Source organism: Argiope bruennichi, chromosome 3 (genome assembly GCF_947563725.1).
Source record: "Argiope bruennichi chromosome 3, qqArgBrue1.1, whole genome shotgun sequence".
NCBI lineage: Eukaryota > Metazoa > Arthropoda > Arachnida > Araneae > Araneidae > Argiope > Argiope bruennichi.
In genome coordinates, this window is record NC_079153.1 from 83826646 (window position 1) to 83970824 (window position 144179).

At 27.2% G+C, this 144179-nt stretch overlaps 1 protein-coding gene across 1 annotated transcript; it reads left to right on the forward strand.

Annotated features, from left to right (window-relative positions):
* Positions 1-4618: 4618 nt before the first annotated feature.
* Positions 4619-94807, forward strand: LOC129963757 (uncharacterized). Its single transcript, XM_056078292.1, has 2 exons — positions 4619-4772; positions 92635-94807. Exon 2 carries the CDS (start codon positions 92656-92658, stop codon positions 94660-94662), a length of 2007 nt encoding a protein of 668 aa, XP_055934267.1. The 5' UTR covers positions 4619-4772; positions 92635-92655; the 3' UTR covers positions 94663-94807.
* The last annotated feature ends 49372 nt before the right edge of the window (positions 94808-144179 follow it).

Below are 144179 nucleotides of genomic sequence, written 5' to 3' on the forward strand. Positions count from 1 at the left end.
TTTCTGATTTATACAGTTTAATTACATAGTATTTTTTTTCAAATTTATTTTATAGAAAAAATATACGTATTTTATAAATTTTTTTCAGAAATTTACTACCAGTCAAAGTCAAATATCATTTATTTAAAAAAATTAAATTGAACTGAATCTGATTTCTGATTAAATTCTGATTCCTGATTCTTATTCTGATTTAAAAAAAATTAAATTATGATATAATAAATATACCTCTATAATTTTATTTATGGAAGCTTTCAAAAGTCCATTACATCTACAAAATGTGGGAACACGTGAGGTGACATATTCTCAATGTTTTTATTTTTACTGTGCTATATGCAGCTGCTTAGAAAAGAAAGCTTAGAAAGAAAACGTGAATATCTATTCAGGATAAATGGTCTTTTCATCTAGTGTTATTGATTAAATATTTGCAATTTCGAACACGTGAGTTATAACAATAAGTATTTATCTAACACTTCATAGTTTCTCAAAACTTTTTGATTTTGAAATGCTATAAAAAAGATGAAATTGAATATACTCTTATAGTATCAAATTGTATTCCTTAATGACTAATAATAAAATAAAAAATTTTTTTTAGAATTTCTGCGAAAATTTTTGTAGTTGTACAAACAGCAGATTAAAATAATGTTGAGAAAATCTATCAATAACACTAATAATAGTTTTTTTATATAAAATTATAAATAAATATTGATATTATGACAATTTTGTCTGTTTATTTAAGTGATAAATGAAATAAAATTTCTTTAATATTGTGAAAAAGATAATACATCTTAAATTCTATAGTGGTAAGAAAACTTCACTATAATTTGTAATAATATGCTTAAAAATTCTGTAATTTAATGATATTTTTGCAAATAATTTTAGAAATTTTCAAAATATTTAAAAAAAAGTCTAATAATATTTTAATAGAAGGCATTTAATGAATTGTTTTGGAAATACCGTTTATTAATTTAACGATTTAAAATCACATTTTGGTACAAATAATTAACCAAATAATAATAATACCTTTTTAATTAGCGAGAATGGAATTAAAAGTTACATGAATTACATAAAACAGTCCTATTTCAAAAATCGAAAGAAGATCGTAAACCAAATAGAGAAAAGTAAAACATTGTATTTAAACATTTATAATTTAAAAAAAAACAATTTAACAAAAATAACTTTAAACTGTTTAACTTTTTACTGTTAAAATACATTTAAAATCCATCGGTTGAATAACAGTTAAAAACGCAACATTTAAAATAATAGAAAAATACTTATCAATAAATTTCAAAATAAAAGTTAGTTTTAACGTAGTAAATTAATAATAGATTATATGGTAAATATAATAAATTATTAATAGATATATAGTAAAATATAATAAATTGTTAATACGAATTTTTTATGATATAAATTCTTCTCTATATATTTCTTGTTGACTTTTATTGTATTCATTGTTTTGAGATATTGGAATTAATTTGAATTCGTGATTCCGCATAAAGTGTCACCAAATTAATTATTCAGATTATTTATAACTTTTAAAAGCATTTAATTTTTCTTTCGAATAAAGAATTAGAAAGTAACATTTATTATGATTTGAATAATTTTTCCCTATTAAAGAGAAATTGGCATTTAAGAAATATTAAGGAACGTATTTATATTCTAAAATGAAGTATACTACGCTTAATTTTAAAATATTTACACTTTCATGAAAGAATAGATTGCAATAAGATAAGATTGCAATAAAAGAATATATTGCAATTGATTCTCAAGATTGCTATCTTGAGAATCAATTAAAACTTTATAGGATTTTCAAAAATAAAATATGATGATGAAATTTGTGATTACTCGGAGGGATTTCTTGACGTGATATTATATAGCATTTTTAAAAAGTGACAGCTCTGTTGATTCGAATATTTCCTTATTTAATAACATTTAATAAATTATTTTTAATAGTAAAATGTTAGAAATTCTTTTTTGAGAATTAATTATATAATGTAATTATATATTCTTTATTATATTTTTCCGGATTCTTTTAACCTATATTCCACTATTTAAGATTTAAAATTCTAAGAATAATTAATTCTCTAACGAGCTTTCTAAGTAAACATTTTGATATGGTATTTAATTAGCATCCTGTTGTGAAATATCATTAGGTAAAACTGTACACAAATAATGAATTTATTAATTATTGTTTAGATTTGTGACCTTGAGCTTATAAATTTGAATCTGAAGGCTAATTCCATATAGTAACATTATATGGAATTAATGCATTATGATGTAATTAATAACATTAATGTAATTCCATATAATAACATTATGATGTAATTCCATATAATGTATTATGATGTAAAAGCTATGCTTCACTTTAATTACTTAAATGAAAGAAATGAAAAATTGATTAAAAATTATATTATACCGAGACAGATAGTGATGTATGTTTTTAGATTTCAAAGTAATTATTTACCCTTCAGAGAAAAAAACAAACCTACTACGGGTGATATTTAAAAGCAGAAAATTATAAGAAACTGCAATAATGAGATATTTAATTAAAGAAAAATAAAGGTGATCATTAATTAAAATCATTAAACATATAATTCATTCAAAGCAAACAATTATAAAATTCATGGATGGTTTTTGGTAGTTTTGAGTAATATTGCCATAACATTTATCTGCTATTGATAAGCTGCATTTTTGTGAATTAATACACAGGTGGTAATTGCAGGATTTACTCTTAAAATTACTCTTTTTCTTTAAAAATGCTTGGTCTTTAGTTTGCTTCAAGCGCTTCAACTACGAATAATTTTCGATTGTATTTATGACTTTTCCAAAAAAGAACTGCGTGTCTATGTTAAAAACTCTGAACGTTCTCTCCTTAACTTAGACGTCACGGTGGCCCAATAGTATGGTCTCGTTTTCAAGCCATGATACCTTGACATATATCCAATTCCACTAAACATCTGGTATGTTTCGAACGTTCAGCAGTTGTTGGTGAGGCAGCATGGAGAGAAAAACGCCAGCTGAGGTGCCGTTCTTGTCATCTGCCCATGTTTCAAAATTAGCCGATCCATTGCAAAATAGGTCATGAACTATTTCAAAGTCTGTTATTAATAGAATAGAAATTAATTTCTTCATAAACTAAAGATTTTTTTACGTTATTTTGGATGTTGTTTGAAGAGGGAATATTCTTGTTGAAATATGTTAGATTAGCTATTGTTCAACCGTATGAGGCTCGTATCGATAGTTTTCACAACATGGTATTTTTATCCATCAAATTGAACACGTTTGGATATTTCATATTATTCATTCAAGTAATTCAAATATATTTCATTCGAGGTTAAAGTAAAGTTATTAAATAATGGGATTCTTAAAAATCTGTTTCTAATGCAGATAAATATAAATTAAAATAATTTTATGATTAGCATAACTGTATCAGTGATGGTGCAAGATGATGGATTCATTCTTCTTATTTTTTTTATGTAAGTTGTAAGTTTTTTTATTTGATGTTAGATATTATATATGTTACAATATATTTTATATATATATATATATATATATAATATGGATTATAGACTCTAAGATGGATCTTGTAAATCTTCCCATTTTATTTAATGTCCTTGAAAACACTAGAATCTTAATGCAATAACATTTGATCGAAAACTTTGGTAGATATATCATCATATTAAAAAATTTTAATCATTCATCTACGAAATGTACTTTATTTAATATACTTATAAAAATACAAGAAAATAGGTAATTTGGTCTTGCAATTTTGAGTCGGGTTCAGGTGACGAGGACTGCACCTGAGTTGTACTTCCCATTCTAACATATTTTCATATTTGACATAATCCACAGTGAATTCAAGGTCTTTTAAAATATATTTAAACAATTTGAAATGAGATTAATACATTTATTTTTGTATCGTAAAATGGTATGATGTTAGAAACTTGACTAACATAGGCTATGCAACTTATTCTCATAAACACTTGAATTTCTCAGAGTTTTGATTTACAGAACAATTTTAGAAAGAATTCTCTGTTTATAAATGCTTCAGAAAAAGCAACAATATAATATTCTTATATTCTTAAATAAAAATCCAATTTTGAATTTTTCAGTTTTGAGTGCAGCTAATACAATTTTAATTAAATCAAGATTTTTTCTGTAGTTTGCAATAAAATTCTGATTTTTTTCCTTTAATTAAATTTTTTTATTGAATCTTAATCACCTTTACAGAACACAGTATTGACCCCTCAGAGGTACCTGGCCACCAATTCCAAATCTTCCCAGGTAAACTATGACGTCACTGCAAGCTCCCTTACCCTTTTGCTCCCCAGTTCCAAACTCCCCCCGACCGCTTAATGAGCCTCTTGTCCTATCTAGTCACCGCTTTTAGTGGAGTTTCCACTCTATTTTGCAAGTTCATAAAATCACTTCTTTATAAAAACGAAAACAGCGCCCTGCAATTATCACGGACGGACTTGAACAATGCAGCGCATGCGCCGTTGCTATGGTAATCTTACCCGGCGTAGAAGACCGAATTCGATTTATACGCGAAGGAGACATACAACGTGCTATAGTACGAGAGGGGTTGTTGGTACTCACTTCTTCGGAAGAGACCGATCTAGTATGCCCTAGTGTTGGGAGAAAGGATTCCTTCGCCGGCTCAGCGCATCTTTTGCGGACATGATCGCTTTGTTGATGTTGACGGTATCTCAAAGAAGATTTATTGTTGCATCTCGGTGAATGCAATAAATAAATTAATCTAAATTGCAAGAAAGGTAAGAAATGACGATTTTTGCAGAGCGTTTTTTGAACAATAAATATTTAAGAAGAGTCAACATTAATTTTTTTTAGGATGACTATCGAACTCTTAAGATTGTCAATGAACGCTTAAGATAGACCAATGATAAAACTTCCTGTTTTATTGCGCGTTAGAAGAATTAATATTAAATTGTATAAATAAGCATAAATAACTTTAATTATGCAATTTGTTGTATATCGGTGAATGCAATCAATAAATAATTATAAATTGCAAAAGAAGGCAAAAAAAAAAAAAAGACGATTTTTGCAGAACATTTTTGAATAATAAATATTTAAGAATAGTCAACGTTAATTTTTTTAGGATGATGATTGAACGCTTAAAATTGTCATTGAACGCTAAAAATTGTCATTGAACGCTTAAGATAGAACATTGATAAAACTTTTTGTTTTATTTCGCGTTAGTAGAATTAATATTAAACTGTATAAATAAACATACATAACTTTCATTTTGCAGATATTTGTTATATATCGGTGAATGCAATCAATAAATAATTATAAATTGCAAAAAAGGTAAAAAATGACGATTTTTGCAGAGCATTTTTGAGCAATAAATATTTAAGAAAAGTCAACATTAATTTTTTTTAGGATGACGATTGAACGCTTAAGATAGAGCATTGATAAAACTTTCTGTTTTATTGCGCGTTAGTAGAATTAATATTAAACTGTATAAATAAGCATAAATAACTTTCATTCTGCAGATCTTTGTTGTATAATGCAATCAAAAAATAATTCTAAATTGCAAAAAAGGCAAAAAATGATGATTTTTGCAGAACATTTTTGAATAATAAATATTTAAGAAGAGTCAATGTTAATTTTTTTAGGTTGACGATCGAACACTTAAGATTGTCGGAATAGACTTCCTGATTTATTGCGCGTTACTTGAATTAATATTAAAATGTATAAATAAATCTAATTAACTTTTATTTTGCAGATATTTGTTGTGTGCAGTAAATAAATTAATTTAAATGGCATGAAAAGTAAGAAATAAAGATTTTTGCATAGTATTTTTAAAAATAAATGTTTAATATGAATCAACATAATTTTTTTAGTATGGCGATCGAACATTTAAGATTATCGGGACAAGAGCATTGATAAAACTTCCTGCTTTATTACGTATTAGAAAAATTGATATTAGACTGCATAAATAATTATAAATAACTTGCATTCTGCAAATATTTTCTACATATCAGTGAATGTATTAAATAAGCTAATATAAATTGCCGAAAAGGTAATAAGATTCTTAAAGAACTTATTTTGAGCTTGCAAAATATTTAAATATTTAAAGAGCTTATTAATTAAACAATTAATTTTTTTAATGTTTTTTTTTGTTTAGGATGACATTCGAATTAGTGAGCTGATAAATATTCCTGTTTTAACTAGTGTTAGGGGAATTGATAAGGCAAATAAATAACTTGCATTGTACAAGTGTCAAACTTTGGGAGAAAACATCAATTTTTTTATATAATTAAGGAATAATACAAAACCGGAGACATTGATTTTTTTTCATTTTTCTTTTACTTAAATTCTATTTGGCAACTCAATTGTATTGAACGAAGAGCAACAGCTACAATATTTCATGATTATAATTATTATTTTTATTCAAAAATACTTTTAGATATTATTATTTTTCTTAAAGATGCAAGTGTTTTTTAAACATTAATGATTCAAAAAAGTAAAGGCTTGATATGAGTTAACTGAATTCTACAAATTTAAATAATTATAAATTGCTTGTATCTTTCCGCACATCAATTTAACATAATTTTTTTTTTCTTTAACATAATTTTATTAAGAAAAAAAATATGTTTCATGGCAAGTAAACTTTCATGACGCAATTAAAGTTTTTGATTTGAATTTTTTTTTTATCATTTTAATTTGATATTCATTTGAAAGTGTTATGGGAAATTATTCACAGCTATCTATTAAAATAGTGGAAAATGTGATATTATTTTAAAGAATGTCTTATTTATGATTTTTAGTATTTGAGTTTCATAAAATAAATTTGGATTCGAAAGGAATAGAATAATAAAACTGACTATTTTAAAGAAAATATTACATGTTTATACCCCATTGAATCTCAATTATTTAAAAAGGCAAAAACTAGGTATAAAATTTATTAGTTTATGATATTTTCTAACAAAATATGGAAGACAACTTAGTTTCTGACATTTGAAGACTATTTAAGGATTATTAAATTACTTCTGGAAAAAACATCGTAATGCTTTTTACTCTTGACTTATCCGAATGCGATTCCTATTTTTTCTTCTTCCTTTCGATTTTATGGTTAAGCAAAAGAGAGCGAGCGTAAAAAAGAAATTTAATTTAATTTTTCAAGAATATTTAATTTAAATATTCTTGGGAAAATTTTTGCACACAATTTAAAATATATTTGTGAGTAATTACGTAGCTTTTATAATAAATTAGTATATTGGTATTTTGTTAAATGGATATTGTTAGTTGTTTATCAATTTAAATTATAGTTTTGAAAGTTATTGTAATCTCATCTATATTCTTTTTTAAAATTTTTGTTTGAAATTCTAGTAAGTTGCAAAAATTTTGAGTCTTAATAAAATCTGCTGCGTAAATGAAAACATTTCTAATTTTTCTAAATATTATATAGTTCTCAGTATAATGATGATACAATTCTAAATGCTTGTTGGATTTTTGATCTTTTTCTTTAAATAGTAAGAACATGAAGTATATAATTTAGAATCATTAAAATATTTTATAAAAATGTTTCGTTATCAATCGTGCTGCATTTGCATTATATAAATATTTTTAATGCCTTTATTAATTGGTCATATCATTAATCTAGGTAGGAAATTTATTGCCATGAAATGCAATGAAAATTTGAATACTTAAGATCATAATCCAATCCTAATTTGCCAGTTAAATATACTTCGTTAATATACAATTTGTAATATTTGTTCATATCAGGGCTAAAAGGTTTCCAGAGTAGACTGACGAATTGGTACAGATGCTGCTGAAGAAGATTATCTTTCCAGAGAATGTTTTCTCAAAATATTATTTTAAGCATTTTTATTCCATAAAGCGCTTCAGCATTCGCTTCCGAGTCAATATTTTTGTTTGCTTTTAAAATTATTTAGACAGCGTATTTAATATACTTAATGGGACCTCAACAACAGCTTTTCGTAAATGAAAGCTTCTAAAATTTGCAAAAAAATACGTACTTAGTTGGGAATACAAATTATTACCTCGGTTAAGTAGAGAAAAATCAATAAAACACGGACGCTTGGACAACGGGTCTGGGAATTGCATCATTTTGAATTCAATGAGAGTTTCATATGTGCCACTTGTGGTAGATTTTTTTTTCTTTGGTCAAATCTGTAGTTTTTATTAACACAATTAATTTTGTAGGTGCACAAAAATGATGCATTAATATTATGAAGTTGCATTTTTAATTTACTGCATATTTTTATTTTCCACGATTTTGTTATATTTCTTTCTTTTTGAAATTTTTCATTAGTTCTAAAAATATATGAATATAGAAAATTTGGTGTGCGGCTTTATGATTGCAATTGTAATTCTGAAACAAATTTTGGTTTCGATCATTTGGAAAAAAGATGTCTAAAGCCTAAAATCAATTTTCAGGTGCTATTTACCTCATGCCAAGGTTAATCGCCAAGAATCGTGCGATAATTTTAGTAAAAATCACTATATTCACGCCAAAATCTAAAGTTCGTAACTGCTGTTCCCCAATACTCTAAAAGAGATTCATAGGTCCCACTTGTGGTAGATCCGGTTACTTCGGCGTAATCGTCAGTTTTTGTTAATGCAATAAATTTTGTAGGTGCATAAATATTATGCATTAATATAATGAAGTTATGTTTTTAATTTACTGCATGTTTTTTATTTTTCATGATTTCGTTATATTTCTTCCTTTTTTAAAATCTTTCATTAATTCTAAAAATATATGAAATATATGAAATTTGGTATGTGGCTTTATGGCTACGATTGTAATTCTGAGTCAAATTTTGGTTTCGATCGTTTGGGAAAAAACGTTTCTAAAGTGCAAATTCAATTTTCAGGTACTATTTAGCACATGTCGCGGTTAATAGCCAAGAATTAAGCTGCAGTTTCTGTAAAATAACCAAATTCACGCTATAAATCTATATTTAGTAACTTCTGTTCCCCGATACCCTGAAAGAGTTTCATAGGTGCCACTTGTGGTAGATTCTATTCTTCGGTCTAATCTGCAGTTTTTGTTAACGCAATTAATTTTATAGGTGCACAAAAATTATGCATTAATATTATGAAGTTGTATTTTAATATAGTGCTTTTTTTATTTTTCAGGATTTTGTTATATTTCTGTCTTTTTAAAATTTTTCGTTAGTTCTAAAAATTGTTTCTTCGTTAGTTTCTTGAAGTTAATAAAGTATTTGATGCATGAACAATTTTCTCTAATTTTTAATAAAAAAAAGAATAAATGATAATAATAAAAATCAAGTGCTGTTACTTTTCCTTTTTGTACATTCAGACCTTGAAAAATATAATCTGTAAAAAAAAGAGAATCTGAAAAAAAAAAAAAAGTAAAGAATAGCTCAAGCACGATGATGCGATGAAATGATAGAAGAAAATCATTTAACAGAACATTTCCAAAAATGGAAAAAAATAACCAATATATTTTTTATTGTACGCTTAAGAATCGAAAAAAGCCGTGACCACGAAAAATCTTAAAAAGAATCGGAAAAATAGAAAATATATTCTATAAAATAATACTAAAAGGAAAAGCCTTTTGAGTTAAGTTGCTGATCGGACGAAAACATTTATCCGAGATTTCGAGAAAGAAAATTACCTTCGAGATTCGCAGTTCGTTGGCATCTTTTTTTCTGTGATTTTTTTTCTTCCCGTACTATACTATCGACATTTCTTTCATGTCGTCAATAAGTGTATCCATTTTTTATACAGATTGTACAATAAATATAAAATAAACGCATTTTTTCTGAGTTGCGATATTTTGGTAGAATTATTTCATTGTCAATTAATTCATTTGCTATTGACTTGTGTTACTGCTTACAAGGCATTAGCTTGCGCTAACTCGTTGAGACTGTTATTTATACAATAAGCATGTCTCCATGTGTTTATTGTACAGACAAGTCTATCACGTCTAAAATTGTGAAATTCGGCACACAGGAAATCATAAGGGCAAATAAATAAAATTAAAAGCTTGAGTTTTGAAGCTCAAATTATAAAAACATTTCCCCTGTCAGTTTACGTTGTTGATCTTTATTTTCTCGTATATGAAATATGGAAAAAGTATTGTAACTATCAAAAATTTGAATTCAATATTTCTATGAAGCGCCACGTTTCAGACTTCCTTGAGTTCAAAAAACGCATTTCTAGTTTTATGACTGTCTGTCTGTTTAACTTAAAAACTCTTAAGGTCAGATTCATGAAATTTGGTATACGGTCCTCCACCGAATTTGTAGATGTCAGTCAAATATCATTCAGAGGAAATATCTGATTCTGGCCGTAAGAATATAAGTTTATAATGAAAGATCTAGATGGATAAAATTTGGTACACAAATTTAATATTTTACGTTCGATATCTATCCAATTTGGAACCAAATCTGTAAAGGGGTTGATCGTCTGCCTGTCTGTACTTTCACAAGCATTAATATAAGACGCAATAATTTAAATATATGAAATTTGGCATGTGGTTTTATGATTACAAATGTAGTTCTAAATTTTTGTTTCAATCGTTTGATATAAATGTGTCTAAAGCACAAATTCGATTTTCACGTACTATTTACCTCACACCATGGATTAATTGCCAAGAATCACATGAAAGTTTCGGTAAAATCTCTAACTGCCCAAAGACCTATATTTTGTAACTTATCCTGCCAATACCCTGAAAAAATAACTGATTTACCCAAAATACACAATTTTATGCAGGAGTGAAGCAGGAGAAAACGCATTTATTACAGGCAAAAAGGTTTTGAGGAAGCCATTCCAAGAATTATCATTTATAGTTTTCCAAGTGATATATGTATAACTAAGAAAAATTTTACTTGGAAAAATATTGATTTTACAGATATTTATCATAGCACGGGCAACACAATGCGAGTTTTAAATTATTAAATTAGTTACTTAATTAATTTTTAAAATTGTTAAATTAATTAATTATCAATTAATTTTTAAAATTATTAAATTAAGTAATTATTGGAAGAAATTTAAGAAATTACTATCAGACGAGCATATTAAAGATAAGACAAGTACGAAAGTGTTTGTTTAAAATTTTAAAGAAAAAGTTAAAGGGCAGTCGGACCTCTAATCTGAAACATCGAAGTTTATAATTCTTTGGATTCATTTCTTTATTTTATCTTTAAATATTTTTTTTAATTATGTAGCAGTAACATCATGTGCTGAAAAAAATGTCTTTTAATATTAATGTAAACTACTTTGATATTAAAAGAATTATAATATATATATATATATATTATAATATGTTTACATTAAAACAACTTTGATACAATGACGGTTTCAGAATTCAAGGCTCAAAAGCTACTGGGGAAAGCCGCGAAGATATTCATCTATTTTTAGTTACATTAATGAAAAACTTTTCTCTCATTTACTCATCCCCCAAGAAATAGAAAAATATCAAATGTAATAGATCTAGGCCGAAAGGTCTGCTATGTATAAAATCAGATCCAATTTTCTTTTTCTTTCCACTTATCACAAATTTCAGAAGTTTGCCAGCATCTAAACATCCCCATCATCATATTTTTTTATTTATTTTTGGCATTATCATTTTGTTTCAAAATACATTTTTGGAAAAATTTGGATCATAAACAATCTTTAAAATATACTAATTTTGCCTTAAAAGCTAGTAAGAAAAGCCGAACTAAATTTTTAAAAAATGTTTCCTTTATTAAAGAAACAGAATAATTTTTTGGAACGATATAATTTCATTGGAATCATTTAGTGCAATCACTTTACAATATTTGCAATAGCATCAATCCTACATTTTCTCCTTCAGATAATATATTAAACTTGGTTAATTATTTTGAAAATCGTATTAATTTTCAAGAAAGCACGGATTGCAATGTTCATTGTCTGTCAATTTCTTCAAAAAAATGTTCAAAAAATCTATAATTGAATTTTTTTTATTTATTTTTATAAATATTAAATGATTAAAATTATTTTCAAATATAAATTCATTATTTAAAAATTTATAAGTATAAAAGTACATAGATTTTGAAAAATCTAAAGTACTTTATTCATATTGTGAAACTTGATTTTTGTTGCTCATCATAATTTTAAAAAAAAATGTTTTTCCTAATAGATAAAGTACATTATTACAAATTAGTTTCCTTGAAATCTTTTCATTAAACATTCAAGCATGAAATTATATTTTTCAAACACAATTTGATTTTTTATTAATATTTCTTATTATGTCTGAATATTTTAATGCACCGTTAGTTAAACGATGAGCCCTCGAGTTAAATAGGCTCTTTTTCCACGGCAAAAATCATTGAATTGTTTCAAAAGGAATATTTCTTAAGATAAAACAACAACAACAACAGATAATTGTTATTGGTGTAGTATATTCTTAAAAATTTATTTTTTACTACTAAGTTTTGTGATTTATAAATTAATTTTCAAATGTTTTAATTTCTTTTAATTTATGATGCTTAGAATGGAACCTAATACGATTGGTTAGTCAAACATTTTCTTTTAATTTATGATGCTTAGAATGGAACCTAATACGATTGGTTAGTTAAACATTTTCTTTTTATTTATAATATTTTAAGCATAGAAAAGAACAAATTTCTGGAATTTTGATTGAAATCCTAATACAGGACCAATTTAAGAGATAATGCAGTATCTGAGTAAGAGAGTATATAATGTTGATTTTGCCATATCTCAACAGAGTTTCGGAATATATTGCGAGAGGTTTCGATACGGTAGCTCGTAAATTCAGGACCTCATTTCGTTAAATTCATACTGTTTAAGTTTTGTCACACTGGAAATTTAAAAACGTGCAAACATATACAGATTGATGTGGTATGGTATTTAACGAACTTGAGTTTGGTCCAGGATTCGTCTTCACGATTTTGATAAAAAGTTAAAGGTCCATCCCCAAGCAGAATTCCTGGATCTTCAATGAAATTTGTTAATCAATCGAACATTAATGCCCGTGTTACTTCCTCAAGGGAATATATTAAAATATTTATTATAATAAATCAAATATAAAAATTATCAGATTTTAATTTGCAAACTTTTAATACTGCTAGAAAAATTAGAATCTCTTTATTTTAAAGATTTTTTAGAATAATATAAAAATATTGCGGAATTTTAAAATCACTTTTAACCCAAATTCCCTATTATTTAATTGCCGAATTGCAATTTAATAAAAAAAAGTTTTTATAAAGGCCCTTTTATCACTACGTCAAGAAATTGAATTTTTATTTTAATTATTTTTTACAAAAATATTACAAATACAAGGCGATTAAAATTATTATGAAATTTCAAAATTATTTTCTAAACTTTTGCAACCAGATGGCGCCACGAGGTTAAAGTCAAAATAAAATTGTTCTAATATTTTAATTGTTTTTTTAACTTCTAAAAATATTAAAATAGCGTATTACAATCCCAAAGTCCATAAGATAAAACTCTAATATATCAGAAAATTTTGGAAATATTTGTTACAAAATTTAATTTCCTCAAATCTGAAAATGTTAATTGAATACAAGTGTATAGCTAGATTTTAGCTCCTGTATAAATTATTTCAAAACCTAAATACTACTTTTATGGTTTCTTTAAATAATAGTTGAAACTATCATTTAACTAAGAAGAAAGAATTATTTTTCAAATTAGGCAATAAAATTATTATAAGAAAATAAATCATCGCCACAGAGTAAATTATGTTTGCACATCAGATAATGAATCAAAATTTTTATGTAATGTTTAGTGATATCCTGTGTTGCATGGTAACATTGGAAATCGATTGAACAATCAAAATAATGTTATCGTTATTATTTCTTTGTTTCTTCAAAGAGAAAAGAGGGGGGGGGGAGGTCTTTTTTTATGACGAGGAGGCTGAAGAAACCTTTTTCATTGCTTTTTTTTTCTTTTGTTTATTTTTTTATCCGGCTAGATTACTCTCATCGAGTGAGCTTTTCACTTCGGCGCCTGATATGTTCATTTGCAACGATTGCACGGAAACGTGCTTCTTTTGGAAAATATTTGTCTTTATAATGATAAAAACATATCAAACATACAACAACATTCACTGAAAAATTATCTAGAAGCATTGATTTTTTTTTTTACTTAAAAGTTTTTTAGCTTTCCATAGAAAATTAATTCAATGCTTTATAAAGTTACGAAAGAAAGAGAGTTTTAAATGCACTTTCAGTACCTTAATTATATTCTGATCTTAACGGAGAGTTTAATTTTCAGTTTTATGTCATTTGTTGAGATGTTGTGTGTGGTTTCCAAGGTTACACAAGTGGCCCCAGTGGTTACGTAAATGAATGGTTTCAAGTTAATTTACTTACGTTTATTAAAATTTCAATAAAACTATATGCAAATAATATTTTCTCATTTGTTTCCTAACTTCACATGTAAGCTACTTTCGTTTGCCTTTATATAATTTTTTTTTGCTGACTTAATGAATAAAAGCTATTAATATTCAAATTTTCCAACATACCTTCGGGATTTATATTTTGTTTATTAATTATCTTACAAGTCACTTTATTGTTCCTTTAATATTACTTGAAAATTCAATTTGTCTGCCAAAATATCTGACTCGTCTGTTAGCATTAAAAATTAACTGAAATGAACGGATTTAAATACTCAGATGGGTTCTATATTTAAATATTTATGAATGAAATGTTTGCTAAACTTACAAATCAATTATAGAATGTGTGTGGGTGGCATAAGGTTAGGTGAAATAAGAAATGATGAGTTTGGTATCAGATGAGAAAGCTCTATTGCCAGAATTAATCATGCCAATTGACCCTATAAATTTCCTTATAATTGTGTTCTTTGAATCTATATCTTGTCCAACTTAATTGATATGAGTTACCTTTTGTAAATTTTAAATAATTTACATCATGACTGATTAAGTCATAAATACCTAAGAGACAGAATAAATTGATAGAATACTTATAGAGATGGTTGATTTGGTTTTGAAATGCATAGATTTACAAGTTACGTGGTTGGCGTATTGGGAATTACTGAACCTTTTTTTTGCGTGATATTTAGAATTAATCGAAAGTCAAAATTCTTGTTATTATTCGTATTATTCAAACAATTCAACGAAGCCCTTTTGCCAGCTCTATTAATTTCATCAAAATTTTTGAATTCATATTCCCCACCAAACAATCCGGTTTTTTTTCATTATTGTATAGTGTAGAGTTGTTATGTTATTTTTTGAGTACCGTTTGTAAACTTAGATCTTTATTTCTCTTATTAAAACTTTCCATGTATATCCTTGCAACTTACAGGGAATCCTAGAGATTCCAAGTTCTGTAATGAAAAAAAAAAAAAAAAAAGAGTATGCAGATAAGGAAAAAAAAATGCATGATTAGGTTAGGGCGCTTCTCTTAGTGCTTTTGCATTTCATTAGTATGTTAGTATTAATGAGATTTTTTTAAAATAAATTGAAATTATTGGTGAAATTATAAGAAGAATGCATACAATACATAATGTTGAAATGAATGAGTAATTTAATAAGTCTCACTGAAATTGAACAGTAAAATAATGAATTGGGTGAGATGTGAGGCTAAGTGTGTGTGTTTGACGAAATATAACAATAATGCATTTATTAGAAAATATAACGCTTCATTAAATACTTAAGATAAAGATCATCTTTGAAAATGTACTATGAAAGAAATATGTTGCTTAGTTTTAAAGATTCTTGGATGGCGAGGATGATATATGAAACAGTATATCATTTTCCTAATGTCAATGTTTCTATACAAAACCAATGTACTATGCATCCAACTTCCATAAATTTAATCTGAATTAAATCAATGCAAGTGAAAAACTTTAGGGGAATTTGGAATTTAACTTGCGAAATTGCGATGAGGGAAAAAATTTAAGCAGAAGTTGACTCCAAATACTGTTCCAAGAAATGGCTCAGGCAATCATATTCTTTCTTTTTTTTCTATCAAGAATGCAGTCGACACTTATGTATTATTTATACACCTAATAAACAATTCCATTGGAACTAGATCCTAATGGCACATAAAAACGAAAGCTATATTACAAATTAGCTCTCTCAATTTCCACAAAGTTCTATCATTCGAAATACCTGTATGGTGTGATTTGAATTTATTGGAGTGATGGAAACGTCCATTTAATAAGTTTATAGAGAGAGTTACTAGCTTATACAGTGTTATAATGGCGATTTCTAAACTTATTTTCAAAATGTTATTATTTAAGTTCTGAAAAATGTATTATAATATTTCAATCTATTTGAACTTACTCTGATTAAGTAATGCACAAAATGTTTCAATTGTACCAATTATCCATTTCATTTATTCATCATTTTTTCATACCTAAAAAATTGAGTCGATTAGTTTGGATTAGTTAAATTTAAGTTCATTGAGAAGTAAAACTGTACTGAGACAGACCTCGAAATTATGAATCGTAGCCAGACGACGAGGACATATCTTAGGGAACAACTCCTTAAACTTTCATGTCATTGCTCTAAAATTGCTTTTGAACACAGTTGGTTCAATGTACATCAGTATTACTCAAACATCGTTTCTATGGTAAAACCGTTTTTTTAATTTGAAACCCTTCTGCCTTATAATCGAGATCATACTACCAGGATCATACTACTGCATGCAAAATGGTACGAATATCGTTGCAAATCTGTAATATTGCTATCTTGTAATGCGAGCCTCATAGCTGAAAAGAGGGATTTACAAATTCGTTTTTGAACGTGAATACGTGATGAAAGAATGCCTGGCCAATAACCTCGATCTTGAGAACAAAGTTGGCAAAGTTCAGTACTAATTTGACGGATTTTGTGACAAAAATAAAAGTTTTAGAAAATATAAGGATTTTTGTGATATCTGTATTTGAACTGGAGATACAACGATTCTTCCAGAAAATGTTATGCTTTGACAGAAAAGCTTTTTAAACGTAAAAGAGCTAAAGTTACTCAGACTAGTAAATTATCTGTTTAGAGTGTTGATCGTAGAGCGAGCTTCTTAGCTGCACTATGAGCGTTATTGTGCAATTACTGCTACTTAATAACGAATTAGCTATTTGAATAAATGCTGTTCATTTCTCTAAGCGGTGATTTTGTGACTCATTGGTTTGTATTGCTATCTATATTTCATGATTTCTAGCGAAACAGAGCTTCCTTATCCGTTGTTGAGTTTAATATATTTCTTACCTTGCATTTACCGGAAAATTTTTCATATTAATATCTAAAGAATGAGTGCATTTAAACTATATGTTGTTCTTAGTTTCATACAAATTATTTTATTTTCTATGGTGTGAAAATGAGTACATTCGTGTTTGCAATTTACACAGAACTTTTGAATATATCATTTTTTTTAACAGTTCCTCTTAGCCCTAACGTTATTTATCATTTTTTAACTCATCAAATTTTCATCACTCAAAATAACCTTTTTTTTCACATTTTATACCATTGCCAAAATTTTTAAGAATTTACAAAAGAAATACATAGATTAGAAAGGGGGAAATGTTGATTGTTATATTGAAAGCAATAGGAAACAACAAATCATCAGAATTCAGAAACGAAAAAATAATATTACAAACCATTAGTAATACAATGGGCAAAACTTGAAAAGAAAAAGTAATCCTTCTTATCGTTAGAAAAAATTTCTTTTTGAGCTATTACCTTTCGTTCACCAAAGAAAACATAAATTTGTTGATTCTGTGAAAAGAAATATTAAGAACCATTGAGTTTCCATAAGTGTTTATCTTCAAGATTGCCAAAGATGAAAAATAACGATTTGAAAAACTTTTTTACAAAAACAAATAAAATTAATTTCTGAAAATTTATATTAATATTTCTTTGGTAACGAAAAAGAAAGAGTGCATATTAATTTCTTGTATGTACCTTAATCGTTTAATAAAGTAATAAATAAGTGTAAACAAAAATTATATTTATATTAATATAATATTTTAAAAAATGCTTTCATAAAATATTTTAAATAGAATTTTTGTTCAATTTATATTGTTATACAAAATCACAGATTAGACAGATACAAATATATCATTGATACAAATATAATTAACAAATTAGCCGATAGAAATAAGACGGCATACAAAGCAAGGTATTATTTTTTTAACCGAAATAGAAGGAGGTGCACAGATGTATACAATTAATCATGCCTTCCATTGAAATTATTATAATTATAAAATTTCATATTAAAAATAAAGAATGAAACATCAAAATTGAAAAAAAAAAGTTTACGTACATAAAAAATTATTAGCAACGTGACTAATTATCTAAACGTAATGACTCGGAGCTTTATTTCTGATCCAACTATATAAAATATATCAAATCCTTTCTGCTTGAATTTAACTAGATTCGTCTTATGAATGAGCTAAATTTAAGCAATATAATTTGATTTCCTCCAAAAGAATTAAGTTAAAATTATATACAATAAATAAATTAGAAACAAATCTATTGGGATCCAAAAGATTCATATTATATTAATATTACACGATTTTACTATACTTTTTAAAATACGTCAATTTTCGAAAAAAATGTGACTTACTCCACTCTAACTGTAAAATGTGTTTGGCAGATTTATCTTCCCATTGTGTAGAACATAAAGGTAATTTTGCTTTATGTCATTAGTTCTACGTGCCATTATTTTACTATTTATTTTTTCAAAATTATTTTTTTTATCTGATGGCATCAATAAAAACTGAAAGGAAACATTGTATTGATTTTTAATATAAATTTGCTAAATACATTATTTTAAATTAATTTTTTTCTATTATAAAATTGTAATTATTTGGAATTCCTAATTTTTAAAAGACACGTTTTTTAATATTTAGGTACGACAATAGAAAATTAAGAAGAAAAAATTAAGAACAAGCGTACCAAAAGAGGATTGTTGGTAAATAAATAATTAAAACTGAAATATAAATTATTTCACAATTATCCTTGTAATCTCTATCTATAGTTTTTTTTTTTTTAGAAAAAATAATTTTTTTAAAAAATTTTCTAAAAAATCATAAGAATTTACTTTATACCGATGAATAAAATAATATGCATGTAATGGAAATAAACATAGTGAGTAATTTAAAATTAGAATAATCATACACAACAAATGGTTTTTGGAAAAGTAAGGCCCTTTCAAAAAAAAAGATTACTTATTGGTAATTAATAATATATGTTTTCAATTTGAAATTAAAAATTAAAATTAAATAATGGCAAAATGTTTATTCCTTTCCTATTTAAATTATTTATTTATGAAATCTCATTTTAATTCTAAAAATAATCATTTAAAATGTTTCTAGATAATTTTGTGCATATTTGAGTAAAACATATCTCCATAAATAATATTAAATACAAATTTTCTTAGAGTAATTGAAATAGACGAGTGCAATTTGCAATTTCGTGTTATAAAGCACAATGCATTTAAAATATGTAGTAAATTATTTTTTAATTTTAACTATTTTTAATTTTAATTTTAGCTTAATATTTTGCAGCTAACTCAAAGTTTGAAACCATCTGCAACTATGAAAATTTTTTTTGTATACATTTCATTTTTCTGCTTATGTAATTATTTGAATACAAAAGTTTTAATATTTGTGTAGATATATTTTTTAGTTCTTTTCATTTCCAAAGGATAAAACTTTGTTCTACTTTTAATAATAATATCCATATATTCAGTATATTTTTTTCATTTATAAAACGCAGGTAAACATTGATTTTTTTTTTCATATCAACTTACAAAAAGCGCGTGAAAATGCTCCAAATTCTTTTCTGATTAAACTGCTTTTTTTGTTTACAGATTTTTTTAGCCGCAGGCATATCTTTTGTTAGTCAATATGCTTACAAAAAAATTCAAGTACACAGTCAAGTAGAAGATATCTGGTATGAAAATATTTTAATTAAATCAGGAAAGATTATTACGAGAAAAAGGTATATGCCCCATGGGATGTAGTTCGCCGGTAAAAAGATTTTTGTAAATCCTTCCAAATGCTTTTTTTATATTCGTATAAAAATTATAGAATTCATTTGCCGCAAAGCTCGAAATTTTCTTTGACAATACCTCGACTTTGACAAAAAAAAATGCTTCTCCTCTTCTTCATAAAATTATATTAATACCAAAATGAATAAAGTTATTCGATTTTTTTGGGTAGAATGCTCTAAATGAATGAAATATTTCTTCGTATTAGTTGTTCTAAAATAAATTACATGGAAAATATTCTTTCTTTTAATTTATTAACTTGTAAAACAAGCAATAAATAAATAAAACTTATCGATATATTTTTAAGGAAAAAAATTACAATTTCAGAGGAAGGCAGTTTGAAAGAAACAATCTTATTAGACAGTTTAAAAATAATGCATTATTTTTGTATACACTTATGGTTTAAATTAATTAATTATTTTTTTATTAATAATTAATTATTTCTTTTGAATCTATAAATCCAATTTGCTGATAGTTAAAGACAAGTGATTAAAATTTTCGTCTTTAAATTTAAACAATAAAATTTCTACATGAATTAGATGCATGTAAATTCTTCTTTGTAGTTAAATTCCGAATAAAATGTAAAGAAATAATCTATATATATTCAAAGATTTAAAAATGTAAAATTATGATTTAACTGAGAAACATTCCAAGAACTATTTAAGATCTTCAATTTGAAATAAAGTTACTTCAGAACATACATAAGCATGTTAAATTATCTCTTAAAATTGTATTACCTCTTCAAAATTATTGAAATTGTACTTTCTACTGACCAACTAGAATTCATTAAAAAAACTAGAACATCTTTATAATATTACGTCACTTTATTCCAAAACTGAGTCATTACTATACATATTTCACAGAAAACCCCATAGATATAACTATTCCTTTAACAGGAAGAAAAGTTAAAAATTAGATGAAGAAAAGTGTAAATATAATTGCCTCACTCTTCTTTGAGAAAAATCCTTGATTTTTTTTCCCTTTATACAACGATGATTAAGTGAGCATAGTGTAAATTTAATCAAAAGTGGAAGGCAAAAAAAAAATGACTAAGAAAAATCGTCATTAGTTTTTTTTATATTCCAATTTTCAAGTTTTACTTTAAGGTATTACCATTCAATATCATTTTGAATTTTTCATGTGCATTTTAATTCATAAAGATGAATAAATAATAATTTTAGTTATGAAAAGTTATTTTTTAATGTGGGAGTAAAACAGACAAGAGTAAAAAATGTTTTTAGTTAATGACCCAATTTTCTAAGACTTGAAGTAGGTATAACAGAAATGAAATTATAAATAATAAACTAAACAAGCTTATTAGCTCTATAAGATTTATTATCAACTTCTCCTTTTCTTTAAAAGACGAAATTTAAATAACACTGCCTGAAAAAATTATAATAAAAAATAAGTTATTTGTTTAATAAAAAATAATAGTTCAGTATGAATTTGAACTAATAAATAGTAAATTTATTCAAAAAGAAAATATATTTGGTCTATATATTATCATAAGACCAATATATTTTACATTTTTACAAAATATAAATTGATTAAAGTCACTCCAAATTATTATAAATATCAATTTAAATTTCTGCAGAATCTTTCTTGTTGGATGGAGATATTTTTTTTACTTGTGCTTTTCAGTTCCTTGATTTTCAAAAAAGTTCAGTATTTGAATGAGTCAATTAAAAATTCAAATGATTTCATATTTATACTGAGGTTATAAGCAAAAATTATAAATAAGTAATTTATATAATTTTAATAAAAATTCATTTCAGACCGAAATTTGACTGGAATATAGAGGTAGGGAAGGAAACAGAATTTCTAAGCAATAAAAAGAACGCGTTCTTTATAATGAAGATTGGCCTATCTTGATTTAGTATATATTGACTTGTACTTGAGAAAAATATGCAAGCAGTATATTAAATAAAATAAATTTAATAACCAAAATGTCTATTCTACTGCCTAAAACTACACTATTATGACACATCTAATTTCTGTTCTCAAAGCACAAGTCTCTTCTAATCTGCTTGAAATGGAAGTGAGTGGCTACTGAAAGAACTTTTAAATATCTATTATAATAATTACCTTAATTATGTAGAAGTTACATATTAAGCTTAAATACCTCGATATTAAATCTGGTAGGTAATTTCCAAACCTTAGGGATAGGTATATGCTTTCCAAAAAAAGGTTTTTTTAAGTAATGTAAGGAATAATAGTTTGTTTACAGTCAGTATTTCTATTATTGAAAATATTACAAAAGTGACAATTTTATACACTTTCTTATTGAAAAGAAAAACGATTTTTTTTTATTTAAATAGAGTTAATATGAATTAAAATGCGTTGAATAGAGAAATTTTAATAGAGTAAAAAATTTTAAACATTCACATTTTGAACAAAACTTTTTGCTCATTTGCCTCAAATTTACGACTTGCCACAATTTTAAAAATCTCGTGGCGGCTTGATGGCAAATCTTCGGGGAGTTCCAGGTCCTGGTATCACTAAAAAATTGCTGCTTGGTGTGTGTTAATACCACCGGAGCCAAATTTTCTTCTGTTAGTGGGGTTCAGAAGCTTGGAGTAAGGCCGCTAACTTAAGTGTCAACCTCGTCATCTGATCGGGATTCTATCGGGATTACCTGTTCTGTCCAAAAAATCCCTAGTATAACTAAATTAAGTAAAAAATGGGATTTTAATTCAATTCAGGACTGTCACAAGAAAGATAATTCAATAAGTCAGTTCTGTTTCCTAGAGAAATGAAATTCTATAAAATGAGACAATCTAGCTTTGTCAGCTATGATCGCAGAAAAAAATGAAGTGCCTTTGTCTAAAATTTTTCTCTACCAATATTATTTTACTGAATATATCTAACAGAATCGGGGGAGGAGGGTGTATAAAAGTTTAGAATTCGTAAATTTTCAGAAGCGCATTTATTAAATGAAACACCTTAAAAATATAATTCGATACATCATTTAAAGAATTTTCCAATTGGATAATTATATATTTCTTTAACAGTTTTGCAATTAGTTATTAGTATGCAATAAGAGTAAATACCTTACTTATTCATAAGTTAATTTTAGATATGTAAAAAGAATTTTTTTAATATGCTCATTATAACACTTAAAGCGCTCTATAAAAATTTACTTTTGAACTCCAATTTTTGAGCCACCCTGGTAGAATAAAATAAAGTAAAATATTTTAAATATAAATATAAGAAATATAAGAATATAAGAATATTTCATATAAATATATGAAATATTTTATGTTAACTTATTTAAGTTACATTGAAGTTTCTTAGATATTTATTAATTTTTTTTAACACTTAATATTCGAAGGAAAATTTCCAGAAATTGCGAGAACACTTTTAAAACAAAAATAAACGACTTGCTAAAAATTGAGAATAATATTTTAAAAAGAAATTATGTTAGAAGAAAAGTAATATAAGAAAAAAAATAGTTAAATGTAAGTAAGATCTTTTCTTTAACCTTTAAGATACTTGAAAATAATATTTTTATAATGAAATTTGAAGGGCAGCAAAATAAACTTGACCTTATAACTTTTCTTCTAAAGAATTTTTATGACGAGAATTTATCAAAAGATATTCTTTGTTTTTAAAATATTTTATTTATTTTCTAAAGAATCTGAAATAAAATTCTCGCATCAGGAGGCATTATTTCTTCTGAGGAAAGGTTTATTTTTTGAAATTTTGTTTGAAATAGCTCATCCGAGTAGCAAATTATATCAACGAATTTCGAGACATTTTCTAAGAAATTCTCCCTTTATTTATAAAATACTAGGAAATGAATTAAAATAGGAAAGCCGTAAAATATTTCTTGAAAATTCTTAAAATATTTTATTGACCTTAAATTAATGTAGTTATATATATAAATATATATATTGCCTTTTCCGATCGAGTTCATTTTGAATGAATGCTAAATTAGAAAAAGAGTATTTGATTATTATTTAAATTAAATTACTAAATAATAATTTTCAAAAATAAAAGTTTTGAATAAAATTTTTAAAAAATTAACATTTATTTTTAAAATTAAATTTTAAAAATTTGACACTTTATTTTTATTGCACAAAAATATTAATGGAACATGTCTGTACTCATATATTTGATTGGATAGAACAGTTTTAAAACATTTCATTTAATCAAAGATTTAACATTGTAGAATATGTTGAATATTAATGTTACTAAATTAAGGGTATATAAACAACTGCTTCCTTGTAAATAATTCTTATTTCCGTACTATTTATTCATTAATTTTCTTTTTTGTTATGTTTTTCTGAATTTTATAATTTATTATCTTGATAATTTGAAAGAAAGATATAATAGAAATGCAAATATTTTAATTTGTCAAAATTGAATTAAATAAGAAAAAGATTAATAATCTTAAAGAGATGGTTATGTATAAAATAATATATTTTTTCTTGCTTTTTGTGTGAATGCACAAAAAATATTGTTGAAAAATATATTTCGTTCATATGCTTAAAGAAAAAAAATCATATGATTGATTTAAAGCTGGCTTATATTTTATTACAATCTACTCATGTCCAATGTCCGATACTCACCTTTATAATTAAAAAAAAATCAAAAATTCCTACCAAGAATTTATACAAATGTCATAATCTAAGAATAAATTTTAATTTTCATAGATTTTTTTTATATTTGAATAGTATGGATCTGTGGAAAAGTGTTTCCAACTCGGATGTTCATTAATCTATCTATTTAGGTCGGAAAATTAAGATAAATTTTTCGTCACAATTATATAGTGTATTTTCAAACGACGGTATTATAGAGACATATATTTGAATAGTAAATATATAAGACTTATTGCAGTCTCTGCTTGCATAGATTTTAAAAATAAAATTATCAAAACTTAATAAAAAATATCAGATAATATCTATCATAAAAATACCAAAATCGTAAGCTAATCACAATATTTTCGCATTTCCCGAAATCGTTAATTTTTTGAATTTGTTTTACTTAAATACAGATTTTAATAATTTCAAAGCAGATACAATATGATAATTTCTTAAATATTTCTATTTTGCATGATAACATCAGATTTGTAAAAAATAGAAAATTCATTACATTAATGATGGACATTGAAATTTTAATATAGATAACTTCGGTTTTTTGTAATTGTTATTTTTAGCTTTCTCGCATGCGAAGTATACAGAAAGTATTATAATGTTCAAACAATTTTAACTCGAAATTTTTACGAATCTGCATGTTTTAAATTTCTCTGAATTCGAAAATCGCATTTCCGGCATTATGTCTGCTTGTCTGTACTGCCTATCGATGACAAAGATATGCTAGGCAATGAAGTGATATGCTAGGCAAATGAAATTTAGTGTATGGTCATTTCACCAAATTTATAGATATAAAACATATTTCTGTAGAATTTTGAGCAAATTCTATTGTTCGTATATCCAGTTGTTCGTATATAAGTTAATATAATGAATACAAATTAAAGAGAAGGAAATAGATACAATTCGATACACACATTTAGCATCTGTAATGTAGACACTCACCAAATTTTGAGTCAATTCCAACGAGGTGTTGACCGTTAGTTAGTCTGTATTTTTAGACACATACAAACGCGATAACTCAAAAATGCAATGACAAATATATCAAATTTAATATTTAATGTTAACAAATTTAATATTTAATGTTAATATTTAATAATAATAAGTGCAATTCTTTGTCAAATTTTTGTTTTCAGCGATTGGGAAAAAATTTGATTAAATTTGATTTTCGAAGATTATTAAGCGCATGTTGGAGATTAATTACAAAAAACCTAGTCAGGGATTACATCATAAATTCAGTAAGAAAGCTAATTCATGCCAAAGGTAATATTTAATAACTGATGTGCGCCAATATCATGAAGGCGTTCCCTGCTCTAAAATCTACAAATTTTTTTGGAGGGTAGGGGATAAAATTTATATTAGAGAATTTTTGAGAAAGTTTTGCACAGTGTATTCCCACTGCATAATGTGTTTTTTTTTCAAATTTTGAAAATAACTTACAAGAAGTATAATTATTTTCTATTGCCAACTTTATTCTGTACAATTCAATTTTTAAGAAATAATCACTATGGAAATTACCCAGTTTCAAACACAGCAAGTGTTAACAAATTAAATTCCTTCTTCTTTAGAAGTTCCCTTTCAATGTAGTAACTTGGAAACACAACTAACTATAGCTTGGAGGTCAGTAGGCAATTCTTTGTCTTTTGCATTAAATATAACCCTTCAACAATAAAAACAGGCAAGGAGACACAATCCTGGCTGTAATTGAATTATCCTTTCGTTAGACTGTTTAATTCGATTTTATCTAAGTAAATGGTTGGGTTTGGTGTGGTAATGCAATATAATTTGCAATGCGATTGAAAAGCTCTGAATTTAATTTCTTAATTCGATTTTACTTTCTTTTTTGCCATGTGTGAAATACAGAAGGAAATTAATTTTTTTCCGTAAAAGAAAGTGTGAAAAATTCCCTTAGAGAGCCATCTATCAACAATGGCCTCACAATTTCCCTTTTCTGTGAAATAATACTGGAAACTCATCTAATAATTTAAGAATGTATGGTTTTGTATAATATTTAAAGTTTAAGTTTACTTTAGCTATGAATTTTCAGATTATTTGAATAACACATTCCATAAATGTTATTAACTTATAATAATACATATTCTCTTATAATTTATTGAGATATTCAATAATTTCTTATTTTCTGTTATTTGAACATTAAAAACATCCTCTATTTATGAACTAGTTCCGACTAGCTGGTTTTAGCAGCTGAATTGTGCCCATACACAGTAGTCTGATTACTCCTAATCTGTTGAATTGATCATTATAATTGACGATCAGGTACTTTAGCTGTGGCCATTATCATTCAAATTGCGCATTTGATGATAGGAAGACATCTAAATTTCACATCTAACACTATTGATAGTCAATGCTTAAATCTTGTAATTTCTCGCTAACGAAAGCATACGTGACCAGTTACCTCATCGTGAACTTAATAACTAAATGCATATCAATATTTAATAGAGTAATAAATTTTAAAGAATTTATAAATCTGTCTTTTATACTCTGTTGTTGATATGGGATTCTAGCTCATGATTAAGAGCGAAAATGAACTAAGTGATCGTTTTGAAGACGTTTTTGCTTCGATAACTAATGGCTCATAACCAAAGTTATTACTATTCAAAGTAAGCAGTCGCAGTTTTTTAAAATAAAAGAAGTTAGTTCGAACATTGTCAGGAAGATCGCGCTTTTATTCTGAAAAATATAATAAGACGTTCAAAAACATTGAAAAAAGTTATTGGATGATTTAAAAATTAATTTACAATAAAAAAAAATAATGGAAAAATTAATAAATTCCATGAGTGAGATAAAGAGATCCCTTCTATGTTTGTATGGAAATAGAAAATTCCAGGAATAGTCAATAAAAGATGTTCAATCAACATTTAAAGCATATTTATGCAAATTATTTGTTTGGATTCATAAAAGTTTTTTTATTTGATGGAAAATTATGTTACTAAATGAAACATTATCAAGTAGGTTCTTTTGCTTGAATAATGAAGCAGCAACTGTTGTAGAGACAAGGATGAAAATTTCAAAAGAAAATAATTCATTTCCTGCACTGGAATACTCTAGTAGGGGCGGATACTAGTAAAGGGTCATGAAGGTCCTGACCCGACTCACTTCCAAACCTTAGACAATAATTTAAAACCATGAAGAAATGTTTTCTACATTCAATCGCATTTAATTGGGCTGCATATAACTGTTTTATAAAAAATACTTTGACCAAAACCGATCAAATAAAAGAATTAAGTATATTATTTTATTTTTATAATCCTTTTATAGCTTTACATATGCAATCTTCTTTAAAACAATAAAATAAAACGTAATTGATGAATAGCCAATTTTCTCCCGAGAACTCAAGAATAAAGTCACTGCTAGGGAAAAAAAGTATTCCACTCTATATAATCAAAATGACCTATATAAAAAAAAGTACTTAATATTACATATGATCAGAATTTCTTCAAAACTTGTAGTATGCTCCATTTATGATATACATATATTCTCTATAACACTATTTATATTATATTAGGTTATTATATTGTCGAATTTTTATGTAAAAATAATATTGGGGACGTGGCAATTATGAAAGCTTTAAGTAAGGATTTACCTTAATACTTATTCATGCTAAATTAATAACTTCAATCTGAAAATTCAACTCTGATTTTGTATTTACAATCACGTCATACAATGTTTAAAGGTGCAGTTTAGTCCAAATGCTTTATTCCCGGTATTTTGGTGTTTTTATTACCCTAAAATATCTTCTGAAAATTTCTGAACCTAAGAACTAACTTCTGCTAAATCATTAAGCACATACATTTTATAAACAAAATTTGTACAAATTCTGATATCCATTTTGATATCCATAATTCTGATATTTAACAGTAAGCAGAGCCAACTCACTTTTTTTTAATTAAAAATGTTTTGCCTCCAGTAGATAAAAAACGCAAAAAAAAGAATTAAAAGCACAAATAAATGCTGGTATGTTAGGAGGATGAAAGCATTTTCAATGCAATTGATGGAATTACCACCATTTTGTAAGATAGCAAAGAAAAGCAAAGGTTTAAAATAATTAAAATTTCCTGGAGGAATTGTAAAATTGAAGAACTAAGGCAAACATAATATGGGGTGGCCACAAAACCTTTACATGACTACAAAATATATATAATAAAAAAAACTATTAAAATTCCACATATGGGTGTTTCAGTGTATTGTAAAATTTTTAATAAAATCATTTACTTAAGTAAATTTCACTGTGAGCACACATGTGATAATGCTCGTAAATGTCAAGACAGTATTCCATTTCTAGCCATATATTTTCAAACAACATTTCGGCTCTTACATTAGACACAGCATTTATGATCTTAACTTCGAGTATATGAGTACTCTTAAAAGACATTTCTGTGTCCTTTATGTAGCTTTAAAATTGAACAATAGGGCCGATTTTAATTCATGGGGACAAAAAATGCATTTAATTTTTTTCATTCGTTGATACCATTTTGATAAAAATCGAGTCAAAAATATCTGTTTCCGCATTAGTTGCACTATCTGTAGAACTAAAAAAATTAAGAACCCGGCAATTTAATCGATAGGATTTTTCAGTATGATATTGAATGGTTCTTTCATAATGATTTTTTTTGGAATCAGAATTAACTTTATGATTACCGTCTATTATAGTAATAATTGGATAGAAAGTAAAATAAAACTCAAAAAAATGAGTTTACATGAATTTTGGTAATGCCAATGAGAAAAAAACAACAAAACTTCCAAATAAAGAACCATATAAAAAAGAAATAAAATACAAATACAATCAATCTACCACAACATATGTTAATCTCAATCAGCACCGTTCCAAAACAAATAAATATTAAATTGTAGGAAAACAAATTTTTAGTTAAAGATTCATAACTCTCTGAATAAGTCAAACTGTCTTAAATTCCTCTATTTATTTTAATATTCAAGTGACCAGATAGATTTCTGATATTTATATAACAAGAGTAGATTTTACTTATAATACATTATATAATTGTCAAAGCTATTTGAAAGGATAATGTCATAATTGTATGACAATAACATTTTTGTGACTTTCAAAATAGCTCATTTTATAATTATAGCAGTTTTAATGTATTTCAAAGATTTTCAGTTTTTTTAAAGAGCAACTGATTCTTACTATCATAAAATTCTAATTTCTTTATTTTATTCAGAAGGATGTAAATTCCAGTGCAACATTTTATGTTAATTGCTGTGCATATTCCAGCAATTTTCTGTCACCTAAGATTGGAAGATAATCTCATTGATCTATCAATTTAAACAGGTTTGAATTATTATAGAATTCTGTAGAAATAATTAGCATTAATAATTAGTATTAGAGTTGGAAAAAATGGAATACAATAGCATTTTCTTTTTTATATATATAAGTAAGATCCTACATGTTTAAAGTATTTCAACCAATAAAAGTAAAAATTCATATGATAATTAAAGAGCAATGCTAGAATATTGAAAGGTTCAATGACCTCTATGGTGAAACTACTGGGGCACTCTGTACCTATAATAGACTAGCAGAATAGATATTCTGAGTTAGATGGAGTTTAAATCTTATAATCCCTGCTAAATAGGCACAGAGGTTGTTAGCCTTGTTATAAACATTTAAGAATGGAAATTCACTAATGTGATGCTAAATTGTATGGCAAATATTAAATTAACCTAAAATATGCACATCTGTTAATGAATGTGTATTATGTTAATATACAAAACCTACATTTCCAGACATCTTGTGTCACTTCGATTATGGGAAAGTGAATGTAATTGGTTAGGCGTGCTTTTATAATAATTTCGCCTCCCTGGCATATATTTAATATTTTTAGCTTTGTAATCATAGATCATCTGTTAATATGATCATATTATACTCAGAGGGATGTTAGTGGAATCAAGTGGAATAAATATTGCAATGAAAATTTGTGTTGCAAAACAAACCGAGGTGGGTGGGTGTGGAAATTGTAAGAAACGCATGCAGGTCTCGAAATCACATTAAAATAGCAAAAAAGTACTCTAATAATGACAAAAAGATTTATTTGGTTAATTTTACAGAAGTTGTTGGAAATGACATCGTTTATCATAGTGCAGAGACGTGAAAACGATTTCCATACGCCCCTTACGATACTTGGGATGCTTCTGATGTTGCCGCAGCGGCAGCAATCCACGCTATGAGATCGTTCGTTGGCATTTACATGATTTAAAGTGATAACGAAACGAGTGATTTAAGATGAAACAAGTAATTTAAGATGATTTAGCACCTCACAGGAACTGTTAAGAAGCAGCATCATGCAACAATCACATGCTTCTCTGCATGTGATTGTTGCATATTATTGCATTGCAGCAAGCCCACTTAGCAACGTTACTGAAAAAAAGGTATTTTTGCTCCATTCAGGCTTCGTGCAGGTACATAATCAAAGAAGATTTCCACCCACACTTTGAAACTAAGCATCTATTGACAATAAGTGTAACACAGGAATCTGTTGAGATTACCGTGTTATACTGACATGGAGTATTATCCATCACACATAAAGGTTCATATGCGTTTTGACAATGCCTTCTGGATTCGAAATCTGCATGCAGTTTTCACTAGTTTCAAACTGATAACATGGTTTTCAACACCATGTTATATCCCAATTTTTCTTATATCTATCAACATTCTCTGAGATTCTCGGTTCATTAGGAGCATTTTGCTTAAGGAATAGAACCGAATATAGATTTCGACCCTTTACCGTTGGTCAATAAGAGTCCACATTTTATGAGAGATCTATAATTGTGATTATCCATTATATTTCGTTCACATTCATAGGAATGTAGATATTGGCAGACAAAGCAGTTGACAAAACCATGTCCAACATGAATAATCGATTTGCAGGTCAAATTTGGTTTGATGTACTCAGATATATACCGATAAATATTTAATTCGTCAATAGGCAGGCCTAAAATTTGAAATATATCTGAAATTTTGTTAACAAAATTATATTCCAGTATTTCCTCATTCTAACTACTGCCGTTTTAAAATTATTATGTTCATATTTACTCGGTAGAACAGACAGATTTGCCATAGAAGGATTTTGACAAATGTTGCCAGCAAATCTGCATTGCTTATGTATTGTATACCATATTTATGAAGTTTATTGCGTTTTGGGATTTTGATGTTCATAAACAAAGATATAGTTCCATTTTTGAAGAAAAGAGTTCCAAAATGTTGAGTTTCAATACGTTTTGAGATCGAATTATTTTATAATAATATTTTTTCGTATATTTGTATATTTATTATTATTATTCCAGACCTTAAATGCTAATAAAGATATTTTTATTATTCATGTACTTACTAGAACATCCATGCTTGTCGCTAAAGTAAAAAATCATTGGTCCTGTATCCATTCAGCATTTTTTAAAAATATGTATATATCCCTTTTTCAATTATGATATCAATATTAGAGTAAAACAATAATACAGATTCACAACAATGTGACGCAATAACAGGATAAATTAAAAAAAATATGCAGCAGTTATATTTATTATTTTACAAGATATCTCATGAATATATACATTGATTCGAGACTTGTATAATAGTTTTATGTATTGAATAAATAAAAAAAAACGTTGTTTCGTTTTGTTTTCAACAGGAAATTACTGATGACAGTTGATTTTTAACCAATATATCAATGTAATATTTAAAAGAGAATAATTTATTAGGTACATTTTTATTCGATATGCTAATTCTTTTGGCATTGCTGACAATAGTAGACTTGGTCCATATGATTTCACAGTCATATGGACTAATAATTGCAATAATTGCAAATGAATAGCTAGCTCTTCACGCCAGCGTCTTGGCCTAGGGGTAGAGCATCTTCTCCATGATCTGAGTATCCAGCGTTGGAGTCCTGGTTCCGGCATGGTTTTTCTTTACCCTGTGTTCTCTATGTGAGGTTCTTTCTGAAAGAGTCCCCCCCCCCGGCTAAAAGGGGGCGTTCAAGCGAGTGTGTTCATATGAGCTAAAGTCAGACTTCTGCTCTCGGGTGCTCAGAGTCTTTGCTCTCAGAAACTACTGCACCCTTCTTTCCCCAATCTCTTGGACGTGGTTTGAATTGATGTTCAATTCAAGGGGGATAAGCAACAACATAATTCTTCATTCAGCATCTGAATATCCACAGTCTTACTTTGGTCAATAAATCCACATTCATATTTCTCCTGCAAATTTCGACGAGATTATGTTACCATTCGACGAACTTGTGCTACGCGAGCATGAATTTTACTGCTGGTCATTCTTCGCAATTGAAAAGTTATTTATCATTCTTTTTGTATGAAAATCTTAAAATAATGATTAAAAAACTTTGAATTCTCTATTTGTCGTGGAATACCAGATAAATGCGGATGGAATACTAATTTTGCAGAAAATTTATCATTTTATTTGGAAAAATATGCCCATATAATAAAATAAAACGAGATAATCAAAATATTGGAAATTGCTAATTAATTGTTTTTTGAGGTACAGAAATTCTTTTTTTTTAATCTACAGAATTCCTAAGAATTTATTTTTTTCGTCATTTTATGGCAGTAATTGCTCCACAAACAGCTGTTACCATGGTCAAACTGAGATGAAGATGACATTGTCCATCTGCCTCTTCGGACAAATTGTTTTAATCCATTCGTTTCTTCAACTAACATTACTGGTTGTTCCATTATTAATTTTGATATGAAATAATGCTCCTTGTATGAAGGTTAATCAATACGTTCTTTCTGATCGACCCCATTTTTTGAAAAACATAAATATTTCTTTCTTTTATATTTACTGCCAGAAGAAGAACTGTAATGATTTCGGGTAGGGAACCACATATAGGGAGTGTTATGTTTTCTGCACATAAGTTTATGAAAATAAATTTTCTGTATTCACAAAATGGCTAATTTTGATGTTAATAAGTAATGCTGCAAACAAAAAGTGTGCAAAAGAATCAAATATTTTAAATTTCCTCACTATTACTAATATAAGAATTCTTCAAAGGTTACTCAGCATTTACATCATACTAATAATATAGAACTTTGTTATTGGTAGTAAAAGTGTTTTATTAGCTGTTTTAATATGTTATTAAGGAGCTATTGACATAATAACTGCATTAATATTTTAAATTAAGTTGTATAGAAAGCTGTAAGTCGTGTAGTTGTATAGCACTGTGTATTTTAAATAATTATTTTAGTTTACTTATTTCAAATTTATATTTATGCTATATTTCTTAATTTAAATCATAAAAGGATAATTCCAAGCAAGCGTCGTCCGTTGATTGTGTGATCGTCCTAGAGGCTGCACAGTAATATTGCTAAAACAACTAAAATAGTGATATTCAATGTTTCACAATTCGGTCGCTGTAATTATAGAAGGACGGAATTTTTTGTATAAAACGTTGCAAAATATTAATGGGTATGATTAACAAATTGAGAAAGATACATAAAAATTTAAATCTTGTGCGTTTCAATACAATTATTGATTTCATCAACATAAAATGCAATTCCTTTCGTCATTTAAATCTTTTTTAATGAGATTTATCATTTACAGTTTTTTCAACTAGGACAAGATTAATATCGTGCATTACTACCAATTACTCATTTTGACAATTATTGAGATTAATTGTATAAGCTTTATTTCATCAATTAATGCAGTTTCGAATTTCAGACTAAGGGAGCATAATCTTAAAGGTGCCTTGCTCTAAAAAGTAGATATTTAATGTCTAGAACTAATCTTTTGATATTCAAAATGAATCTCTCTATCCCCAATTTGTAAATATATGTAAAAAGTATTTCTCTAATGTTTTAATTTATTAGAGCAATGAAATATATTCAGGCATACACAGCCTTTTTATCTATAGTTAAAAATTAATAAAGTTAATACACCCTGAATTATTTAATAAATTTATGTTTTCATAAATAAAAGAAATATTTTCAGCAAATGTGGATTTGAATGAATAAAGAAATGAATTTATTTACCAAAGGGTGAAACAAAAAAAAAAAAAACACGGACCGGAAAAATATTGAAAATTAAATGAATATCAACAAAACCTTAAAAACAAGAAATTAAGGAAATAATAAGACACATTCCAGTTTTTAATATTATCTTACAACATTTTTCTGCCATATTTTTATCTTTAATTGCATACTTTCATCTTCAAGCTAAACAAAATCGTAATATTGTTTTAGGAATTTAAAATTATTTTTCAGCAACATGAAATGTTTTCATCACTGAAAAAGTATATGCAAAAAAAAAAAAAAAAACTTGAGAAAAAAACAGAGAAGATTAACATAAATACATGTAAATCAAGATTAAAATCATATCCATAATTATTGAATTAAAAATTTGCAAGAAGAAATCTTTGAAATATTTCATAAAAACTGAAGATGGCGATTTCAAAAATGTTTTTAAGGTTAATATTTACTAAGCAGTGAAAAAAGATCTTGAATAAGAAGGTTAATATGAAAACTTTTAATTTAACACAAAACTTCTTTTTCCCTTTTTAGTAAATAAATGTTTGGATTATAAATGAATAGAAAACTTAAAGGTTGTTTCCTTAGCTTCATGAATGTTTTGCCGTTTCCAAATATCTGTTGCTCAAAAGTTCAAAAATAAATAGGAACAAGAAAAAAAAATTAAGGAATAAAAGGCTCCAACAGGTACAAGTGACGAAAAAATTAATGAATGACATGTTAGAAATTTTTAAAGTTTTAAATTAATAAGAATTTAAAAAAAAAGTTTTAATTCTTATGAAATAAATTTTATCATTTTAATATTTTAAGTAAAATAAATATGCTGTGTTACTAAACCAAAAAACAAACAAAAAAAAACAGCAATAAAATATTGAAGACTAATACTGTACAATGCTTTTATGTTTTATTTTGCATATTTCAGAATTTCGATATTCCATTCCTTTTTGAGGAAAAAAGCTATAAATTTGAAAATAATTGGAAATTCACTTTAACATTAAGTACTTACGAATATATTATTTCTTAAATGTTTCATTAATCCAACACGAATAAGTATGATAAAGATAATGTATTGTCAGTTTGTAAAGTTAACGTATTGTTCACTTTTGAAATAAAATTCATACTGCGTTTAAAATATTTTTTTTATAATCTATACATTGCTTTTGTAATTTTCTATCAATAATGAAAATAAAACATGATTAACAACTTTTTCCGATGTAGTGAAACATGTAACGAGCTATATAAATGAAATTGTGTACTTGATCTTGACATTCTTAATATAAATTTGTAACTTAATTTGAACTTTTTCGGTCTTAGCGAAAAGGTTTAAATTATATGCTGGATTCTTTTCCTTATATGAGGAAGCCAAATAAAAACCAGTGGTAGTGGTCTCCCTAAAACGTAATCTAATAGACTTGTCATGCCAGAGAATTCTTTGGATGGCACGGGCGTACAATAGTTACGATTAATATTTGGCGTGAATTTAGCATTTTTACTGAATCTATCGTGTCATCTTTGGCAAGGTATTTGGCGCTTAATCCCGGAATGCGATGCGAAAATAGAATTTGTGTTTTAGACACGTTTTTCTCAACCGATTGAAACAAAAATTTGATACAAAATTGCAGCAACATTCCATGCCAAATTTGATGTATTTCAGTCATTATGTTTTTGAATTAACGTGTTTACATGTTTCTGAAAGTACAGACTGACAGACAGTCAACCCGTACTTGGATTTGGCCCCCAATTTGATAAGTATTTGAACTATAGATGTTAGATATGTTTACCGAATTTTTTCTATCTAGCTCTCATCGTTTTGCAATTAACTTATATTCGAACAGGCGGACTTCCTCTGAGTGGATTTACTCAAAACTGGATAGAAATCTGTAGATTTGGTGTAAAGACTGCATACCAAATTTCAACCCTCTAGCTCAAAGCTTTTTTGTCACAGACAGACAGACGGGCGGATATTTTCTTAAATTGCGTTTTTTATACCCATGGAGATCTAAAACGTAGATTCGTCAAAATCTCGTGTCTAAAAATGTTTTTTTAGATAACTCAATGCAATTAAGATTTTTGAAACTCATTGGAATTAAGACATGTTTATTACTATGCTGTATGCTGTTTCTATTCTCTCTCTCTCTCTCTCTCTCTCTCTCTCTCTCTATATATATATATATATATATATATATATATATATATATATATATATATATATATATATATATATAAATGTTTCCTTATGCTGGGAAAGTTGATCGAAACACATTACCATTTGTTCATAATTAATTCAATAATTCAGAATAATTAATTCAATTCCTTATTCTATTTATTTATGTAAATAGAATAATGAATGCTCTATTTTAAAGTTTACTGAATTTGAGCATCGATGTTTAAGCATATGCTTTAACTTGAAGTACCGAAATTAACGAGAATGTCAATATTCTCGGGAAAATGTCGACACATACCGATAGTGAATGTCAGCACATGCCACCAAGTGATATGTGAATGCAGATATTCACTAGAGAATATCGACATTTCCCAGATATGCGCCTTGCGTCACAATGTAACTTATACATCACAATGTAATTTCTGTGATATGTGAATCCATAATAAAACAAGCCGTTCCTTGTACAGTAATTATTATTTTACCATTTACCACCATTATTCATCTGTATCAAAGATATTATCTTATTTTCGTCTAGTGCAAAGTAACTTATGGAACAGCCGAAGCTTTATTAATTCCCATTAATCTGATGAAACCAAATCTACTTGTTCGATCCATGCTATTCTTTCAACACGAAGGCCATTGTTACTGAAAGACAATACTGGATCTTCCGATAATAACGTTACTATTTGGTGGGAATATTTTTTTTAGCCGTGGATATATCAGAATTTGATAAAGAATCTGTTTTCCGAGGAAATATATCAGTTTCTTCTAAAACTTTTCCCTCACAAAATAGCTCGAAATGTAATTCTATATACATACCTTCAACCATATAAATAAAGAAGCTTATAATTACGTAGAAAAATGTTGAAACACAAAACTTTTTTGTCAGTATCCACTGACACTTTAGCTTATATTATTAATATAAAGACAAATAGGCTAGTTGAAATTGTTTAAATATTACATTTTTGCATTGCGTATGATTGAATGAATAACAATAGAAAATTGTGATGAAATTTTTAAGCCGAGAGGAAAACTTCGTAGAAACGTACAGTTTTGCTCCCATTTTATTCCGAGTATTTTAATATAATTAAATAATGTATAATAATAGAAAAAAATAAGTGAAGTCGTTTGCTTTTGATATTGCATATTCTCATTTTAATTTTGAAATTATATTTACTTGAGAAGGTACTTGAAAAATTGTTAAGGAGAAATTCAATTTCGAACCTGATAAAGGTTAATAATGTTTTAAAATGCTAATTGCTTTCTTATAACTTCATTTGAGTTTCGAAGAACTAATTAAAAAATGTAAAATATCCTGTTTATTGTCAATTAAATAGCTTATTATCAAGACAAATTGTGAAACATAAAATAAATTTATTGTGACGTTATAAGGGAAAGATAAGAAAAGGAATTTTATTGTAAACAATTGTGCAAAATATCATTATTTGCTTATTTATTAATTAAAAATCAAGAGTGCGTAATTTAAAGTATTTAAATGCTTATAAAATCAAGGAAAACATTTTAGTTTGTATTCTCTAAGCGTAAAACTTATTAATTAATGCAAATTGCGAAAAGCAAGAATAAAATTGATAGTGTTTTTTCGTATTAAATTTTATTGAATTATAATTCAATATTTTCTATTAAATTCTAAAACACCATATAGATTTTTATCACCGTCTTCTGATAAATATTTTAAAATTCAAACTAGAAAAAAAACATTGAAATAAATGGGTTCGTATGCTGAAAGTTTTAATTCCAAAAAGTAGCATATAACAGCATTATGGACATAAAAACTTTCGTAACTTTTATGTATTTCGAATTTCTTCAATCCTTGATTTAAAAATTATGAAAAAAAAATCATCTTGATTAAAATAATTTCTGTAAAATTCCTAAATAATGACTTAAAATCGAATTTATTTTTATTTGTCAATTATTAATCAGTTTTTTCATCAAGTTTCTAATTTGTGAGTTATAAAGATTAAGTAGGCTGTGGAAATATTCGAAGTTCAAAAACGGGTAGAGATTGCTAAAAATTTATGAATCCCTGATTGGGGAAATTCATAAATCGCAAACCTTTAAGTTCCGAACTTTTTTTTGCACAATTCCATATTTTCATTTAACAGCTAACATTTGCACAGCAGCTGGCCTTTAATGGACCTTTATTTTCCAACATGCAATCTTCATCTTGTTAATTTAAACTAAAAGCAATCAATGAGTTGTGCAACAAAGTAAATAGGTATCCGCCTAATGTAAACTGCTGAGTTTTGTTATGCAACAAAAGGCAAATTCTTAATTATGTTTAATTTCGCATCTCTCTAATTAAATAAAGGCCCCTCTAGCGTTGAGGAAGAGCTTCATTATTAAGTAAACATAACTTCGTTCGAAGTTCTACCCGATTTTTAGATTAGCTAGTTATGGATTTACTCTCCTAAGAGATTAGTTTAGTATAAACTTCTACAAGTAGTTACATCTTGTTAAGTACACAAATGGAGGAATATATTCATTGTTTTAAGACATAAATTGCTCTTAATATCGTAAAGTAATGAAATAATTTCATCATTTACACGAAATTTTAAAATAATATTTAGCTGAATTAATCTACCTTAAAATATTTAATAAAATTTACAATTTGTAAATTATATAATAATTTACAAATTGGTTTTAAATAATTTATCTGGTTTTAATGGTTTTAAATAAATTCTATCTGTATTCAAGTGCCCTGACCTATTTCATACTTATGATAACACTCAGGGAACTATCATTAACTCCTTTTCTGAAAACTGTTATATTGTTAAAAATAAATAGTTTAAAGTGAAATAATTTTTTAATAACGTAAATGCCATATTAGAGCTTTTATATTATAAATTTTTGAAAGCCTTTATCTGTATTTAAACATATTAGGTTATGCAAAATTATATGAGTACCTGTGAAAAAGAGGTAAAATCTTTATAAATAGGATTATGGTTTACCTTTAAAAAATTACGCTTTGTTTATAGTATAAGAATACAAGACGTACACAGGGATACTTACCTATTTTTCTGCAATAATACTGCACTCCAAATTTTATTACAAAAGCACAATTATATTAAGGTCAGGGATCTGATCTTAATATAATAGCGTCATGTTAGGTTATATATAATATTAGATCAGGGTCCCTGATCTGTCTTAAGTGAGGGAAGTTGATGCTCTTCTTAATAGTGTTCACAGTAAGTTTTTGATTATACTTTCAAGAGTGAATAAATGTGTGATGTGAGTGTCTAGTAAGGTGTTGTTTGAGATGCTGTTGCCTTGCATTTAATAATATCAATTATTTTGAAAAGCTTTTTTCTGTCTGTCAATGAGCCTCAATTTTTGGTCCCTATTGTGCCTGGAAGATGATGTCTTTCCTTATTTTATATGGTCATCATTATTTTCAACATGGTGCATATTTCGAGATTAACAAAGCTAGTCAATTTCGTTACCGAGATGCTGGCGTGATGCCAAAATATTCATTCCACTTTTGAAATCCAACATATTAATCAAAATGGAGTTTTAAAACTGAGATGTATTTAAACTTGACTGGTTCACTGCTAATTACAGATTAAAGCGCGTACATTCTCGCCTGCTAAGTTTTCCATCTAGTATTCTTGTTAAAAAGAGTTCGCATTAAATACTACACTTAAAAACTTTTCCTCAGAATCTTTATTTTAAATATGTATTTTAATTTTAATGGCCTTCTATATGGGTTTCTAAAGACATTAATGCAATAGTTTTTAACTTGATTAAAAATAGTAATTATGGAAAACTTTATTCGTTGCAAAATTACTTTCCACAATAATTAACAAGGGTGTCAATTCATGGTCGTATGATGGATGCACTTTGGAGCAGCTTCTCCAATGAAATTTTGTAATTTATTGCAAATCTTTAAAGAAGATGTGAAATCACAGTGCAATAAAGGCAAGCTGTCTGTAAGATGATTAATGACAGGCATGATCCCATCTGAGTGCCAATGGTATAGAAATGATTTAATTGGATCTATCATTTATATAGTTCCTAATCTATAATATTGCTTCCCTGTGCAGTTGGAATCGTAGTCAGTAAGATATTTTTACAGATATTTTTGATGAATGTTCAATAGATGCCAGGTAAATGACACCTGTTGTTGGTGTCAAAAATAAAGGTTCTCGAAAATCAAGAATTATATCATTATCTTTATTAGGGTTAGAGAATGGATGGTTCTTCTAGAAAATTATATATCCTGCTATAGAAATTCTATAAAAACACGAGAGAAAGCTAAAGCGAATCAAACTAGTTATTGTCTCCTTGGAGTGTTGATAATGCTGCTCTTGTGTCTTGTTTCTATTTAATTAGAGATTAACTGTCAGTTAGTGGGTTGTTTATTTCTGCAAGTTTTGTCTTTCCGAATACCATTGGCTTATTTTTGATACCACTGTTTTATGTTTTTTTCAAAAATAAAGCATCGTAACTCATTATTAAACGTCAATTTTTTTTCCACAGACTCACACCCTCTGTATTATTTCCTTAAGTTTATATATAATTCAATGTATAATATGCAATAATATAGTCATGTTGCAATCAGAAATTTGGAAACGAATCAATTAAAGCATTCATCCGGGAAATAATAAAATCCAACTTTTAAAATATAGTTTTCTCCTTTGTTCAAGTATTTCTTCTTTATTATATATACTAGACTATTTGCGAGTAGTCACTCTATCAAACCGATGAAACGCTACTTCTGAAACTTCAGTTTCAATGTAGTAGAACTTTTAACTAACGAAAAAGACAACCCTCTATTGAAAAGAGATTAAGGAATAAATAGTTAACTGACAGAAATTGTCGATAAAAATTCGATACTCAAGGGTGATCAGTTTATAGTTGCTGTTTCTTTCTTGTTTCCTGAAAGGCCTCTATTATTTTTATTGTTTAAATCTGTAGGTGTTATATGAGAGCAGTTGTGTATTGATTTTAACCGAAAATTGCGCCAAAAGGTGGCAGTGGTAAAATATGCAGAATGTTTTCTCTTTTAAAATTGGAAATTTTTCTGTGATAATTCTATTAAAGTAACACGTTTCAAGGAATTGGAAATTTCGAAATATATATATATATATATATATATATATCATACATAAACTAGCAAATAAGTTTTAAACGTAAATTATTTTTAGTTTTATATTGTGTAACATAATAGAATAAATGCACAAAATTTTACATGTACAAAAGTTAAAAGTATATTTTCCATTTTGTATCCGATACGCCTATGGCAGCAGAATTTTTAATCCACTTACGATCTTAATATTACTGAAATAACCCTGAATAATATTACTGAAATAATAATATTACTGAAGTCAATATGTATATTAATTATTGACTTATGATTTGCATGCATATTTTGCTGTAGAATATAACAATCATATAGCAGAAATGAATTTTAAAGCAGTTCACAGTGATAAACCGTACTATTCAGTTTTGGATTAGACCGTTGATTAATTCAAATTCCCTCGACGCAATGCAGATAACTACATTGCATCATTCAACGCAACAGAATAGGCATTTGCATTCAATCTATGTTCAATCTAAATACTTGAATAATTGCTTTGTGCAGCAAATAGCGATACAAAGAAGACAATTTAATATTGTTTCCTGAAATCGTTTGCTCAAATCTAAGAACTAACGAAAGATAAGGAGAAAGATTAGTTGTGCAGGAGAAAAAAATAGCTTAATTTATTTCAATAGTTTTAAGTTAGTTTCAATTCAAAAAAATTGTAAATCATGAATTCTGATATGTATTCACAATTTTGGTTATCTTTAAGTGCAACATTACTATTAAAAATTTAAAAACTTAACTTGAACTTCTGCAGTTTTATCGAACTTTTCGTTTTTGGAGAGGTTTATTTCTATAAAGAGCCAGCTTAATAATGATGTAAGAGCTAACCTCACAAACTTGAACAGAGTTCATATAATGAGAGCGATACTTTTTTTTTTCAAAATATATCAGTATCCTACCAGCGAAAGGATATTTATTACGTTATACGTGAGGATATTTATTACGTTATTTCGAGAGGACATTTATTACATTATTACGAGAGGACATTTATTACATTATTACGAGAGGACATTTTTTGACTTAAAGTTCATACATGGTGCATTCAGACTTCAAACATGGAACTCATTATTGATATTAAAATTTAACCATCAGGTTACGTAGGTTGAAACATTTATAGCTAAAGAAACTCGAAAGAATCTCTCATTTTAGAATTAGATATATTTTAATTATGCTGCAAAAATATTTAAAACATTTATTACGAGTGTAATCTTATGAAGTTGAATTGCTTACTATTTTCTATTTTAGTTTCATAATATTTTTAAATTTCATTATTGGCACAATAATACAAAAAATTCTTTATTAGTAATTTTCAAACGTATCCTAATAAAATTTAAATTTAAGTATGCATTTAAAGTTTATTAATAAAAAACTCACTTAAATTTTTATAAAAATATGGAATTTTCAAAATTGCAAAAAATATCGTTGGACACAGTTCAATAAAGTCATGTTGAATTGAAATGATTAAATGTGTCTAGGAATTTTTATTTTTAATAATAATTTTTATTTCATTACATTTTATACAAATTATGTTTAGATTTTCTTATTCATTAAAAAGAAATCTTTAAACGTTTTGATTTCATAACGCGCGAAATATTCAAATAAATAACAATAATGGCAATAAAATAAAATGCCATATGAGAAGAAAAGTAAATCTTTTTTATTAACTGTATCTTCGTTTATTATTTATACGAATGGGCATTTTAATTAACTATATGGATTTAATTTAAAGAACTATTTATTGGAGCATAAATAGGAATGATTAATATTAAAGAATTCATGAATAATTAATATTTAAAGAATTTGAATTGTATGTTTATTCGCCACAATACTTTTACACTTTCACTATCTATTTTTGTATTTTGCATGAAATAATTTTCATGCAAAATGCAATACAATATTATCCATATAATTATTTTGTATAAAATTTCATTTTATAAAAAATATCAGAAGCAGAAGATAATTTCAAAATATAGTAAAAACTTTGTATTGCACAAATCGACTTTTATTTTTTATTTATAATTTTTTTTTTGACAAAATGCTAACATTCAGTCTTTCCCATCTTTTTTAATAAAAAATGTCTTTGAAAAAATATTGAACAAACAATGTCACTTTCTTTATAATTCATTATCATTTTTATCAACAGATTTATTTTCTTATTTTTCGTTAAAATATAGCAATATTTTATGAGAACAGTATATAGTGAACAGTAGATTTATTTTTTTAAAGTGTAGATAAGAAATAACTGTGTAAGTTTCAATGCTTTCAACTTTAAGGTGATGTTTTCCTTTTGATACGAAACTCGAAAGTACAAAAAATTATTTTTTAGTTCACCGCATTTCTTTTCTTTTCAACCGTGTTTTATTCACGTCTAAAACGTTTATCGAATATAAGCTTAGAAATTCAGCTAAGCCGAAGGAAGGAAAAGAGATTTTATGTAGTTTTGTGGAGAACATTTGGTACAGAGACATTATTTTTTCTTCCTTTTCAAAACCATATACCTTAGGTAAAACTTTCCAACTATTTTGAATGACTTTGTGAAAATACAACTTAAAAATTCTTGATAGAAAGCTTGAGTAATACATTTATGATTTTATACTAAGACATTTGCTTTTAAGGAAACAAGAAATAAAATGACATATAGAATTTAGTTATATATATTGTATATAGAAATTAGTTATATATATTGTATACAAAAATTAGTTATATATATTGTAACAGTAATAAATATTTATATTTATAACTTTAAGTTAGTTATATATATTGTAACATAAAAATTAATATATAAATTAGTCTGCCTTTAAATATCTGAAAATAGCAGTTCTCTTACAAATTATAAAAAATAGTTTTGGTAAAATTTGATTACAATTTTTTGAAAAAAAATATTTTCTGGAATAATTGTATATTTTAAGTCCCCTATTAATACAATTATATCATGAAAAACTGATTAAAATATTGATATTTTGAAAATAATTATATGAGGAAAAACTGATTAAAATATTGATATTTTGAAAATAATTATATGAGGAAAAACTGATTAAAATATTGATATTTTGAAAATAATTATATGAGGAAAAACTGATTAAAATATTGATATTTTTTAAATAATTATATGATGGAAAAACAAGAATTATGAAATAAAGTACTTTTGATGAATTTATTTTTAAGTATTCCTAAGGGCAACTCTCATCTGATATATATATCATTAAATATATAAATCTTTATTTTGAAGAAATAATTAAACCAACTACTGTTAATATAATTTATAGCCTAAGGAGTTTTCACATGAAAGTACTAATTCTCAATAAAATATCATTTTTTTCAAGGAATACGGTATATTGGAACAGATGCACCAAAGTGATAAATTCGTGGATCGATTCAATATGTTTAAATAAGCAGTTTTTTGGTGCGTTTTTAACGCTCTACTTGCATATTTATTTTTTGAATTCAGTATTAAAAATTCATTAAAATTTATGCATTATTATTTTTTTTAAAAAATTTTTGGAGAAATCACAGGGTTATAAGTTAGTATTTCTAAATTTAAAATTAGCTTTTACTGTATATACAGGCTTATATACAAAATGCCCACTATAATCGCGAAAATTCTCTTGCTAATTTTCAAACCTTTAGAGATAGGCAAGATAGAATATACTCAAAAAGAAATAAATAACTGTATCTTTTTAGTGAATAAATGGATCTCGAAAGAATTGAAAATTAAAAAAAAAAAAAAAAAAAAAAAAAAAAAAAAACTTGCGCACATTCTCTATACTTCTAATAGTAACATTAATAAAATAATCTTATATTCTAATATTTTAAGCTAAGATATTCTTAAATTTTGAAATTAAATTGAAACGATTTATGAAGCTTTGAATATTATTATTTTAGTTGATTTGAGACTATTTCACTAGACCGTTCCCCGAAACGGAACGTCTAATGTAATTCAAAGCTTAATATCTAAGTCAATCTTAGTTGCTCGATATTTTTGTTTAAAATGTCCGTGTTTCGAAAATATTTTTCTAAATCTTATAAAAGAACCGAGCGAGACTCGCACAATTTTTCGCAATTTTTCAGTTGTATATTTATAAGAAATATTCTTTATGTTATTTAGGAAATTTTCCATTTTTTAATATGTGCTTATCCTTAATGTTTTAAAAATTATTTGTTGTATCACAATTACAATGTATACTTGTACAAAGGTGATTTTTATGATAAGAGGAATACAAAAGATTCTGCATAAGTAATTATGACACTAAGCAAATAAAGCTTGGCATCAAATATCCCTAAACACATGATGCGTTACCTACAATCTCATTAGAACCTTATTAGTCTTATCTTGCTATTTATTTATACATCAGTAATTTTAAGCAACACATGCTTTATTTCAAAATCAATTGGGCCTTAGTGGCAAGGTCTCGGCTTCGGAATCGGAGGATTTCCACCGAAGAACTGTCATGTAAGCAGGTCTGGTGCACGTTAAATCCGTTGAGCCAAACGTCCTCCCGTTGGTATGATGTGGAAGTTTGGAGAGGGTGGAGCCATCTCAGGTGCCATCCTTGTTATCTGACCATGGTTCAAAATTACTAGCCCCTTTTCAAAACAGCTCTAATGTTGCGTGGCAACTTAATGTTTATGCAACTATCTAAAGAAAACTAAACTTCAAAATTATGTGTCGAATTTATTTAGTGATGAGAAATAATATTAAAAAATGTCTTTATAAATATTAATGAAATTTTCGTCAATACATTTTTGAATATCGCGGACATAACTTTCAAATAAAGAAAATCATCTTCTTTTCCTATTATTCCTGTTTTGTTTCTTTATTCTTGTGATTTTTAATTATACCTAATTAGTTTTTTTAATTATTTTAATGCTAAAAAATATGCGTTTCAATTCAGTTTAACAAAAGCTTGAAAGTTATATAAAATCCATCATAAAGATTAGTTTAATCTCAAGGCAATGAAAAAATTTTAACAATTGAATTAAAAAAACAATTTTTAAAGAAAATAAAAATTTAAAACATTATTAAATATTTTAAATTACACAGTTAAATATAGTTATAGTTTTTCATATCTAAATATCTTTGCAATTGTTGTGAAGAAACGCAAATTACTCGGTAGTATAATATATAAATATAGAAAAAAAATATTGTTTATATGATTTATTTTGAAATCAAGTAGATTAAAAATATTTTGATGCACATTCCTATGATTATATGCACATTATAATCCTTTCGTTAAAGTATTAAAATATAAAATTCTTTTATCTAGCAAATATAAAGTCCTAATTCAGTTCAGTGTTTTGAATAAAAATATCCACTTAGATTTTAATTATTATTTAATTTTTTTAAAAAATAAATCATTAACTCCATTCATCTTTAAAACATAATATAGATTTTTGTTAGGTTAATGTCTGATATCGAAGCTAAACGAGAATTATTGAACATTGAAATTGAGTCAGTTGCATTCCATACAAATTATATTTACATTTCTAAATTTCTTTAAGAAAATAATTATTTATCTTTAAAATAAAACTTAAAATAAAAAAAACTTTAATTTTACTAAAATATAGATTTAATAATTCTTTTATACATAATTTTTTATTGCATACTTTAAATATAACTAATATTTATTCCAAAAATAATTTATTTTTGAAATTTACTACGAAGTGGTTCCACTCTTCCACAACAGAATTTTGATTAAATAAATCTATAAGTGGTAATTACTTCAAAATCCCTGGAAATATGGAAGTAATGTATTGGCATCGAAAATAGTTAAGTTTAATGAATTTCATAGCTCTCGTTCTGTACAAAAATGAACAAAAATACATAAGTTGGAAAATTTTATCTTTATTTAACTTGAATAAAACAAATATGCATTCAACTTGAAACAAATTAATCTAATTAGAACGTGTTAGTAAAGAATGTGAAGTCAATGTTAGTACAACCTAATGAATCGTCAAATGATATGTTATGATAGAACAGTTACACTTATCATGTAATTTAACTTCATTTTGAATGATAAAATGCTGACGAAGGAAAAGTTTCATAGATGATCCCCCCCCCACATTAAACCACAGATATTCAATGAGTTATAATTCTATAGAAGTCATTTTACATTTGGTATTTATGCACATTAATTTCCGCCCATTAGACTTCAAAGATTACAAAATTTTAACACGTAACAGTCCGAGTCAAGAATATTTATTCTTCTAACTGTAATAAAAAGTTTCTATAAATAATGTCCTATGTTTCTGCGCTAAAGTCATTGGTAGTATTTAATTAAAATAAATGCATCATTAGTTAAGTTATTTCTAAATCATTCGAATGAATAAATTCTTAATAATATTAATTTTCTGTTGAATGATACTTAGATAGAAAGATTTCTATTAATTTCGAATTAATATGGCTCTTGACATCTTTCTTGATATCCATTTTTCTAAAGACTTTAAAATACTTTCACCATTCATTTTTTTCTTCATTTAGCACTAAGATATTTTCTTTCCTTTATTACTTTCTATTCAATTAACTTTATTGAAATTTTGCAGATAAATGTAATTTGAATTACTTGACTGAATACAAAATACTACTCTTAATCATTTTATATAAAAATTTGTGAATGAGAAATCGTAAATATTAATAGAAAGTTACAATTTCATTTAAATGAATAGAATATTTTATTCTGAGAACCAGTTTTTGAAGGAAACTTTATAGATTATTTATTTATGAATGGATAATTTAAAAGGAGTTTAACATGAACATATGCATATATACATGCACATGCACGCACGCACGCACACACACACGCACACACACACACACACACACACACACACACACACACACACACACACACACACACACACACACACACACACACACACACACGCATATATATATATATATATATATATATATATATATATATATATATAAGTTCATAAAAAATTATTGCCATTATATTTATATTACTACATATTTTACATAAAATATTGTTCTTTTATTCCGGAAAAAATAAGCAGGTATTTTAAATTGTGAGTTTATTTTTAAATACAATAAAATGAGCTCATATATGTTTTCATTCAAAAGTAAAAGCTTTCATTGGCATTATTATTAAAAAAGAGAAACTGTACGATGCTTTGAAATTTCATATTGCTATTTATATCAATTTAATACTGCTAAAAATGTTAAATGTCATATTTTATTTTCACTAAAAATATTCCAATAAAATCATATTTATGGTGACTCAGAAATAAATATAAAAATTAGTTTAGATTCTGAGACTATATTTAAATTTAATGAAAAACTTCTATGACTTCACTAATAAACTAGTCTTAATTGTCCTCTAAAAAAATAGAAATTATTATCTGTCATTAAAATCCTATATTTTTTACGTATACAGTGAACACTGATACTGCCAAATATATTTCAGAGACGGCATTCAAGTTAATGTTACTTTAAAATGCAAATTATGAATTCTTAAATCAATTTTGAAAATCTGGAAATTTTGTTTAAATTATTTTCTAATTAACGTCTAAAATTTCTTTTTCATGCCATTTTAATTTATGAAGAACTTTCTACGTTCATTTCATTTGGAATAGATAAATATATTAAAAAATAAATTATATTACCCTTTTTAACAGAAAATATCCAAAAGTATTGCTATATTTTTTTCACAATATTGTACAGCATTCAGAATATTGTGCAAAGTTCCGGAAATATCGTGAAATTTCTTGCTATAACAGAAGCATGTTTTCGGGTTATAAAGATAATTCAAGAGATTAAGAAGGGATTTTACAAAGTTGTCTTTGCTAATTTAAGTCAACCCTAAAAAATATTACAGTGAAATTTGAAAAAAAAATTGCAGTGTGAAAATATTAAATCAAATTATTATTTACTCACGAAAGTTTTCTGAATCCTGATAAACTGAATTAATTAAAAAAAAATAAAGTTTACATTAAATCTTCCAAATATATTCTTTAAATAAAACTTTGTTATTTGTCTTTGATACCACATTTTATCACTAAGCGTTACGTAATATTCACCGTAAATATTGCCTGATATAAGTGAATAACATTTTTTTCCAAAGTTCATTGAATCTTTAATCATTGGAGGCACAGATCGAAAATTTAATTCTCTCAAGAAGAGTTTGACCTTGTTTTGTTTAACCTAACATAAATTTTCTCCATGTCACTTAATCAATATCAAAATTCCTTACTTAAACTCAGGAATGTTGATTGACATAATCAAATAATCCTTTTCTCTAAAGTTCATTGTATCCTGAAGTTATGAAAACAAAAGATTTTGGAATTGTTGTTCTTTTTCGCTATATTCCTCTCTTGGGACCTTGACAATGTTTTGGAAAATATAACACAATTCTTTTTTAGAAGAGGAACACATAATCAATGTTGAATTTCCAACAATAATAATGGATATCATTTTATACAAGTAATCCTTTTCCAAAGTTCATTGAATCCCCCCAAAATCGAAAGTGAATTACTCAAAGGTGACCTTACGACATCCAAATTTTCCTTTAAAGATGGCCTTGGCCCTGTCAAGCCTCTCTCGACGAGTGATGTCAAGATTACTGTTTATTGTTAATGAGATTAGTAGAGTAAAAGGTTAAGGCCTCTTCTTTAGCAAATACTTGAGTTTCCGGTAATTGAATAATCGACAACACTCAAAGAGAATCCACTTATTCAGGACGACAAATGAATTTTATTTTTTCGTAGTTTTTGTCTTATAAATCGAAAGGGGTGGGGGTGAAGGGCCTTTAATTTTGCAAATTACTTTTATTTTGTACTTGCCTTTATACTTGCGCCTATATTTTTAACAGTGACTGTGAAGACATTTTTTTTGGCTTTTGTTTTAATATGAAAAATTAGAGAAAAATTGTAAGAAAAGATCAATATAATGATATATTAATTACATATTTTTAAATTTTCATTCATTTTCATTAAAAGTAATATTTCTATTTAGTAGACCGATAGTAGCTTTATTTTAATTCAGTATCTTCCTTTACGAAGTTTTCCTTTCAACAATGTTTGAAGAAGAAGATATAACTTTGAGTTACATAAAATCTATAGAAAGCCAGACATTATAAAGCTCATAAAAATAAATCGGATGAACTGGATGGCTCATATATTTAGAATGGATTATGATTCCATATTAAAAAAAATATTTTACATAAAACTCTAACAAGTAGGAAAAGGGATAGACCCAAAATGAGATGGATGAAGTCAATGGAGACAGACTTCCTGGCTATCCAGAAAAGAAACTGGCGCACAAGTGTTAAAAGTAGAATGCGGTGAAACATAATTCAGAGGAAGGCACTGGCCCACCCTAGGCTGTCTATCCAAATATGATGATGATGATCTTCCTTTACGAACTGAAACCTCAAACAATTTGGCTTGAAATTGTTGAGATATTCGTTAATTCGATATAATTGATTCGATATGACAAAAATTTTGCATTATTTCTTTAGATTATTTTTGATATTTTTCATGAAATTTTGATCAAATATTATAAAAAATACTTTATATTGCACGAAATATACAATGATAAATAAGTAAAGTATGAAAAAAATGAACGATTGTTTAACAAAATTTGAAGATATCATGTCAAATTTTATAAAATAATAAACTTTTGGTAATTTCAACTACATTCCAATGTGCAAAATTATAGTAAAACTTTTTTTTTTACTTCCATGAATGTGATAATAGATTCAAGTGATTAATTAGATATTGTAAGTTTATCATATTAAAGATTGATTGTTGAACAATCTAGATTCAGTTAAATTGCTAATAAAAGATATTCGATGAATGAAATAAAAATATTCAAAGTATGCATGATATCATATTAAAACCGATTGTGTAACTGGCAAAATTATAAGAAAAAATTCAAGAATTCCGATTATATATTATAGGTAAGTATAGATCCTTTACTTCATCTGAATCTACAAATAAATTTGTTTTCATTCCTTTGACATGCTTAATCTCGCTTATATTTTTTTTCAATTAATACCTAAATTAACAGAATATTTTTACAAAAATTATCAAGTAGAATACCAACAAGACTTTATGAAATTTAATGATATGCAATGTTTTCTTTCTAAAACAAATAACAAAGATAAATTTTAGTTTCCTAAAATCTTACACGTCAAAACAGGTCAATGAAAACTAAGCCCAAATAAACAATAGAATAGTATTTCATTTCAACCTGTTTGGCCTTAATTAGATGCATTTAATCAATTGTATCACAGAAAATGTAAACATATGAACATGTGCTTGCGTGCCATTTGGATAGTTAATACTCATTTGCAAACAACTAAATAACGGGTGCTTTTCCATTTATTTGTAGCTGATTAAAGTTTCAAATTATCTAATATTCTTTAAAACAATAATAAGTTATATGTATCAGTGAATATATTAGTAGCAAAAGTAAACAATAAAAATAATTGAGCAAAAGCAAACGATAATAAGTTAAAGCTCTTTAGTAGATAAGATATTTTGACTGAATTAACATATTTAGAAACAAAATAGAAAATCATGTAGTTAATGATATTTCATTCCGAATTTAAAATATGATAGATTTACAATTGTAATAATTTCTCCTAACGGTCATTATACTAGTAATTGTTACTCGTATAATTTTTATTAATTTATTTAAGTTCACATTTTTTAATTTTTAGTTATCCTAACCACGCTTTACAAGAGTTATAATTATGGCTTAATTTATGTTTATAATTTTAGGTTATAAACGTAAGTTAAGAACATATGTTACTGTTACAAACTGTTACAAACGTAAACAGTTATGCAAAAATAATAATAATAATTGCTGGAATGTATTTTTTTAGTTAATTTTATTTATATTTTTTTTAAAGCAGCTCTTGGACTATTCTGAGACGAAACTTGTAATTTTGAATAGCTGTCAAATAACGAGGACGACACCAGCTCTAGTATTTCCTTCTCCGAGTTGGGGCGCCAACGACGATTGAACGTTTGACCCGTTAGGACAATTGTTCCAGACCCGCTTAAACGATAGTTCTTCGTCAGAATTGGGTCTCAAATCTGAAACTCACTAGTCTTGAACCAAAACCTTATCATCAGGCAACCACTGCCTGGCCCCTTTTCACATAAAAATGCAAACAAAACAAAGAGAGAAAGTTTATAATGTTACATTTTATCATGAAGCCACATCCGCCTGGTCCATTTTCACATAAAGATGCAAACAAAACAAAGTAGGAAAGTTTATAACGCTATATATTTTAGAAACTTTATTATTGCACTGTGGATAATTTCCCATGCAGCAAAATGAAGTGGATTAAATTTGCAGAGCAAACAATGTATTCTTGCTTATAAAAAGTGTTCAATTATTTGTTAAATTATTTTTGTAAATTGGATGTAAAAGGCAATGAAAAATTTTATGCAAAATATTTATTTCGAGTTACGAATGTTATCGCAAAACATTTCAGGAAAAATCTATTTCTACATGTTTATGAAATCAATTATATTATAAATAATTTGTGGCTCAACAAATTTATTCCTTTTCTCCTTTATATAGTGAAAAAAATGCTTACTTAATGCAAAAATTATTTCAATTCTGTTTCAAATTAATACTATAAGTTTGTGAATTTCAATAATTGTTATTCCGAATCTTTTAGATAATAATTATTATTAACTACATAAATGCATTCGATTAATAAATGAAATCGTGGAGAAACATTTAGTCTAAAAGAATGGCGATTAAATGATTTGTGATGTAGATTTTTTTGTACGAAAAATAGTATCAAAAGCAGAAATACAGCGAGGGCCACAATTACTTTCTTCGATTACAATAAATTATTGTTAAAAAACATTATAATTTGACGTATGTTTATTTCGATATATTGTTAAGATGTTTATAAAATTTTTGATACGAACATTTCCATTAGTGAATTTTAACATGTGCACCCAAGGTAGATTAAGGAACGTCAAAACAGTATTCCAAATTTTTGTCAAGTATTATCGAACATTTAGACTGTCCAACTATATATAGCTTTTGCGATTCAAACTTTGGGTTCATCAATTCAGCAACTGATGTTTGCAAAACACTCTATCCTTCATGTAATACCAAAATTGGCCTGAACAATAATTATCAATGTGAATTCATCAAATCAAAGAATACAATGAACGTTTTCAGTTGATGACATCATTTTAATAACAATCGAATGTAAAACTCGCTATTTCTGCATTAGTTACATTACCTGTTGGACTAAAATAATTAAGATTATGAAATTCCGTGGTAAAAAAAATTACAATATTATATCAAATGGTTCATTTGTAACCTATTTTTTTCTAAGGAGGAAAGGACTTTAAGAACACTTCGTATCTTAAGAAGCTCTGATATAAATTGATGATTTTTTTAAAAAAAAATTCAACTGATTTTAACTGTAGCGTAAATTTCAGATATTCTTATTCAAAATCCATGTACAATTTAAGCAAAATGAGCTTATATATTTATTTAAAATTATTATTAAACATAAAAAAATGCCTAGAAATACTGATTTTTCTCTTTCTAAAACTCTTTCAGAAATTAAAAAAAATCATGAAATAATGGAATTCTTGACCTTTGATGAAATTGCAGATAAGGCTCTAATGATATTGTTTACTTGAAATTATGTTTCGAAACGATCCTCAATAATGTGTAGATAATTAATAGAATAAGTGTTGATATGTGATTCTGTAATATTTCTAAGCCTTCATCAAAATAGTACATGAGTGTTTTGGAGAATATTATTGCTGTTATTTCGAAAACTTTTACATTAGTTATGAAATTTAAAAATTGTTTGCAGTAATGCATAGTTTTAATCATTCAAAATTAGCAATATTTTAACATTGATTCTAAACAAGGCCTTTGTAAGGGATCTTTTTTAATACTAGGAAAATCTTTGCGGTTTGTGAGAAATGAAATGTTATATTTTATTTTTCAGTATTCACATGTAAAAATATCCTTTTAGACTGTTTTATATATTTTACAATTATATATTTATTTAAAAAAATTACTAGAAAGGCGATTAAGGGAAAAATTATTTTAATATTACTGAATTGCAAATAAATATCAAAATTGAAATCCTAAATAAATTAGTAATAAAAATCCCGGATAGTTAATTATTCAGTTTAAAAATACAGCATAGCTTTTGCTTATTCTATTTCGAACGAATTGGGAATATTAGATAATTTGAAATTATTAATCATATCTTCCCGTTGAAGAATGGATTCTTATTACGAATTTTTGATTTTCTTATTTCAAAAAGTATAATTTTTTGTATCTTTTTATTTTATTTTCTAGTATATTTAAGATGAATAAATGGACAACTAACACTTAAAATATATTTTATAAGAAACTTCATTTATATAGATTAGTTTTTTCTTGGTCAAAAGTTCTTAATTGTTGAATGGAATAGATTTTCTATACAATGGATCCAGCATAATAATTTTATTACTTAGGAGAAATGAAATATGATTTTTAATTTAAGAAGAGATTAAAAAAATCAATCATGTAAATTTAGAAAAAATTGATTTGGTCTCATAAATTGTAATTTTATTGTATTATTTAAATAATTGTCTCATAAATTGTATTTTATCATTCAAATATTTATCTGTAATTAATAATACTCACGACTACTTAATTAGTTCTAAGGCAAAATCTCAAGGTATCTTCTTAAAAAGGAGAATATATCTAAAGAAGATAATTGCTACATCCTTTTTCTTCTAAACTCGCTTGAAGAATGATTCTGCTTTTTACATTAGTTCTAATAATAGGCTGAAATTTTTAGTTTTGCTAATAATAAATTTAGCAATCAGAAATGTGTTAATTAGATAAGAAAAAATATCAAATTGTCTGCCATTACATTTAGATTCATTAAATAAAAAACAAAAAAGTACTTTTTAATGCATTCGTGCTAAGATCTATACCATATTTTGTTCACAGAAAGAAATTTTCTGGTATCTAAACACTAAAAAAATTATTTTTGTTTTAGGTAATATTTATTTTTAATAATTCCTATCAGATAATTAAAAATAAGTCATTTTTACTTCTGTACGAGTTTTATTTAGAATAAAATAAATACTGACGAGATGGGAATCTTCCAATTTATTTATTGGCTACATTTATTAGTCTATTTTTGTCACTAAGTCAGGGGTTGCTCTCAGATATTTAACTAGAGTAAGCAGACTTTCACGTGTTTCCGGTATAATTGCTTTGTATTAAGTCGATTCTTCCATTTTAGTTTCAAAATATAATTTTTAACTATGCGTTTTTTTTCTTTTCATAATTATCATGGAATAATTAAAACTGAAGTAATTCAAATTCCATGTTATTTTTATTTTAAAGTTGTGGCTTATCCCACCTGGTCGACAGTAACTTCAAACCTGGTCCATCAGCCCGAACGTCTTAAAAACAATGTAGCACTGTCTGAGGACTCGATGACAGCTGGCTTTTATTGAAACCGATGCAGGCCAAAATGTGGGCTGGAGCAAATAAGTTGCATTGCATTTTGGACACAGGGGATAAACTTTGTTGTCCGTCACATGACGTTGTACGCGAGTGTGTCCGCTTCGAAATCTAGCGAGCGTTGTCTGATCGCGCATGTTGCCAACCCCAATTAAAACGGCACCAAGGCGGCTTTCCGCATACCATTCATAAACGGGGGTCCTCCTACAAGAAGAACAAATATCTTGCTTGATTCGGGTGGGAATTTCTGAAAAAATAAGGCAGCCACCATGAGCAGTATCCTTATGGCTGCCCTCTTAGGCCAGATCATCAGCAATTTCATTTCCGTGCACATTCACATGCGACAGCACCCACTGAAAGGTGATCTTAACATTGGTAATCAAGCGATTCAAAAGCCGGACGATGCTCCTAGTCGTGTGGTCTCCATTCCTCCATCATTCAGATATCAGATGCTGAATGGAACTTCGGTTGTCACTCAGAATCCAAATGTCAGTGCAAACACTCTCAGTTATGCAATATTTCAAAGCCTTCTCAATAGCTATTAGTTCTGTACAGAACACTGAACAATTTACACAGATCCCAATGCCCTTCTCCTTTTTAACAAAAAATCCACTACCCGAAATAGCACCTTCACCCATGCTGCCGTCAGTATAGATCTGTAACGCATCACAAGGGATTTTTATCAATAGTCTCCAAAGCAAGTTGTCTAAGATATTCCCCGTGATGTGTGCTCTTGTTAGTATATGAGCTCAATTCTATCTTGAAAAAGACCCGAACATAGAATGAATCAGCAACATCCGTACCACAGGCTAGTGAGACGTATTCTACTTCGTTATGCAGCCAACCCTCACTTTCAGCATGGCTAAGCGGACTTTCACTCTTGAGGCAGCGATTATTACTACAATTGCGCACATAACTAGACGTTCTGTGCTGGCCACAGGAACTGATAAGGTTGGCAAAGTATTTAGCTAAGAGGTATTTGCAACGTAGTCAAATACCTCTAGGTAGTCAAATAGAGGTTGCAAGTCAGAGATTGCAATGTGTTAGAATTTGCTAATAATAAATAGAATTTGTATGTAATAATGTGTAAGAATTTGCTAATAATTAATAGAATTTGTATGTAATAATGTGTAAGAATTTGCTAATAATTAATAGAATTTGTATGTAATAATGTGTAAGAATTTGCTAATAATTAGAATAATTTTGTATGTGCCTAAAATATAATTTATAATAAAAGTATAATTGACATTTAATGTTACAACTTTCACAACACCTCTCTCCTTAACTGGAAGCAAATATAGTGACCCATTTCGGATGGCCAGCCCAACAAATTAGATGACTAAAATTGCTGTTATATTTTTCTATGCCATTAAAATTCTATTTTACTAATGCTCAATGTGCTTCTCTTTAGTGTTAAGTAAGTCTTTACGATTTAAAGAAAGATTAAAGGTTAAATAAGTGAAGAAAATATTCAACGTCAAGAATTTCCATGAAAAATGTTATTTATGCATTTATAACGTTTGGTTATAAAAACATAAAATAACATTTGGTGGTTATAAACATTTGTCAGCTTTAAAATAAGAAATAGAAATAACCATACAAATTTAAGTGCTGAAATAATATAAAGCTGGATTTAAAAATAAAAAATAAATTTCCCAGCACTTACTAGAAATCAATTTATTCAACAAAATTTCCAACATAAATTTTCTCTCTGCCTTTTGGCAGGAAATATTCTATTCAGAAACCATTGAAATTGCGTTTTGAAGATTTTCTAAAGGTAAAATAAACGACTATCACTTAAATATGACTTATGATTGTCTGAAACGTATTTTTATTCTGCAGAGCCACTGCATTGGGTAAATCAATAAATCAAATAGGAAATCCTTTGAATTTTCATGACTTTAAATATAAGGCGATATATTGATAAATGGTCCGAGAATGCGAAATGTTATGTTTATTAAGTTCAGTGGAGAGGTATGAATATGTTGAAATGCTTTTATAATAAGATTCATTTGCATTACTGAATTTCATTTGAGTCAATTTCTGCATGAATGAGAATGGTAATTGTATCACATTGCTGCATTATGTCAAATGCATTGAAATTCAGTTGTATGCATTTACATCTGAATTCAGGCCAATACAGTATAATTAAATAATACAGATCTTTCCAAATATATATTTTGATGACACTTAATGACTTATTTATTATTAGAATTTTATTTCTTGTTTTGCCCAAATAATTCAGGGGTTCAAGTTAATGTCGAAAATATAATTATGAACTTCATTATAATTACCTCATGCAAATATAAATATCATTGTTTTTGAATGAAGATAAACCTAATGAAAACACGAAACTTATTAATGCTCAAAACTTCATTGGTATTTTCAAATGTAAATAAATGTATTCTCACAGAACAAATGAAATATTCCATATGGCTAACTAGAAAAATTATATTAAATCATTTCAAATACGCATAAAATATGCACATGATGAAAACAGGATTTCAAATTTTACCTTATGGGAAAGGTCAAGTTGTAAGACACTCAAAAATATTCTTTATGTAAAATCCCTCGTTTGAGCATTCCTATCTTGCACTTCTACTAGCAGTATGTCTTTGATTTCGCATCGGATGAAAAATGTACTTAAGAGGCAAATATTAATTTAAACAACAACAACAGATTCCGAAATATAGCAGAGAGTAAGATGCCGGAATAGGTATCAGAAGGGAAATTGTAATTTGCATTTACATGTTTGTATAAATGGGGGCAAAAGTATATAAATATTTAGGATAGTTGCTTTGAAAGAAACAACAAACAAAGAAAATCAGTTTCTATATGTGTCGATTCTTCCATAATAGAATGAGTTCAAGAACCTTTTGAACGCTATTACATAAATTACGAATTGTGGAATTTAAACAAGAATGTCTAGTTATAAAAATCGCTTTACTTGAGGATATCAGATGCTATACACCAGTATATACATAGAATGGAATTTATTCATTAAAACTCGCTATCTATAAAAATTATTTTCATGATACTGAAATGCAATGTTAATTATATTATTTAGATTTATTTCTATTAAGCCCAAATACGTACTTATTTTAGTCTCTGAATATACATATTTATCTGTCATCATAGTATACTTATGTATATATATATATGATCAAACACTAGCTACAGCAAATAAAGCGTCTCCTGGAATTCTGTGCATAATTGGGGAGAAAATAGAGAGCATCGTTAGATATCACACAAGAAAAGAATGACTGGAAATGCTATCTTTAAAGGTTAAAGATGCATAAAAATACATTCATATCCAAAATTAAGGTCACAAAAATGTTTTTCAAAGTAATTCTAAATGGCTACCAGTAAAATTTAAACAAGTTATATTTTATATATTGTGAAGGACAGCTAATAGGATATTAACCTTTTTTGTGGGGAAAAAGGTTGTTTAGCATTAGTTTTTGGGGAACTACTAAAATTAGACCGCTTATGCATCTGGGATTTTTGCCTGCCATTTTGTGAATATTGCATTAAAACAAAAAAAAAATTAACCTGTTTCAGTGAGAACGAGTTCTCATAATCGTTTTTATATATTGTGAATAAGAATTTCCAGACAAAAAGTATACAGACGTCTAGCAGAGAGGGCTCTTTATGCCCAACGACCAGTTGAGTGCGTCCCTTTGACTGAATCCAACAGAAAAGCCCGGCTATTGTGGTACCTAGCATATCAGTCTTGGGCACAGCAAGAATGGGGGCGTGTTCTTTTCAGTGATGAGTCGAGATTTACCACACATAGTGACACTCGTCGAATCTTCATATGGAGAGAGCAAGGAGCTCACTATCATGCCTCCTACATAAAAGAAATCGACAGATTTGGTGGCAGAGGAATCCTTATCTGGGGTGGCATAATGTTGGGCAGTCGTACACAACTGCACGTCTTCGATGCGGGTACTGTCAATGCACATCGCTATAGGGATGAGATCCTTGAAACCTATGTGTGGTTGTTCCGGGGTGCTTTTGGCCCAGACTTCATATTTATGGATGAAAACGCGTTTCCACACAGAGCCCAGATCGTTGATGATTTTCTTGAGGAAGAGGATATACGACGTATGGACTGTCCCTCGTGGACTCCGGATCACAATCCTATTGCACATGTTTGGGATGGTCTCGGAAGAGCCATTGCACAGCTTAACCCCCCCCCCCCCTACTAATACCTTCCAAGAGTTAAAAGCCACCCTTTTTGAAGAATGGGCTTTGTTGCCCCAAACATTTATCGACACCCTCATAAACAGTATGAAAGCTCGTTGTGATGCCAGTATAGCAGTGCACGGTGGTCACATTTCATATTAGACAAGCTTTTCCCGAGATAAATGCTTTATCTCTGATTCATAATGTAACACTTTTTGATATATCCTGTTTCTTTATTCCCAATTAAAATCTTTTCCATGTTTTTAGGTGTCTATGTTCTTTCTTTCATTGTAGTGTACCTCTGTGCCAAATTTCGTGGCAACACAGTGAATAGTTTTTCATTTTTCGCAGATTTTATGTTTGTGACCTTAATTTTGGACATGAGTGTATAATAGTGATACAATATATAAAGCAGTGCAAAAGTCTTCATTATCCAAAAATATGTAAAATAATATTTATTACACCGATTTATTAAATTTCCCCCATTAGCATTGGATAACACATCACTGTGCGGTATAACAGACTTCCTACAGGGAACAGGTATTTTCACGGATAGGATAGTAACAGCAGTGATGACGATTCATGTCACTTGACAAAAGGCAATGAATCAGATGGCTTGCGGTGCATGTGACAGGACCACTGCAGCCAGACTATATACTTCAAATGATCAGTCCAAAAAACCACGCAAGGATACTGTGTAATGAGATGGAGTCCATCGCAGTCATGAAGGATCTTGCATCGGTATGTTGAAGGCAGCCTGTTCTGTATATTTCACGTCCATTTCCATAGAATAAGCTGGGCATGAAGTGAAGCTCTGCGTTGGTTACACGCTATCGACGATGTGTAATTAAATGTCGACTATTTGAAAGTCTAGGAGCTGTGTGTTCTGATTTTGGGAGGTCCCATACAGAGACGTTTATCTCTTTTTCAGACTAAAAATTCTATCGGTTTTGTCTGCCTCTTTTCCAAATCAAAAGTTCCATTCATTCTTACATTGACTATTCCGACGCACTCATGGGAACTCTTGAAAATTATTTAATCAGACTACCAAGCCACTTGCTGTTTGAAGCCTTTTCTGGATGAAATGCAAATTCCGTTTTAAACTAAAATAACTTGAAGATCTAGATGACTAGTTGAATTCCAGTAAGGATTCTACTATTTAGTAGCAAGATATATTTAGTAGTAATTATGGAGTATGATAATCATAAAAATGAATATTTGGTTAATAAAACTAATGTAGCTACACAAATCTGGTCATAAAGCGTTGTTTACAGTTATGCAAATCAGATTTACAATTGTACAAAAGTATTTGCTGTCATACAGATAATTTTGAACTTTATTTGTTAGTGGACGCTGATATACAAACGTTTTGAAGCTAAATACGAAAATATTTATAAATTTGCCGAATGATATAATCAAAAAATGCATCAGCACACATTATTCTTTTAGAGATATTGTAACGCACAAACAGGATAAACGGTAGCAAATCATTTCAGATATAGGTCAAAATGATAAAAGATTACAACAGTCAATAGATAATCATTAGACCTTTCTCTTGCAAAATTAATCAGTGCCCAAGGATATGCCTATTTCATAGAATTTTTTTTATTATTATTTTAAGAGCTTAAACAATCAGCATAAATTTTATTTTGCAAAAATATCTAATTTGATCCTATAAATAACCTAAAATAACTGCTCGATATACATTTAGTTTTTGTGTGGAAATAATTCTTAAAGAAATAAACGTATAACTTATATATTTCTTAATGTAAACTCATTTAGGATGATTTTGCAGAGATAAAATTTCTGATTATGAAAATCATTTTGGATTCTGTAATAAAAATATGATTAATATTTAATACTGACAGTTAAATTCATGTAAATTTTTTAAGGGACAAAAACATCACCGATCGCAATCTATTTAATCATTTTATAAATCTACGAATAAAGCCACATATATTGAATTAAAATTAACAACATTAATTTGTGAATATTATGTAATGTTCTCAATAGTTCGCAACCATTCATTATATTTTGAATGTGTGTGCATGCGTGCGTACGTGCGTGTGTTCAGGAAAATCAATTTCAACTTTCCTGAGTTTGAAAAAAAAAGAAGCCGTTTCATTCTTTATTAATCAGTGAGAGTCCTTCTTCTAGGTTTCTTACATAGTCAATAAATACTTATTGACTTTGTAGAAATTTATTTATTGGCTAAATTTATTAGTCTTGTCACTAAGGCAAGGGTTGCTCTCAGATATTTAACTAGAGTAATCAGAGTTTCACATTTTCCGGCATAAGGGCTTTGTATTAAGTCGCTGAGACAAATTTTAAGAGATAATATTTATTACCGAATTTCTGATTGTAAACACTAATATAATTGTCGTCCATGAGAGGATTTGCATTAGTCAAAATCGGAATTAAATAATCATTTTTTAGCTATCAAACAAAATAATTTGCTTATTGTATTATAAAGTTTCATTATTCCATAAGGAAACGGTAAATTCTTCAAATAGAAGAAATTCCACAATGCTTCTTTTAACTAAAATATCAATTAGAAGTATTAATATGCAATATGAAATGAAAAATAAATTGTATTTTTAACACAACTTTTTACACAGCTTTAAAACAAATTAAAACGCACTCTGTGACCAGATAATTCTTTAAACAATAAGTAAAATGTATCTTAATAATACAGGTACAGAGATGAATGTTTATGTACTGATTGAGGATTTTTAACATGATTCTACAAGACTCAACTGTAACTGCAGTCATGGTAATCAGAACTAATTACTTCTACAATTCCTTGGAAACCAGAGTCAGAATTATTGTCGTCGTGACAGCAGAAAGTTGGAATAAAGCAGCAGGAACATTATTGTACATCAGTGGCACTATCGTATCAGTTACATTCACCTCCATTATATAAACCCTCCCGTAGGAAGTAAGTCTTTCTATACATTGTCTTGATATACGCATTAAGAAATTTGTAACGCGCTCATTTATGAAATGGCTTCTCAACTACGTAATTGTGATGATTTTCGGTAGTTCGGTTTCAGCTTTATTGGAACGATATTGGTGATGACATCATTCTAATAAAGCATCTACAAAACTACATCATTGGATGTAAAGCATGTACAAAATTACATCTAATGGTGTAGTTTTGATGTCGGTTTCTGATTCAACTCTGACAAGGCAGCACAATATGTTGAACAATGTTATACAATATTGTTCAATATTATTTTATATTATTTAATATTTCACAATATTATACAATACTGTTCGATATTATTATACTATTTAATATTCCCCAATATTATACAATATTGTTAGATATTATTTAATATTCCACAATATTATATAATATTGAGAATATTACTTAATGTCGTACAATATTGTGCAATATATATGTGTATTAAGATGTGTTATTATTAAGACGCTGATGGAGAAGCTCAGATAATGAGATGTATATTGTTATGTTATTCTCGCTATGCGACTGTGATCTAAAAATTTGAATTTCACCTGTATTTCTTTTTAACATTATGATGTTGGAGCTAGTTAGCATACAGAGTTGCTTAAGCATAATCTCGGCATTTATCATAAAATTCGTTATCTGTTGCACTGCTTCTAAGGATTTAGAGATCTAATGAAAATGCAAATCATATCAATTATCTTTGAAGCACTATCTGACATCTTTAACAAATATATACTACAATTATATACTGTAGTACAATATTATACAGGAATGTTTTATAATTAAATTTTATTCCAAAATATAAATGTAAACATTTATATTTAATTATTAATAATTAGTATAAATTTCTGTGTCTATTCGAAGTAACTTTCAGATATGCTAAAATAACAACAACCAAATTAAACAACACGTCATTTGGCTAGCTTTATGAAAAGACTAATAAAATGATATGTTAATAAATAAAGCTTAAATAGTATGTTGGATAAAGGAAATGAAGCATATTATCTTCTTGAAAGACGTAAAATCATAACCCTCAGAAAGAAAAAAATAAATTCCAATGTGCACAAGCGCAACTAGAATCATCCCTAAATCATCCAATACGCCCAACAGCTGTTTCCGCAATTATTATGGATATTAGAAAAGCTCATATTGCGTGCGTTTTGCAATAAGCGTTCATTTTATGATAATGAATTTTTCCGTTTATTTTTTTAAACGCAGAGAGGAAATCAATACATTTGGTATAATGCCTGCATTTTTGAGATTAGCATGCAAGTGAGGAACGCTTCCTTTCAAATCAACCGTGTAGTTTATTGCGTGTGGTTTCCAACAGATGTAATCTGTAATGACCTTTTCACCAATAAATTGCTCCTTGATAGTTCTCTTACGAAATAAATGATATGTCTGACTCATGCCGAATCTGGGTATTTCTATAGATTATTTATCATGGATTAGAAAGATACATTTTTTTAACGAAATCCCACTTTTTGAAATTGTTTCTGTTTGCATTTAAACAAAAGCCGTAGGTATATATATTTCCCATCATTTTAGTCTTTCTAAACTATAGTTTTTCATTTCAATTTCCAGTCGCATTTCCAAAATTGTAACTGTATCATATGATAAATTAAATAAGTTATAGGATTTTCAGTGGTTGAAATATACATTCGATAAATACTTCGATTCATAATTGTGTTTAGATAAATGGATTTCAGTTACATTCAGTCCAAAGAACATTATTTATTTACATCTATAGTTGTATATTGAAAATTTATTTCTTAAACAAACATTACAAATTTGAGAATATGGCGATTTAAAATATGTAGCTATAGTGATATCAATGGAATTATATGATAAGGGCATGTTAGTTAGTCCTATGGTAAAAAGCATAAATATGGAAAGAAAGTTGGAAAAATCGCAAGGAAAAAGGAAAACAACTTTGTCTTAATATTATTCTATAATCGGTCAATATTGAAGCATATAAGAATGAATCAAGATATAAATGACAAATCAGTATACATAATAACCATTTATTGATCCATTTTAATAATCTAAATAGGACCACAAAAATGAGGATTGTGCTCCAGTGTTCAGAAGGGCAGATAGACCAATGCACACCTAACTTCCAGAAGTCTGACTTCTAGCTCACATGAATATGAAACTCACACATTCGCTTGCACAACCCCTTTTTACAGGGGGGCACATTCACACACCTAACAGATAGAACACAGATGAAGAACAACCACGCCTGAACCGGGACTCGACCCCAGGACGCCCAGGTCACGGGGAAGATGCGCTACCCCTATGCAAAGACGCCGGCATCCAATCGGTTTATATTATAATAAGAAACATTTTTAAGGAGAGAAAAATATAAAAGGAAGAACATAAAAAATTTACAAGAGTATTACAAAGTATTGATTACTGTATGGAAGTAATATGTATGGAAGATGTTACTTATAGAAGTTTTTTATTCGGGTGTGAGAATACATATTTCACAAAACTTGATTAGATTTATTCGGAAAGGTAACATTGTAAGCAGAATACATCAGTTAATAGATATTACCATATTTATTGTATATATATGATCAATATACGATTGTACATCAACATATTTAGGCAATCAAAATGAAAATCAATATAGGATTCTAGAAAAATCAACAAAAATTCGTTTGAAATTTTCTTTTCTTGTATTTTGAATTTTAAAATGATCTTTTATCGAACATAAAACGATGATGTTATTATTAGAAAATGATACACACTAAGGTAGAGAAATAACAAATTATTCAATTTCTTTTAAGATAAATCGCTTGAAGTTTTATTGTGTATGTCCTGAATAAAAGTTTTTGTGTCAATGAAGAGTTTGCGTCCTTGGAGAACTTTGGATTTACTTTTCAGCAGTTTTATTAGACTTGTAAGCGCATTATCGTTACCTAGTTACTTTTGTATTTTACTCACTCAAGTTTATTTTTATGACTTTGATCACGAGAAACTATCGTTAGAATTCGAAGTATCATGTTTTATTCTTTTCCAATTTTGATTTGTTTTGCAATATGAACCATCTTCATTGAGAATTTAATTTGATTTTCGATAAGAAATTACAAATTTTGTTTTTCAGTAAAACATCAAGGTCTTTATTATGATTATGAATTGAATCAATCATAAATTCAATTGTAATAATATGTTTTTGACATTTTCTTGAGTGATTTCAGCGCTGTCTTCAATGCATTTGAATTCATTTTATTTTTTTATCGCATAAAGTAAAAGCAAATCATTTATAAATAGAATACCGTTTCTTTAATGAACAAACGAAACTTGAGTCCAAATCAGGAATTAACTAAAAACTATTGCGATTGGAATTTTCATCGATAAATTGGTAAAAATAAACTCTACTATCCATAGAGATAAAATTGATGATAGCTGTCTGGTAACAGTATATCGAATTTCAGATCGAATGATCCCAGATTTCAATATCCCATGCCACAGAAAATAGTTTATTCATATGGGTTAACAATGCATTTGTTCCTATGGTGATAATACAAATCTTTCCGTTGCCATTCTTTATGTCTTACTATGATCCGAGTAATCGCATATGCTTTACTAAGATCTACCCTGTGTAATTTTTTTAATTAATCCAAAAAATTATACTATATCACAAATTACACCAAATTAACGTATATCAGTTTGCTTCAAAGGAAAAATTTAATATGAATAAGGCTAAAGAATAGACTTAATTAGTCTTAAGTTAAATAAGGCTTTTGAAATTACTATTTACAAACTGAGCCCTTTCAGAGGGACAAAAAAGCATCCTTATAATTCTTTAACATTTTTTTATGCAATTAATTTTTAATATTCTTATATGTTTTTGAGCATGTATCAGCACAAATTGTACAAATTTTAGAAGGGAAATATTGCTCAAATATTGGGGGCTTTATTAATATATTGCTCAAGTATGATTGCTTTAGGGTACCTTAATGGGACTATGTTTTATTCTTAAACATTCAAACGAATAGGATAGCGGTGATTTTAATATCAGTTTTTCTAACTTTAGAATCAGTAATAAATGCAGCCTTTATCTCGTCTCATTTCGATGAGGCCTTCATCCCTTTCAGTTAGGCAATTCATAGAACCTAAATTTGAAATTCAAATAGCAGAATGGTAAGTGTTGTGGTCCTATCCACAGAATAATTTGGATTTGAGGTTCGTTTCATTCTGTCTTCGTTCAACTAAATATCCAGGGCAATATCAATTCAGTTCAAGCTCTATTCAAGAAAAATTTAAACGTGTATAAAGTCCTTTTTTTTTCTTCTTTTTTTTGTTGTTGTTTGAGGAGGGAGCACCTGAAAACTGAATTCATGCTGAGTATTAGAATGGAGCGAAAATTGCCTTATTATTATTATTTTCTTTTTTTTTTGAAATTGAGCATCTTGCCTCAAAATACTGCTCTTCCATGTGATACATCGGGAACTCAATATAATTTTTGCAATTTAATGCAAAAATTCTGATGAATTTTCAAGTATTTGTTTTCATGATATCATTTCACATATCAAGCATCAAGAAAATTTGAAAATTCAAGCATCTGTTAAGATCTCTGGGGTTTCTCATTCATACCCATTGCAGCTAAAAAATATATTTTGTTCAAATACGTTCGAGTAAATTCCTTTCTAGCATTATCTTCTTAACATGATGACTAATACATCATTTTAAGGAAAAAAAAAACAATTTTTTTTCTAATAATTATTTTTTAACAACCTGATTATTTCCAAATATTTGTAAGCTTTGATCAAAATCATATGTGAGTAGAGCCCTTCCTTTGTAGTATATATGACGTGAAGTTAATATAAATCTCCTTTTACATTTTAGATTCATTTGAATTAAAAGCAAACTTAAAGAATAAATTAAAGGTAAATTATTAAAAATTATGAATACAATTTCTTTAAAAATATTATTTTAATTAGTAAAAATATTGATTTAATTATAAATTAATATAAGAAAAACGTTACTTATATAAAAATGTTAAAAAGAATATATATATATATGTATGGTAAATAATAAAACGATTATTTTCACAACCAATGTAATGAAATTAAAGCAACGGACCCATATTTACATATTAAATGATAATTTTTAAATCATATGTTGAACGTACGGTTTATTTAAATATAAAATTCTATGCAGCAATTTTAATTTATGATAAAATTAAAATACATAGTAACAGAGCGACGCAATAAACAAGAAATGTAGCAATAATATTTACATATGAGAAAAAGTGAATTGCTATTTATAAGACAAAAATGTTTATAACAGCGAGTTTAGATAAAAGAATCTAATACTGTTTTAGTTCAAATTAATTTATTAAAAACTTTTATTCATGAAAATGAAATGTGTAAACTTTAAATTATTGAGTAGATTTATCAAATGTGGAAACTTATATTTACGGATTATCGCATAAATATTTATTACAAAATTACAAAACGTCTATAAATTACAATATTATTTACATAAATCTATACTTTGTCTATATAAATTAATAAAATAGCATCTATAAATTGCTAGTACTTATTCGTATGAGCAGAAAACTATAGACTTTTTTAATGCTTCGTCATATTTTACAAAAGATTTTCTGTATCAACTATACCAAATAAAAATGGTTTGTACAATAACTTTTGGCACTATCTGTTAATTAAATATATTATTAAAATTTTATAATAATTTATAATATAGATGCCTTTTTTAATGTACTTTTATTTATTTCTGAATTCTTTTTCCCATGCTTAGTCAAAGTACTTGAATCGGATTCAAAAATTTCTTTATGGCCAAAATATTTCTCTTGAACAACGAAAAAAACGATTTCAAGGAATTATGAGTTTTATTTGCTTTGTGAAAAACACTAGTTTAGAATAAATCCTTATTTTCTTTATAAGAAAATCCAGAAACTGAGAGCATGGCTACTTCCTTTATTTATTTATTGTTTTTTATTGAAATGAATTGTAAATCCAGATCTTTTCTCAGAATGTTTTCTCCAGATACCCGCATTGGGCTTAGGAAGCGATTGCCATAGTTTGAGTATTCATCTCTCTTTTAAATTCCATTTTCCCAAAGAGTGCTTTTTCATTCTACATTCAAAGAAGACTTTTAAATGATCTCTTATATTTTGTTTTTCAAAAAGAACTTTAACAAGTGGAAGTGTGTGTGTGTGTGTGTGTTTTTTTGGGGGGTGTGTGTGTCTCAGACAGAAAAAATAATTTCAGTGTCTATTTTCATATTTCATATTATAGGTCAAATACTTTATATCTTATCTATTGGCCATAATTCGGGAAGAAACCAGTACTTTCTTTTCTAATTAATCAATTGCACACTTTTGCTTAACTCTTTACTACATTTTGAGGTGTTTGATTGAAAATCCATACCAAACATGCAGATTAAGTGATTTATTAAAGAAATCGCAATACATCCTCTCAAGAAATGATACTAAAAGAAAAAAAAATGTATTTTCCGCTTTTGTCAAAGAAGAGAGCCTCTACTTTCACTTATACAATCACTTGCTTTTGTTTTCTATCAATGATTTGTGTCGCATTCTTTAACTTTCTTAGGTGATGTTTTACAAAGACTTTTATCTTTAGGGTTGTGAAATTGATATATTTTCGAAATACGAATGGGTGAGCTTAGACAAAGAAATTAAATGTTTCTTTCCAAAGTTAATCAATCCTCAAGATCGTACCTCGTAATTGAGGCTGAGAAGCTTCCGGTATGATGGTTGGTTCTTGCCACCCTGATGGGTACAGAAAAAGGCGGAGACCGGCTGTCTCCCATCGATGACGGGACGTATTTTCCAAGGGGAGGGTGTATCATGGCCTGTGATGTCCCTTAAGACTCAACCGCAGTTCCCGGCAATTTTGCTGTTGTGGCAGTACGATCATTCAGACTTTTTCGTGTGCCTTCGGGCAGATCGGACTAGCCGGTTAAAGGTTCCAAAGTTTATCATGCCGGTAAAAAAAAATATTGACTTGAAACAATAAATAGAAAAGAAAAATCAACTGATTTAAAAAAATGTTTCAGTCATTATCCTTCAATAAAAGGAAAAAAAAAATAGTTTAATTATATATTAATTTAAATACTTATGAGCTTTAATTGCAAAAAATAAATACATTAATTTATTTTTAAACTTTATTTATATTTTTGCAAATAAATCGAATACTTTGTTACCGTTTTGTCTAAAAATATTTATTGTACTTTTTAACAAGTGGCATTACCAGACTCCGTATTGATTAGAGTTATGAATTTATTCACATGCAAGTGCGCTTATATCTCTTGCTGAGGAATTAAGTATCCAAAAAATAACTGCCTCGATGTAATTTTCATTCAATAAATTAACATCTCATTTTCGAATTGATATTTTAAGATGTCTTGAAAACAGAAATTATTTAAATGAGGAAGCAATAGCTGAGTAACAATCTCAGTTATTGAAACAAGAGTTTCCTTTATATTGATATTAATTAACTCTTATAATATAATCAAAGGGGTTAAAAGAAAACATAAGTTATAGTTTTAATCAAACATTAAGTGTTTAACTCCACTATAATTATATCTATACATAGAACCATTGAAATTATTTACATAATATACATTTGCAACAAACTATTGACAGATATCCATACATAGATCAACATACGGTGTCTGAACTCCAACCCACTCTTTTGTCCCTTGGGGACTTTTCCTCCCATGGTTTGAGTTTCGATTTGGAAATGGGCTGACGTCACTGATGGATTTATAAGAAGGTGGGTGCTAGTAAACGTTACAGCACAACCTGTGATTTGACTAAATCATGCACATATGTGATCCAATTTTCAAAGAAAAAGATATTTTAGAGGATATATTTTTTTATTAAACATTTTAATAAATTAAAAACTCATATTCCTTCCAGTCGTGTTTGGCAGCTAACGTCGGGAATATTGATTGCATTTCATTTCAGTTAAATCGATTGAATGTAATTTTATGTCCCTAATTTCATCAAACTGTTAAACATTCAAACCATGTCATTTAAATAGTTTTATGTATCTTCTGTTCATTGTGTACCTGGGATTCCCTAGTGGAAATCAGCACGTAACATAGTAGCTCAATTTACCCCTTGGATACATTTGATGGTTGAAACTCATCATACAGACATTTTGACTACGTTACTGATGACGAATTTAATTCGTCAATATTTGTTAAGGGAATAAATTGAAGTAAATTGAAACTGTTCGTCAACAAACATTTTATATACTATTCCGCATGTCACTACATTAAATTTATTCTGAAAGTAAAATGGCTTTTTAAAAATTACCTACTTAAGGGGTTAAAAGCAAAATTGTTCGGTTCAAACCCTTTCTAACTTTCGTAACATGGCAAATTCACTTTTTATTCATCTTCTGATCCACATAGATATTAAACAGATTCCTTTCTTATTTATCTCACAGTACAATAAATATTAAGTATTAAACGAATTTCAAAACTTAAGCACTTTTGAAAGAGACTGGAGAATCTATCACAAGACTCAATTTCCTGGAGCACAGCCGAAGTTAAACTTAATAAAAGCATTTGAAAGTGAAGAAATTATTAATAATAAACTACGAAAAATTGATTTTTTCATTGTAAATTCAAAGATTAAATTTAAAAAAAGTCAAAGTGAACGTCTTTGCAAAAGGATGTTGAAGAATTCGACTGTATACGAATTTAATTTTTGAATTACCAAAACATGTATAGAAACCTAAGTTGAAACGAATAATAGGTTCGACACGTGAAGGCTAAAATTTAAGACATTACCATCAGATCATTCTAGCTTTATTTCCATATGGTCTCAAAGCTTTATTTAAAAATTGTTTCATTTATTAATGCAATAAGCTCAAACGAATACTGTTATTATTCTAAACGATTGCAAGCATGACAAGGAATTTCTCAGAAAGTTTTCTTCATTTCTTAATTTTTTTCAAATACAGGTTTACAAATTTTGAGGCAAAGTGACAGAATTTATTAATTTTTAAAATCAGTTTTCATTCAAAAATGAAAGAGTTGATTAAAAAAAATTACATAATTCATCCTTCAAAAGTAAAATTTTTATATTATCAAGAACTTTTCTAGAAATTATTGATACATTCAAATTTCTTTCCGAAGTTTTTTAATGTAAACATAGCAAACTTAATATGAAATTGCAATTTAAATTCAAATTTGCAAAATAAATGTTAACCAGACGTGTGTGCATACTAGTTTTGGGAATATTTCTGTGAGGTGAAATTGTTTAATCCGAGCTTCCTCAGTAAGAAGTGTGTCTGATATTTCAAAGTTTCAATCAAATATTTTCCTAGAAGTAATTTTATACTTGAGCTTGACCTTCAAAAAGTTATCCTAAATCAGGGTTACAATTTTAAAAAGGAAGATGCATCTGCTACTTATGATTGCGTCTGATATTTTATAACTCTTGGTTTATCAAACGAAAAATTTCACTTCCAGTTGTGCAATTTCCTGTTCAGTATCTTCTTGAAAGTTAAAATGCAAATTTTGCAATTTATTATGATGAATATCTAACTTCTGAAATGTATTTCGAGTAAGGTATGTTTAATGCTATACTTTGCTTTCTCTTGGACAATTATATTTTTTCCTCAGAGAATTTGCATCTATGAAAAGAAATGTATAAGAGGATGTTCAAACAAAAAAAATGAGATTATTTCATTCCTAAATGCTTTTTTTAGTTAATTTAGAATTATTCAAAGACAATCTTTTCATTTTTTAGAATCATTATTAAAATTATTTTTTAGAATTATTATTATTATTATTTCCTAGAATTATCAAATAAAACATTTTTTCGAAACATTAGGAATATTTCTGAAAATTTAATTGCCAATATTACATTCTATCACTTATAATTGTTTAAAAACTAAATAAAACAAAATTTCTGAAAGGCCAAGGGTGTAATACGCCCTTTCTTTTTTTAATTGTAAAGGGTATGATATGGCCCTTTTTTTAACAATATATTTATTCTCTAGAAAAAGCAAAAGTATACTTGATTTTCAGTTTGAGTGAAGAGTTTACTTTTAACTTTTCTTTTAATTCTAGAAATGAAAAATCATCTTGAAAAGAACAATGAGAGTTAATTCAAGTGATTAGGAGGAATAGATACAAAGTTTTTAAAGAGTATTTTCATTTTTACATTGCCTAATTGATTTTCAGTGTTTAATGTGCACTTATTATCTTCAATTTTAATTAATATTTATGTTGCCTTAAAAAATTACATTTTAGTAACACACTTTTTTAACCCTTATTTTTAAATTTGCATTAATACATTTGATCAATATCAGAATTTTTTCCAAATAAGACATTTTTTTTTGGAAATAGCAGTTTTTGATCAATCTGAAAATGCAATATTGATTCTGTCAAAACTAACTCCTATGCGACAAAAATTTGAATAATTATGTCAACTGGCATTCTATGTTTTTAAATGTACTTAGAATACCTATCAAATTCTATTATGCTATGTTTTTAAATATAGAATCCCTATTAAATTCTATTATTTTATATTTTTAAATATTAATACCATCAATAGTTTTAAAATAACTTTGTATTTTTGTGATAACTAGCAATTATAAAGTTTAGTTAAAAAAATTTACATATATTTAAAGTATATTTCATGATTCAGACAAAAACAGAACTACTTCTTATTTTTTTTTGGCTCTGATATTGGAAGATATTTGTTAACAAATTTTGAATTGAAATAAACAAAAAGAGTTTTAAACTTACAATGGAATTAATCACCAAAAGCATAACATTACAAGCAAAAAAAAAACTTCAGATAAAACTAAATTTACATAAATACTAACAAAAATAAAATCACCTTAAAACTTCCATCGTTTTATAATCATTTCACATCGCTTTAATATTATCTAATCTTACTTCTAGCAGTAAAAAATATTGTTCAAAATCCTTAAATTCATAGGTATTTCTTAATAAATGACTTCTAACTCCTAAGATTTTTTTTATTTTATTAAGTAACTTCATTTCGAATAAGTTCCTTTTTCTATTGGCAACGAATAAAAAAGCACTAGCCGAAGAAACGACAAAATATAGAACTGCCTTATTTTGTTGACAGAGGAGTTTTCTCCATTCAAATGTCTAAACAAAATCCTACCTTTCAGAAGTTCCAGACAACTGCACTTTATATCCTGAGCGAGATTTTTGCTTATTCCTTTCACGTTTGTACGAAAGGATGAGTGGATGGAATTTTTTGCAGAGGCTATAGCTATCACAATTGATGGAAAGGAAGATGCTTCAGGCTGTCTTAGAGAAAATAGAATTCACTTTTAAAATCAGCCATTCTTAGCACTTATTAAAAATATCAACTTTTTAAGCATATTTAATCCGTTTAAGAATGATTATGGCATAATTTTGCTGATATATTTAGTCATTGTATATTCCTTCAGGCTTATTGTTGGTAAGTGTTTACTAATCAGTTGGAAAATGTTTTTCCACATTCTTTCAAAATTTTGATTGGACTTTGTTTCAAATATATTAATGTCTCAATTTGAATATCTAGGTATTGCGACTGATGAAAAAAAAAAAGAAATGTTAGCCTATCAAAGAGAAAATAAATGTGACATTAAAATGAGCAAATGAGCGATTCTTAGTTTGTTTTCAATATATTAATTATTTTTTGTGTGCACTTAATAACCCTATTAGAAATGATATTGTTGCTGTTAGATTCGGAGTATTATGATATTCGAAAATAATTTACAACTATAATTTTCAAAACTCACAGATTAAATATGAGATCATAGATTTTCTGAAAATATTTTATGCTGTGTAAAGTTTTTGACGTGTCACAACATATTTCTGGAGTTTGGGTTTTTAAATTTTCTATGTATATGTTAAATTATTAATGGTGATTTTTCCAATATACTGATTGCATAAATTTTGTAATTTCTTTTTATTTTTGTCCCAAGGACAGAACTTGGCAAAAATTGCCAGTGGCCTTTAGATTTGTCTTACTGACTGCTGGAATTTTTCCCCGTCTCTCTGTTATATGCCTTTCAGTCTTTTTGATAGACTAGGTCAGCATGAGACAAAATAAAACATACATTAGAGTAAAGAGGCTTGATTCCAAGTGGATTAAGCCCGTGTGTGATGATCTTCAACGGAATTGGACTCTTGATTTTAAACTAGCTTAGATTTTCCCACTGCACTAACGCAGTCCCATTTTCAATTGGGAAAATAATTAATTTTAATAATAACTTGCATGTCCTAATGGTGTTCAAAAAACACATCATTTGGTTTTTCGCTCACGAATTTAACACTCAAATACACATAGCACTGGTAAAATATTAGTTTACTAATATTTTTTTTATTGAGAAATAAATTTAAATTAAAAAAAACACACTTTTTTATACAATATGCCTTTTATTGTAAAGTTAAGACAGATATCGCGCTTTAATAAGTTTATTTTTAATACTCAAATAAACAAAATTTTTATTAGAGTACAAAATTTCTGAATTTGGAGAACTATGGAAGCATTTGTTGCAGGAATAATAATTTTCTTTTCACGAATCTTGTCTACAATGAATTTCCTTAAATTTGATTTTCATTTAAAAATATCTACTTTCATAGCGAACATTGTTTATCTGCAATATTAAAAAGTTTCGAATATGTGAAGCCCAATTCTATGAGTATTTAAATATCCGAAGTTGCAATTGTGTAAATGTGTATAATTTCCACTTTTATATACAATTACATAATTTATAATTTAAATGCTTGTACATGTATGTAGTGAATTTTCACAAGTGACTTGATTTATGGTTTCTTTTTTTTGTAAAGTTAACAATATTTGTAAATTTTTGTAGCTTATGTTCATCGATCAACTTCGGAGATTACAATTAAGTTGTACTTAAATGTAAGGGCATTTTTAATTTAATTTCTGGTTTAATTATTAAAGTTTTTGCAAGTCCAAAAAAACCAGATGCCCTTTTAATTTGAATAACTGAATTTCTACTAGTGAACTACTACAGCCATTGTTTTTTACGGTTGTATCATTTTTTACTACACTGCGGTTATTTTAATTTCGGTGGTGCGGTTATTTCGGTCGTTTTAAAATAAGAGTAATTTTTTCCTTTATATATTTAATTGCTTTACCTAGCTTTAAAACATGTTCTATGTTAAAAACTACAAAGCATTAAAACCAATTCCCCATCAAAATTGAAAACTATTTAATGATTGTAAAAATTAGACAAATAATTCAAAAAATTTAATTTATAGCTTGCATTTAACATCACAACATGTGATTTATGTATTATTTTTGTAAATATATATCTATTAAGTTTTTCTATAAACTATATAAAGGTAAATATGCATTGTCTAAAGGCTTTTATATAACTTTGATATATACTGAAATTTAATTTAAAATTTCTGAAACATAATGATATTGAATGTACCTTCAGGGAAATAACCTAACACTATTATGGCAGGAAAGTTTTATATGTTAATAAAGGTAAAATAATGTAAGAGTTTTAGGCAAGAATTGTTTACAGCGATCATATCTTTATTGTTTAAAAAAAATTAACATTGTTTTTCTTTGAAACTTACAAGGGAAGTAAAAATAATAAACTATAGGAATCCTTGTAACTATGAGATTCTATGAAAAATACTTTATTGAAAAGGGTAGCATGTGTCAACTCGATCGATATGCTTATAACATATATATTTATTTATATATTTATATTAAATTATATATTTATATTAAATTCTGCAATTTCTTTTAATGAATAATAATTTTCAGAAAAGATTTTCAAAATGCTCCAAGTAAATAATTTCCATTCAGGATACATTTTTATTGTTTTTTTTTTGTTTTTTTGTTTTTTTTGCATGTTAATAATTCCCTTTCTTCAATGTTGACTTTTTAAATATGATTTGCTAGGTGAAAATTTGAAATAATCATAATTTTCATATGTTTTAGGTATTAAAATGAAGCAATATATTTCGAAAGAATCATTACTACAAATTTGCAACGGTTTTTATTGGTTACATTTGCTATAAAAATAATGATTCTATCCATTTTCATTACTTTATTATTGATAAGTAATCTTGAGTACGAAATGTTAAAAATCGCATCTCCTCTTAAATATCTTTCTAATTGAAATTCAGTTATTTTACAATTATTTCATGACAATATTTGATTTTCTTAAATGAGTAGAAAAACATTTTAGAAGAAATATTAGAATTAAAGTGAATTAATTTTTTTCTTTACTTAGCATCAGTTACCAACAAATAACCAATATCTCCTCTGTCATTTCTTCCGTCAAATTACTTATATATACTAATTGTGGCTCATTTAATGAAGCAATGTAAAATATATCATACTTTTCACTACCATCATTGGAGGCAAGATGATTCGTTATGAATATTTGTTGTAATTTATTTCAATTTCTCCTTTATATATTTATTTCAATTCTTCAAGAAAGATTCTTTCAATAGCAAAAGATGCCTTATTTTAATGTATTTTCACCTATATTTCCTTGCTGTGAATATGAAATTTCTTCATCCATAACATCATATAAGCATTAAATACTTTATTGTCTTGGTTATCTGCTCCAAATGCAACATGACCTGTAGCGCTAACATAATTTTACTTTCTGATTCCTGATTAAAACTTTGCTGATGGTAAAATTATTCTTCCTTTCTTGGTTTTCAATAAAAAAATGCTATATTATAAGTTATGCTATAAATAAATACATTATTATTATTATGCAACATTAAATGCTTTATTATATTAATGAATTATATATCTGATGAAACATTAAAAACGACATGAGTTTCTCAGCAAAAATGAAATACGCTCGAAAATTGCAGAACATATCTTTGAAAAATTACCAGAATACAGAAGAAATGTACACGACAAGTAATTTCATATTATTAAAAGACATTTTGAAATTAAAATGGTGTTAAAATTAGTTTTATGCAATAGTATTTGCTGGAGTTATCATGGCTGAATGCCAAGTTTCGTTTAAGTTTTAGTTTATAATAATTTTTCTAATTATAATTTGTTTAAAAATTACTCCTAAATGAACATTCTTATTCTCCAAAGTATATGGATGCCGCATTTGTTAGCTCCATATCAAACAGTGTCTCCTATAGAGTGCCAAGGCACACATAACCATGTACTCACGTTATTGGAAAAAATTTCATTGTACGAATCATTCTTTGTGCAATTCCCTTACATTTGTAGACATAAATTATTGACGGATGAAACCAATATGCTTAACATGAAATATATTGTAACAAAAGAAATTAACTTACAGTTGCTTTTCACAAGAAAATACATAATTATTTAACCATGCTATTTCATCTTTTTCGAAATAAAATCAAATCTGAAAACATTGTCTCAAAAATGTAAACATTTATTTTCGTCGATTTCAGATGCAGTTTCAAAATATTCGTAGTTGTAAGTTCAGTCAGTAAAGCTGTTTTAAAATATTTTATTACAGTATGCAAATTTTTAAACTGCTATAATGTATGGACAAAATATTTGTCAAATAAAAATAAAGAACCTAAAAGTAAAAAAAAAAGTTGCTAAAAAGAGAGACCGAGGGGTATTCTTTCTCTTGAATACGTGACAAAAAAACTTTTAACACTCAGTATGAATAAGAGATACAGTCGAAACCAGAAACAGAAAAAACAGAGCATTCAAACCTAAAACTTTATCGTGTTATAATATTTCAGACTGGAGATAAAAATTCAATTTTTTTAGCATGCATTATTTAGAACTATTTTGACAAGATTTTCTATCATGCTAACTTTGAATTCAAAAGACAAAACTTTATTAGAACAGTCATTAGATAAAATTTGAAATATTAATCCAATAGTAATTTAGTATTACATTGCAGAATTTATTAAATTTTATAAAATTTGATAAATTAAAGAAGACTAAATTACAAATAGCTAAAAATATTGTTGCGAATTGTGGAGGAATGCGGTATTAAAATGTTTCGCAATATATTGAAAAAAACTGGCATAACGTTAAAAAACGCATTTTGAATTTTCAAAATTAAGTATTCAAACCGAATTTTTTAAAAATTTATTTTCTTAGTTAAATATTCCAGTATCTGTTGCCTGCGCAGTTTGATCTACTTCATATGGGACAGCATCAATAAAATAAAGCAATAAAAATTTCTTAACTTTGACGTGCTATATACATGTTAGATATATATTGCATTATTTAATTTAAAGTTTTATTGTAAATGTTTTGAAATGAAGGTGATAAATATAATTAATGAGAATTATTTAGTTACTGAAAGTAGTATTTGTTAATTTGTTGGTATTGATATTACCAATTTATTTAAAAAAATATTTTTAATTTTATTTTGTATCATTTATTATAATCATTAAAATTTAAAAATAACTACTGAACTTATTCATTTAATAATAATAATCTCTAACTACTCTACTGAAATTTTAAATAAAAAATTTCACTGCTTCTTGCTATTCTCAATTTTAATCCAATTTTTTAATTGGAATTCTTGGATGAATCAAATTTCTGCTGTGTTCTTTTAGACTAAAATTAGGTATTTCCTTATATTGAACAAACCTGATTAGAACTGACGAGAATCATAAATGTCAAATTTCATTATATTTATTTTTCGAAGAAAAATAATTTCTTCAGTAAACTATTTATCTCGTTGGTTTCCCATTTCTCTTTTACAGATAGAAAGTAGGAAATCAACACAGTTCACTTTCATCCTTTTCAGCTGCAGTTGCAAAAAAATATCTAATATATCATCTTCTTGTTAACTTGTTTCCATTGACTTCCACTGACTCATTTAGCGGAACTCTATTAAGGTTTTCACTAAATGAAAGTTACACACTATGTGTAATCTCTGTTATATGTCATTTCATTGATTTAGCCTGGATGTTGATTTAGCATGATGTCTGGTGTCTGATAAAATGAAAAACGTGACAGTTCATGGCAAAAAAATATGGAGGGAAAAAAAGGAAAAATAAAAATGAAATCTCGTTCTTTCTCCAATGATATTGGATTTCTTTTTGACGCTTTATTTTGGTATATGCCCTCTCATTTCTTTTATCTTCACTTCTTGAACATGCCGTTAACCAGCAAAGCAATCTTTTTCTATTCAATTTAATCTCTGAGAATAATAGATAAAATCTCAGAAAAGAAAGGTCTTTTCCAGAAATAATATGGTTTTAACGTTTGAAGATTAGATGAAGAGCATGCTTGCATAAATATATGATTCTTCCATATAGAAAAAATTTAGAAGTCAAAAAGACGTGAAACAACTAATTTCAGTTATAATCTTCCCATTTAAAGATATCTTTTTCATTTGCACATTTAAAAAAGAAATTGAATGAAAATTAAGCCTTCTTCTATTATTTATTTTCATTTCCCAAAGTTCATTATTTTTTCTTCGAAAGCCGACATGGTTTGTTGATTAAAATAAGACAAATCATTTTTTCATGATAGATTAAAAGCCTTTCGTTTCTGACGTATTATAATATATCAGTATTTAGTTTTTCTATATGTTACTTTGTCACATATCAAAAAATCTAGATCAAGTGCTTGTTTTAGAATATCAAAGTGAGAGTGTCAATGCAAGACCAGAAAAATATCTTTGATTGAAATGCCGTTTAATTATTTATGTTTGTTGATTATATATGTAGGTTGTTTCCATTCTTTTCAGTAAAAGAAAATTATTTTTTCTAACTAGCAACCAATTGTGCTTTCTTCGTAATTTTGAAATTAATTCTGCAAATTTATCACATATTCTGGAAATATAATTGCACACGTATTTAATTTTATAAACATAGTTATCAACATATTGCTTTTATTATGATTTTGACTTTCATTAAGATCTTAAAAATTAATAGAGTAATTATTTTGCATGTCTCAATGTTTAATTACAGACTTAGAAATTTTTTTTAATCGGGCTAACTAGACATATCACTACATCTAAATTTAACATCATCATCATAAAATTTAAAATAATCCATTTAAAACAAATTATTGAAAGATTAATAAAACAATTACAAATACTGTACAATTCTACATTCTTTAGAAATACTGTACTATTCTACATTCTTTACAAATATTGCACAATCTGCATTCTTGCACAATTATACAAATATTACATTTTAAAATAATCATGCATTTATTTATACTTCAGAATACAATTGAATCTTACCATTTGAAACGCATTGATATTGCAGTTAGGTAAACAGTATAACTAGACAATTTGCATACATATAGATGTGAAAGAATATCTATTTTATATTGAGATTGTAGTTCATGATCTAGAAGATCATCTTTCTAGAACTTAGTTTTATGCTTTTTGTTTTTTGTAATTTATATTTGCAATTTCATTTTCTTAAATAATCAATATTCGTGTTTATAATATTAAAGTGTATCTTAGATATGAATTTTTAGGGTAAGGAATTAAAATTTAAGAATATGCCGCCCAATTATATTCAGGGCATATTCTTCCTGATTACGTCTCATTGTAGGAAATATGACCTTCTTATATTTATTTTGTTATATTATAAACATGCAACAGAAATTTCATAACTTCATGTTTTATCTAAACTTGTATAATTTTTATAAAAATCGGACAAATATTTCATCTATATTCAAGTCTTGAGAAAAATTATTTCAGTCTTATGGTTTCAATAATATCTAAAATGTATTGTGACTTTTAATTATAATTTTTTAAGGATATAAGCAAAGCATTATTTTCAAAGAATATTCACTAGAAATACAGTTAAAAAATTAGTTTTGTTTAGTTATTTAGTTAGAAATTTAAGAGATGTTTAAGATTCAGCGCATATGTATATCTTTGCTCTTACATCAAAATTTCATAAGTTTTACTGCGCATAGATTTCGACGTATAACATTCTATTTGTGGTATATGTTACGACTAGGATATACGGTATTTTGTAACAGCATACGATTCTCAATATCACGTTCAGCAAGTTGAGAGATGGTATAGCTAACCTATATAAATAAATAAATTTGACAAACACGGCACGAGACATTTTGAGACAATAGTGCCGTTATATAAAAATGAAAATCAATTATTAATAATCGTATTAATGCAAATAATAATAATGAAATGCTAAAAATAAAAATTGTCTTGTTACTCCTCTGTGTAAAAATCTTCAATAAAAATGCCGTCATATGCCTGCTGTCAAATCCAAGTCTTTACTTCAGTACAAATATAGCTCTGCTATTTATAAAGTGCTCGTCCAATCTCATTCTCATCAATAATGCATGCAATTTGTCCTAACCTTATTACTTTATTAGTTTCCAATATTAGTTTCTTTTTTCTTCTCATAGTTAGTATCTTCAATTTTTTCATGCCTTAATTTCAGTAAAATGTAATATCAATTCTTAAATTACAATGGGTTAACTTTGTTTATGTTTCTTGAGTTTGTCTCTGCATTTATAAAAAGGAAATATTTTCAGTTTTACGCATGTATCTAATCTGAATGAATTATTTAATTAACATTTCATTAACTTCCATGCATATCATTAAAATAAATTAGAAGGAGATATTTTAGTTTTTAATCTTTATTGACGAAATTACAACAAATTTGGTAATCAAAAAGCCACACTGGAAAGACACTAATTTTTAAATTCATGATAATACATACTCTTTATATTAAATAACATGCAAACTAGTAGCTAAATTTTTTTTCTACCATTTGTTTTTATATTACACATTTTTACTAGTTTTGGGAAAAGATTTTTTTTGTATTGCTCACAATTTGTTGTAAATTAAGGAAAATAACATAACATATTTTGCATTTGAAAGTAGGGGATTAAAAAAAGTCCCTTTTTTAAAGTAATATACACTTTCCCTTAAAAAAGTAGCAACAATTTTTTTAAGGGACATGCATACATACAATAAAAATACAGAGATATATAAATATAAAAAAAATGGAGAAACCCCTTTTGTTTTTGAGGAATATTTTCAAGGGCAGTTTTTATGGTGAATTTTCTATAATTGGATATATTAGACATATTTTATATTTCCAGTTACGCAACAAACATGCACGAATCTTTCCCAGAAATATGACATTTTCTTATAAAAGTCACGAAATTCTTTAAAAGAAGTCACAATTCTTTGGTAGTAAATAACTAAATCTTCCAAAACTGGAAAACACTACTAAATATAGAAATAGATATAACTGTAAGAAAAAGGGAGTTTTATCAAATTAGTCAAATATTGTACTTCGAATGAGAAAGCCAGAACGTGCTTTTTGCTCGATAACAATAATCCAAGATATTTCCTTATTATTAATGGAATAATGAGAACAGAAGTATGTCCCAAAGCTGTCCTCGGAGATCTATTTGTTTGTTGTTTTATATCGATGGTTGTTTAGATTTTGGGCTGTACCTTGTAATATCTTTGGACTATATCCTTTAATACTCAATTGCTTTGAAATTGCGATGAGGTAGGTACCCCTTCCAGTTACAACTCAAAACATTCCCTCTCGAAAATAAGAACTGGTTTTTCCCTTTTGTTAACAGAATCAGTTTTTTTGAGTGAGAGATTATTATTATTTTTATTTGTCATCATTTCATTAAATGTGAATAAATCATTTATATAAAGATCAATTATGCTTCATACCAAAGAAATTGTAGAGTTTATTCGAAGAATGTGTACTTAAATAAACTGAAATCAGATGTCTCCAAGAAAAGCTTGAGAAATTTGCAGCCATGTGGCGCCACTTGTAAGTAATCAAAATTTAACTAAAGGAAGGATGAAATGATCGTTCTATTTTGAAAACATTAAAACAATGCATTCATTGTGTTTGAGCGGATAAAGTGTACGAAATTACAATTTTTTACTATCTCAGAAAATTGAAATGATATTATTTGCAAATTTTGTCCTTATAAGCACGAATGGCGTCAAGTTAAATAAAAGTTTTTGAAAATCAAGTTGTAGCTATTTTGCGCGCAATTTTCTTTTATGTAAAGCATATTTAGATGATAAGAAATCATTCGTATTTAATTCTGATAGAATACAGAATAGTTAATGACGAAAATCAAAAAATATAACTTGATATTTCGAAATTAGTCTAAAAACATATCAATAAAAAAAAAGACTGCGTTTGTTTCTTCTGGACACATTGCATGAAACTTTGGAAATTTGCATTATCAATGCTGCTCAATTAATTCTGATGAGATATGAACTACAGATATGACATGTATCAACCACATCACATTCTTGCTTTATGGGTAAAGAGAGAGGGGGTACTTGATGTCATTCTTACTACGTGATCACAGTTAGTGTTGCGAAATCACTTTTGTTTTAACTTTATACCTGGAATGTAAAAAACATTACAACTGACATAGCATGTTTTTTTATTTTTTTATTTATGTGCCCAAGCTAGGGCAAACCAAAGGATGAAAAATATTAAGACTCCCTTGAGAAATTCAAATCACATATCTTAAAGTATGAGAGGATGATTATTATTTATCTTATCAAAAGTTGAAAATTTCAAATGTTATTCGAAATATTTCAAAAGTTTTAAGAAAGAAAACAAATTTCTTGCTGACGAAATAATTAGATGTTTTCTCTGGAGATTAATATGCATATATGTATTGATATTCGAGATAAACTCTTAATGCATTTATAAAATAACGCAATTGTTTGTTTTTTCCTCTAATTTATCTTAAAATTATTAATGATTTTTGTTTCAGTTTTATGCATCTTATCAATGGACTTAAATTTCTTGTTTCAAAATATGTGAGAAAAGTCCTAACGTGCCAACTTTCTAAAAGGCACAGTTTGCATGTTGGGACGTTGTCGTTTATACACAGTCATATCATAAGCTAAAAAAACAGTCCAAATGAAATATTAGCAGAAAACATTCAATCAATTGTAAAGAATAGCCAGAATAACTACCACTACTAATGTGTTAAATCTGTCAGTAGAGATTTAAGAACATAATTTTAATAATTGGAACTGGTCGAAAGCACCTATACGAGAAAAAAATTTCAACTCAGTTTCAGTATTGTTTACTCTAACAATACTTTGGAAAGTAAAATAAGTAGCCGAATTTGGCCAATGAATTTTTGCCCAAATAATAAATATTTATAAATGATATGGTAAATCATTTTACTTTTAAAGGTTGTAATTACATCATAATATTTGCCTTTCAGTGTAGATTTATTAGAAATATAAAATTTCACTGCTATATGAGTTTTCATTAGTACCTAAATTTTTCTAAATGATTTAAAAATTTCATTTTTTGTTAAGTTTGCAAATGAATGACACAGTCGTTCTACAAAATCGATTTGTCAAAAAAAATCCCAATATTCGGTTTTTGTGTGTTCTTATGTTATGTTTTGTGATTATCGAACTCTCGTTTAACTATTAATGATAGTTTCCTCTTTTAATGTGGTTCATTATCTGTATGGTAACCAAAAATGTCAGAATAAAATCTTGGCAATCCTTGTGTTTCGCAGAAACAAGTATTACATTTCTCTGCTAAACATTTTTAAATTAAAAATCTTTAAAATACTAAATAAACTGCCTTTTAAAAATGTGGATACGAAATGAAGAATAGGAAAGCAACCCGTTTCAATGCAAATTGCATTGAATGGTATTTCTGTTGTAATCAGAACAAACACGCTTCAAATGAGACTTTTTAAAGGATCTTTATATCATAGGATTTGTTTTAAATAATATTTCTCAATAAATTTATTTTTTAGGAAACTCTAAACATTGTGGGATATTACCACTAAAATTGGTCATCTATTGAAAAAAAAATTGTACTTATTTCTTTAGGAAGAAGTATTTTTACTTATATCAAAAACACAGCATAATCTTTGAGCAAGAAAAATATCTATATCAGATGAGATCGCTAGCACCTGTTTCTAATAGATTTTTTAGCTTCTTTTAATACTTACTCGGATAAGTCTCTTTCTTCATTTTGTGCAAAAATGTGAGAATTATGTGCCGAAAGTATAAAATTGAAGTATTTGGCAACCGGCTACTAATTCTCTGCTAATAGTATTAGTTCTCTTTCTAGAAAGTAAGATTATGATTCCGTATCCATGAGTCGAATTTCTAGCAATCTGGTTTATAACTAGTAATCGGTCATTATACAGTTTGATCGGTTTTAAGATCGATGCTGCTTTTATCCTTCGTGTCTGAATAATCTGATCATATTAAGGTTGAGCAATATTGGTTTTTATACAAGCAGATAATACACCCACGCCTGTTTGTAGAAAAATATATAAAACCTATGCAATGAAAGAACAGATTTTAAATTTCTAAATTGTTTTATTTTTAAATTTTTTTTTTAATGAAATAAATATTATTTAATAAATTTAGTGAAGATTTCATTGTTTTTAGACGCTGAAGTTAATAAGAATTAGATTTTATTTTAAGGTTACGTAAAGTTGTATTAGGATGAAATTTCGCTCTTTTAAAAAAAAAATGGTTAAATGCTGAGATTTTGAAACTTCGTTCTATACATCATACTCTTAATTTACATTAAATTTAATTTTAATAAAAAAAATTTATTTAAATTAAGTAAATAAGTAATGGGCCTCAACGTCAATTTTTATATTTTTTTAAGGATTTCAAATTTTAAATTTATAAAATTAGTTTATAAAAAAAGGAGGGTATTTTCTAAAATTTATCAATCAAAGAAAAACAAAACAAGAATTTGTAGAAAGATTATTTCAGCACGATACATATAAAGACAATTGAAAAACAAGAAATTCGTGCTTATTCTATTTAAAAATGTTTTTTTTTATGAAAAATATTCCGTTGTACTAAATATTATATGTTTTCAAATCTTCCAAAATAGTTTGTTTTGTATCCACAAACTTTCTTCTATTTTTCACCGTTTTTTAAACAATCCACCGGGATTTTACATGATTATTTATTTATTAATTAGTTCCACATTTTGCAAAATATAATTATGGTTTATAAAGGTTTTTTTAAATTTTATTTTTACTCTTTCTGTTTGACTTATGTGAACCCCAACATCCCTGGTGAGTACTATATATATAAGTATAAGAAACTTTCAGCATTCCAACAGCAAATGCTAGAAAGTAATAGTGACAGGAAATGAAGATGAAATAGACACTAACTTAACATCTTACAAAAAAAACTTTGTTGGAAATTATAATAAATGTATAATTCCAAAGAGTAGAACTCACCATAAAAACACCCTCTTCTTTCGGCTGTAATTTCACAAAATCCAGTTTAAAGCCCGTAAAATTCTTCTCCTCAAAATTATATTCAAAATTTTGCCGTTTCGTTAAACCAAAATCCTACATATCTGTATGACCAAACATAGATTAGATTCACGCTTACACCAACCATGCATGAAATGAAGATAAATATTCAAACAACCGCAACTGGCTTGTATCAAACAACACATCAAGTTTCAGGATGCATAAAAATTTGAAATATTATCAAATTTTATATTTTCCTAAAGCTGAAAGCAGCACAATTCTGCTTTCTTACTCTTAGCCGAATATTATTTTCACAAATGTATATTTGGCGCTATGGCTCCATCAGTGAACTACAGAATGAATATTTAAATCCGAAGTACTTCGAAGCAGCTGAGCGAAAATTGAAATCTATGTTTCAAAGTTCCACTCCTTCGTTTCTGCTTTCTTGCAAAATTTCTAAGCATGTGTAATTTAGACATGCATATATTACAATTCCAGGCTTCTAGAAAAGCTATTATGAGAGTTGAAAGACTTCAAGCAAAGGTAGTTTGCATAGTCATTTTTTCTCTTCTCCCTTTCAAGTTTTATTTTAACAGTTAGAACATAAGTGTCAGATTAAAAGCGTCAGGAAATTAAGAATTCAAGGAATTCTTGAAGTGCATAGTTAATGAATTTTAGCTGATAAAACAGTTCAGAAAATATATATATTTTTTAATTAATAATGCATTAAAATACGAACATATATAGTTGTTTATACGAGTTTTGAACTAAGATTAATTCTTAAAAATATTTGTCATAATTATATATATATATATATATATTCAGGAAATAAGGGAATATTTTAGGATGAAGTTACTACGGGCTAAATTAAGAAAAAACCTTGGAAATTAATTAAATTGAAATTAGAGTTTAAAATATCATTACATATATAATAAATTTTTTCTAATTGTAATTTTTACTATATAAAATACACTACATTTATAACGATATTGAATTTGAAATGTTTTTAAATTTAGAAATTATAATCTTCATTCTTAGTAAAAATATAAATAAAAAATTTTAAAAATAAAAAGTTCCTGGAAAAATTCATTTAATTTTACTGCAACATTTCAAATCAATCTATTATTTCAACAAAGACTCTATAATTATTGAAATTCAAATATTTTTTTTAATTCTTTCGAGCATTAGATTAAATACAAAGTAAAATTTTATTGTATCTTTTAAACTTAAAAACAGCTTCGGAAAGCAGACATTTTTTAATAAAGAAATCTAAGAAAAATTGTAGTTAAAACAATAACTAAAATTTAAAATTATACTGACTATAAATCATAAATTTTTTTAGAAATAAGCAGCTTTTTTTTAATGTTTGAAGAAAGAATCGTCATTGATACATATAGATTGAATGTTAATAAGCTAATAATAAATGGAAATTTAAATATACATTTATAAATATTTTTTTAGGAATTATCTAAAATAATATTCCATTCAAGATTTCCCAAGTAGGAAAGCTGTTTCAAAACATAATAATCTATCTAATAATTTTTCGCAAGATGTCAGAAATTTATTCTATTAAGTTATTCCAAAATATATTTCAAAAAGACTAGTTCATTATTTTTAATAATTTATGCGAAATATTCTTGTAATTTTTAAAAGATTGTAAAAGATAACTTCATAAAATTTTTAAAAAATAAAACAAAATCCGTCATGTAAGGTGCATAGTAAAAAAACTGAAAAAAAAACCTGTAAATTTTAATTAAATTTTAAAATTGTTGTAAAGGCAGAAAGGCATTTTCGAAATTTTACTATGCTCTTAGAAAACGAAAGGAATTAAAACTAAAATTTTAAAAACAAATTTTTAATATCAGCACATATTATGAAAATTTGAATTAATTTATATTAAAATGTTTTGTCATAAACGTCAAAACTTCATTGTTTTATTTTTCATCTTGTGTCAAAAAATTGATAAAGAAAATTCCAAAAAAATGTATTATTATTATTTTTCCGATATTATAAATAATAAATAAACCGTTATGAGTTTCAAAAAATTTTATTTTCTAAAGAAGTGCTATTAAATCATTTGTTATGTTTTAGCTAGTTTTAATTTATCTAAACTTAAAAATGTTCAGCTACTTGATTTTCGAAAATTGAAACGACGAAAAATTTTTTAGAGCAATTTACCACTTTCGTTAACAGACTTATAACAAGAGCAACGCGTACTAAGTCAGTACTACAAAACATTTTCTTTATCTCCCTTAATAATATAATCAGATTTCTTTAAGGTATTTTAATAAGCTGCTAACAAGGTCTTAAACATCAGAAAATCTGGACTTACTTAGCATTTTTATTTAATACTTTTCAAGGATAAAAAGAATAGTAATAACTTTTTAAGGCTATTACGAGACTAAGACCTGGGGTTATTAGAAATGAAGGTAAAATCCAGTATTAGAGGATAAATAAAAATTCTTTCCTGTTTGATACTTTGTTTGAAAATAAGTCTTCGATTTGTTCCATTTTTTTATTTTTTCATTCTTAACATTTAATGCAATATTTTCACCATTATTATTTAAATAATCAGAATTTTCCATGCCTAAATAAAATGATCGTTAAGGAAAATTATATATTTCTTCTAAAATATAATATTCTGAAATATTAAAAATAAATTTCCTTCCATATTGTAAATAAGCATATAATAGCTAACATTTTTCACATCAAATGTGTTTTTATTTTTAGATACTAGTACTATTAAATTATTTTCACTTTTGATTTGGTAATGTAAAACTAAAATAAGATTGATATATTTCTTAAAATAATTTAAAATTTATGTAGTTTGGATGAATTATAAAAACGCCATTTTGGAAAAAATGCTTAAGATATTTTGGAACTGACCTCAAAATTTCGAGCCCCGTCAGATAATTTTAAAACCATAAACTTAAAATGCAAAATATGTACAGTTTTGAAAAAAAACTCTGTTGTAATAGGATTCTTTTTTTTTAATTTTACGTTCACATTTAGATTCAAATTGAGTTTAGTAAAATAAACTTGATAATCATAAATGTACTTTGCAGTTTATATATAAGTTATAATAATTAAAATGTTTAATAAAGTTTATAAAATTATATCTAGCAATTAATTTTCTCTACAACAGTTTTAGTATGTTTCTCAAAACAACTATTTAATTCTATATTTACTACAAATCGAAAGCATGGACTCTGATTTGAAGTTTAATTATTAATCCTTAAATAGCAAATATAGTGTAGTATTATAATTAAATAAAATAAAAATTCAACAATTTTTTTATACATACAGATCAGATTAATCTTGTCATTTTGAAACAAAACAGAATTTTGTTTCTATATGTCTTTCAAAATTGTTTTCTTCTGTGCATGTATGTGTCAAATTTTAAATAAACGATGTAAAGACATATTGGTAATATTTTTCTAAATCGTCATTTCAAATGAACGAATATTTCTAAAGAATAAAATATTTCACCTTAATCATACTTGAAACATTTTAAGTAATAATTCCTCTTCATATCTTTCCTTTGTGTTTCTAATCGTTCATTTATGTTAAAAATGTATTTCAAATGTTATCCTGACATCTTGTTTTCAACGTTATTTTAAAATCTACTTTTCAATTTTTTGCTATCATTTTTAAAAAGGATGGCCCTCAAAGCTTTATCTTTTATTCTGCCATTTACAGTATGTAATTATTTCCAGAAAATAACTACATGGAAATTGTTTTAGAAATTCATTTTTTTTATTGTATATCAGCGTCGGGGTGAATATTTATAAAAACATTTCGGATGAATCATATGTTTAAGAATAAGTTTAAAAAATATTCATCGATGAGGTAAAATTGCTCGTGAAATTATTCTGCATATATATGAAATTTCTAAAATGATATTTTTGTGCAAAAAGAAGTTTTAATTTATCATGAAATATCTTTTCCTGTTAATCAAAAAAAAGTTCAAATGGTTTTTATCTAAAAATGTTTTTTTTTTCTCTTTTTTACAAATATTTTGTCTTCACCATTTCGAATACATGTAAACACTTTTGTTTTGTCTTCCAAAACAATGAAAAATGATCAAAACTTGATTAAATCTTATAATTTCTTATGTACGAATACTTTTTCCTACATTCAAAATATGAGAAATTATTTTTTATTGTTATTTTAAGAATTTTACTGCATTTAAGATGAAAAGTTATATTTACTTTAACTGATTACAATTTGGCTTCTGATTAACGAGTTTCGATGATAATACAAACTTCTTAAGTATTAGCAATTTTTATTTCTAATTGGGCTCTTCTATATATAGCAAATCATTAGAAATACATATATAAAAGGAAACAAAACTCGTCCAGAGGTTAATGAGAGAGCAATTAACTTTGTTTTCCTTCCGGAATTCGCTAATTATAGAAAAAAACATCTAGACTTGTATTCTTAAAACGTAATCATTATTCAGAAAGAAACGTTTCTATGATTAGGATTTAAAGAAAGAAAGAAGAATTTATTGAATTCATATAAAATCTTAAAATTGTATTGATGAAGTGAATATTTATTATTATTGATAGAAAAGTCTATTAGGAATATAAATCATTTGAAAACCTCTAATATTTCAATCATTTTTGCCTAAAAGAAAAAAAATGAAGAAGCTTCTACTTTTTATATATTTTTCATTAGTTTACATCATGAACTGTTGAATATAAATTAAATTTTGAATATAAAAAAAAGTCAAGATATATTTTTATGAATCAAAAGATTTTACATAATAATTTTTTTAAATGGTTTCTTCTAAATAGAATTTCATAAATTAAGGCAAATAAATTATTACGAATTGAACATAAATTAGAAGGAAATCTGAAAATATTAAATTATTTTTGTTAAAAAGTTAATTATTTACTTTCTGTTTTTCTCATTACCACTTTTTCATCATTTCAGATTCTTCTTCACTGTTTGGCAATGAAAATGGGAGACGATGATCCAACAGACGTTAGCCAATGGGCAGAAGACGGAGACTCTATCCGCAATTCAACAACCATTGCAACTGCACCTATGCAGTTAGGAACAATATCAACCACACTTGACCCACTTGTGAGTAGTTCATCGAGTCACGACATGCTTCGCTACATCCAATTCTCTGTTCTAACATTGATAACTTTATGTGGATTCATAAGCAACTTGTTGGTGCTCCTCCTTTTCTACAAAAGACCGACGCTACGAACATTTTCCAATAGATTTGTTTTGAATCTGTCCATATCACACTTCTGGCAGAGTATCTTAATTTTACCCACTACTGTGATGTCTCTTGCCGCAGACAAGTGGATAATGAATGAAATGGCCTGTTTAATTAGTGGTTTCTTATGCACAACACTCAACATTACTTCAGTTTTATCGCTGCTTCTGATAGCTTTAGATAGAAACTGTGCTGTTAATAGCCCATTGCATTATTCCATGACTATTACAAAGAAACGCACTGGATTCTTAATTTTTTTGACTTGGTTTATAGGAGCATTAGTAGGTTCACCACCTTTTCTGGGCATAGGACAAATTGATTACAGGCCTGAATGGCACATGTGCACCTTAGTCTGGATTCGGAATGATGCATACGGCCAAGTATATGCTACCGTGTTGGTAGTTTTAGGTTTTATCGTACCTTTTTTTACTTCGATATGTGTATATGCCTCAATGTTCCAAGCTGCCAGGGATAATTCAGAACGAGCCAGAAAACATAGCGTAAATAGTACTAATGTTGATACTAATTTACCCGATTCTCAGATCAAAGCAGGAAGTAATCCACAAAAAAAGAAATGCCGTAGGTGGAGTTCAGGGTCCAACCAGTTCTTTGGCGAAGAATGGAAAGCTGTCCGAACAGGTATGTTGGTCGTCACCACATTTACCTTATGTTGGCTGCCATACTTCACTTTCATTTTTATGGAAGCCTATTTTAATTTGATTGACAGAATACCGGGTTACGTCATGTTCTTCGTGGTTTTCTGCTGTTCCAGTGCTTGCATTATTAATCCATATCTGTATGTATTCCGCAATAAAACTTCACGGAAGCACGTGAAACAGATGTTATGTCCCTCAAATCTTAACAAGAACAAGAGATGGATTTTTCACCAAGTCAGCAAGGATAAAGAAAACCAGACTGGGGTTAATCCATGTATTCTAACTGCTAGTCTTGATACCAATGGTTCAGAAAAAGTTAAAGCACTGCCATCACTTTATCAAGATATTGATGGAAACTGGCAAGTATTCAGCACATCAGAAGACCACAGCAGGGAAGAACTTGACGAGACTGTATCAAATATATCTGATGATGATTTCTTTGATAGCGGCTTAAAGACCAACCACGTCCCAACTAATAGACGAAAGAACAATAAAAGTGGCAGTAACGTCCATGCAATTTACAACAACTCTTATAATCGTAATTTTGTTCTGAAAGGCATATCGCACTTAACTCAACATAATTCTTCAAATAGACTCATGCTATTTAGGCTTAAAACAAGTTTAAACAGAGATTCGACCAGCAGTGATACAACTGAAAACTACAGCATGTCTCTGGAAAGCAATAACAGTAATGAACACCAGACGGATTCAGATATGAATTTGCCATCTAGAAAAGGCATCGGTAAATATCTTTTCAATACCTCTGAGGAAATGTGGGAAACTAGGCCGACTGTAACTTATCATAAGCGGGTGAGTTCAGTCACCGAGGACTCAACAACTGCAAGTGAGGGAAAGAAGAATCTCTCATCCTTCGGCAGTGCAAGACGAAAGTCCTTTATCCACAGCCACATTAAGAACAAAAAATCAAGCGAAACTACTTTATCCTCAAACACCACAGAAACTTTGGAATCTTCTTCAGCGACATCAACTACTAAGTCCTCTAAAGGAAGCATAAGGCCAAAATTAGTCAGGCAAATTAAGACAGTGCAGCCATCTGAGGATTATTCAGGGACATGAGATACAAAACTGTTTTAGACAAAGTCCTGTAGTTGGAACAAACATGGACCAGAAAGAGTATAAATTGATTTAATGAAATGCTTTTTTGGATGTACGCTTTAACTACATGCCAAAGATTTCAGAGTTTTGATGCTATTTAGGTATAAATTAGAAATATATAATGCTGATTTCAGTATTATTAAAAATGCATATTTTATCTCCATTTTAAATGAAATCTCAGGATTCAAAATACTTAAAAATATATGTGATTCTTATTATCATAAAATTACATGTGTAAAAGTAATTTTAAAAAGTATTTATAATTCTGGCCTGTAATTTTTATTTATTAATTATTATCATACATTAATTTATTTTAAGCAATTTTAGTACTAATAGAAAAGTTAAAAATTGTTACACAACTTACATAGCTTTAAAATATAAATGAATAAAAATAAAATCACTGCCCATTTATATATATTGATCGAATTCCTGAGATAATATGAAAAGACCTTAAAATCTTTAGACCTTCTATGCTTCTCTTTCTTCAGAGAAAAAAATAGCCAAAATTCAATCTTTTTATATCAACAAGCATTATGATTCGGATCCTTTTTAACAGTTTCAAATATTGCATTTATTCATTTTATAAAATGTCAACGTTTCAAACCGCATTCAGTGAGGGTAAAGGAATTTCAGTTCAAAAATAACTTTCCTAAGAAATTCTTTTAGCGATCAGTTTGTAATTTTAAATCAAATGAAAGTGAATGCCCATTAAATTAAATTTGTATCTCGAAACATATCGGTAACTCATAAAGTTTAAATAAAGTGAAAGTAAAATTAGTAAACAATAGTTTACATGATATAAAGCATTAGATAAAAAAAGTTATCGGATTTCTTAGATAAGAATTTTTTAAATGCCTGTCACTGCATTTATTTTTATGTCAGGATTGCTTAAATGTTACAATACATAATAGCTTTAGACTACTTAGAATTGAGTAAAAATGCAAAATCATAAATATATATTATTATTTATATCAAACAGTTGAATAATTTAACTTTAATTCATGAGTGGTTCATTCATAAGCAAAAATTATCGGGGGAAATGAAAGGTGCTTTTCTATTTTTTTTTTTTTATTTTACAAATCTCTTTTCTGCCATTCATACATGATACTATCCATTATTATTTTATGTAACTTTTCTGAATCATTCGTGAGTGTTCTCCTAATTAATATTTTATTTCATATTCTCAATTATTTATTTTTTTAAATCATTAACCGTGCCTTTTCCTATTGTATTTTCCAGTAAAATTTTAATTACTTTTATATTTTTAAAATCATACTTGTAATGATTACGAATTATAATACTAAATATTATGATTTACCAAAACATTTTAAAGAACGGTATTGCTTTATGAATTGTCATTAAAAGAAATTTTCAAATTTGTTCAAATCATATTTGATGAAAGAAATCTTCATATTTGCAAATTATCGTTAACAAAATACAGTGAGATTTCTATAAAATTCCTTCATCAAATACGAAAAAAAATTATTCGTTCCGGAAGAAACCGTCTCTGTTCTGCAGTTTTTATCTGTAAATTAAATAGAAATTTTCTATGCAAAAAAAAAATCATTTCAGAAGAAATAAAATTATGTTATAATCAGGTAAAATTCTAGATATTAAGAGAGACATCATGTGAAAAAACATATAATAAAACATAATGTACTCTTAAATATTCCTTAATATGACAATAGTAATTAAAAACATAATTTGATTGTAGTCATATTAATTTATACTTCTTGACATAAAACATGTTAAAAACTAAAGTTATTCAGTCTCTTCTTTTTGGTCTTTGAGAAACATAGAAATACCTATTTGGTGATAATCTAATGACTGGATATTTGCAACATTAAATATTGCTGTGATACATAGATTTAAATTACGAAAAAGTATTTCAGAACCAGATTTACAAATTTCTCGAAGAGGTAGAAAATAGATACAGGATCCAAATTCTTATAGCAAAGAAAGGAAATTACATGTAAATGGGATGGTATAAAAACACATCCAACGAAATATTTAAAGGACATCACTAAGCGAATATGCGTTTTAATAACGAGAGAACATTAATCAAACAAAAAAATGTCTAAGTTTCGTCTACCAGATTTAATTCCTCTTTACATCTCCGGTGTGACGAATTTCAAATTTTCCAGACTATGCGGTATATATCTAAGACATTATTTGGTAGCTATATTTGGTATACAAAAAGGCACAGGGAAGAGTAATGTCACATACCACTGTCTAGATTTGCATTAAAAAAAGCGATAAAAGCATCATAGGCTGGGCGATCAAGCAGGTCAATGCACCGGACTGTCACATTCAAATTCAGTGTTGACTAAAGTAACAATAATGACATTGGCAATAACAAAGGGACGTCTATGTGTTTTCAAATTTTACAGCTGAAATAAGCAGAATCTTCATTGTGCCTGATATACAAAGAAGATTCGATGATGCAGACAAATTTTTGCTTTTCAAAAGTAATTACAATATTAGTTTCAGAAATGCCAAATATTTACTATTTAAACGAAACATGCAACATTTATGAAATTATCCCTCCTAAAGGCCCTAGAAGGCATTAACAGCATTGAGAAGTTCCGATTGCATGTTAAATGAAGTATTTCCTTTTTTAAGACAGTTAAAATTCCCACCTCAGTTACCGGATCCACTTAGTACTTTGTGCGCCTGGTGGTGAAATACCCCATATATAAATAATAAAAAAAATACTATTTTTCCTTTTTATGTACCTTGAATTACAATTCCCTTATAACCCTTTAATGAAAACTTAATATGAAAATAATAATAATAATTATAACTTAATATTTTTTCATATTGAAAACATTCAATATGAAAAAATAGAAGAAGAATAATGGTAGAAGTAATAATGGTCTTTCCGGAATTTCATTACTGAACAATTTCTTCATTCTGTATGAAACTTAGAGGCATATTCTCTTTTAAATATAAAATACATTCAAAAATTTAATCAGCGCTTTATATATAAAATGTATGAATTTATTTAATATGCATATTAGATTTGATGGTTTTATATTCATATTATTTAACTAATTTAGAGGCATAATGGGTTTTTTTTTATGAAAACTTTTAAAATTTTGTAACATCTGAAAGCCATTCGCATGAAATAATTCTGAAAACGTATTTTGAATTATAATATTCTGAAATTTTCTTCTTTTTGCTTATAAATTTTTAAATATACTGCAGAAATTATCTGCATAGATAAGAGAATTCGCACGTTTCAATGTAATTAATTGAATAAAAATATCTTTTTAATGTAATAAACTGAATCAAAAGGAACAATATTTTTAATTATATACTATGTTTTTGAAATTAAAAAAATATATATATCATTTACCCATTCCTATAATGGAATCGAGAAATTAAAAGATATATATTGAAATTTCATTTGTATTAAGCTATAAATAATAATGCATATTTCTTAATAATTTTGTTTAATGCATGTCTTCACATTAAAAATTTAGAAATGAACTATTTCGTGAAAATCGTTGAAATATTTCATAATACTCTATGCCACAGCATATAATTTATATTAAATAGTTGCAGAATAATTCATTGTAGTTTATTTTCACATGCTATTTGTAGAATGCACTGAACTTCTGCTTTGCAATTAAATACAAGTTTTGTTATTATGCTTCGCCAAGACAGTTCTAGTCTGTGTCTTGTGAGCCAAATAAACGTGCTTATGTTGATAGTTTTTGTACAGTTTTAAGTTCACATTGTATTAATTATTACATTTGATGTTAAAGTGGATTTTTTAAAACAAAAATTGTTGTATTTGATTACATATATATTTATTGAATCATTAAATTATTTATAAAATCTGTGCGTGCTTTTGTTTCTTATTATTTCAGAAAATGTGTGGTTTCATTGCTTCCTTTCCTGATCATCAATCTTCATATAATAATTGATTAAAAATCATGGAGTAATCTATCTGATAGTTGGGTTCAATAAGATAACTTTTCTTTTGGTTATTAATTAATATGTAATGGACTTTTATTGGATTGTTTCTCACAATTATAATTTTTAACTGATGGTATATAAAAGTAAATATATAATTTACAGGAGTTAATTTTAATAAATCTCAGAATACTTCAAAATAGCTTTCAATTGTAAATTTGGATTTAATTTCTAATTAAAACAAAATAATGCCGAGAGATATGTTATCATTTTCAAAAACATCACGAATTTTTATTAACAAGTTAATATTTTGAAGGAAAAAAAAAACTGCATTGCCAGCAACGTAAAAAAATTTAGAAATTAAAAAGAATTATGTGGCAAAATAACATGTATTTTTGAAAGGAATTATTTTTTTGAATTTTTAGATGCTCTAAAAATCATTTCTATACTTATACATTCGGAAGTCATAGCCTATTTAATAATATTTTAATTTAAATACTAAAAAAATATAGAAATGATTTTTAGACATTATCATGATCTACTATACACACACACACACACACATATATATATATATATAGAGAGAGAGAGAGAGGGAGAGCCTAGAGAGTGATGCCAATACACACACATACACTAATTCATCTTTATTATAAGTAGAGATAAAAGTATCGGAATCATCAGCGGTATATTTTATATTCATTTCTTTCTCATTTTTTCATTACTTATTCTATTAAATGCCTAATCAATGTATGAAATAGTAAACGTTTTATATTCTATCATCCAGTTTAAACATACTACAGAAAGACAGATATGAAACTTTGCTTGTAATATATACAAAATTATAATTTTGTTAAACTTTAAATTTTCAAATATTTTTTAATGTTTAATGCTAAATTCTACCACAAATAATTTTACATAAGCTTTGAATGTTTATCAGATTGACTTGAACGAATACATTCGTTGTTCTTTCTAATATTATAGCTTATAAAAGATAACTACTAAATATATATTGATATATAAAAGTTCCAACAAAAAGTCTGATTTTATATCAACAATAAGTCTGATTTTCAGGAATGCAATACAACTTTTGTTTTAAAGAAGAAGCGATTTGAAACTAATTTTGAACTTATTAATTTTCTGTTTACACACTGATTTGCGAGTTTAATTATAGTATAAAACTATTTGCAGTATTTTTAATCAGACCATATAAAAATGTGCTGAAAACTTGATAACGTTGTTTAAAGGTTATTTTTGCCCTTTAAATTAATTTTTTATTTGATTTAAAATCGTATTTATGATAGAAAATTCAGGATTTCAATGCACAGTTGATACTGCCAAGATATAAAACTGCCAAGTGTCAAAAAAGTTAAATCCTTCAATCTCCTTTTTTTCAACTGAATTACAAGCAAAACCGGTTAGATATTTTCTCTATTTGATTCTTATTTCTTAATAAATTAGTGTTATTTGATATGATATCGGTATTTAATAGGTTAAGTCAAACATTTTATCTTTGATACAACCTACAAACATTTGTTCAAAAGTAAAATTTCAAAATATACTTTGATATCATATTGAAATAGAGCTCTGAGTGAGTTCACTAATTTTAAACACTATTAAATTACTATAATTTAAAAACATTGATTAGTTTTCACACTTTTCGCCTATTACTCACAATTTAATTTTAGAACTTAACAATGCTATTTATAGAATAGATAGCTCCACAAACTGATCACCCTCCATGCCGAATAATGTTCTTAATGTTCTCCACTCAGAATAATGTTCTTAAGTTCATGGAATTTTTAAACTTTTATTAACACAAATTACTTACAATGCACTATTTTCAGAATATTTCTTTTCTTGAAGTTCGATAGAATTTAATTTGCTGTTTCTAAATTTATTCATAATTGGATTGAGAATAATAATTATCTCTAGTTAATATGAGTATTCAGCATTTGACTGTATCTCTTTCCAGCTTATCTAGTAATATTAATATAAATATATAGATAATCTGTTGGAACGAAAACGTGTCAGTAAGAAAATGGGTTATGCTAAATTTTATTAATGTTCGACTTATAAAGATACTATGTTGAAAGATATACAGCACTTAAAACTGTAACAATTTGACAATATACAGGGTGTCTCAAAAACCTTGACCGCGACTTTTATTCCTTAAATATTGATCATAGACATATACTGTAAATTAAAAAGTTGCGTAAAAAAAGGTGTAAAATGTCATAAAAGCGATTGAAATTTTCATGGGATAAAAATTCAAAAAATACAAAATTAAAATTTTTATACGGACCCCGTACAAAAAAATTCCCAATGAGTAAAATGTGCCCCATCCTCTAATAAGGGCATGTACAAAATGTCAGCAATTTATCACAAAAAGTCTCAAAGATATGAAACTACATAAATGCTGACTTAAACCACTTTTCGATGCCTGAATATGAGTTCGGAAAAAAGAAAAATCCTGTCGGATGTTCGTGTTTTAGGGGTCGTACACAAATTAACAAAGAAAGTAATGATTGAATAAATAAATAATAATTTTGATATTTATTGGTTCAAAAGTATTAAAAATTTTTAGAAATAATAAAGGAAAGATTACACAAGGAAAGATAACTTAAAGGGAAGATTACATAAGTTTTTTAACAAATTCATTGACTGTGCTATTTTTAAGTTATATTCTGTAATTCATGATATAAGATTTTAAAGTATTTTTCAGGAAGCACAGACTTTAAAATTTGTATTCAAAACTAAAGATATAATGCATATTTTATTTCCTTATGATGCATTCCTGCGTCGCGTCATTTGCACTTAAGCTGTAAACATTTGCATTTTAATTTGTGATTGACCCTTCACCAACTATGTTTTAATATATCTTTGGGAGTTTTCATGATAAAATTCTGAAATTTTGTACATGACCTTATTAGAGAATGGGGCACATTTTACTCACTAGGAATTTTTTTGTACGGGATCCGTATAAAAATTTCAATTTTGTATTTTTTTAAGTTTAATCCCCTGAAATTTTTCATCCATTTCACAACATTTTGCACATTTTTTTACGATAATTTGTAATTTACAGTATATGTCTATGATCAATATTGAATTAATAAAAGCCGCTGCCAAGGTTTTTGAGATACCCTGTATAAGTAAATAATCTTTAATTTATCAATATTGTAATAATCTCTAATTAAAAAAGATTAATAAAGTTCTTAAAGTAATCATTATTAATATGATCTTTTATAAATCTATATTAATATAATAATTTCTCAATCAATTTATTCTGCATGCAAATTTTTATTATGTCAATCTTCTCTGAGTATCAATGACCATCGGGACATTCATTTTTTAATTTTTTTTTTCAAAAATGCATCTTCTTATACATTCCACAGATAAATAACAAGTTCCTGAATTTCCCCTCCGTAAAACTAGTCCTTCATCTCGCATGAGCCCTCCCTTGAATTTGGTCTGTGTAGATGAAGAAGAACAAAACTGGTGGTAACAGCATGGTTTGTTGGTTCGGTGATCCAAAGGGCCCACTCAAAAAAAGATACAGAATAGATGTAGGAGTAAGTTCTGGACTATTCTGGATGGTGCTCGCCTAATTTCGACTTGTTATTGGCCGAAAACTCATTTATTCCGGAAGGAACTGCTGGCTATGATGACTAATGGTGTAAAATTTTCCATAACCACTACCTCTGGAGTTAATTTTTGGCTTCATCTCTATTTAGAGGTTTTAGTTATGGCTGTAGTCTATGGTATGGTCTCAGTTATGGCTGTAGTAGCCGTTCGCAGCATTGAAATAAGCTCCACGATACTGTATAATAGAGTGGATGTTAGCTGATCAGAAAGTGTTTGTATATTCTAAGACTTGTTGACAAAGGATACTTGATAGTTTCGGCATGAAACGTGTCTGGAATCAGAGAGGGATTGGATTTCTCTTATGAAACTGCTGGTCCTATACGAATGAATGTGGAGAAACTGGAAGTAAACAAAGAATGGATTTAGTAAGTAACAAAGACCTAGAAAACCTATAAATATGCTTGATTAAGGCGGAGGAATTAATGCAAGAATATCCTGTCTCTATATTTCTGAATGTAGTATTTCTAATACGAAATATATGACAACTTTTTCTTCCCTCAGACTGAATAACTAAAACATATTCATATAAATAAAAGAAATTTAGGAAACGGAGAAAAAAATGATGCATCATATAATATTTGAAAATTGTATTTATATCTTGATACAAAATCTTTCAGTTTCAATTTGATCAAAACTAAACTACTTATAAAAACTTTATATACCATTAAATAACAAAAATAAACAGGTACTAGAAACATTCTATGTAAAACAATGTATTATTTAATAAAATGAGAAGAAAGGAAATTTGAGAAACAAATAAAATCCTAAAATGTAAGAAAAATAATTTTAAAAAAATATAATTTAATTAATGTACTAAAATGTAGAAAATCATCTCTTTTGATTACTATTAATTTTTTTTTATTTGCAGTTCATTTTTATAAACATTTTTGAAACTTGAAATTTTTAAATTCAAATGCAGGTGGAATTATTTTAGGAATCAATATTAAATTAAATTAAGTGATTGTCTGATAATGAAATTCTGAGAGCATTGACATTGTGTTTTGTCTTTCTAAGATACATAATTAAAAAAATATAAGGATGTGAGTGGGAAATCTATAGGAAAATCTTTATAAAAAGGGAAGAAAGTTGAATACATGTATTTAAAAATATACTTAATAACTACAAATGCGTTTTGAAAATAAAATAATTTTTTTATGGTATTTACTTGTAAATAAAAATTATGTATTAAAAAAATCTGACTTTCAAAACTGTATTTGAAATCTATTTACCCTTCAATGTGCAGCTCATTCCAGGAGATTTATAAGGCATATATTATGGCTTTGAAAAAATTTTATTTTTAAGGAAAATTGTAGTGTAATATTCTTCTGTCGTTTTGTAGCTTATACCTCCAATCAATATGTTATATTTAAAACTGTCAAACATAAACAGTGGCGACAGTGAGCGGGTTCTACTTTGAGAGAATTTTTTGAAATGTAAATAAATAAAAGTGACCCAAATTAATAAAATGCATCTGAAAACTAACTGATCAATCACTGTAGCTATCTTCGGCTACAGACCGAAATACACTCTGAAAAAGTTAATATTTATAAGACCCTCTTAAATAATTTGCAGCGGGATAGAATAGCCGTTACATAATTCATTTAAAGAAAATATCTATTGTATTTGAAGTAGTCGGGTCGTATCACGTTTGTTGTTTTCTTGTCACCTCAGTATACTCTATTGGATTTGTTAAATTAATGTGATTAGTCATTTATCATTAATAATAATCCTCAAAACGGTTTATTAAATTGACTTGATATTACAAAAAATAACTGATCAATCATTTTAATGAATTCATTTGCAAATAGAGATTACCTGGGGAAAAAATCTTGGAAAAGCATTTTGTAATATAATTTATTTTTAATTTCAGTTAGTCTTTTGATTACTAATATTTGAGGTTTATGTGACTACGTTTGAAATTAATTTTTTCAAAGAAAAATCTTTCGAAAATAATTATATTTATGAATATTTGCATTAAAAAAATTGAAAAAATCTAAAAATTAAACTATATCATTAAGTTGTAAAAAGTTTTTTTTAAAAAAATTGGAAAAAGGCATTTTTGGCTAAAATAAGATTTAAAACAACAATCTTCTGGTTTAGAGGTTTATGAAATGATTTGCTTAACATTTTGCAGAGAGCTTGAGAAACATATAATCTCGTGTCTGAACTAAAAATAAGCAGTATTTCTATTCATTCTTTAAATACTGGGATTCGGCTGATAAATAACAGGAAATTTTCCATTTTTGTTCAAATTGTGAAGCACTAAAATAAACATCAAATATTTCTAAATGAATAGGTTACTTATTTTTAGTTCAAGAACTGCAGGAAATATTGAGAAATTACTATACCAAAATTTGAAGGAAAAAAATATACATTATATTTTAATGTTTGACGTTTTTTGTAAGAAAATTCTATCAAAGATTAGAAAATGAGAAAATAGCATCTAAATATATTTAAAATAGCATTAAAATATATGTATATGCAAATATAAAAATCAGCGTAACTTCCCAAAAAACAGATAGACAGATACAAAATTTTAACGATTTTATAAACAAACCTGTCCAGACATTAGGAATGTTAAATTAAAAAAAATCATAATTTTGCAGATAATTCACTTTTATGTAATCATCTACCTAAATAAAAGAGAGTTTAAAGATTTTTATAAATTTATCATGATTTTAGAATGTGAAAGTAAAGCAGATGATATTACTATTGATAAAAAATAAATATAGATGTAATAAAGAAAAATATAGTAATGTATGGTTTTGATACAGAACAGAACGCCGTCTCATACGCCCATATCCGTGACCATTCTGGTCACTGAACTGTTTGGAGGGCATGTTACGGGAATTTTATTTAATTAACAAAATATTTACAGTAGAAAAACGAAACAAAAATAACTATTTACAGAATTTACAATTATATAAGGGATTATATTAAGATGAGACCGTTTACATAATTTTTCAACTTATAAATATAATTTGTAGTAATACACTTAGAAGTATAATGATGAGAAATAAAATGTGTAAAAATATACATATAATCTGAGTTCACTTATTTTTTATGATATAGTAGATCAGGATGCAGTTAAAAAAAACAGATGGAAAATAATTTGAGAAATGGAAATGAAGAGAATCTCTGTTTGATTGACATGTGTGACAGGAGACTGCGGTGCTTGTTTTTTCCCTTAGTATTTTTTGGTATGAGACTTGATGTTGAGAGCTATGGAGGCAAGAATAGGTCTCTATTTTTACTTATAAATTTGATTATGCTGCGGATTTTTTGCCTGGAAAGGAAGTTGCTGGCGACCCTTTTCAGCCATTCCGGTTCATGTCTTGCTGATGGTTTTTTCATATGCCAGGAGATTGTAAGGATGCATTCCGTAGCATAATGAAGTGCGGTGTCTATTCCACCACAACTGCACTGGTCACTCTTAGATAGATTGAACCTTTTGAGGTAGGCAGGAAAAGGGCCGTGTTCTGAGAAGAAAATAATAACCTCTCTGATCCAGTAAGTGGGATTAAGGTTGACTTAAAGCAGGATATTAAAAAAATTTCTGCCTGTGACACCATTGCTCCAATATCCTTGCCATTCCTCAAGCATGTCTTTCCGGAGGAGGGCTTTTATATATCGTTTATGAAGCTTTGTTTGCATATAAAATTGCCCATTTTGTGTTGCGTCCTTTGCCAATTGATCTGATTTTTCATTGCCTATATTGCCCGCATGTGCTTTAACCCATGAAACTTTTACTGTTGGGTTTGAAAGCAGGACACCAAAAATTCTCTTGCTGTTTGGTTTGTGCTCTTTGGATTTGAAGATGCCATGATACTAGCTCTATTGTCGACATGTATTTTAAAAGTATTGTTGTTTGAAAACTGAGATGCATATTTCACTGCTTCATGAAGTTCGGTGTGGATGTGATACAGAAAACTATAGCAAACGATTAATAGAAATGTATTTTCATACTGAACATTGATGAACTGAATTACCATAATATGTGTTATAGATTGCTAATATAGTGTTTCCATTTTATTTGTGCATAGCAAAACTTACAAATGAATTTATGCATCAAGTATCGTTTTCGTTGTCCGAACTTATATTACTTTAATAATATTTTACTCTTCCTTACAATATTTGCATCTGAAAGACTGCATTGGCCTAAATTTCTCATAATAAAATTATCTGAATTCCAGCTTTAATATATTCTTCATAACATTCTTCCGTAGGTGTCTATCAGAATATATATTTATAAATATGTATGTACATTATACCGTGCCTTGATAAAAGTTACAAGCCATGAGATAAGAAGGGGAAAATTACTTGAAACGGAAATTATGCACTTCACTTCAGAATTAATTTTAGATAGTAGTGAGCATAATATATGCCTTATGTAGGCGTTAAAACCGAAATTCTGTTAATGGATTTTTTTTTTCATTTCTACCTCCGATAATGAATTAAAACATTTACATATATATCCATGTGTAGGTATTTACAAATATGCGCGTACTGGCATAATTATATTCACCTTCTAGACATAAAAAGTAATTATTCCGACAGAAAGTCTGTCACATTTTCATACAATTCTATACAATAGAATTACTTTAAATTCTTCTATGTGTACTTTTGGTATCATTCTTTTTTTAAATTTATCCAAATTTAATACATTGTTTTTTGGAATTTCAAAATTTTATTGCTTTTCAAAATTATAATCTAAAATAAATTTTTAAAAAAACCAAATTAATTTAATAAAATAAAATAAAAAACAAATGAATTAAATAATATAAAAAATGTATTAAATAAAATAAAATAAAAAAATACTGAAATGATTTCAATTTCTCTACCTAAAAGATAGAAGCGTGCATCTATATTTACTACAAGTCATAGTATCTATTTGGTTTTTTATTCTTCATTAAAAATCTTTTTCATTCAGCGTTTGTCTCTCGAAGGTGGAAAGGCAATGAGTTTATTGGTTGAAACAGTATTTGTTTAGAAGTTCTTCTTTCACCATAGGTGAATATGAAAATGAACACCCCTCCCCAAAACGCTCTGAAATACAAATCATAATAATAAAACTAAATTTTAAAGGCCGAAAGGAAAATAATACATAATCATTAAAAATACATAACCATACATTATTAATAGATAATAATAGAATCAGTTTAAGAGAGAATAATAATTATCGCGTTCTCAATAATGGAGTGAAGTCATTTTTTTTAAGTTCTCTGTAGTACCTGAAATATAACATGTCAAATTTTTCTTGTATTTTATTAGTTTGACACTTGAAAAGTTACTTTTTTATAACATTTTCTTCTATTTATCTACTTTTTGATACCTTGTTTCTTGTAATAACTTTATTCAACCTCTGAAAAATTAAAAACTAGCTCTATATGCTTTTAAATATATTTTTAATGCATTTTAGGTCTTATCAAGTATTGAATTAAAAGAAAATTACTAAACTAGCGTTATAAGGAACAGAATGTCTCACTCAAAACATACATTTTAATATGATATTAAAAAGTAATTTCAATGTATAAACCAATCAAAAATCATAAACTTTCAAGTGAGATTGCTTTACTGAAATACAAAAATGGATTATTCATTTATGAGGCATGATGGCCAAATTCTTCTCAGATACCTGAGATAGCCTTACATGAGATTATCTTATTCGCTAAAAGTAAACACTGTTCATAATTGGGGTTAATGGAAAAGTCTTTAAAATCCACTGATACACGATTAGAATAATCCTGTTGAAGGAATTCTGCAAATAATCTGTGCAAAATTTGTTCCATAAATCAAACAAGTGAACAAAAAAAATGGTAGTGAAATGCATAACTTAGCAGTTGAAGAGATTTCAAAATGCCTAGAAAACAATACTAAAATAGGTCAAATATAATGTTTTCAATATGACCCTAAAAATGAAATTCAAAATGTGCAGAGGGTGTAAAAAGTTTCACCACACCAAAAAAAATGCATCCATAAAGAATCTGTCCGACCAGGGATAACAATTACTGGTTAATATTATTGAAGTAATTTGAAGCGTTTGATATACAAAGATGTCTCATTTATCCATTATATTGCAGTGAAAAAAATTGGCTTTTGTCGCATGGTGATGCTCTCATTCATATTTATTAATTGCAGAATGTTGATCACAATTTACGCCTATGTGTTAGATGATAAACCATATTCACCTAATTTAGGTCATAACCTGCGATTTTCTTTATACTCCATGCATAAAATAATAATAAAATGATGTTATTCTGATGATATTTTGATCACCATGCAACTTAGGCACAATCATTGCAGATCTTTCCAAAAATATGAGTTGGAACGCATTCATATAATTATAAGATCGCTGAAATAACTGTCGCAGAAACAATCAATAACTTTTTGTTTCATTTTACAGCCTCCAGTTTTTAAAATTGTGACCAACTGCGTGTTATTGAATTTAACATACTGATTTAGTTCAAACAAATTTATATTAAAATGTATTTATTATATGTTGATTCAAATTTCTATTTTCTTCTTTTTAATCTGAATCTTCTGAAATCAAGCATCTTTCTTAAAAATGGGACTTGTTATTCTCTTTGATATTAGACATTTATATCTTAGTCAAAGAATTCATTAACTTGTCTGGGATATTTCAATTTGCCGTTTTTAAATGCAAATGCACACTGATATATTGAAAAAAGCATATTCGCAGTCTTATGCTATATGACTGAATGTACCCTCAGACTTCTATTTCTGGAATTATTGCAGATATTCTTCAAATCCCTCTCCTAAAACTTAGAGAAAGAAATAAAAATAGCATTCAATGAATTTATACTACAAGTATCTGCATAAAATATACAATAGTATACAAAGTAGCAAATCATTTTCACAATGAAGTTATTAGATAGGAAGGGAATTAGGTTCGTAAGTAAATATAATTTTTCATAAAAGTCAGAATATTTTAATATCACAGAAGATTTCATGACCCATTTTAAAGTAGTGCCCTGAAGCGTGTTACATTAAAGCAAGACTGAGACATTGATTTGAATAATGGACGTATCAGCTTTACAATGAATTTAAAATATCAAATTAACTTTTTTACTTAAATTTGAATGTTAAATATCTTACCCAGAACATTATTGAAACCATATTGTTGAAAAAGGATTAAATATTTTAGAAACAGAATATTGCAAATGAGTCATTTTAAAAGTAAACTGCAAACTTAAAATGAAGCCGTTTATTAGGCTAATTTAATTCCCAGCAATATTCTTGATTTCATTCTTCATATTTTAAAATTTCCGTCTGTTGAATAAATTAAATTATCCTTTCTTTGTGTGAAATACCCAAACAAAAAACATACAAAATTCTCTACGTTTTTTTTTTTTTCTATACCTTGTCTGGAAAAGGTATTTATGTCTTTGAACAAAAACTGGGAACGAATATATAATGAAATATGAGGAGCAAACTTTAAATTAAAATTATAAATTTAATTGACATTTTGGAAGATATTCATATGTGAGGCAATAGAAAAGAAGTACAGTGAGTCAGTCATTCAGCATTTTACACAAAAGAGTCATATATATATATATATATATATATATATATATATATATATATATATATATATATATATATATATATATATATATATATATATATATATATATATATATATATATATATATATATATATATATATATATATATATATATAATAGCTAGAATACAGCAAAAATGAAGTAAATGTGGGTGGAAGGGCTTTGCATTCAGTGTTTTCTTGGAAAGTAGCGGCAGGTATCTGTGACTACATTCCAAGCAGAGCATCAAGTAACTCATGATAATTCCGAGGTTGAGTGCGTTTCTGTCTGCTTGATTGAAATACATTCACAGATTTCCACTGTAAATAAGATCTGGGAAGTTTGAGCCAGGTTAGTAGATGGAACTCTTTCTCGTGCTTCTCGGGCCATTCTCGGGCAATTTTGGAAACATGACATGTTGCATCATCCTGTTGAAAGACACCGGCTTAATCCACAATTGCCTTGTAAGGATGTACTTAAACGGCAACGATGGATAATTATACACAGATTTCAAGAGTATCTTCCTACGGAATTAATGAACTTAAAACATGCCAAGAAAATATGCCTTTGGTCATCATACTGCCTTCTCCATTTTCTTGGCATCCAACAGTGGTTTCTGGAAGTTTATTTTCTGATATTTCGCTATAAATAATCTGCGCCATTTGGCCCGAAATGGTAGAATATGCGACTAATCTGGAAAAGCAATTTTTTTCCACTGTTTCTGGGAAATGGACAATGAATAAATTATTAAAAGTAATGCAATAAAAAACAATAATAATGAAATAAAATAAATTGACATCCTATTTTTGGAAGAGAGTTTTTTGCTGCGAAATCTAAGGTAAAAAAAAAAATGAAAGTTAAAAATTAATTGGATGCTATTTTATGAGAAAGTGCAAACTTTAAACTGATTTCCTGTAACATTATAGGATAATTCTGGTGCTAAGTTTATCAAAAACTTCCTAGATGTATCATTGTTATTATTCGATAAAGATAATTACAGTCGTTTCTGTTTGTTTTGTTAAATGCAAACACTTTTGAATGACTTAACTACGTCACAAGGGGGCATGATCCACATTGTTCAAAACCCTGACATAAACTATATAACAAAAGTTATCTGATCTTGATACAAATAAACGCACTTCTCTCACAGCAGTTAGATAGTAAGAAGAAACATAAGATTACTTGCTCTTAAATAAAAAAAAATGTTGAAAATTTGAGAATAAAATTTCATTTTTTCTGCAGTTAAATTGCATAGCAGACATATTGAGAACAGGATTAAAGAAAAATGTCAAAAAGTAATCTGAAAGAATGATCTATATGTGTCATACTTGACTCCAAGAATATATTTTGTGACATATCATTAATCTTTCTAGAAAGAATTCTAGAAAGGATTAAATATTTTCTTCGAATCGATTCAAAAATATTATTTCGTTCTGACCTGTAGTCAGAAAGAAATCGAAAAGTCAGAAGTGAATGAACTTCAATCTACTTTTTGTTTTATCATTTCTGAAGTACACATAAGGAAGATTACACCATGGTTTGCTCAATATCAGCGTCAAAGACATCCGGAAGTTCAAGGCATTTTTAGAATGAATGTTTTTAGAAAACCACAATCTCTACTACTAATAAAGATAAATATGTGTGTGTCTGTTAGTATTAGCTGTTTGCAAGCCAGATCATTTGATAAGTTCAGATATCTTCCGAAAATATTATGGCCCAAAAAGTAATTTTAAGCCATTTCAAAATTTGAAATTTATCCTTTTATTGACACCAATTTAATAGCCATAGAATTTTTTTTAAATTTCGTCAATTTTTTTAAATGTCTTTTTACTTAATTTATTTCCAACATTACATTACAATGTTGCCTCGAAATTCAAAAAATTTCAATTGTTTCACAATCGAATTGGAAATCTGAGAAGGAAGAACTCTATTTAATCTACAAATTTTGCAAAATGAAAATATATGATTACAATTGCGTGAAATTTAAAAATTTAGAAGACATTGATTAATAGACATTTAGGTTTTTAACCGCTTAACTGTTTGGCCCGAGTGTCATACGTGAATCGATTTATCAAATTTTGATAGTTGTAAGCAAAAAATAAACCATTCATAACGAATAAAATTTAATATTAAAATTACTTCGAATACATAGATAGGTCAAGTATCCAATGTATTTCTATTTGAATCAAAAGAAGAAAATATTCCCAAAATGGTGCCATCTTACTAGATATTAAATAAAATAAAACAATTAAGTGGTTAATAGTTCTTAGCTTTAGAAATGCTCATGTGCACAATAAGCAGAACTTAAGCAAGGTAATTAATATAACACAATTTTAATGTCTGTCAATTTATCGAAATGAAAAATGTAGGAAGAAGAACATGTAATCATATTTAAAAAATTTACCTAAAATTAATTATAACCATTAAATTCAATTCTTGTCACAATTTTAATTTGTATAAAATATGGAACAAAATCCCTCACGCCTTCCCACTAAAAATCTTCATCTAAAACTTTTTGCAATTCCCCCCCATAATTTTTTTAACATTTATAATGAGCGGTCTCTTTTGATCACCTCCATAAAGTGAATAATATTAATTTAGCAGTGTCAATAAATTTTCATGTGCCGAATCTTATTTCACCCAATAAAAGCATTATTAAATTATTTTATTCATTAAAACATAAAACATTGATTGATCTGTTATAAATGCAAAGCATCGAGTTTAATTGTCGAAATAAGTTCGGTTGTTGGAACTGGATTTATATCAAGGTTCCATTTTGCATTAGTTTTCGGAAATAAAGGGCGGAAGGGGAGAAGGAGACAATTGATGAAGTATATAGGTGTCGTAAGCACTCACATGAAATAAAGATTTGCAGAATTTTGTTGAGATTCGCTTTCCTTTTTATAGAGAATGCAATGGTTTTAAATATCATTTTAGAAGAAAAGAAGTCAGAAAGGAATAACGACCTTTGATGATATATTTATGACATATGTTGGGCCATCAGCTGTCATAAAATAAAATTCGAAGAAAGTATAATGGCTGATCAGGTTCTTTGAGTATCGAATTATTATAGATTAGATTTATTGTCGCCAACTAAGTTCGGAGGTAATTTTTCAAAAGAAAAAAATATTTGTATGATTTTTATTAATATAAGGATAAAATGATAAATAAAATAAAGTGATAAGTGAAATTATTTAAATATATATGTAGTTTTTGAAGTAAAAGAATAATTTGATGTAAATTTTAATTTTACATCAAAAGCATATTTTGATGTAAATTTTAATTTTACATCAAAAGTATATTTTGATGTTTACATAAAAGCATATTTTTGATACAAATTAGCATTTATTTACAAAAGATAGGATTATTCTAAATAAAAAATTATTACATTTTTCACATTTTTCTTTGTAACATTAATGTGAAACATATCTTAGTTTATTATCTAAGAATTATATTCAAAAATAAAATTTTTGTGTATAATATATAAAATTATAACGAAATTTTGGAATTTGTTCAATAACATTTAGATTATCCACTTCTAAAGCATTCAACATCAAATCCATAGTTCATTACATTCTACATAATATAACGAGAACTAATAAACATTTTCATTAAGATATCTTGATTATTTTTTTAGATATGTCCATACTCGTACAGTAGAATTATGAAAAAAAAAAAAAAACTTATTCTTCAGAAAATGTATTCAAAGATTGTAAATATGCAAAAGCGTCACTTACATGTAAATAGTTTGCTACAACTTGGCTTCTAATTGACATAAAGACAAAATAAAAATATCAATGGAAACAGAAACGTACCTTTTTTTTGAAACTAAAAAAAATAAAAATGTGAATTTTCATCCAAATTCATGTTTTTAACCTAGTTGGAATTCTTAACAATAAAAATTAGTATCAAATTAATGTGAATTGAAAACAGGCTCCACACTATTATATCTGAGGTGGGCATTAATTTGAAATTGGGATTTGGAAGTCAAGACCATTAAGAATTAAATACCTACATTTCATACTTTTATATCTGATAGATCAGTAATGTATAGTTCACAATTTAGGTTATTGAATGGTTCTGGGGTTATCAGTATAATGCATAAAATTGAAAACACATTAGGAATAACGGTTTGATGATTGATCTAATCAGCAGAGGAGCTCAACTCTTAATCAAGATACATTTATAACTTAATGCATCATTTCTGAATGGGTAATAGAAATGTAAATCCCTAATATGGAAAAGTCTGATTTGCTGTCAGCTGCGACTTTACATGATGGATATTACCTTAAAAATTTGCAAGCCGTAACTTTTTCCAACGATTTATGTATTGTATCACTCGTGCAACTGCCTCCACCATCGATATAGAAAATAGAAACATTTTTACAGAATAGTTTTTTTTAGTAATGCATAATTCGCAATTTAAATATGGCTCTGAAATTATCGTATTGGTGCATTATATGGGTTAAAACAGTGAAGAAGTTATTTGAAGATCACTAGTGGTCCGTATAAGAGTTCAGGCCTTAAACAAGAAGTATTTTCAACATTAGTACTATATATGTTAATGTAATGAAAAATGAGTAATAGACTATTATTAAAAATTGCCATCAAATAGTGATTTAAAATGAAGAACAATACATTAGATAAGAGAAAGCCTTTTCTTCGCCTACTATGTTAAGTATTACATTGTTCTACAACTTGTAGTAGATGATTTTAATTGCTCTCTATCTAGGTATCTTAATTTGATGTTTTGGTTTCATTAAAAAAAATACATCTTTTCTATGTAAGCAGCTTCTTTTAATATTACTTAGTTTGAGAACTCAGACACCTCAGAAATGAGAATGAGAAGCTCCGGTATGGTGGTTGGTTCTAGCCACCCTATTGGATACAGCAATGGTGGGAGTCGGCAACCTCCTACTGATGATAATACGTGCTTCCCACTGGAAGAGTTGTACCGTGGGCGGTGATAGCCCATAGGACTCAACCATAATTCCGGCCAGGTTGCTGTTGCGGTGGTCCGATCAATCAGATTTATCCGTATGCCTTAATGGCGAATAGGAACGGCTGTTTATAGTTATTTTTAGAATTATTGATTTTTATGCTTGCTTCGAGTTTTCGAATCATTTTGCATAAATTTTAAATTTAGTTAAGAAAATAAAAGAAATATGCCAAAGTGATAAAATCAATGTTATTGAAAAAAATGACCTTAAAGTAGTTTTTAAAAATGATTATTTTGGAGAATGAAACATCATTCGGCTAAATAATCAAAAATTAGAATGTCTCTTCTTCAATGAATATTCGTTGCTGGAAATGGTGTTTGACTAATTTAAAAGGATTTTAATTGTAGCCAATCGAGGACATTTTTTCAAAGAAAAAATAATAGTCAAAGCTATTTTCATCCTACATTATAAGCATTGAAAGTGAATGATTAAGTGGACATATTATGATCGTCATTACTATGATATCCATAAGTGGAAATTTAGGTGCATATATAAAAGAATTCGACGTTAGTTTTATTTTATTTTATTTATGAATAACATTTTAAAGATTTAAAACAATCTAATAATTTTTGTTCTCATCTATACTCCGAATCATATGCAGTCTAGAATGAAACTGACGTGAAATCTCATTAAAATCAATATTCTTGAATTGATTTAATCTCACAAATTTCTTTTGATATTGAATAAAATTTTTATACCAATTTATTAAATTAAATTTTTACTGCCGACTGATTTGAGTGCCAAATTAAAAAAATTTGTTTCAACTTTCAATAATATTTGTAAATAACGAATTATAAATCAATAACTAAAAAGCTGTAAAAAAATTAAATCAAAAAGTTAATTTTTAGTGAACAAATAAGTCTATTTATAAAAACATTTTTATTTTTTTTATTTTTATTTTATATTTTATTATATTATTATATTGCAGACTTGAATTCTAGATTGATCGATTTCATTGATTAGCGCATAACTTTGTTCCCCAGAACTTCTATGCCAAACTTATTCTAAAAGTTATATTACTGAATAAAAAATACAATTTTTAAATTAAAGCTTTTAAAATGCAAATTTTGAATGTGTGAAAACTGTATTGGTAAATATCCGCTAATTCTATTAATAACTTAAATTTTTCTGAAATTTATTCATATTTCTTTGGTAGGGTTTGTTAATGAATTATCAGAAAAAGCCATTTCTGGAAAGAATGATAGAAGAATAAATAATTCAAATGTCAACTAAAGACTTTTCAAAAAAATTGAATTATATTTTTTTATAGAATTAGAATATTAAGTTTAAAATAAGAAATATAATCCACATAGATTCTTGATTTGTTTGCTATTTCTTTTTCTGATATATTTTTAATCGCTAATAATTTTACTGCATTGCCATCATGTTTCTTGAGCAGTCGTCAGATACTTTAAAATGCAAACCTTGAGGAGTAATGAAATTTAATTGATATTTTTGTTATAAAGGGTGTCCCAAAATTTAAACAAGATTTGAGTTTACCATCATTCGCACAGTAAAATGTTCACAACCCTATTAAAATATCAATTAACAGCTGATATTTTAGGATTAGTAAAAATGGAACGTTATACTATAGAACGGCGTTTTTAATTGGGGAACAATATTTTAAAAAATAATGAAAGTTTGGCTGCCACGGTTCGAAAATTTGGAAATTGTCTCCATAGATTATGTGATTTAACACCATTGGATTTCTTTTAATAGGGTTATTTGAAGCTCAAAGGTCTGTGCCAACAAGCCCAGAAGCACGCGTGCATTGAAAGAAGAAATGCATCAACGAAATTCAGCAACATTTATGCAAAATGGTCATGGAAAATTTCGAAAAAAAAGTGCGTAGGTACCAGCAAAACCGTCTCAACGATTTTCCTATATTTTATACTTTAGATAACTCCATAATGTATAATTTACGATTCAATAAAAATATAACAATTTAAAGAAAACTGTATGTTTGATTTAATTCAAATCTTGTGTTAACACGCAGTTCTGTCGTGAAACGCTCATTTATTACTTACCTGAAACTATCAACTGTCAAATGTTTTTTTTAACGCTTTTGCACGAACTTTAACTTAATAACATTACTGCAAGAATGATGGCAAATTTAAATCTTGAGTTCATTTTTGGACACGCTTTAAAAATTATAAAAAGAAATTCAAATTTGATATTTTTATATGGACATAATAATATTAATGGAAATTCTGTCAGACAGTAATTATATTCAGTTAAAAACTTATTATACATTATTTATTATGATTTACGTTTTTAAAAAGTGATTAAATTAACACTTATTTTTTAGCGGAAATATTGTTTTCCAAACATAAAGTCATTTTTAAACTTTTGCATTTTTGTTTATATATTTTGATCTTTTATTTAAAGTTTATTCATAGCAACAATATAACATAATATTTTTTTTTCATGTTTCCAACTGAATGAATATAAATTAATTCAAAACTTAAAGAAGAACTTTAAGGTTTTGTTCTTTCGAAATAATTAGATTTCAAAATAGTTTTCAGCAAAAATTATTAAATTAGAAGAATTTGAAATTTCAGATTTATATATACTATATCTTCTTATATTTTCAATCAATTGCAACAAGAAGATTAATTCATTGTTAAATTTTAATAAATATTATTTGGAAATTGAAAAATGAATATAATCAAATATAAATAACAGCGAAATATACGATTTATTTAAATTTTTCAAGAATTTAGAAATAGTTAATTTTATGTCAAAAGAACCAAATATATTGTAGATTTAAGTAATATTGAAGAAATTTCAGCGAATCTTAAGAGATACATTCTGAAAATTAAAGCTATCCTCTATTAATAACATAGTTATTCCTCGATTTCAAGAAGTAATGTGCAAGTCTTTTGTACAGGTATTAAAAATGTATTGCCCTCTTTAAGATTTGTCTCAGACAACACTATTTATTTCTTAGCTTCAACATATTAAACATATATTCTATTGGTCATTATCTTCCATACGTAAGCATATCATAACCGGAAAGACCTGTTATTTCTGTCAAGTTCAGAATATGACATTTGTTGAAATTTCCTGCTTAAGAAGATTTTTCTGGGTGACAGATTGATATAAAAATGATTTTGCAAATATTCATGGAAATATATGTATATTTGAAATGATATTTAAAATGTATTGGCAGAAAAATTTATAATATATTTGAAAAGATTAGCATGGCTTCCTTTCCTGAAAAATAAAGTGTAGGTGAAACTATTCCAAGAAAAATGGAAACAAGTTGATAAACTTGTTTCTTTTCCGGAAACTTTCTGAATTGTTTCTGGAAATTCTGGAAGAGGAGCTGTTTAGCTTGCAAAGATTCACTTAAGGAAAACTGTTACTGAATTTTTTAAATGCATCATTTTCATGCGGCATTTATGTATTTTTATTTGAATGAATGCATGATAAAGAAATTCAGAATATGAAAGGTATTTCCATTTCTTTATAGAATTTTATATAACTTGGTTTGTTTCGTATTTGTATAGATGACATATTGTTATCGGATTTAATTTTAACCTAATTCATCAGCGATCTGCAATTTTGCATATGTGTGTATTCTTCATGATAATATACTATTTTATATTTTTAATATTTAATTGAATTTGAGAAAAAGTTATTTTAAATTCCATAATATTTAAAATAGCGAAATATAAATTAAAGATCAAAAAGTAAAAAAGAATCTGAAAATGAATGATTCTATTTTTCATAAAAACATAAAATAGTGTTTTAAAAAACATTTGATTGAATTTATGATTAGTTCCATTGTATCAAAATTTCTGAATTTAAAAAAAAATATTGGTAATACTATTAAAGGGAAATTTCAAAAATAATCAAATTTTATCATAAACAAAAGGACAAATAAAAATTGTAGATGAGAGATTTTTTTTTGAAGAACCATAAGGAATAGTAATACAATTCTTGACAGTTATTTTTTATGAGTGATATTATTAATTTGTAGAGAATAAATACTTTAACTTGATTAAATACACATATCATGTTATCCCTGCCATTTAAAACTATCAGCAGTAAGCTCAATATCTATATTTAAAATGAAAAATATAAATATTTATATTAGTTTGCTATTGAATGTTAAATTATTATTTTAAATTACATCTGTTTTAACATAATTAGTTAGAACTGAAAAAGAAAATTATTGCCTATTGCTGCAATATAAATTGTAAATAACATATTTTTTTCGAAGTAAAACCTTTTATCGCATTGTAATATAAAATTAAATTTCTTATTGCAAATAATTAAGTCAGAACAAATATTTCTTTTGCATTTTTTTTTTATTAAGTTCCGTATATAAAGTATAAAAATAATAAAAGCTGCTTAAACTACATTCTGAAAATAAAATGAAAATATCATTAGATTACATTTTGAAATGAATATTCTGTCTCTTCCCATGCTTACAATAAAATGGGATTATAAGATGTGATGAAAATAATTGTTGTATACTTTCAAAAGTTTTTAACTTGTGACTATTGCTTTATTTTAAATATCCATATCACTTCACGTTTTACAACAATTACCATTTATCTCTCATTTCATCGTAATAACCATTTGAAAACCAAAAAATAAAAAAATGGTAATAAGTCTCAATGGACTAAGATATTTGTTTGGAACTATGAATTAAAATTTAATTATTCAAAATGTGTAATTAGACTTTAAGGCTGTAAAAAAATTTCAAAATAAATAAATGATTCATTATTTTTTTTCTAATAATTGAAATGATAAAAGGCTTGTAATAATTAATATCGCAGTCTTTGAACACTAAACATATCTGTTTTTCACAGATATTGGAAAAAGATATTTTAAGCGTTCGCGGTAAGTTTATTATTACATTATATACTTTTTTTAAGGTATTCCAATTTGCAATATTTATAAACTTTATTAATACAATTAATTATTAGGTTCACTTACCTACGTTATATATATATAATATCCCGAAAGAGGTAACAAATTTTAAGGAAATAATATCTAAATATTGCTCTTAGAGATTGATTTTAACTTTTTTTTAAATCATTAAATAAGATGGCGAATTCTATGAAAATATTCTGACATTTGAATTGGTTGGTAATAAAGATAAGAAACAAAATTATAAAAGCGCAAAAGTAAAAAAGGGGCAGACTAGTAAAATATTCCCTATATTTACAAATACAAATTTTCAAGCTTTTGCCAACAATAATTGCAGCTATGTGCCTATTTTAAAATTTAACGAGTTTAGTACAACTTTAATTAGACATAGTTATGCATTCTACACTGAAATTCAATTCAATATAGGCATTCACAAATTCAGCAAGCCGGGGTAGCCTGGTTGGTAGGGCGTTGGTATCGCATCCCTTGGGTTGTGAGTTCGAACCCCGCCGGCCGAAGACTAACCATGTCTGTGTTTGGTGGCTGGCGCACGTTTAGATCTGTCGTGATCACAATGCCCTGTATGTCGAGAGTAATACTACTGGGGGAGAGTCAGGCAATTCTCGAGAAGAATGCAAAATTCTTTGATCATACTTTTATACATGACATTAAGCTTTACTTAAAGTTCAATGGTACCGCGTCTACTAATATTGCAAAATTGCAATACTCCATTAGAGTTGAAATTTTTCAGTTTTTTTTCTTTTTTTTCCCGATTCAGAGAATTTTATTAAAATCGGAAGTGAAAAAATATAAGGCAGAAAAAAATCACCAAGAAAAACGTAGAAAGAGATTATAAACCAAATTACGTTAGAAGGCATTGATATTTCTTATTTGGACACACTTTAGAAAAATATCGGAAGACAAAAGGCAACCCTTCCTGGCTTTGAATTTAGCTTAATTCCAACTGAATTTTTTCTATTTCAGTTTTGTACTTGGCTAATCATGCTCTTTTTTTTTTTTTTTCCTTTTCACTTCTTCCCAATGTTCATTTACCTACTTATGTTTTTTCCCAATTTTCTTTTCTTTTACTGGCTATTTTTTGAATTCGGTTTCTGTCCTGATATCTTGATGGAAAAATAACTATTAAATACATATTCGTTATGCTCCTTTAAAAAAAGATAACGTATTAATTATCTAAAATATAATTTAAAAAAAGTTATAATCAGGAAATTTTAATCCTTAAAAGTAAAGCTAATATTTTTCAAAAATTGTATTTTAATACTATTCGCTTGGTTAAAAACGTTTTGTAGAACTTTTTATGTTTGAAAAGACTGGCGATTACTGTTTAAAGGGTGGCGAAGCGAACAGGAACATAATATGTACATTTTAAACGTGTTTGTAAATACCTCAATGGGTATATTATTTGTGTTTTTTTTATCTAATGGGAGTTGAAGCGTCATTATTATTTTCTTAGGCCACCTCTTTAATATACTATTGTAAAAAATGTAATTTTAAACAATATGTTTATTGAAGGCCCAGTTAAACACCAGTTTGTAGATAATAAAAGTGCCAGTAAATGTGAATTTTAGCATCTTTGAAAATTTTGCAGATAAAATTAAAAATCACAATGGGAAAACTTATTAATTAGTAACTTTCTAGTTAGAAAGTTGTAACTTTTTTTTCTCTTTAAATTTTTTAATCCGCACGAATGCGATTTTAGTTTCATGCAATTTCTCATCTTTCTTTATGAAATTTTATAATTGAAAATATATATCAGAAAGAAATATTTAAAAGAATTTTTTTTTTACAATTTTCTGGATATATCATAAACTCCCCACCTTCTTAATTTCAATTCTACTGAAACAAACCCATATACAGAAACAAATAGCGTCTGAGGATTTAGATAAAAGCCTTAATGCATGAACACATGTTTCATACTAATCAAATTCTAATATTTACCATTATTAAAAAATGCTTATGCTTCGCAGAATAATATTGCTTACATGGAAACATATATGTATATGTATACAAAATTTAAACAGATAAGCATAAAAGAATCAGTAAAGTCCTTTTAAGCCTTTTGATTCAAAGCAGTGTCCCGTATAGCCAAGATAGGGTGCACTTATAGCAATGTGATTATGAAGAATTTATTAAATTTAAAAAGTTACCAAAATCTCAACAAAAAAAAAACCAGAAAGCAATCGATTGAAAGACCCAATTAGAAAAATACGCTATGTATCATATTAAAAACACAGGAAAAATTTCATGAAATTATCTGTAAAATTAGCGGATATACTTAAGATCAAAATTATGAACTTTCTATAACTTGACGGACTATTCATCCATAATGTCGTCTCCGATATACCCCCTGTCAAGTGAGTTTTTCAGATTTTTTTTTATTTATTATTATTTTTAAATACTTTCTTCGTTGCTTAAATTTCACTTCGCTAATTGCTTAACTCATAAAATCTGTATGATAATACCATTTTATAATTTTAGACGAGCCCTCTTAGTATATATATATATATAAGAAGCAAATAAATTATAAATAATGAACATAAAATGCTCAAAATGTTCTATCTCTTTAATATTGCACAAAGTATTCTTGAAAATATCTATACCCAATTTAAAATACATAAATATACATATGAAGAAAATATTCATTGGGAAATACATAGTTGCATAGAATTTGATAGAAAAAGCTATGTTGAACTGAATGTAAAAATCAAAGGCCAGACAAAAAAATGCTACTCTTCTCTTCAGAAATCTAATTCTGTGTTACAAAATAATCGATTTGTAAAGAACAAAATCACAGACTGCTTTGTTTGTCTTTTATTTTTTGTCCAGTAAATCAAGAACTTTTTTTGACCTAGACATCGTTTTAACTTTCGTAGTATAAATTGTCTTAACAAAAAACTTTTGATGGTATTGTTAATTGAATTAAATCGATTAAGCATTTGTATTAAACATTTACTTTTCTCTACATGTTTTTATTATACCAAAATATTTTTTTAAAAAAATGACTTTAAGGATAAGATTACTTTGAAATGCTGAATGAGCATTTACTTTTATAATGATATAATATAGGGTGTCCATAATAATTGGGATGGAAAAACAATTTCTTTAGAAATAAACATTGACTTTTAAATAAAAAAAATAATTTATTTCAAGTGGAGTTTAATTTTTATAATATTTAAGACAAAATTGATAAAAAAAATCATTTTAAGATTGCACTGTGAGAAACTCAAAAGGTTCGATAACAGAATACGGTATTTTTATATTCCAAGAGAAAAACATGTAAAAAAAGCGGTAAAACGCAACTGAAACGTACACAAAAGACAACACCAAAAGACACAATCGACACGCATGCAATCAGCAAAACGTTATTAAACATAAGCAGCAATGCAAATTCATAGCTCGCTCTGCGTTCAGTACTCTAAAAAGATAACTCACTAAGCTGATTCAGTTGTGTATGAATTTCCAATTATATAATTTCCGAGAAAGAATACGGAATTTTCAAGAAGAAATGCAGATCTCGCTTCTAATAGAAATATAGCTCGAATTATTTATATTTTCAAGAGGTACCATTTTTTGCTGCTAAAAACGCTAAATTCGTCACTGAATAGTGGCTGATAATTTCTATTCAAGACTTAAAAATAATAATAACTCTTAAATATTTGAAATAGAAATATTTGTAAAATGAATTAGAAAGCTGGGTATCTAATCAATTGCTTTAGCATACCCTTGACTTCAGAATTTACTTAGATTAGTATTAATTGATCTCAGGCAATGCTAGAAGCGGATACAAATAGCGCATATTTGAGTAATTAAACTTTAACGTTGTAGATATTACAGAATATATATATATATATATATGAACTGAATATAAAACTATATTCAGAAACTATATAAATCTTTCTGATTGCTGCTTTCTTATTCGATACACTGCTCTCGTCATGAATTTGAAAAATATATAAATAAATCTTGATAACAGTTTAAAAAACTCTAATAATTATTCCTTAAAATCATAAAGTAAACATATATATATATATATATATATATGTGTGTGTGTGTGTGTGTGTGTGTGTGTGTGTGTGTGTGTGTGTGTGTGTGTGTGTGTGTGTGTGTGTGTGTGTGTGTGTGTGTAAGCATTATTTTATGTAAAGCAGAATGCAGTTTCGAAGACAGTGAAGAGGATTTCGATTTCGTGACGTCGTTTTATTTCATCTTGGAGAAGCAGGCATTATGTACAAGCAGGAGCGACGGACAACACAGAACGACACAGAAAGAAATGAGGAAAAAGCTCTTGAACATTTTATCCTTGGTCTTATATAACTTGAGATATTCATAGGGAAAATATTTCTCCATAGTGCTTATATACAATGAGACTTAGATAGGGATTTTCGCTAAATGCGCCGACGAGGCAAGGGAAACAAAGGGATCTTTTAAAAAAGAATTTACCACGTCAGCGGTATTTTGTCCCTTCACTCGGAGTGTGGGAAAGTGAGGCTTTTGGCCAATTCAGCAATTTTACAAAGCTCCTCTTCAATTTTTTATTTTTTTGTTTTTAATTTAAATGAAATATCTATTCAACTAAAGAATATGAAAAAATACCATTTTTTTTAACAATAACGGACTATAATATTTTAGTAAATCCTTGAAAGTATTTATTTTCTCTTCAAACAGAAATTCTGGACTAACAATCAATTTCAGAATCAAACAATCTCAAATTAAATTGTTAGTAGAAAGCAAAATGTTTTAAAGTTATTTGGAATTCCATTCGATTTTTATATATGTCATGTATAAATATAAATAAAACTTTATAGCGGATACAAAATCTTACATCGTAATTTGCAATCAAGTGTCTCTAACAACTAAGTATACAAAACACTCTATTCAAATGTGTAGTATTAAAGCAATTAACTTCCAGTAGAAGTATTGTCTGTGGGCTATTAACCTCCACTGAAACAGCATCTAAACATAAAGATTAACCGTGCCACTAAGCACGAGAGGGAAGTTTAGGTACCACCGGACATTTACGACATTAATAAATGAATTCTTAGGTGAGTGGCCTTTGTCCAAATGTGTTCTTTTACGATTCAGCGCCAGAAGGATCGTTTGCTTGAGCTGGATGGAGTCCAATTGGGTTAAGGTCCTCTCCGAGCATGGCATTGAATTTAATTTCATTACTTTCTACAAACTCCACTAGTTAATTGATTGTTTCGAGTTGTTTAGCATTTAACTTGATTATCCTTGATCAATTCTTCATGATGGTTTTCCGGAAAGTGACTGAAAATGTGTTTACAAAGGATATTACTACCATGTATTTTATTACGAATAATAAAGATAAATTATTGTAATCGTCAAAAAATTCAAATTTAAACTTTCACGTTTCAGATTTCCTTAAGACTGAAAAACAGATTTTTTTGGAGTTATGCCTATCTGCCTGGGAACGCAATAACTCAAAAGTGCTTTGAGATCAATGGTTGATTTTTGGCATTTGATCTCTACATATTATATGCAAGATTTATATCAAATTGGGATTGAAATCCATTCGCAGGAAATTTGTCTATCCGAATATAAGTTAACATTATAATTACAAAACAAAGAGAGCTAGATAGAAAACATATAGAACCCAGATTTAATATCTGAAACATAACTATAAATCAGATTTGAAAATAAATCTGTCAGTCAGTGTTTTTTCATACATATAAAAGTGGTAACTTAAAATTAAGTGCAGGGATTTCACAGAGTGTCTGATCATCTAAAGCGTAAATTCTTCTTTTTTTTGCTACATTTTTCAAATATTGACCATCAGTCAGTCTTTTAGAAGTAAATCAATGCGATATCTCAGAAAATCAATGACTTTAATAAGCAGAAGTTGAAATGTGATATTGTGATTTCAATTTTAGTTCCGTGTAAATTTTGTTTTCAACTGGTGAGAAAAAAATGGTCTAAAATACATATTCAATTTGCTGGTACTTTTGTGTTAATTGTATCCTAACGATTAATGTCTCAAGATCCACTCTGAGAAGCTATTTCGTTAATATTGTTAGTCAATGGATCAATATTTTGTGGTTAGTAATACAAAAGTAAATTTATTTGAGAGTATTTGAGAAAGTTTCGGAGAGACTTTTCCTACTCAAATAAATTTACTTTTTTATATTTTAGCTACATTACTTTCATAATTATTTGCTTGTTAATAATTATTAAAATCCTCTAAATTCTTCTAAAAGTCGATTTAAAAAACTAAGTGCTTTTAGAAATACTTCCTGTATTTTTTATTATGAAAATATTAATCATAATTATCAGGGTATAAGGTAAGGTACATTTTCCAAAGAAATATAAAAATAAAACTTCACATTCATGAAATATTAGAAACTTATAACTTTCTTTAAGTACTATACAATTTTATAATTACAGTATTGCAAAAAAAAAAAACTATAAAAAAATGTAAGATCATGTTTATATATTTGAAGCACATAATTAAGGTAGTGGTATAAATTCTTTAAGTCTGACTTATTTTAGACTAGCCGCCTTTGGCGACCAGCCGGTTCGCCAATCTTAATGTTCGTTAAAATTTTAATCATTAAATAGTTTATGCAATTCCAACTTTAATAGATTCTTCAGCAAAATATTTTAAAACTTCAAATTTTAATAGTCATATAATTCACTCATAATATTATAAAGGCCTTCAGTCATAACGTAATATGTATCTCTCTCATTTTCTGTTACCCCTCGTAGAATGTATGCTTTAAATTAAAGTGTAAATGATTAATCTGCAATTAATATCATAATATTTTTTACTGAAACAAAGCATTTTTTTTAATAATATAATACTGATAATAGAGTCACTGAGCGTTTAAACTTTATGGGCACTAAAGAATATCTTTCTTAATTTATGTAATATCTCAAGATTTTGTCAACAAAATTTTCTCAGATTCATCATGAACAGATCGATTCATTAACAATGTTTCATTTTAAATGCATCAAACACTAAGAAAATAAAATGAATCCTTTAAAATAATCGGTCTAAAACAGGTTTAAAAAAACTACTTAAAAAACGATGTACTTAGAACTATAAGCATATACAAAAAATATGTAACTAACATAAATACAATTTACTTACAAAAGCATACAACTAACCTAAAAGTAATTTAAATCGTCCGTTGATAATGGTTGCCATGCCAACAATCAGAACACAGTGCGCATGCGTGAATTTTCTTCGCCTTTTACGGTAACGCAAATGAGTGAATTTTTCTATGCCAGTTGGGGTAACGCTATGCAGATTATACATTTTTAATTTCCTTTATTCTGTGTTATTTTAATCCAAAAGTACTTCAGAAGGAATCTGAAACATGGATTAATTAACAATGTTTAATTTTAAATGCATGAAACATTAAGAAAATAAACAGAATCGTTTGAAATAATCCGCCGAAAAATGTTAACCCTAGCCTCATTACTGTTGGGAGAAAAAAATAACTGAAGCCTTACTCATTTGGCGGTGGGGAAAATGGAAGATTTTTTTGGCCGAAAAGTTGGCTGTGGGGAAAATGGAAGTTTTTTTTTGGCGGGAAAGTTAGTTTTTAATTAATAATTAAAATTTCAAAAAAGGGACCCCAGGTGCACATTCCCGACCTCTAAGGTATACATGTACCAAATTTGGTAGCTGTATGTCAAATGACCTGGCCTGTAGATCGCCAACACACACACACACACACATTGAGCTTTATTATAAGTATAGATGTATGCTTTTATTATCGATGTGTTGAAGGTTTTGTAATAAAAGATTTTTGAGAAGTTTTTATTTTCACGAGAATAATTATACTGCTGTTAAAAATTGGAAAGTGATGCATTACTTCAAAAGTTTTCAATTTTACTGCAATTTATTAAAGATATGAACGTTCATCAGTAATATTGGCGTTTTTACAGCTAGAAGTTTTTAACATACTAAACTTCTTTTACATTTGGAAATGCATACGCTTTTTTTTCACAAATAATCAGAATAATAGTTATTTTATGTATTGAACTTTCAACAGTAACCGGTAACATGCCAGTAATGCAAGAATATAATGAAACTAATGGGAAGGCGAAAACTGTTTATTATAAAAGTGTTCCGGTCTTTTCCTATAATGTATTATATTTAAAATAAAGGTATTAACTCAAAGGAATAACAGAAGCAATAAAGACAGTAATCCAAATGGATGCATAATTATTCAAAATGGAAATCCACAACAACTACATAATTTGCAATTTCAATTAGGAAAAAATGTGTTTTTTTAATTAAAGTTAACTAATAAATACACTATAATTAATTTGGTGAAAATCACCAAATTATACATATTCACACTTATTTTAATATTTATTTATAAATTATTTTACTCATTATGCAAATTATATTCTAATTTTCAGTTAATGCAATTTTCTGCTTTTTCGTGCATAAAAAATAAAAAAATAAAAAATAAAAAAAAATTGCAATCGTCAACCAACTGTCCATCCGTGCTTTTAAACTCATGTAAACACGAAAACAAAAACATGATTGGTAAGTGCCCTTGATACTAAAATTGTAGTTCTTTGTTAAATTTTAATCTCAATGGTTTGACAAAATCCATTCAAACTGCGCATTCGATTTTCTTCACAATGACGCGAAGTCATAAAAAGGGCATACGTGGGAAATTGAAAACAAAAATCTGAGTCCTTGCTGAGAAAATAAAAATTCATGCCCTTGCTCAAGATCCATTCTTTTACTGGAGAAAACACCTTTACTGTAAAACACATTTACTTTTTTTTACTGTAATAATACCTTTTCTACATAACATGAGAGAAAACTTTGGTGAGTTCATTAGTGTTGATTTCTATTGAAAACATTTATTTTGCATTCGACATTAAAATCCTTTAAAATATAATTTTTACATTCAAAATATTTTCCCATTTTCATATGCACTGCACACATTCTGTTTAATTTATTGTATGTTAAAAAGACATGTTTTCATGTTTCTGTATCAAACTGTAAGCTAGAAAGCAGTGTTCGAGTATTTTGTGAATATTTATAAACTTGCTTTACAAATTCTTATCGCTTGTCATAATTTTTCTTAACCCTTAACTGGGGAGGTGAAATTTTAGGACTTAATTGGGAAGGTGCGGTCTACGAGACCGCATTTCATTTAGACTCAAATTAAATTTTCTAATGAATGTATTAGTATGAAAAACTGAAAATATATTTTGCAGATATTTTTCTTGATATATAGATATGTTTTAGAAATTTTTCAAAATATATTGTCATTTGAAAAAGTAAATGCGTTGGAACATACATTTTCGTCTCAAATTACATGTTACAATAAATAATATTCTTGAAAAAGCATATTACTTTTTACTTTTTAAATCATACTTATTTTTACAGTATATGAAGGTATATAGAAGACAATATAATGTAAAATTCAACAATTATATGAAAAATAAAAAAAATGACAATGGGTAAAATTAGCCCTGTTTTTAACGGCTTGTGTGACTTTCATAGCACGGTTTTCTAGGGCATTTTAAACATACAGGTTAAGAACTAGTATAAAAATCAACCTATAAGTTCTGTATATATATCTCTTTTTATATTAATATATTTTATAAATTTTTCAAAATACATTATCACTAAAAAAATTGATTAAGTTTGAACATACATATCAAAATCAGTTCAATGCGAACTTTCATCGAAAAACTCTTCTGTACAATTATCCTTATCACTAAAATCACTTTCTGCTTCATTTAAAAGTGTCTGGAGCACTGCTTCATAATAGGATCAGTAAACTGGATAATATTTCGGGCCCCAAGTTTTAGCGATATCTGCTAAGCCTTGTTTATCACTGGGACACTAACAGGGAGATGCGGTCTTAGAGGCCGCGCTCCAAGAAATAACTGAATTATTTTAAAAAGCATCTGCTGAAATCGGTTGAAAAAGTTCACGTGTATTGAAGGTCACAAAACAGGAAGCTACAGGGTCAATCCATTCTATTGAGCTAAAAATAGAATGGGGTGATAGAAAATTCAACGCTAGCGGTCTCACAGACCGCACGTCCCCAGTTAAGGGTTAATCTCATTAATCAAATTCTATGTTCCTTCCTTCCAAATGAAAAGATCCCTGTATTCTTAAAGTTTTGTAGTAAAGACCTCGAAATTCTTATGAATAAAAACATCGCTAGTTTTAGAAACAATTTGTGTACTAAGAAAAGGAGCACGTCCAGTTTTCCTGACAATGAAATATGTATATAAATAAAAACTTACAACAACGAAAAAATTAACTAGGAAGAGCTGGAGCAATCTTTTTTATCTCATTAAAACACCAGAAAAAAAATTCAAATACAATTCTCCTGACAGCAAAATAAAATTTATTTACCTTGTCCCGAGAGAGAAGAACGTCATTCCACAAGACAAATTGTTTGGTAAAGCAAGAGAAAGAAGTATGTTGGATTGATTATCTACAAAACCGATTAAACTCTTTCATTAATGATTGGGAAAAGGCATTCTTGGGCTGAATGAAGATAGTTTTTTTTTCTGCTATTTACCCATCGATAAATTCGTGTAACTAAAATACTCTGCTAAAAGAAATATTTTCTACATATTTCTTTCATAACTCATATTCAGAAAGTAAGTAACAAAGCTTTTGGAAATGAGTATATATTCTTAAAATTAAAGGATAGAATTGGAATTTTACTTTAATTTTCAATGTGTTTTATCTTTCAAACTTAAGAATTAAATATAATACATGAATAAAGATAAATATATAGGGTTTCATTAAATATATCTTTTATTTTTCAAAAATATTTGCAACCAAATGAAGCCCATAAAAATAAAATTAACGTTTTAACTTACATTAATGAAACTAGAATAAATTTTAGTATTTACTAGAAATTAAAGAATGATTTAATTATAAATAAGATAAAGCACAATTTAACTAATTAGAAAATTTTAACTTCTTTTTAAATCTTATAAGCTCCTACTTATAATTGCTTATGAATCTGAAAATAGAAAATATTTTCCTCACTCTTTTAACTTCTCTTTGTCGGGGACTTGTCATATTCATAATTTTCAGACTTTTAAATATTATAATTTATTTTAAGAATATCATCTTCAAGTTTCTACTACCTTCTAATTCGTAACATTTGATAAGTAGATTCCAATACTTTAATATTCGCAAGTGGGAGAAAAAAGGCTAAATATGAAATGATGATACGAAAACTTGTAACCATATAAAGAAATCAAAATTTTTTTATATTTAAAATGGCCATTTCCTTTATATTAACAAATTCTCCATGAACATCTCAAGACAAATGATATTTATGTGTTTGACATGATTTTGCAATTGCTGCCACTCATGCGGAATCGATAATTATACTCATTATTTTAATTTTATTATCTATTTTCTTCGCTTCTAACAACACTGATATTAATTGTTCCGATCTTAAAAATTATAATTTTACCTAGATCAGCTGATATTTTTGGGAATAATCTTGAAACAAAAATGCGACTTATTTAGAAAGATATGATGAATTAGCCTAAAAGAAATAATTATCTTAAACATATATTAAAGAATTTACATTTTGTTAATTTGGAGATTTTATCATTGTATACATTCTTTAAAGTAAGATGTAGATTTTATATAATAAAAAGTAAATAATTTTCAAAGAATTCTGATTGAATTTAAATCTGCATCATTTGACAAGTATTCAAAATTATTATATTTATAGACCATATCTCTAAAAAAACGGCTTTAAATCCAACAGACAAAAATAAAAAAAAAGTAACAATAATTAAACTAAATAAATTCAAACTGAATCAGGATAAATTTCAACATTTGTATCATTCACAAAATCTTTATTAACAAACATGTATTTAGAAACAAGTATCTTTTTCACAAAATTAGAAAAAAAAATAATTTCAGCAACAATTAATGAACATAAAATCTATTTTATACAACAAAGTTAAAATCTGAATTGTTAAACTTTAAGGCAATTGCATGAGTAACAGTGGACGTGAAATGCATATTTCAAACCACAAATGGTTCAAACAAAAAAACCCTAAAAACCTCAACTATCTATTTTAAAATATATTACTCTAACCAATAGAATATAAGCCCTGACATATACACCTTAAGAAATTGCGGATTATATTCCAAGAATGAATTATAAGAAAATATCCAATCAGCTTAAGTAGAAGATGAATGATTTTCTTTAACTAGATATTGGAAATAATTAGGTTCTTAGTCTGCTTATGATAAGCTTAGTCATCGGAGCGAAGTAATCACCATATTGCTTACCGTTGCAACCTTCTCATTTTCTGTTTCCTGTCATTCTGAGAACATAAGTTAATTAGAGAGCATTATTCGGAGTAAACATTTCTTTGAAGAATGGATTTATGATTCTTTTTTTCAGTGTTTTCTTCATATTTTTACTTATTCTTGTTTCGAAAGAATCTATATTAAACCACTCGCTGAATTTCAAAAGAATTAATATATTCAAAAATATAAAACACTGCTGCAATTCTTTCAGTTTTATGAGGTAAAAACAATAAGAAAATAAATGTTATTTTGCTGAAATGCTAAAAGCTTAAATTACCATTTCAGTGAAAGTATTATCATTCATGGAATATTTCAGTAATTTAAGGAATGAAAGTTAAGATTTATTCTAAACTTAAACTCGATCAATTCTAAATTTTTTTGAAAACGAAATATTAAATTATTTTTATGTATTTTCCTAGACATTTAATTTTAATCTTTCATTTTTAGTTGTCCAAGTAAACAATTGTTTTAATTTGACAAGAATAAAGATTTAAATAATTTTTGACGATCAATATAAGGGAATTGAAGAATATCTTCTGTCTTCCATTTATTTGCCAATGAACTACTTGGAAAAGTCAGTTTATTCTAAAGGTTCGTAACTTTTTTTTAATGACTCTCAGAAAAAAAGATATTGACAGGAAAAGGTTACCAATTGACCATCTTAATATATGGTCAATTCACATTTGCATAGAGATGTATCCTAAGAACGAATTTCTGCAGTTATTTACAATGCACCTATAGAAACAATAAAACGATGCATTAAGATAAAAAATACAACAGAAACCACAATACAAAAAATACACAAACATAACAAAATAAATATAATCTTCAGACAAAGGCAAGAAAGAGTGCAAGATTTCTTTAGATAGTGAAGAAAGCTGTGACTTCCAACAAGAACACCAAGACTAAAGTGACCACAAAACCAATTTATTTACCAATCACAAAACTTAGCTGAGTCATGCTTAAAACTTTAATAGGACATGTATAAAAACATTTTTCCGAAGTTATAGACAAAAATTCTTTCGTTCAACTGTGAAGCATGATAACTGCTGTGTTATGATTTCGATGTATTTACGAATGACCCCTACTTTTACGAGCCGTGGTGAAACGATAAAGGTGAAGTTCGAATTATCCCATATAAATCAAAATTTGTGCGCCTGCAAAGCGCCAAAGAATTGAATTTACAATTGTACGGAAGCATTATCCGGCTCCATAGCCAATATTCAATCACCAAAACACTTGAATCAGACATATACAGAAAAGAAAAATTCAGAAAGATATTGTCTTTATTTGGAGGGTATTTCTAAATCTTCTTTAGCAATAAAATATATTTAGAACAATGTAAATAATAATTCTAAGAGCTTCATGCCATCGAAGAGGAACATCCGAACAAAAGCCACAAAGCCTCAATACAAAATCTGAATTGCTTGTATATAGCGATATTATCGAGTCTTTACAGATTTTATTTCTATTATTTCAATTTGAAAAAAAAATGTTAAAAGAAATTTTTTCTAATTTTTTGGAAAAACGGGCTAAATTTTATTAATATTTTTATAAAAAGAAAAACTATATATATATATATATATATATATATATATATATATATAATGAAAACTGCCTTCAAGACGAAAGAACTATTTCCTTTATGTCTTTTTGTTTTGTTTTGATGAAGAAAAAATTCCTTAGTCCTAGTATTCGCAGATTCATTAATTTAAAAATAATCGATACTGGACACAAGAAAGTAAAAATATCTGCAGTATAACTAGAGTCAGGATAAATAACTCAGCAGAAAAATAATTTTGATTATTTAGTTGGTACGACAACTGTCCCAGCAAAATACACCGGGTGAAATATTTTGCTAATAGGTGGTCTGGATCGACGTAAAATTCTTAGTTTATTTTTTTTAAAAATGCATTATCTTATTATGTAAATTCAATATTAATCTTATTTTGTTTCTTTCCAAAACATTTATATCTTCAAATAATTCATTTATACCTTGTATAACAAACAATATTTCTTTTTAAAATGAAACCCATTAACAAAATAAGAAAGAATTATAAATAAAATATTCATGCTCAGTACTAAGACCATGATAGAAACAATGCATTTATTTTAACTCTATTTCTCTTTAAACTTCAATGTTTAATGTATTAGTTATAGCTGCATGTTTTTTCTCATATGTCACTCCGACGTTAATAAAAACAGACGACCGTACAAAGCAGCTTTAATATACACCGACAACGTCTTTTATGAACCTTTTGTTTCACCATGCTTTACGCCTAGGACCAGAAAGAGTTAACTCTTGGAATGAAGTCATTTGTTTGTTTATTCTTCAGAAACCTCCATTATTTTTCAGGCTTCCTGACAAGGGGTAAACAAAAGATTTGGAACTTTGTTTCCAAACTTTTGTTTTGAAGTTCCGCTCTAAACAAAGTCACAATTAGAATGCATAGAGAGGAGATACTATTCACCTAGTGTTTATTTTGGCGTTTTTCCAACATTTTTGATCATTTATTATTTGGAAATTTAAAACTGAATTCACGTGAGAATAAATAATAGAATTCGATTTCAAATAAATACTCTTCAATTTTTAAAAAAATAGTATACATGTAATTATTCTATTATGCCTACAAAAATTGAAAGAAAATATGCGTATTCAAGGCACTCTACAAGACGAGTGCCTTGAATTGATTGGACGAGTGCCTTCACAGATTGGCTGAATTCGGTTCGCATATACTTAAGAGAATAGGAATGTGTATATCAGAGTGTATTTATTTTTAATTTAATTATCTTTATATTAGAAAATTAAAATGTTAACAGTTTACGAAAAGCTTCAAAAACGAGGCATAAAAAAATATTTTTACACTAACGTAAGAATTAAAATCATCATCATTTCAATAATACTCATTCTGCTGCGTGTGTGTTTGTGTACATATTTAAAAATAAGTACAAGTAAGTGTACATAATATAAGTAGACATGCAAGTAAGTGCATTATAAATTTTTGTGATTATAATTTTTTTCTTTGATTTTCACAGTATTTTTAATATCCTAATGTACAGTTTTACTTAATATAATTTTATTATGTATAAATGTATTTATCTAAAAAGATTCTACGTACAAACTTTTCATTATTACAATGAAATTAAATCGATTTCCCAACATCTGCCAGTATTTAATAGCATATTATTCTTCCATTGTTAAAAGTTAGGAAAATTCTAATTATATTTTGATATACATTTGTAATGGCAAAATAAATTATTTTTTAAATTTTATTTTATTAAAACTTTTATAGAATATGTAAAAAACTAAGATACGATAATTAAGATAACCATAGGTAAAGAAAGACAAAAGGGACATATAAAGAAAAACAAGAAGTTAATTGTTTGAGTAACTTAGATAATATACAGTATGACGATTAATTTACCACGAATAATAATAAAATAAAATAAATGCTTCTACGAAATAATTTTGAGCCAACTTTCTTAGGAGACTTTATGACATTATAAATGATATGAAGTTTATAATGAGTTTTCAAGACATTTGAAGGTGACGAAAATTACATTTTAGAATTTTATGCGTAGACATGTGAATGGAAAGTTTAAATCGAAAAAATTATATAGTCAAAACTTAATTGCTTTTTAATCAATTCAGTTAAGGTGTAGTATAACAAGAAATTTTCCTCTCTGCCCAATGAGAGTATTTTTATTCAGGTGAAAAAGTAAAAAGGAATGAGATATTTATTTATTTATTTTTCTAATTACTCAAAACCCATGCGTTTAAACATATAAATGGTTACATAAACGTCTAGAGTCATATAATGGTCACATAAAGGAATTCTGAATAAAATGAAGCCATCATTGTATATTTTGTTGCAAGAGAATGAATGCAACAGACGATTATGTTAGCTCTCAAAAGCGTAGTGTAGAGAGGGAATATTCAGAAAGAAGTTCAAACTAAGACCGCATCCTATTTAATTGACCACTTTTAAAAATTATGTGGTCTCTAATGAAATAGTTTCTATACAGTTTCGAACCGGAACATTAATTAACCCGATAAACTTAAGGAATTCCTTGGTATATTTCAGCTAGAGTTGAAGAGCAAAGGGTATAATAATGAAGATGTGGCATGTGAGACTTTGATTTCACTAAGTGCTATAATTTCATATTAAGAATATACAAAAGTTAAAACGTGTCAGAAAAATAAATGAAAATCAAAAGGGTGTTATCGCTCCGAATAATCAACTCCAATGAAAATAATTGATAATGATAAAATTTCTGAGGGATCTTTCTATGGGAAACATCAGACATTGAATTACAAAATAGATTTATTTATAAATTAGCAGTTGATTCATTACCACTCTTCAATTAACACTAGGTTTACCATGAGTTGGCGTATACCTATTTCTTCCAAAGGGGTCAAAATGACCCTTTTCGGTATTTAATTAGAAAAAATATAAATTGATCTATCTATTATGAAGGTAAAGCAGAAAAAACTTTTATATTTTCAAAATATTTGTTAACATGTACTGTGAAGAAAGTCAGTTCCTCTGTATTTATTTACTAATTAAAGTGTTTATTTTCTAATATAGGTTTTCAAGACTATCTATTCTTCTACCGTCATCTTCTACCAAAACAGTGGCTCACACATCTTCTTACTAACAATTTATAAAACAGCTTCTATCTGACTGACTTTCGGCTTCGGATTCTTATATACACATATTTATTTCTATATTTATACCTATATCTATGTTCACCCTTATCAAGCCGTTACATATTTAAATATAAAAGTATATATTCTCGTCAATATTTATTCGAATGGTCAAAATGACCCCCTTCGATAAAAGTAGGTATGTTATATATATATTCCTCCGAAACTAAAAAAAAGAAAAGATAATATTTACGATTATATGTCTTATAAATGTAAGTAAAAATTATTTAAAATATTCTAATAAAATATGGCAATAAATTTCTTGAAGAAAAGTATCGGAAAGTTTTCTGAGAATGGTCAAAATGGCCCTTGGTTAAAATTAGTGTTAATATCATCCAAATAACTGATAGAATCCAATATATAATGCAGCTTACGTTGCTAATGGTTAAGTTCTCAGGTATGTGTAATTTGGATATAATTGATGAGACTTTTTTAATAGACAGTTGCTTGGAGTACGGAAGGAAATATGATGATAAAATACAGCACTTTTATTTTGTAAGCACACAGAAAACTAGTTAGCACAAATCACTAAATACGTTGAAAGTTTTAGATGACTATAAAAAACTATTTAAAAAGTACTTAGAAAATCACTGCAATAAAAAATGCACTGATCTGGAAGCAACATTCATTGAGTTGACGATAATCAATATGTCTTAGAAATAATTCTTCATGGACAATTGTAATAACAGAAAACTTATAATTAAAATGATTGTTAAAATCGAAAACAAGTATTTATCAACCATGTAAGCTACGAAAAATGCACTTTGCTTTTTAATTATTATCATTTGAATTAAATTTCATAAAGTATTAAAAAGATAAGCAATGCAAAGAAGTTTTAAGATTTTTTTAATAATTTACATAGGAATAAAATGTGATTTTATAAAAAAAATATTTATAAATAAATTATTTTTAGTGAAACATGTTAGCTAAATAGGAAAAATATAAGGCAATATATGACAAGTTTTGGATTTCTCTGTAAATGATTCTTCAGGCTAAAAAATTTTAAAAGCATTTTTAATAGATGCACACATTATATTTGCATTATTTTTTTTCAATTTCGAGAAAATATAATTTTAATTTTTAGTAGCATATAATAATATGTCTAACATCGAATTACAGAATTAATGTTATTTAACATTATGTTTAAATTAAAATATCAACAATTCATGAGATAAAAATTTCTTGATGTCACATAAATATCTTTGGTATTCTCTTCTTTTCTTCTTAGTCTGAAATTATAATCAACTCTTCAAATAATTCATTATCTAATCCAGATGATAAATATATTATTTGCTCAAGGAGTTTTGCACTGTAAATTTGGTTATTACTTAGTGTCAATAAATCAAAAATAAATCTGAATTTTAAAATAATCTGATCTAAAAATTTTTCAATATTCTGAATCTAAAAATAAATCTCTTCTGAATTTTGACTTTCAAGTCTAGTTTGGAAATTTCCAGTTTCTTACTTAAATTTTCTAAATATTTTATGAAGGTGATTGCTACTCTATTTGCCAAAATTATTTTCTTAAAATTTTTCTTCATCCTAAAAAATTTAAAGAATTATTACTATGTTTTCACAGTAAGAAGAGGTTTCTTTTTAATTGGTTATTTAAGTTCTTTTGCATTTATGCATTTTGAAAGTTTAATAATCTTTGAGAGGTGGGGAGGAGTTATTTTGGCTTTTATTTTAAAGTTATTTTTTTCTGAGAGGGGAGTATGCATTTGCATGGTTGAACTATGCACATGATATAGTGTTATTATTATTATTATAAATATATTTTTATCAACTTTTCTTTTTACCTGATAATCATTTTTTTAAAATTATTTTGTACAGTAATTATGAAATGTCTTCCCTATCTAGATCATTTTGGAAACCTGTTCAACTTTTGTATTTGAGAGTTTATGAACTTTTATATTTTTATTCTGTTTTTGTGATTTGTTTGTATTTTGTATTACTTTTGTGTTACCATCGTTGTATCAGTTTTTGTTACAAATATGATAGCTTCTGAGGATTTCTGATTATTCACTGTATTTCAATCAGGAAACATTGCATTATTATTTTCAGATTTTTATTGTTTTTCAAATATTTTTTGACCTAGATTTATAATAATGTTTTGTTTTGAGAATCAATTGTTATTACAACTTATATACTTTTCAATATTCTGACTTTCAGTTTAAAAAATTTCAGTTTTAAAAATTTCCTTTGCTATTTTTTTATTAATTGCGTTCTATCACATCATATACTATAATGAATAGTATGTGCTTTTTTATTTAATGGCCATTCCCTTTGGCCATGGAAAGAATTGGAACTATTGTGTATTATTAAATTAAAGCGAATTACTATCTGGATTTCCTTTCGTTCTCTTTCTCAAATTTTTGCTTTGCTTTTGCATACAATGTATGTTTTTAGTTTGTGTTTTTAATGGTTAAGGCTTTTCTGTCTCCCTATTATTCATGTTTTGTATTTTTCTATATGAATTATTTATCAATAGAAATATTTTTAGTAATATGTAATTTTTTCTATCTTTTAGTTTGTGGACATTTAACATTTAGTATCGCTTTGTTGTGGAAATAATAAATAATGTCTCTCCCATTGTTTTATTTTCTTAGCACCGTCACTCAAGCTGTCGACATGAGTGAAATAGGAACATTTATTTTTTAAAAAATTTTGCTAATTTTTTTATAGATTACAATATTTTAAAGGATACATATGCAAAAATCTATTACTAGTAAATTTCTTAATGCCGAAGCTTATAATTAATTTTCTAAAGATGATTTTTCGATATTTTATTTTGAATTTTATAGTTAAAAATGCTTTTGTTTTCTGTTTATTTTAAAACAACCAATTTTGGCGTCCAGCTGTTTCGATTACATTTATGCTGCTTAAAATCTTAACTGAATATTTTATATAGCTTGGTATTAAGGGAATGCTCATCAAAATATTTTTAAAATACAAATGCTGCTAGATATTTACACTATTTTAAAAGCCTTATATAGTTTTTTTTATGTTTTTATAGATTGCTAATTTTGCATCTGTGTCTATATACATTCAATTACATCAACGATGCAAGCAGTAATGTTCAAAAATTTCACATTGATTGATTATGAGATTAAACCAACAAAATTTCAAAACATTTATTAACACATATTTTAATTAAAATATTTTATTAATATTTTAATTTTATACTTAAATATACTCAACACGTAAACTTATATCAGATTTTTATATTTTAATCCTCAACTTAAGGGAAAAAAACTTGAATGAAAATAACGATAGTAACCGATTTATGCATCGTTTCAATAATGAAACACACTATTGTAAAATATGCTCAAAAATGCTTTAAAATATTTAGGTCGGAACAATAAAAAACGCAATTCTATACGGCAAAAAAATTATATCATTTAAAATATAATATTTTGTATTTTAAAATAACATAAAGTTCATTTTTAATTGTAATATTTTTAGAAATCATAGTGGAAAATTAATTAATTAATTAACTAAAATTTTAAAAACAGTTCGCAGATGCAGTTAGTCATACTCCAAAATGTATACATATGTGCTAAATTTGGTAGCCATGTGTCCAACGGATCACAAATACTCTACACTATTAGCAGAGACAGAGACTCTATTTGAACCATAATAAAATCCTGACCGTGTTATTTTTATTCCAAAATTAATTCAATCTCTGATAAATATTACTTAGAAAAGCATTTATGTAAATTGAATTAGCAAATTTATTTGTAATCAAATTCAATTATTTGCTTTTCAGTTTAATATTAATTATTGTAATCATGCATAAACTTCAGGGTATTATTTTTTTTTCTTTATTTGCAAATTCATTGAAAGCAAAGATTCTTTTTAACAAGGTAGTTTAAAATTTCGAATTATAAGGAAATTAAATCTTAGTGAACAATGTCTAAATCTACCTCAAAATGCAAGCAAATTTATTCGCAATCAGAGTTGAATTCAGAGGTAATTATCATCCAGCTAATTAGTACAATTACAGATAATCATCATTTTACATTCATGTCTACCAATAATGTATTTCCTGTCATTACCCTATCAGCAGACATATCATCATATAATATTATCAGTCAAGCTAATTGCAAAATTTTAATCAAAGTTAATATATCTGAGAAATTATTTAACTATTTGCTTACAGATTTTAGGTATTGAATAAAAGGCTTTCAAAGTAAATTTTCTCAAACAGTTACTGTTTAACGAAAAGCAAATAAATGTTAATGAATATAAGCGAACTACTGCTTTATGAATTATTTTATTAAAAATAAAAAAGTAACAACTTAATGAAGTTGAAATACAAAATACACATAAAATATTGTAGCCAAATAAACTGGAAATTAATTATTAAATTAGTTTAATTATGTTAATTATTAAATTAGTTAAATTATATGGCAGTTAAATTTTTAAAAAATTGCTATTTTGTGATAGCTATCTATTGAACCGTTGTCTGAGGAACCGAATATCTGAGAATATTTCCAAACTCTCCCAGCATGAAACCACATCAGCGTGATTAGATTTGACCTTCCATGGTTGTAACTAAGACTAGACAAGTCTCTAAAATATAACCTTTTGTCCACTAAGACAAGAAAAAGCAATGAATCTTGTGCAATACCTGCATCTTATGGGAGAAAAATCATAAAATAGCATATGATAAAATGTTGAGTGATATGACCAATACTTTTTATCATCTGTCTGTTACATTATATGAATTAACTTCGTTAATATAAGTTAATTATGAAATTTTGGTCAATTTCTCAGCAAAAAGGATGACGTTAATTCAAAGAACAGTACTTAGAAAAATTTAACATATTTCCTGTCAAAGCTTCGATAAATTATATTATCTAAATAAAGAAGCAATTTGGTTGAATTTTTGTATCTGAAATTATGTCCCGATTCTAGCTTCTAATAAAAATTAAAACAAGAGATACATTAAATATTTTAATAATTTTTAAAATTAATTTTAAACACAGCTTGATGAAATATTTTGTTAAGAAAATTTCAAATCAATCTTTTTTGTAAAATATTTGCTAATATTAAAGTTAAAGCTTGTTGCCAATTTTAATCACATAAAAAATACTTTAATTGGTACATAATTCCAAGGTGAGATTTTCACTACAGCTTTTATTTCATATTATATACACGTTTTATAATGAGGATGCCATAAATGATCTCTAAATAATGATATTTAATTGTTTATTTTTATTTGTATTAAAGAGCTCAAATTTATATCTGTTTGTTTGTTTCTTATGGCACTTGCCACTGACAAGCCCGCTGTTACGAAGACAGCGATTTAGGCCTGAGGGGGACGTCTCTTATTTTTTATATCAGCGCCAACTAGGGCCAAGAGTACGACTTTGCCACTCACGCATCATTCATTCGCTTGCACAACCCCTTTTTACAGGAGGGTACATTCACACATCTCACAGATAAAACAACAGAAGAACAACCATGCCCAAACCGGGACTCGAACGCGGGACGCCCAGATCACGGGGAAGACGCGCTACCCCTATGCCAGGACGCCGGTAAATTTATTTCTTATTTTAGGATTGTCAATTATTAATTAATCCAATTGGTACGCCATTTTTTTATATAACATTCTTTCAATAATCGAAGGTATTTGAAATATAGTTTCAATTTTAAATAACCCCAATTGCATAAGTCGTTAATCCAATTCAACTGGCATTTGAAGAAATTATTTTTCATTGGTTAAGCTGAACTTTTCAATTGTAGTTGTGTTTAGGCTGTAATCATTATGCTTCCATTATTCCTATAAAAAGAAATCTTTTGGGAAGAGATTCATTGAGATAGAGATCATAAGAGATTGAGGAAGAGATCATAAAGATGGCTCGATGCTATAAGGATATCATGACGAAAGTTCCATTAAGATAGGTTTTCATTATATGATAGTTTTACTCAGAATCTTTAGAAGTAACATTCATCCTTCTTATAAACATTTTGAATGCATTGTAGTTAAAATAAGTTCAACAGTTTATTCCGGTTGTTCCACGGTTAAGCCAGAAATTCGATTTTCCATGAACAATGGTTATAAGGATGGTTTGAGCATTTAACTTAAAAGGAATATTATATTAAAGTATAAAAGTGCATTTTTTAAGTAAAATATTATGACATTATCTATAGGAATTTCAATAACTGACAAGATTTACAATTCAAGAATTACAATATGATAATAACTGACAACTTTAAAAAAAATTATGAATCATTTATTTAACACTCATTGAAAATGTTTATACTGGGCTATTATAAAAAAACTATCCCGGTATATGAGATAGTATCTGTAGCACGAAAGTCAGCAGCTCTAGACAGAGTAAGAAGAAAAGAGAAAATAACCAATAACAGCATAGAAATAACCGAAAAACATTTTATTGTGTTTCTCAAATTTTCTACTTGACCTACTTCAACCACAATGACATTTTGAATGCCGCAGATGGTGCCTAGAACCAATGCCATGCCGATAGGAATCTGTTGAACTTCACGTCTCTGTTAGACACGCCACAGTTTTTTTCTTACAGAAATTTGTGACTTTCGTGCTATCGATACCATTCAAACGTTATTTATTGTTATTTGCTATGGAGAACCCATTCCAATAAAAAAAGTTCATGTTTCGCTTTGGAAATTTTAAAATGTTTCACTATAACCATAATTGCTGTTTTACATATGATTCTTGAGCGCATACCTCAAAATACTTTGAAACCAAAATTTTGCATTCCTGTGAATGATGTAATAGTTACGCTCTCATATATCGGGATAGTTTTTTTTAATTATCACTTTGTATCTTATGATTGATGTGAATAATGTATTGGTATTTTCAAAAACTTTCGTTTGTATTAATAAAAAAAGGTTAATGCGATAAATCGATTAATCACTTTTACCTATCATAATTAATAATCTATAAATCACTTTAGCCATTCCATATGCATTTTTGCATCAACTTATAACGCTTTCTTTTAACTTCCAGTTTCCCCTTTCACATCCATAAAAATTTTGATTTAATACTTAAGCTGTTCAGACAGGGTCTTAGCAACCGCAGACATAATATCTGGCCCAAAGTAGGTCAATCCTTCACACACAAACAAACAAAAAAAAAAGAATATATTATCTAATAAACTATAAAAAGAGAAAGATGCCTTAAGATGTAGACATCTCTAGAAAATTACCTCGATAGTAGTTCGAATCACTGAACGCATTGAAAAAAATGACATTACTGGCCTATAAAACACATTTACGGTACCCACAAGAGCGAAAATTGGCTAAATAGCTCATTTAAAGACTTTATGTAATTTTTTTCATTTCAGGATGTATTTAAACACCTTTGCCGGTTTTATCTTTTGATTGCATGGACTATTTAATGGCTCATAATGGCCGGAGCACAGGAGGAAAGACGATGAGGTGTC

What these genes read in the sequence shown, in the direction of transcription:
- LOC129963757 (XM_056078292.1), top strand. Translation starts at nt 92,656, where the DNA reads ATGAAAATGGGAGACGATGATCCAACAGACGTTAGCCAATGGGCAGAA.